General features: G+C 32.1%; 1 protein-coding gene across 1 annotated transcript; it reads left to right on the forward strand.

The window, feature by feature from the left end:
• The first annotated feature begins 1,486 nt into the window (after positions 1-1,486).
• Positions 1,487-95,082, forward strand: beta-PheRS (phenylalanine--tRNA ligase beta subunit). Its single transcript, XM_075363951.1, has 12 exons — positions 1,487-1,633; positions 8,104-8,159; positions 12,001-12,155; positions 19,705-19,780; positions 22,898-23,164; positions 33,404-33,583; positions 48,689-48,864; positions 54,221-54,428; positions 62,734-62,814; positions 71,558-71,768; positions 88,160-88,312; positions 94,888-95,082. Exons 1-12 carry the CDS (start codon positions 1,576-1,578, stop codon positions 95,037-95,039), a joined length of 1,773 nt encoding a protein of 590 aa, XP_075220066.1. The 5' UTR covers positions 1,487-1,575; the 3' UTR covers positions 95,040-95,082.
• The last annotated feature ends 8,119 nt before the right edge of the window (positions 95,083-103,201 follow it).

Genomic DNA, 103,201 nt, shown 5'->3' on the forward strand with positions numbered 1-103,201 from the left:
AAGATTGATATAATATCTGCTTGGCAACAGTGCACTCTTTTCTTGGACAACGACCACATCCGTGAATACTAAATTACACCGTCACATCAAAATACGTTCTTAAAAATATTTGTAATAATAATAATTTGCAATTTATGCTTTGTCACATATTCAGGGATCAGTTTAAAAAGGGCCCAATTTGGTTTGATATCTTAAACATTCAAGAAGTAAACGTGGATTTCCACCATATTCATCACTCCTAAACCATCCTGGAAAAATCGGGTGGAGCTGAGTCAGGGCGCACGGCCGTTGGCTTAAGATGAAACGTTACAGATCTTGGATGAAGTTCCTCCAAGCTACAGACAGACCTACTTATCTGTACAGTCAAATGGGAGAGCCACATTGTATTTTTTTTTTTTTTTTTAACAAAACTGAAAGTCTCCAGTGGAAAATTTTAGTTTCTTCATTTGGCCAACTCTACAGATAAATTAATCGATCTGTATGTCAGCGAGTCACTTCTAGTGAATCGGATTGAAATAAAAACGAGACGTTGACTACATACTAAATTTATTTTTAACATGAAACAGGCACTAAATGGTACATGATTGATGTTCATTTCAACTAATATTCGACGACAAATTTATTCAACATTGGTCTGTGATATGAGAAGTAAGAGACAAAAGGCATAATAAGCAGCGGTAGAGGTGCTCGCGCTGTCAGTGCCGTTCACTGAGCGCGCCGTACCAGCTTTGCGACGCTCCCGAATAGTCTTGCTCGCTCGGCGCCGGACATTGGGATACCTGTGTGTGGCTCATAACCTCTCCTTTCCAACGATAAGCGTTATTTATATTTTCGGGTCGCTTTTTCGCGGGCTGAGGCTGACATACTGAATTTTTATACTTTTTTACATGTTTACTTTAATTTTTTACGCATAAATATTGTCCAAAATACACTTATTATTACTTAAATCGATCTAACTCGACAAATTCTAAACACAAACACTCGAATCACCTCACTATCACGTCTAGGTTGTGAGCTACACTGAATGAGATTGAGCGAGAGCGCCAGTTTTGGCCGATTTGCGCTGTGCTCCCTCCCCGCCTGCCAGTAACGCAAACTCAAAGTTGTACCGGCGAGATGACCATGTAAATGACACCGCATTTACGTCTCTGAGACTACTAGTTACGGAGTTATTAAGACAGGACGATATAAATCTGAAAATGTCAATTGATTCTTTAGTTTTAAGATAACTAACAGGAAACTCTTGAATTTATGTGTATGTATAGATGAATGTAAGCAGACAGGTACCGGAGGTCCCGGGTTCGAATCCCGGTCATGCATGGCATTTTTCACACACGCTACAAATCATTCATCTCATCCTCTGTACAGTAATGCTTAACTGCGGCCCAGGAGGTTAAACAGAAAAAAAAGACAGGTCCGCAATACCTCGTTTAAATCGTGAAAAAGATCGATAATATTAAGAACTACAATTCACAGCAATTCTTCGTTCAATTTATGATGCGTGTTGATTGAGGTTATTATTTGTAAGAAGAGATTAATTAATCCTTGTTTGATATATGTTGTACAACTTTCATAATGCCAACTATTGGAATTAAAAGAGATTTGCTTTTTAAAGCGTTAGGGAAGGAATATAGTAAGTTTTCTTATTATTAAGTTGAAGTTACGTTATTTGATTCACTGTAACGTTTTATTGTTATAAACAGTTCGATTCCATCGCTGTATGTAATTAGTTGTATGCACCTTTTACCGGCATGTTTACCCTCTTATTGCCGTATTATGAACTTCTAAGTCCGATAATTAACGTTAATCATTTAATTTATTTTATTATTTCAATTTAGGTGTATTTAGACATGTATTCTAACAAGAAGGAAGATATATAAAAAACTAAATAATCCAAGACCAGAAGTTTTAAAGTAACATTTCTGACTACCACATCTTGGCCAGCTAGTCAAAAAGAGGCTTTAGTTAATAGATTTGTACTTTGATTCAGGTATTCTACAAGCATTATACCCACATTCCCACATATTAGTCTTAAACTTTGTGAATTGTGTAAAAAAAATAGCAAGCTTATTGGCTTGCACTGTTATGATGATGAATCAGAAGTTACTTCATTATTTATTTGTGAAGCAGTAATCGGCTATATTGATTGTAAGTAGAAATATTTGAGATGCTATAAATATGATACAGAAATGGAACAAATAGATTTTTTAGGTTTACCGAACTACATTATGTGGATGTAGTACATTTTGTAAAGCCTATTCTGTTAAAATTTACACCTGACAGAAATGAGGCTTAATTTCAACTTAGATCTGTGAAACATTATCCGATATTGCTAAGTTTTTGAGTATATTGTGTAATGCATTAACATCCATAATATCAGACTTATTTACATTTATTAAAGCACTACAAAAATCTAGTGATCTATTAATTGGTCTGAAATTATATAGGCACTTGTGCACTTTAGGTGGTATCACAGTTTGAAATAATATCACCTGCTATAACCATTATGTTGCCATTTTTATAACCATCTATATTTATTTATTTATTTTATAAATATTATTTAACCTATGCTCGCTAACCTTGACTAATTAACACAGTAAGTTTTTGAGTATTTAAATAATAAATAAAGTAATTATTGCAATTATTTATTCATTTAAATAATCAAAACATTACTGTTAATTAGTCTAGGTTAGCGAGCATAGGTTAAGTTTGGTTAATTTATATCTATAATTATAAGCAGCAAACTTTTGGATTATTAAATAATATCACCTAACATAAAAAAATATCAATCTGCTGATCAAGAGAATAACATATTCATTATCGGGATGTAAAATAGGTCTAGAATCGATCATTTTTAGACAAAAAGTTTTTCAAACTGGTACCACCTAAAGTGCACAAGTGCCATTATATCTTAGCAAATGATATAATGGATAACCTGGTTCAAATCCTGTATCGGTAACATTCATAAATTATTATTACTTTTTTTTAAATACTCGGCTTCACTTATAAAAATATTTATTTTTTGTTAGTAACTAGTTTTATTTATCCTATGTTTATTTGTTACTACAATTTTATTGTTTTACTTGTATTTCTTTTTTAACATAAGTAAAAAGTATATAGTTATATGTTTTTAATTTAATAATGACATTAAAACCAAATTAAATAGTTGTTTGTTGACAGAATTATGTTATTTAAACTATAAAATTATCAACATTAAATAAACTTCTGTTAAATAAATTAAAAATTCAGTGGTATGCAAGCCTTTTCTTTGCCGTACATTTCAAGTTAAGCACATACATTTTCTTCTCTTTCCTTGATTCTTTACTGCTGTATAAATGACCCTTTAAAATAAACAAAATTATAATATGGGAAACTTTTTTTAATGATTATTTCCAAATTTTTAGAAATTTTTGTGAAACATTCTGTTGCAGTTGGTAAATTCAATAACATTATCGTTAATACTATTAAAACAACATTTTTTCTTTATTTGCTACTAGACACATGAAGTGATGTATTTATATAGCAATTATTTACATATTAAAAAATAAGTAAAGCAGTTGTATAGTACAATAATAATAAAATTAACACTGAGAACTCACTCAGAAATTAATATTTATTATATACAGATAAACTGGGTGAAGAAGGACTGTGATGTCTGTACAGATGTGTGTGTGTGTTGACAATCTTTGCCTCCATCGTACCTGCCACCATATTGTTTTATACATAAATGCATTTTTTTTATCTTTCGCTATAGGGCAAAAATTGATGGAGTTATCATATTATTTTAAAACTTGTTATATACAACTGTTTTTATGAAAACATTGAATTTTGTAATTGAGAAATATTTTTTTTTACTCAATTAAAGAATTCATATCCCTCTCAAATTATAAACAGATAAAGTAGCACAAATATGTAAGTGATCACACACCTTTTATTATTATAATCTCGTATGTGCTTCTACACGTATTACAACAAGGAAAGTATGATAGATGAAATGTCAGGTGAAAATAAAAAATATTGATAAAAAAGGTAATTTAATTTACTACTTTTTAAGGTTTATTGAATATCCTGTATGTAGGGACTAAGTTTTATTTAATCCTATTAAAACGTTTTGTAAATAGTTTTTTAAATTTCAGTTGAGTGAGCTTCTATGATAAAACAAGATGCAATAACACTGTGAATTTAAAAATTCAACCCCATACAAATCACTTGAAAATTAATATAAAAAATAAATATTAAAAAAAAATCCAAATGAGGATTCTCTAATCTGAAATTACAAATAATGCTTAAAAAAAAAAAAAAAAAAAAAATTGAAAAAACAATGAACAATTTTGTTAATTGAAATGATTACATTTTGGAACACTGTATTTTTAATGCATCAAATACTGAGTATAACTCTAGAAAAGCTTTACAATCTGTGTCAGACATATTCATACTAGAAGCCAAGATAAAATTTTCCAGATTTTTGCCCTCCCTTGCATGTTACAAATCATTGTCGATTATATGTTCATTTAGTAATAACTGTTTTGTCTATACCTTTAGTGTTTATGGTAGATATTATGGTATTTAAAATATTCCTAAATGTTAAATATAATACTACATCTCTAGTCTTAGTATGGAAAAATTATTACTGTAGTTATCTTGTAAAATTGTGGTGTGAAGGAATTGTGAAAAATAATGTTAAGTAATCCAAAAAAATATATGATTCTCCAAAACAAGACTGTTTTAAACAAGCAACATTTAGACGGAAAAATAACTTGACTCAATCATAAGATTTTTATTCCCTGTACTTATTGCATATGCATCGTATTTTTAATATACATTGCCATTTTCAAAAAATGAAGTTTTACAAAAATTATAGTTTAGTAAAATGTTGATTAGTAAAATTTAATTGTGCAGTTATTTCTGCTTCTTGGTACATTTTCCAAACCATCTAAACATGTTTCATATAAAAATCACAAAACTTAAGTATATTTTGAGCTATAGAATAGAAAATTAACATTATATTTTCTTTTATTCACTGCAAAAAAATTTGACTAGCATTTTTTCATAAAATTATATTTTTTTACCAACTTTAAGAGTTTTAACCTATTAAGGAATTAAGTATACAAATTGATACTCCATATTAAATAAAGCACAGACAATTAGAAAATTAAATTCAATATTAAAACCCTGCTTCATATTTTTTTTTAAAGTGTTTCATAATTCCACCTTACACATTTCAGCCATATTTGGCAAGCTGTATCTAAAAAGGAACTGAATGCAAAAAAAAATATTATTACAAAATTTACTTATAGTTGATGTGTTTGTATTGTTTAACTCTCATATTCTGTTATTGGGGGTAAACTCTTATAGAATTTTGAAAATCATAAAATATAAGTAAAAAGAGAGGCTATCAAACCAGTGTTTTCTACTTGCCATTCATTTGTAATTTATCCAATTATTCTATTTCAGAAAAGTTTTTTGTGGTACTTTTGACGTTGTTGATTAAATTTTGTACAATAAAAATTCATTTACTTCATGTAAGTAAATTTTTTTAGTTCAGTTAATATATTGTCATGGAGTTTAGTGAGAAAGCATTTTAACGTTCTATTTTGAAAGTACTTTAAAAGTTTAAACTTAATTTTATGCTATCAACCATACTAAAGCATCTAATAAACATTAAAATACCTAATAATTAGAGGATATAAAACAGTGTATAAATAAAACACCAACTATTTTAAATAATACCTGTAGCAGCAATGAGCTTTGTATAAATGGAGTTCTGAACTAATATTATGAATCCATTCACTTGTTGCTGGTAGATTTTCCTCTGGGCATTTTCAAGTTCACCCATATGTTAAAGTATCTTGACAGGTGGAAAGAAGAGCTTGGATTACAAGGATGAAAAAATGAATGAAAAATTTGTTTATGCTGTTACATTTATTATGATCTACTGTTGTAAATACCACACATATTTATTCACAATTTTTTTGAATATTTACTTTGTAGGTTAACCTGCTTTGTAGGTTAATGTGATCTTGAAATAATGACAACTTTTAATGTAAATTAACTTTTTTGGAATGAAGAATGACATTCCTTATATGGATAATTGTAAGAAATCTATTATCTATCTTCCAGACTATTTTTTACGTGAATTATGTCCAACATTTATATAAATTTAATGAGATCATTAATATTTTCATTACAATGTTTATACGTGTTTCAGCCATTATAATTTGATTTTCAGATTGACCTTGAAGACTTCCTTTTTGATTAACCATTTGACAGTACCTCCAATCCTGTCACATGGCCATTTACAGTAGTAAAGTAGTATCAATAAGCCAGTATTTTAAAATCTTCATTAGAGGGATAGTTCAAATTGAAAATGTTTTTGTTAGTTTTGTATTTTCTAGCACTCATCCAAAAATAAATATATTTTTGCCATATGGTTAGACCTTTTTTGTAGCTCTAAAACAAACTCTTTTTGAAAACATTAAAATGGTGTACTATGTTCTAAATGGTGACTAGTTATATAGAAAACTTATCAGAAGTCACTTCATTTTTCTCATATTTTACGGACTGAATAATTGGCATGTTGGCTTAATTCAACTTCGTTAAAGTTTAAAACTGTTCCAATAGAGTATAAAATTTACCAGGAATTATGTTGATTCTGTGATGTTTATCCTTTTCATAAAAATTATAGTTATCCCTCTCAAGGAAGAAGATATTTTCTTTTTATGATTATGAAAAGAGTTGTTATGAAATCGATTACATTTTAACAAATAGTTTGTTTCATGATAAATATGAACAGTTTTACTTACCTAACAAACAATCAGGTTTTGTAATCCCTTCTTGTTTTTATACTATGAAGAAATTATTCCTTTTCATCATAATTAGAAAAAGATATAATTTCAGTGAATTTTCTTAATTTTTACAGTCTTTGTCAAAAAAAAATGTTCGATACTACTATTACTGCACTACATTTTTTGTTATGAAAATTGTAAAAAAATGAGTAGAACTCTCAAAATACTAAACATTAATAATTTACATCACCTTACTTCACTGAAGTAAAATACAGACTTATAGATAAATCTTGTAAAAATATATGAGTACAATCCTTGTATAGATATGATGAATTTTGATAGGAACTCATATTGAAACTTGTTGCAGGAATGAATCTGCATTGCAAGCCTAGTTTTGCTACCTACTTTTTATTGTGTTGAGTTTCCCTTTCGCTGTCATGTTTTCTTTAAAGTGAAAAAACTACCTCCTTAATTAAAATATATATACATAATTACACAAAACTTTATACAAAAAATATTGAAAAATTAATAATGTTTGTTATATAAAGTTTCTATAAATAGTTTAATTTTTAAATACATTCCTTTTTTAATATGAAGAAGGGTTTTAAGTTTAGCATACTTTAATTATTTAACTAGATACTCAATATACATGTAACCCCTTAATAAGTTAAATTCTGTTAAACAAATTGACCTTATGGTAAGACATCATTTCAGATATCATCACCTTGAATTGAAGCAACAGAAAATAAAAAAGTTATATACTCAAGTGTGTGTGGGAGGGGGGGGGGTGCGCGTGTGCGGGGGAAATATATACATACATGTACGTATTAACATGTTAATTATAATGCTACTACTACATACAAGATGTCCCATGAAGAAACAGAGAAACTTTCAGGGAATGTTCTACTGGTGAAAATAATGAAAAAAGTTCATAAAAATGTAGGTCTGGAAACATTTGTTTTTGAGTTGCAGCTAATGAAAGATTTTGCTCAGATTTCAGCTCTTCTAATAAAAAAAACCTTACTGTAATATTTGGGACCCAAATTAAGCAGCAAAATTGTTGGCTTCTTATGTAATTTGAGCTGTGAAATAGGATAAAACAGATCCCAGAACTGTAACTTTAATAGTTTTTAAGATATCCTACATAAAACACAAAATTCAAAACAAGTTTTTGTTTTTTTAAGTTTATAGTACAATAGCTTTGTTAAATGAGTAATAATAGAATTTTAAGAAAAATGTTAATTTAACTGTTTACTACCAATACAATTTTTTAAAAACTAATATTATTCATTCTTTCATTGCTTTCTAATTGTTTCAGCTGATGAAGAATTTAACAACCTGTGTTTTGATTTTGGACTGGAACTTGATGAAGTGGTTTGTATTAATTTTATATTACATTAATATCTGATCATAGAATTACCTACGAGTAATATTGTAATAACTTAATTAATGTCATATTTTGGTAGTATAAGGATAAATGTTTCTTTTGTAAATTAAATAGTTGTATTGAAGTGACTATTTGCACCATGTGTTAAAAGAAATTTCACCATATTTGCATTTTCACCATATTTGCATTATATTAGTATATAATAAATATTATGTTACCCAGGTGTTTTTTTCTTCAGATATCATTTCACCTACCTGTCAGCCATCCAGTTCATTTTAGTACTGTCAACTTTTTATTTTCATTCCAGTCAGATTTGAACAATTCTTTTATGAAGTTAATAATAATCCAGAGAAGTGGACACAAGAAAAGAAGGAACAATACTCTCAAAGGATGAAAGAAGTCTGGGCACAAAGGAAGCACCACTAAAATTGATTTCCCATACCCTCTAAAATGGTTTTCAAAGAAAAGAAAAGCCAGGTTTTTTTACATTTTCAGAATATTATTTGAAACAAAATATTAAAAATTTGACTCGTTGAAAATTGGAATATCTCTCTCTATTTTGAAAATAGCAACTACGTATAATCATTTAATTTGCTTTTTTTTTTTTAAATTGCTGCCTGCAATTTAAAAAAATAGCACATAAATATTAACATTTTTTTCTGTCTTTATGCAGTATACACCTCTTTTCACTGATGTATAATCTATTTCTTATAATAGAATTACAAAAACTGAATTTGAAAGGAAAAAGAGATGGATAAATGATTTCAGCTGTGTGAAAAAATGCCTGATATTTGTTGGGAATTAAACTTAAGACTGGTTGAAATAAAGCTACCACGCCAATCCTGCGCAAACAGGCTACCCAATTGGAGATAGGAAACCCTAGATTAGTTTTCAGTTTTGCTGTTGGATGAGAATAGATGTGTGGAGAACTCTGTGTTGGAGCTGCTGTGTAGGAGGGTGTAGGCATTGACCTTGCTCCTGAAAGCAGACCACAGCATTGAGGGCATGTTTTCATTTTTTTTTGTCTTCAGTCATTTGGTTTGATGCAGCTCTCCAAGATTCCCTACCTAGTACCAGTTGTTTCATTTCGGTATAACCCCTACATTCTAGTTCTCTATCAATTTGTTTTACATATTCCAAACATTGCCTGCCTGCACAATTTTTCCCATCTACCTGTCCCAACAATATCCGAGTGACTATTTCAGTATGCCTTAACATGTGGCCTATAAGTCTGTCTCTTCTTTTAGCTACATTTTTTTCAAATGTTTCTTTCTTCATCAATTTGCTGTAATACCTTTTCATCTGTCACTTTATCCACCCATTTGATTTTTAGCATTCTCCTACAGCACCTCATTTCAAAAGATTTAAACTTTTTTTTCAGGTAATCCAAACGTCCAAGTTTCACTTCCATATAAAGCTACACTCTAAACATATACTTTCAAAAATGTTTTCCGGATTTAATTTTTGATGTAAGCAAATTATATTTCTGACTGAAATATAATTTGCTTACAAATTATATTTGTAAGCAAATATAATTTTTTATATTAAAAAAAAAGCTTGTTTTGCTTGTGCTGTTTGACATTTTGGAACCTCCTGCTTCATCTTTCTTTAGTAATTCTTCCCAAATAACCATATTCTTCTAACTCTACATTTTTTTCACATCCTGTTTTTATATTCAGTGGTCCATCTACTTACACTACTTATTTCTACTACATTTCATTACTTTCATTTTGTTCTTGTTTATTTTTACATGGTAGTTCTTGCATAGGACTTCATCCATGCCATTCATTGTTTCTTTTAAATCTTTTTTGCTCTCGGCTAGAATTACCATATCATCAACAAATCGTAGCATCTTTATCTTTTCATCTTGCAGTGTTATTCTGATCTAAACTGTTCTTTAACATCATTAACTACTAGTTCTATGTGAAGATTAAAAAGTAATAGGGATAGGGAAGACATCCTTGTCTGACTCCCTGTTTTATTACTGCTTCTTATGCTCTTCAATTATTACTGTTGCAGTTTGGTTCCTGTAAATGTTAGCAATTCTTCTGTCTTTATACTTGAACCCTAAATTTTTTAAAATGCTAAACATTTTATTCCAGTCTATGTTATCAAATGCCGTTTCTAAGTCTATAAATGTCATGCATGTTGGTTTGCTTTTATTTATTCTTACTTTACTATTAATCTGAGTGCTAAAATTGCTTCTCTTGTCCCTATACTTTTCTTGAAACCAAATTGGTCTTCTCCTAATAGTTCTTTCACTCTCCTCTCAATTCTTCTATATGGATTTCTAGTTTAAATTTTTGATGCATGAGTAGTTAAACTAATTGTTCTGTATTCACTTCTATCTGCTCCTGCTTTCTTTGGTATCATGACAGTAACACTCTTTTTGAAGTCTTTTTTTTCTTTTTTCCTGCTTTTCTTTCTGTAGGATCAATCAATCAAGTATTACTCAACTCAGGGAAATGTCCTTGCAACTCTAATGAGCAATCTCACCTATTGGCAGTGTGTCCAGCATGGCAGGTTGGCTCACCGATTCTGGATCCTTTCTCCTTTTTTTCCTTTTTGCCTGCCCCAAACTGCCAAGATGGGAAAGACCAGAGATACTAAATAACATTATGGTCTATATAATAATAAATGTTTTAGTTTAAATAATATTGAAAATATCTTCTGAATACCTTTTTTATTTTAGAAAATGTTTTATTAAGTTTTGGGAAACTTCAAAGTTCAGTTGGTAGAAATGGTTCTATATAATAACAATATAATTTGTTTAAAATAACTTAAATGGAGAAAACAATTTTAGATGTTTTTTCTGTGCAAGGAATAATAAACAAGATGGAAGTTTTTTTTTGGTGGGGGGGGGGGGGCGAAAAACGTCTGCACGTTATCACCCAGATTTTTTAAATAAATAAATAAATAAAAGTAATTAAAACTATTAGATAAAAGTAAAACTTAAAACTAATATCACAGGTAAAAAAAATAAAAGAAAATACAATTTAACAAAGTCCGAAATGGTTGTTAAAGGCCCATTCTCGGTTAACAAAAGCACTAAAAGAATATAAAAAAAGCTAAAAAAATAAAAACACTAGCATAAAACCTAAAACTAAGTTAAAAACTAAAATAGTAAAAATAAATAAAACTTAAAACTAATACATAAAACTATTATGTTTAAAGACTTACCACTAATATCACTAAAATCTTACAACTAATATCACAGACGAAATTTGTAAAACAAAAGCAAAAAAAAAAAATATATATATATATATATATATAAAATTTTACAAATATCGATAGGGAGTGTAAAAGGCTCTGATAAAAAAACAAAACATAGAACTATAGAAATTAAATTTTTATATCAAATTTTTTGTGTTAACCTTACACTATGCAAAAACAGAAACATTCGGTTTAAAACTTCTTTATCATTGCACAAGACACCACGGATGTTTCTGGGTAGTTTAAATTTACGACGCAATGCCACATAACATATGCATAACAGTATGTGGCGCACAGTCGTGCGGCAATTGCATCGTGCGCATAGGGGTGCGTGTCCTCTTGTCATCAGGTACTCGTGTGTGAAGGATGGAAGTGTTGGTAGGTAATAACTACATTAGTCAATGCCGCTTAGATGTTTTGCAGTTTTATATGTGTAATGGAACAGTTTAAATACTTTTCAGTATGTATAAATGTGTGACTGTGTAAGTTTTGTTTTGCTTATAATAATAAACATTTTTATAAAGTTGTGAATTTGGAGATATAACAATATATTCATTATATTGACATTTCTTACTTAAATTATCATTCTGTTAGTTCATTTTTTCTTTCTTATAGACCACTGAAAAACAAATGTTATGTAAAGAACAAGGAGAAGAGGTATCCAAAGAGGCATCAGAAGAAATAATTTATCGGATCGACATTCCAGCTAATCGCTACGATTTACTGTGTTTAGAAGGCTTGGTCACTGGACTTCTGGTGTTTCAGAACAAGTAATTTTTTAGCATACTGTTACTGTACCAGAATAATATTTATATTCACTTATATTAGGGTAAGCGGCTTCTTTGTAATTTAATTGTTCAGGTGTAAAAGTGATGTGGATTTCTACATTTAACTTATTTATTCAAGTTATTTTCATTATTGTATGCTCTACAGTTTAGTTATTTCCTTCTACAGCATTTAATTTTTGTAATTTATTTATACTAAAGAAAAAGTTAGTAAATATTAGTTAACTTCAGCATCTGATTTCAGACATAATGTAAAGAGACCTTTGTTTTCAGCTGAGAATAAAAACAGTTAGAAATCAAAATGCAGGGATCATGTGTGTACAGTTTCTTCTGAGCTACAGAATTCCACATTTGAAGGGTCAAAAAAAATTGTAAGGCATACATTATTTTATACTTACTCTTGACACAGAGTACTATATTCTCTTCGGTTTTTAACTCTTTAAATATAGAAACTTGAGGCTAAATATTTAAATATAGAGACTTGAGGCAAAGAGTTATTGATATAAATTATTCAATAAAATTCTAGACACCTATTTACATTAATTATTATTAGTTAAAAAAATAATAAAGAAAAATAAACAGTGAGTACAAAATATAATCAATCGTTAAGGAAGTTTATTTATAAAATACAAAAGGAAATGTGCTAAATTCAACTTAGCTATGATTACCATACCAACAGGAAAATTTTGGCTTACAATACAGACTACATCATTAAAATATCCTGTGCCCATACTTAACCCATCCCCAGAGTTGTGTAGAATGTGAAAGTATCCTGCCGAACTATAAACTATTCAGCTAGATCTTTAGTTTAGAAGTATTTGTAAAAGCTAGAAATAAGGAAAAACTATATTATCAGTACTTTTTATCATTTTTATTAATCATATTCCTACTGGAAAAGAAAAACTATACAAAGAAGACTAACAAAGAAAACTAATATTAGTAATGGAAATGTTCACTGTGTTTGATAATGATGAAAAGCAGCTGGTGTGTATTTGTAATGAGGAAATTTTGTATATGTGAAAATAATGTGATATTATATTTTTCAGTATTTACTATAATTTTCATGTCAAAAAGTTTGCTGGAATTCAGGAAAACCTTCATTTGATGTGGAAAAACTGTGTTGATCTCATAAAACATCTAAAAAAATGTTCAAATTTACATTTTTCATTTTACACATGAAAATTGTGTACTATTTTAATTTATAAACATAACATGATGATAGAAAATAGAATTTATCAAAAGAAAGAAAAAGCATGTGTATATGTGTGTGTGTGGTAAGTAAATATTATAGGATAAAACAAAAAAGGTAGAACAGGCGGTAAACAACTTGTGCCTGAGTATGAGCATCAGTTAATATGTTAAGGAAAGGATGTTTGCCACAGTAAAGGAAAGTAAATGTGCAAAATTAGTAACACAGCTGAACTTAATAAGAAGAAACTACATATAAATAAAACAATAAATTTATAGAGGCATGAGTTAGCTATAACATTATATTTCCATTCACTAAGTCTGTTATGCATTCTTAACTCTTTTTGATACTAAATTACTGCCAGCCTACCACTTTTTTTTTGATGAGATTAGCTTTTAGGTTGTAAAAATTGCCAAGCCTGATGAGGATTTGAACTCTACTATCTAAATGAAACATACAGCTGGTACCATTCTGCTATAGAAATTAGATTGTAATTTGTGATAAGATAAAGGTAATTTAAAAAATTAACATTTTTTATGTTTTGAATGACTACATAAAAAAATTTACTTTTGGTAAATTTAAATGGTAAATACCATTTCTTTTAGAACCATTGCTTCCAGAAACACTTCATTTAATATAAATTTTTCGCTAGTACCAGACAGATTCTTGTTTTTTCATCACCACTTCTAAAAATTTCACTATTCTCATCAGTTTTTTAAAGGAATTATAAAATGATTCCACTACATTATCAAATAGTACTTGTGACAGGTAATTTACTTTGCTGATCATTATGTTTTGACATTTAGAATCCATGAATTTGGTCTCATTTGAGGAACTGTTTTATTACGTTGTAATTTTCTTGTTAATTTTACATTATAGTTTTTTTTTAATTTAATTTAATATTTGTTCATGTAATTTTTTTTTTTACTTACTTTTCTGATCATTAAATTTCTCATGGTTTAATTCATTCCTTTTATAATGAGAGAGGTCTTTTTACAACCCCAAATTATTTTTCCATTTGTTTTATATTGTTCTTAAACAGTTAATATATTTTTTTTAATGTTTAATCCATTTATCTTTTTCTGAAGTAATCCATTTATCTTTTACCCAGTTGGTCTTTTAATTTACGGAAAGATGTGTAAAGCCACATAATTCTTTTTCTCAGCTTAAATTAATTTGATGAAAGTTAAATTCAATTAATTCAAAAGAAACTTTATTAACCTTATTAATTATAAGGTTGTTCCAATAATTTAAAAGGACATTTGTTTTATTCTTCAAAAATTCTATTGATCAAGTATTTAGTTATTTTTTTTTGCAATCTATAACTTTGTATTAGTTTACACATTAAGATTTTAATATAACATTCTTCATAATCAATGTTATAATATATTACATATCTGTTACCCATGATTAAAAGCAAACATTTGGTATTTCTTTTAAGCCTAATACTGCTAATACTACTAAGCTACTAATACTGCTAATACTACTAATAATGGGGAATACTATAACCAGATGGAGAATCAACATAATTGATTCTCCATTTGGTTATAGTATTCCCCATTATTTTCACCAGTTTTCCACATTAATGTAACTGTATTTAAATTTTAAAACAATAATAATAACTAAAACATTAAATAAAATAATATAAGAAAAATTCAATTAAAAATTATCGTAATTAAGGAAAAGTAGATGTTTGATTAAATCCAGTGGGCAAATGATTGTGTTATAAAAATTGGCAAGAATGACTGAAGGTTAAAAGAGCAATTGTAAAAGTTGTAAGTGAAAATAATTTTAACAAATTAATTATTAATTTATTAATAAATGAGAAGCTTGGCAATATTTGTGTAACATGTTCCTCTAATCAATATATTATCTATTGCAAAGATAAATACTTTATCTGACAACTATCTCAACTGCAGGTTGGGCTTTTGTAGAACTATCAGGAAGGAACTATGGGTAGGTTTAGAAACAAATCTTTCCTTCACCAAACCATATTAATATGAACAGTGGAGTAACTCTGCAGATTCCTGCATCTTTAGTACAGAACCTGTGGTTGTCAGGTTAAATGTCACCAACACTACTTCATAGGTAGTAATTAAGAGAGCGGGAAAATTTTGCTTTATGACCTATCCCATGTGGAATTATAAAAAGTGATTGACAAAACACTCAAAGGAATGTTCCGATGTAGCGGGTACCATCTCACTTTCAGTCCTTCAGATAACTTCTGTGAGGGTGGGAGCAGCAGGTTGCTGATAAACAATTTTGATTGGACTATAAAATACATGCTGCAATAAATTACTCTTCTTCTAGAGCCACCTGAAAACAAGCTTACACTTGTGAAAAACCATTTGTTTTACTGTCATTATGTGTCATTTCATAAATTGTGTAATAGTTCGCCATAATTCAGATCATTTGGCAATTGACACATTTTTGCAGATATCTGTCTGCCCTTTTGTATTCAGTTAATGTAGTTTTCGGTTTATTGAAGACCATTGTTTGAAAGATTTTTCTTAAGAATTTACTTAAGCATTCAATAAGATTCAAGTAGTACAAAACAGGAATTAAATTATGCTAATTGAGTTAATTGTATGACTTATGCCACCAGTTTTTGAATCTTATAAATGTTAACAAAGACATCAGTCTTATACTAATCGATGATAAATCTCATGTTTGTAAATAAATAAAACTTCTGGTGCTTGGCAACATATAACCGTAATGAAATATGTCAAAAACCACATCACAGTATTACAATCACCATATAGTATATAGTAGTAACATCCTCTGGAAAAAGCAGTCAACATTCTTTGAGAATGATGTTAATGCTGTTGCTATCATGACAGTGCAGTATGTCTGAATGAGTGAAAATGTTTAGTCCTTTAGTAGCCGAGAAATCTGAACTTAACCCTGACGTACAGTTTCAACAGAATGAAGCAATCATCATGGTGATCTCATAGCTTCATATTTTTTCTTGTGGGGCTATTTAAAGAGTAACATATTTAAGAACCACCTTTCTCCTTGGTACATTAAACAATCAAAAAAGAATTCATCATGAAAATTCCAATTCCTGTTTGTACAGAGTGATTTATGTAGTGTTACCGGCACTTTCTAAGCTCATTCTACTAGTGAAAATAATGAAAAAAGTTCATATAAACATGGACGCAGGAGCTCTGTTAGCTAGTTACAGTTTGTGAAAGATTTTGCCCTGATTCCTGGGCAAAGAGTGAAATAAAACCATACTAAAATTTTAGGAATCCATATTAAGGGGGTAAACTTGATTTCTTATTGTTTTTTCTACCTGACAAATTGAATAACCATGTCTTCAGTAGTTTTCATAATAAATGATGTAAAACAGAAAAATGTGTTATCCAAAACACATTTTTTTATGTTTGTAATATAAAAACTTTGTTAAGTGACTAATAAATGCATGAGTTTTATTATAAAAACTTGTAGAAATTTTAATTCTGAGAAAATTGATGTAAAATAGTTCAATAAAAAACAAATACAGGTTCAAGAAATTGGATTTTATTATTAAATTAACATTACTTATGAAAACAAAGAGATTACATGTACAAAATATTTTTGCTTTTCTACTTATTGCAATGATATAATAAATAGTGTTGTGTTAAAGATAAAAATAAAATAAAAATTTTTTAAACAAAAAAGCCAGTACTAATGTTACTCAGACAGACAATAATAGTTCATGTTTCTTTCCCAATTCACTATCAAATTAAAAATTTGAGAATTTTTTGATTTTGTAAGTTGGTAACACAGAGATCATCGGGCTAACAATACATTTTATGTCTTGTCATCAGTGCAATGCATGTTCTGAGTTACTGCTGTGAATTGTTACCAGTACATTGCAGTTTAATTAAGTATGTGTGTGTGTGTGTGTGTGGTGTGTGTTTGTTTGTTTTATTTGGTGTCGTAATGCAACATTGCCTTTGCTATTTACGACTGAGTAATATGCCAACATGGTATATATATCTTAGGGATGTGTAATGGAAATGCAATTGCGCTGTAGGATATCAAAGACATTTTCCTAACTGTAGAGTTCCAGATCCTAAAACAATTAGTGGAACATTTGATAAGTTACAAGAAACAGGTACACTTCCCAGTATTAGTACTCACTGTGAGCTCTCTGCCCATCATGATGCTGATATTGATTGAAGAAACCATATAGAAGCCACTCAATGCAGTCCAGGTGTTAGTAAACAACGCCTTTCCTGGTGGTTTGGAGTTTCCCAGTCAGTGGTGTGGAGGACATTTGTAACAGCAAGCTGTATCCTTACCATAATTGAGTATAAAATCTTCAACCAAGAGATGATCCTCCTCTTCATTTGCAATATTGCAACAGGTTGAATATGAACCACCAGTTATACACTTCATTTTAATACTAATGAGGCCCAGTTTACTCAGGGTGGCATCAATAACCTTTGTAGCAAACATACTTGGGCAGAAGTCAATCCACACACAGTAGTAGAATGTAATTTACAATACTGATTTAGAATCAGTGTGTGGTGTGGTCAAGTTTACGATCAGCTATTGGACCAGTCATTCTCTCAGGACATCTAAATTCCGACATTTACTTGGAATTCCTTAAGGAACAATTGCTGCTGCTATTAGAAGATGTTCCACCAGCATCAAGATATCGTATGTGCTTGCTTTCATCGTGCGGGCCACACTCCTGGTCACTAAGATCACCTGATCTAAACCATTAAATTTTTACATGTGGGGTTGAATGAAAAGTATTATGTACAAGAGGAAAGTTCATACATGTGAAGAGTTGATTGCTTATATTATAAATGCTGCTGCACAAATTAAGTACATTCATGCAGACTTGTGGAGATTAATGCAAGCAATCTGAAAGCTTGCAGCCAAATGTATTAAGTAGGACAGATCTTTAAACTTTATTAAATGTATCAGTTAAGTTTTTATTTTCTTAACATTTTACTAATTGTAAGAGTATGTTAACTTTATTTTCTGTGTTGGTAATAAAATCAACTTTCTTGAATTTGTATTTGTTTTTGTTGGGCTATTTTAATCAGTTTTCTCAGGTTTAAATTCTCTACAAGTTTTGATAATAAATTTTATGCATTTATTAGTTATTTAACAAAGTTTTTGTATTACAAACATAAAAAAATATGTTTTTAAACAACAAATTTTTCTGTTTTACATCCAATAATATGAAAACTACTGGAGATATGCTTCTGTAACTTATTCTATTAAATCTGTCAGGACAAAAACCATAAGAAACCATCAAGTTTACCCCCATAATTTAGGTTCCTAGAATTTCAGTAAGGTTTTTTTTCACTGTTTGCTCAAGAATCTGTACAAACCTTTTCGCTAGCCATAATTCACTAACGTAGCATTTCTGTACCTATGTTTATATGAATCTTTTTCATTACTTTCACTAATAGAATGAGCTCATAAAGCACCTGGTAACACTATGTGAATCATTGTGTGTTATTATTTAATGTGATGGAAAATATAAAAAATTGACTTGAAGAATATGTGAAAGAAAATCATGGCTACCTTCAGGATGTAATGTTCAAAGCTTAAAATTATATTAATATACACTTAAATATTATTAAATAGTCAATTTATAATTTATAGTAAAAGTAATTATTCATTATTAATATTTTTTAAATGTTTAAATAAAACTTAATGAAGTTATATTTAAACTGCCTTTTTATTGGCTTGCTCGTTGTAATTATATATCACTTTATAAGAAATAAAGATTATGGCAACATTTATACGCATTTAAAAAATGTTTTATGTAATGATTAAATAATTATTATTGTTTAATACGTATTAAATAATTATATAATATATCTAGGTATGTATAGATAGATCTGACTTCTCTGATTGTGATTTGGCAATCATTCATAATCATTTCTTTCACTTTTCCACGTTTTCATCAGTTGTTGATGTGCTGAGGCATCCAGGGCGCTCATTCTTTTCAACGTCTTCACAACCTTCTTGGAAATGCTTATACCACTTGCAGATCATTGCTTTACTGAAAGCAGACTGCCCAAAAGCAATATTTAACATTTTTAACATTGCTACACTTTATTCCATTCTTATAGCAAAATTTAATACAAATTTTCTGATTCCTTATTTATACAAATAAAAAGTTGTTGATTGTACCAAAACCTTTGTTATTCTTTTGACAGCTGACAACAGACTAAATATCCAATATGGCTAAAAATATACAGATACTTTTCAGACATGTTTACCAATACAACAATGAAAAAATCCTGAAATTGGACTAATACAACCCGTGAAATTTCAAAATTGTTGTTACTTTTTGAACACCTTGTACATATATATATTTTTTTTTTACAGAATACCTCCACCTGTGTATAAAACAATTCTCCCTGCTGGAGGAAGTCCAATTCAATCACTATTCATTACTCCACAGGTAGTTATATTATTAATTACAGTTCATTTATTTATATTTGATGAAGGTAAAATTGTTCTCGCTGAAAAAAATTTGTAAATTAAAACCACATTGGCATTTTTAATTTGCTTTGCTTGCAGTTAAGCCATATACCAGATAAAGTAAGCTGTAAATAAATAATAAGTTCAACAAAAAAAAATTACTAAGGTTAAAAAAAATATATTTTTAATAACTTATTTATATATTTATTATAAATTATTTAATTTTTTTTTATTTTTATTCAGAACTGACTTGAAATACAAAATTTAAAGATTGAAAAACTATTTTCTATACATACATACATATATATAAACTAGGTGTAATACATAAATATATACTGAGAAATCTATTCATAAAAGATGTGCAGTGTTTGGATATTGCTCGCAGTTGTGTGGATCATATTTTGAAAGCATTGAAAGTAAAAGCCAAATGTATAATAAATTTTACTATGTACAAAAATTTATTGTTGATTTAATAGCACAAATATTATTTTCAGCTTTTGAAATATTGTATTTCTCAGTCAAGCAACTTTTGGGACACCCAGTATATATTAAAAATATGGGATGATGTATAATAGAAATGATGAATTACGTATGCATGTTTGTGTATGTGTAAAATCTTACTATTTTATAAAGAGGAAGGGTTTTTATTTTGTTGTGGATAAACAAAAAATAGCACCTGATCAATCGCAACCAAATTTTTACCCATGTTTCTTGGCACAACTTAGGTTTGGAGATATATTTCATCTCAAAAAAACATTAAAAACAACAACAAAAAAGAAAAAAATGTTAAAAAGATAATACTTTACTGCTTGCATACATAGTATGTTGACTCTCCACTAGCTGGCAGATATATTACGCTCAGGCAATAAATTTTTATGTTGTATATTGGCTCTCCGTTAGGTAATGAGAGATGGTGACACTGAAATGGTCAACAGTAAAATGAAATTGCTAATTTTAGACATGAATGCTTTGTCTTAGTTATTTACTAATTAAGATGCTGTCAAAAGTGTTTGGTTTGCTGTGACTATAAAAGAAGTAATTCAGAACTCATCACACAGCAGTATTTAGAAAAAATATATATTAAAAAAGTATAAATATATATCTAAAGAAAAAAATTGATTTATTAGAAATTATGACTAGAATAGTTAAATGAAGTAAGCAGTATTGAAATTTTTGAAAAAGAGTTTCCTTTGTTAAGAAAAGGAAATTTTAATGTGGTTATGCCACAGAAATGTAAGATTGATTAATTAATTGCAAGAACTTATTTAAACTCTTTGGCTGTTAAAGATTTTATTCTGTATGCTGATTAAAAATGATTTTGACTCCTAAGTTGGATACTTTCTTTTAATGACAATTTAGAAATGTCTTGGGCAAAGCCAATAATAAAAAGCTCCAGGGGATTACAGAATTCCTTATGAATTTTTCAAGAATGCATCAGAAAAACTTAGAGAAATTGTTACAGAATTAGAATATGTGATAAAGATTCAATGCCAAATAATTTTTCAAAAAGGTTGTTTTCTTGATACATAAAAAAGGTCCCTTGAATGACACTTCTAATTGCAGAGGAGTATGATTTAGTAGTAGTAGTAGTAATAGTAGTAGTAGAAAGGTTTTTATAAGGTAGTTATTAAACAGGCTTATAGAGTGGGTTGAGAGAACATTCTTGCTGGATTTAGAAATTGTTATTAAATGATTGACAATATTTTTTCTCTAATGAAGAGTAACGTTAACATAATGTAACAGCATAAACTAACAATGGGTACCTGTATTTTTTGTTGACCTATCCACAACTTTTGATCATGTCAACAAGCAGCATTATTTTTTAAGCTGTGAGATTACTCTTCAGAATTATTTAAGGTTTTAAAGACTGCCTATGATCACACATCAGCGATGGTTTGGAATTGTGAAAGGTTATCTGATACTTAGATAAAAGATTATGGTTTTTGATGAGCTGGTAAACAATTTATATAGATACAAAACTGTATCTCCAGTAATTTCCAAGAAAATTGTTGTAAAAAAAATTTGAGTCCAAAAGCACTTTTTTCAGATTGATGTAAATAAATTTATTTTGTTAAATTAACAAAAAACCAAGTTAAACTTCAATGCAAAACTTGCAGAGAATTTAATTTTGGGATAATTTAAGTAATTCAAGTCTATAAAAATGAAATTCAGTTTTCAAATATCTATTTTTATTGAAAACAAAAAAAAAATTCTGAAGTTCTTGCATGACAAATAATGAGTTAAAAGGTACTTTCTCTCAAAATAATTTATAACAAAATCAAAATATTACTTAAATTATTACCTTTTAATTAACTTAAAGTGATAATATTAAATTAGCTGCTCAGTATCCACCTCTAGTGTCAATCCGCACTTCAGCACAACCATTTATAAAAATTCTTTCTTGAGTGACAAACAAGTTTCTGTGCATAAATTAATTTTTAGTGTCAGCTCTTTGAATGTACATAATGCCTTCATGTTTCCCATTCAAAGAAATGTACAGAATTCAAATTGGGGGTTCTGGCTAGCCACACTTTCAATTCTCTTTGACCAATCCACCTTATACATCAATAGAAGTTCTATGTCTTGCCTGAAATACATCTGTGTTCATATTATTAGAGGAACATCCTCTAAAAGTTCAGAAAGCTCATTTTGAAAACATTAGATAGGCATCCCTAGAATTGACAATTAAAGTCATGAAGTCTGATTGGAACATTTTCTATTAGACTGCAACAGAAGTTTATCGAAATACAATGTTGAAAGTTGCTTCAGATTCTGTATATGTGCTCACATATACAGAACATAGTATTTATTTGACAATGACATAGACATCTAAAATTAATAACTCTTATTTTCAGCTATCTACATAAGTAAATATTGCATTATTGGTCTAGTGAAAGATTTTATAGTAATTTACAGAATTTATATTTGTTTCACATAGTTCAACATATTTAAGTGTGTCGATTATCAAAGAATTTGAAAATAAATTATGTATAGGTACTTTATCTTTACATTTGTATTTTCTTTTTATGGTTTATTTATTTTATATTGATAGCTCTGTTGAATTTAATTTAAATCATGAATCATCTTGCTGTTTTAGACTCAGACAATTCGTCCTTATGCTGTAGCCGCAATTTTACGGAATGTAACTTTCACATCTGACAGTTATGCAAGCTTTATTGATCTTCAAGATAAATTGCATCAAAACCTTGCTCGCAAGCGAACATTAGCTGCAATAGGAACCCATGATTTGGATACAATCCAAGGTCCATTTTTGTATGATGCTTGTCCTCCACAGTCTATCAGATTCAAACCACTAAATCAGGAAAAAGAATACACTGCAGCAGAACTTATGGAACTTTATTCGGTCAGTAAGCATATTTATAAGTCTTTTTTAAATATTATAATAATGTTAAAACAAATATTTATTAATGTTAATAAATGCTTATAACTAAACAGTTGTATTACTTTTATTTAAATGTACAAAATTATCTCACTGAAAATTCATGGTAAAAAATTTATAAAGTATTATGTACTCTGGTTTCTGAGATTTACCTTCTCCATTTTTAATTTGGTGGAAGGTATTGCCATTAATAGGTATAAAAAATATTTAGCTAAACAGTTACATGTTTAAATTACATTTATTTTGTTTATCCACAAATTGCTAATTACTAAAGTGACTGACAAAACTTCTTGTACTATAAAGGGTCTTTCAGAAATGGTTCTTAATTCCTAACTTAATGAAAATTGGCAACTGTTATCCAAACCAGCAAAACCTTTTCAGCAACTTTATCATCTAAGAGTAGAATCCCCATAAAAAAGTACTTTTAATTTAAATGTATCAGGCAGGTATATTAAAAATTTCATTTTTTATTGTTTGATGTCATACTTAACCCGTCATGTCTTTCCTGCCACCCTTCATAAAAATTTCTTACCTGTTGCATGAAATAATTTTGTCTTCTCTTATTGCAGTCAGATAACTTGACTAGTGTATAAGAATACTGGCACAATAGTTATTGCCATGTCTATTTTTTTAAATGTTAATAAAATATTTAATGCCTGTTTCTGTATCAACAAAACTTCCTTATCACATTAAAATATACTAAAATAATTGAAAATCACTTTTATCTGAATAACTAGCTTGTAATCTCACCTGTTGGTACATTAATTTTCATTTATGTTTATAATTGTAATATTTCTTTGATTACTTAGAATTATTATCTGTTATTTTTATACAAATACATTAGTAATACATTGTATACAAATACATTACTTTTTTTTAGTTTACTTTTTCGCTTACGTGTGATTTACATTCGTGTATTTTTTTGTTGTTTTATTGTTAACTTTTTTTGTTATTTTTTAATGATAAATTAGATGATGTAAGATCTAATGTATAGAACATTATATTAGAAATATACAAAACAATACAGAAGCTGACAAATTTTTAAATTCTTCGCAATGACCTTAAAAAATACTTGTTTAAAATCTTTTCAATTTTTCAACATAAATTTTTTTGTAATAAATCGCATTTTAATTTATAGACGTTGTTTTAAGAGGTTATTGCCTTATTCCATATTCACCAGAAATGGCCCTGTGTGACTTTTTTCTATTCCCAAAAATAAAGAGAACCTTAAAGGGCCGTCATTTTACAAGCATAGATGAGATTAAAAGCGAATAGCTGAAAGAGCTAAATACTATTCCAAAGATTGAGTTCCAGAAGTGTTTTGGGGTTGGAAAATGCGCTGGCATAAGTGTATAATATCTCATGGGGACTATTTTGAAGGGGATAACATTAATGTAGATAAATAAATAAAATTGTTCCCAAAAAACAAAAATTTTTGTTACTTTTTGAACACACCTCATATACAGGGTGATTTAGGAGGATAGGGCAATACTTTGACAACTCATTCTAGAGGCTAAAAATAAGAAAAAAGTTCATATAAACATAGATCCGAAAACGCTTTGTTAGCGAGTTATACAGGGTGAAAGATTTCGCCCGAGTTTCAGTTCCTCCGGGTAAATTAAGGCTTTCTGAAATTCTGGAAAGGTCAATTAACAGTTTCCTCTTACCGTCTGAGGACCACCCTTATTCCTCATCATTTTGCTTCGCACCTTCACCACATTTACGTCCTTTCATGCCGCTTCCTCAACATGTATAGTAAAGGATCGGTTCTTGTCAAGCCACACGCCTAAATACTTCGCGGCTGGATTAGGGTGGACATCGTGTGTCCCACTCTAAAATGCAATGGATGTAGTCTGCATCTTCTAGCCATAACAACAATCTTCAGCGAGCCGTAGATCATGAGCTATTAGCCACCTCTTAACCATGTCAGCCACTTCTTCACTGGCCGCCATCAGTTCCTCTTCTATTTTGCGCACAATCACAAGTGCCAAATCATCGGCAAATGCCACCGGGGTGATGCCCGCTGGGTAGTGCTGCCTTAGAACATTATCAAAAGCAATGCTCCACAAGGCCGGACCCTGAGGGACACCCCTTTCCACCGGAAATTTCATTTCACCACCTTCCGATCTGCCCACCATGAATCTGTCCTTAAAATATTCGTGAAACATCCTTCGCAGTTATGCCCGGATTTGTCCTTTTTATAATTTGTTTATTAAACTAATTTATGAAGATGCGGGATTTGGAAATAGTATAAAACAGAAAGGGCATTAATATCGTTTTCTGAGTTATTATTAAAATATAAACAATATGTTTAGTTGTACAGATGAGTTCTTTGTAGTATAATATAGAAATGAAAATTATTTAGTTTTGTTTAAAATGTATTTCTAAAACTTAACAACTAAACTCACAATTTTTTTCGTACATTATTCAAACTATTATAAATAGTAGTGTTCCGTTTTATTGTAAAAACTTAAATTGTCTCCTTGTTTCATTGAATTCCTAGTTCCTTGAGTTGCAGGACTTTGTTGGCCTCTTAGAATTTTCTTTTAACATGTTCCCTACTTAGTTCTCTATTCATTAATTTGAACATGATAATTTGCAAATAAGTCTTTTGGATTTCTATTTTATTATTCAATGAACTAGTTGAAAAAGAAATATGTATGACTAACTACTAAATTTTGCTTATTTAATTTATTGAAATAAAATATTTATTTTTATATAAATATTATATAAAAAAATGTAATATATATTATATATTTATTACAATATTATATACAGGATGATTCAGGAGGATAGGGCAATACTTTGACAACTCATTCTAGAGGCTGAAAATAAGAAAAAAGTTCATATAAACATCGGTCCGAAAATGTTTCGTTAGCGAGATACAGGATGAAAGATTTCGCCCGAGTTTCAGTTTCTCCGGGTAAATTAAGGTTTTCTGAAATTATGGGAAGGTCAATTAAGGGGCAAATTTAATTGTTTCTTATGGTTTTTGAGCTGGGAAATTGAAGAAAATAGGTCCCAGAACTGTATCTCTCTTAGTTCCTAAGATATCTCATATAAAAAGCCAAAAATAGGGTCAAAAACACATTTATTTACGTTTGACATACAATAACGTTGTTAAATTGGCAATAAATCATACATTTTTTAAACATAAATTTAGAGAATTTATATATTCACTCTCTTGAAGATACGATAACTGCCATAATTTTGCGCCAGTCACTTTCAAATTATTCCTTAAAAATAACTCGTCCCAAAATTTTTGTCGTGTTCGTTAACAGCCAAAATTGGACATTGGGGTGGAAATGAGGGACTTTTTTGAAAAAAACAAAATATCGCTATAACTTTCCTATTAAGTAAGATATCTAATTCATTTAAAGTTCTTACAATTCTTTGGATAAGGGCCTAAAACTTAAGTAAAGTTTTTTGATATTACTAACCATTGGCTCAGGCAGTGGAAAAAATGGTGTTTTGAAGACAAAAAAAAATCATACATCCCATACTAGGCACAGTATCAAATCAGTTTAAAGTGGTTGTTAGTCCTCTAAACATTACCTGAAATAATTTTTGATATGACGAACCCTTACGGCAAGGGATGACCAAACTTTTGCTGGAATTGTAAGAAGATGGGGCTTATCGTATGCTAAACAGTGAAACTTTTTTCATATACAACCATTGTCATATTGAGTAAATTTGTAGTTTTTCTTAACTTTATGGTGGAAATCTTTTTTATACCCTACTTAGCACCGGTGAAATCTACCTCTGCCTGCCGGCATGCTGAAAGGGATTTTTTTTTATATAGATGAACTATATGGGCCCTAAAATGTAAAGATTAGCAAGGAAATTAATACACCATTATTGACAGGATCACCATTCTTTCCCCTTTTTTTCACCATTTAGGACTGCCTAGTATGACTTTAGTCAGGCCATTATCCAAGTCCCTTCAAAGGAACTGTTTGGGCCTTGTAGTACTTTTTCATACGTTCAGATCTCTGTGTCCTTTCTTGTGTTGAAAATGTTCATGTCTTGAGTTTCTTTCTTTTAAGTGTGAAGTGAGTGTTCTACCTGATTTTTTTCATTTAATTTTATCTTGTCTGCAGTGTCATTTGGTGTAAGACCAATTTCCTTCAGATCCACTCTTATTTCACTGATCCATCTGCATCCTGTCTGGGTGTTTTTTGAGTTGAGATTGTACTATACTAACTGTTTTAGAAGTCTTAAATTTTGCATCCTCATGACATTTCCAAAGGTCCAAAGAATCCTATTCTCCTCTTATCCATGGTATCAGTGATGGGCTCTAAGTCTTTGTACACAACTTTGTTGGAAAAGACCCACCACTGCCCGTCTTTGTGGTACCTTTTTTGATGCAGGTTCTTCCAGTCCTTTAGATTTCTTTCAGATTTCTGGAGTCAGTTGGTCTTTGATTGTTTGTTCAGGTGGAAGACCGTTTCTGCTGCATATGTGGCTTCTGGTTTTATAACTGTGTTGTAGTATTTTGTTTTTGCATTTATGGATAGACACTTTTTACTCTAGGAGCACCAGATTAATTTATGTGCTTTAGCTAGTTTGTAGTTGTTAGGATGGAGGTTTTTTCGTTAGGTTGTTTGTTATTATTTTTTTCAAGGTATTTAAATTGGGTTACTATTATGACTTTATTTTGTTTAGGTTTACTTCTTTTAATTGTGATGGTTTTGGGGTCTTTTCAAATTTTATTTTGAGGCCAATTTGTACTTTTAAAGTTCTGATATCTGTGTTTTAGCTTTGTCGACGTCATTTGCTAGCAGTGCCAAGTTGTCAGTGAAACCAAGGCATTTTGTTTTGATTTTTTGACCGATTTTTATTTTTAAAAGGCAGTTTTTGATTCAGAGAATAGTATGTTTCTTCTAGAGTAGTAATTTCATTACTCTTTCCAGAGCGCTGTTGAATAGTAACTGTGAGAATCCATCGCCCTTTTGCAGTCCTGTTTTGATCTCAAGTAGTTCTAAGAGTTCGCCTCTGAATTTCACTTTTGATTTAGAGTTTGTGAGGGTCAGTTTTATCATGCTTATGAATTTGGGATAAATTTGGTTATCCGAGGTGTCATAGAATTTTTAGTAGAATTACTCTATAGATGCAATTTTATCCTTTCCTTTAAGTCAATGAACATTATCACCATGTTTCTTGCTTTTTTCTGTTGTAAAGCCATTATTTGCTTGAGACTTATGATCTAGTGGGACAGCTCCTCCAGGGTCTGAAACCTCTCAGGTATTCTCAAATTCTAAATCGATCCTGTTAAGGTTGATTCTTGAAAGTATTTTGTATGTTGTTTCTAGGAGTGAGATTCCCCTGTAGTTGTTAGGGTCTGTTTTGTGTGCTTTTTTGTGTAGCAGTGAATGAGAGATTTCATCCAGTGTTTTGGTTGTTATTTGATTCAGATGTTGATGAAGAGCAATTTTTGCTGCTCTTCCTGCATCTTTCCAGATCTCTACAAAGGTCTGATCTCCTGCTGCGTTGTAAAATTCTTCATCTCATCTAGTGCTTGGTAGACTTCTTTAGTTGTGGGAGGGTTAATGTTTTTCAGTGGTGTTGTTATTGGGGTACTGATGTTAAAGTTCAGGAGTTTGTTGAAATATTTATCTTGGATTTCTGCAATGTTTTTATTGTTATAGATCAGATTATGGTTTTCATCCTTCATTAGTAGGGTTGGGGGTTCATATTTTTGGAGTTGTTTTTTGAAGGTTGTGGTAGTGTCTCAACTGTGTTTTATTGAATTCTTCTTCTATTGACTTTAGTGTGTCTTTATGGTGTTGTCTTTTTGTTTTCCTTAGCGTTCATTGTGGTTTCTTTTCTTTGTTTTACTAGATTTTGGAAGGATGTTTCTGATTTTTTGGATTGGTGTAATAGTCATGCTTGATGTCTCTTCTCCAGTGTTTGTCACATTTGCTGTTCTACCACTTATGCTTTTTATGGGGTTTTATTGGGGCCAACTCTTCTATGATTTTTTAAGGTTTTTGCCTAGGTCTTAGAATTTATCCATGATTGTTGTATTTTTGGTTGTTTTGTGGTAATCCTCATTCTTAATTAGCGTCTAGTTTTCTTTTAGTATTAGGGGCTTGGTTTTGTTGCTTCCTTTGAGGAGTGAATTTAATTTTTATTTTAACTATTGAGCCTGCTTTTAGCTGCTCTAGTTATATTCGCCAGGAAAGTAAAGGAGTGTTGAAAAGTTATGTTTTTATTTAGGAAAACCTTTGTAAAAAGTGCCTAGTGGTGTTAATTATAATAAAAAGAACATAGATTACATAAAATTAAACATTTCTGTAGTTTTTGGATCCATATTCTGTGGAGTAGGTCTACTGAAAATGATACAGTTGGTAAATGATGATGAACACAATAACAAACAGCAAGAACACAAGAATCCAAAGCTACCTTTTACATTTAAATAAATGCAATGTGAGGCTGAAGAGTTCTTTTATGGAACTGAATTTGAAGTTCATATGGGCTCTTAATGACATTCTGATTTTCTAAAAAGAATTTCAAGAAATCTGTAAAAAAAAAAAAATAAAGCAGATGTCATGCATTATCAAAAAAATTTGTTGCATGCTGCAGAACCCAAGTCATGTTATGTATGTCCTCACTTAATACAATAAATATATCTGTAGTAGAATATGAAGAGGATACAGATGATATGGAAGATAAGGGATTTTTATGGTCTTGTATTTTTTATTCTAAATTTCCTCTTTTTTATTTTCTTATGTGACTGTTTGTTTATTATATATCTTTATTTTATTGTATTAAATGTAATGTAATTAAATACAATCCACATTACATTCATATTAATTTAATATGTGAATAAATATTTACAAAAAAAATGTATTTTATATTTCTTTAAAGTTGTTGAACAAGTTGTGAAATTGTGAATTTCCCAATCACAGAGTTTCTTTGGAGCATATACGAGGGTTATTTTTTTTCAAGGTCCGATCGGTCACAAAATCAAAACCACAGTGAAAATAGAAAATTTTTTATTTGTAACAAGTACTTGCATAGTTACGCTATTTCTCTACATAGTCGCCACTCCGATTTAGACATTTGTCATAGCGTGGTACCAACTTTCCAATACCCTCATCATAGAACGGAACCACCTGTGTTTTCAGTCATGTTTCTACGCTGGTCTGCAGCTTGATGTCTGTGCCAAAATGTTGTCCTCCTAGCCAGCGTTTCATGTGAGCAAAGAGGTGAAAATCGGATGGAGCCAAGTCCGGGCTGTATGGTGGGTGATCAAACACTTGCTAACGAAAACATTGCTGGAGCTTCTTTTTTACAGCTGCAGTGTGCAGCCGAGGATTGTCATGGAGAAAGACAATGCCTGATGACAACATTCCTCTCCGCTTATTCTGAATTGCCCTTCGTAGACATTGAAGAGTCACGCAGTATGAGGCTGCAGTGGTGGTATTGCCACATTCCATGAATTCCACCAAGAGAACTCTATTCCGATCCCAGAACACATAGCCATACACTTTCTGTTGGAAAAGGTTCGCTTGAACGTCTTTGGTTTACTGGGAGAATGAGAATGCATCCACTGTTTGGATTGTTCTTTTGTTTCTTCAGTTTCGAAATGGACCCATGTCTTGTCCCCTGTGACAATTTTGTTCAAAAAATCTTCTCCTTCATTGTGGTAGCGCTGAAGAAACGTTAGGGAGGCGTCCATTCTCATTGTTTTGTGATGGTCGGACAGCATCTTGGGAACCCATCTTGCACTCACAAGTTTGCGGTACTGAAGTCTCTCACTCACAATGGTGTAGAGAGCTGACCTTGAAATTTCAGGAAACGAATCTCTCAATACAGAAATTGTGAACCGACGATTTTCTCGAATTGCCTTATCCACTCGGTCAACGAGATCATCGGTTGACACTTGCTTCCTTCCCTGGCCGCCTGCATCATGAACCTCTGCACGTCCTGCTTTAAAGTTCCTGCACCATTGTCGCACTTTTCTGTCGCTCATTGAAGTTTCACCGTACACATCACTTATTCGTCTATAAATTTCAGCAGTACATTCCGGTATTAAGCTAAGGGGGATGGACACATTCACAGACCCACATACAAATGTTCTGTAGTAGGGAAGGATTATGCACTATCCTGACAGAAGTGGTCACCATTAGCAATTCTCTCTATGTATTTTTTGTTTATTACCAACATGAATTCACTTACCACACTAGTTTGTAAGCTTGATTGTGTAAGTGCAACAGTATACCTTTAATTAATTTAGTGAGTTAATTTAGAACGGAATTATGAAGCACTTTCAATTTTCAGCACAAATAAAAATGTTATAAATAGGAAATTTATTAAATTTCATTAAATGATTAATAAGAGATGAACCTTCATATAAACTACGAAAACACAAAGAAATTATAAATGTCAGTATATCCTTACATTAATTACAGAACAAGCATTAACTATGACTAGGTATGACAAAATTACCTAACTGTTATAAATTAGGTTACACCATAAGAAATGTGCGAGGTCTGTTCAAAAAATATGTAGACTAACATCATAAAACAAAGTGTACTTTATTTAGAAGTTACTTGTCTGGATCCCTTTCAAAGTACTCTTCTCCCCGATGCACACACTTATCCCAACGGTGTTTCCACTTTTGGAAACAGTCCTGGAATGCTTCTTTTGTGATGTTCTTCAGTTCCTTCATTGCATTTGCCCCAGTTTCAGGAATCGTCTCAAATTTTCTTCCTTTTAAAGGTTTTTTGAGTTTGGGAAACAAGAAGAAGTCACAAGGAGTGAGGTCAAGTGAGGAGTAGGGTTTGGGTAGGGAAGAATAGTGATCAAGTGTTTGGCCAAAAACTCAAGAGTTCTGAGGGCTGAATGGGCTGAGGCTTTGTCGTGATGATAAAACCAGTTACCACTCTTCCACATTTCTGCCGAATAGCATCCTGCAGACATTTGAGAACTTCAATGTAGTAAGTCTGGTTCACTGTGGAGCCTTGGGAGAAGTACTCATGATGGACTACGCCCTGAGCATAAAAAAAAACTGTCTATTTCACCTTCACATTGGAACGAACTTGGTGAGCTTTTTTTGGTCTGGGAAATGTTTCACCCACCCACTGGGACAATTGAACCTCTGTTTCGATGTCATAATCGTACACCCAAGATTCATCACCTGTTATGATCCTCGACAAGAACTTTTCTTCTTTTTCTGAACATTCAAGCAATTCTTGACAAGCTTGGACATGATGGGCTTTTTGGTCATCCATCATCAGGCGTGGAACAGATTTCATAGCAATGCGGTGCATCCTCAATTTTTGGTCAAAATCTTGTAACATGATCCAACTGATATGCCACACTCTTCAGCAAGCTCTCTGATAGTCAGACATCTGTTTGCCCGGCCCAGGGTGTTGATTTTGTCTAGGTGTGAGTCGTCAGTTGACGTGGAAGGACGTCTTCAATCGACTGATGACCATCTTTAAAACGTTCATTCCACTTAAACCATGTCGCATGCTTCATAGCAACATCGCCGTAAGCAGTCTTGAGTATATCAAAAGCTTCACTCATAGATTTTCTGAGTTTAACACAAAATTTCATTGCAACTCTTTGCTCGTTCAAGTCACTCATTCCAAAATCTGCCAAATGAAAAAAACACTTCACACACAACCGCGTAGCTAAGCAACCAATATTGATATTTGCAATCAAAAATCTGCATTGTAATCAGCTGATCTGTACGAACATGGCAATGCCAAGCGGATTTGACTGGAACCAACTGGACCCGAGCAATTCAAACAGTCTACATATTTATTGAACAGACCTCATATTGTTTCACACAACCTAAACATTACATTATGATTATAAATAACATGTACAATATATACAACAATACTGATGATTTATATTTTTGGTTTGATATTTATAAAACTTATTTCTTATCTCACACTTCACCTTTCCTATCAATTCTCATCATTAAAATAATTCTATTATAGTAAATTACTTTTTTTTTCTATTCCTTATAGGAACATCATAATTGAATCTCTCTGTCTACATCTTCTTTATGAATAAGTCACTGACCATATGAACAGTTTTAGTAAAATCATTTCAAGATTTTGTTTTCAATATAACTTATGATAAAAATTATTAATTAAACTTTTTATCCATATTACTGATTATTTCTTACAGTTGTTATGAAGAATATATTATTATAAATTGTGTATTTTATTGTTTGAACAGACTCATTCTCAGTTGAAACAGTATTTGCATATTATTAAAGATAGTCCTGTATATCCTGTCATCAGAGATGCAAATGGTGTTGTACTATCTCTTCCGCCAATTATTAATGGTGACCATAGCCGTATTACTCTTAAAACAACCAATGTGTTTATTGAATGCACTGCAACTGATTTAACAAAGGTAAGATTAAGATAATTCTGTATTTTAGAATTCTTATGCAGAGAGTCTATGAGATTTCATAAATTCTAAAAATTACAAAATAATAATGCATGACTAAATAAATAATGTATGGCCTTCCCAAGATTTAACTTGGCTCTCAAAAAGGTCAGATGCTTCTTCATTAAATTTGTCAGATTAAACTGTGCTAATGTTTAATGTCACACTACTCTTTCAGCAAGTATTATAATACGATATACTTCATATGTGGAGTACATCTTGTAAGACAGGACTTCATTAACATGTGTGCATGTTATAACAAAAAATTTGTGTCATTCAATCAAAATAATCTCTAAAATATAATCCAAGTATTTTTAAAATTTAATAAATTTGAAAATGATTTAATAACTCAGTTAACGTGAAGATTAACATGAAAAAAGGTATAAGGTATTTTAATTGTAGGAATGAAGTTTTTTTTTTAAATTTAATCAGTTATTGTTATTCAAAAAAAGCAAAAGTAAAGAACTTTTGTTAAAAATGTAATAAATAAATATGATTTAAAACGTTATTAATTTTAAAAAATTAAAAATTCTTCATGAAATCAAATTCTTTTCTCATTCCCATGAATAACATTAGATTCATCTGAATTTGTAAAAACCTTTGAAAAAATGTTCAAAATATTACAGTTAAATCTCTTTAATATAAACTCTCAAATTTTTTATCAATTTTAAGTTTCCCACCGCTTGGAATTTTCTTTTTATAATTTGATGTAAAAGGTTTGTGGTAATGTGAGCTTTTTCTTATTAATTAGTAATACAATTATTGATTACCTTATAAGAAGAGGCTTGCTTCAAAGTGTGTTGAAGAATAACATTTTGGTGAAGGATTTTCCTTAAGGTGTTGTCAATTTTGTATATTTGTTGTGATTAAAAATGAATATAAAGATTGGGAAATCTGTATATACCTGACTTTTATTTTTTTGCCTTTATGTTGCATACTGTTGTAGTTTTGACAGACAGTCTAGATTTTGGAAGAGATATTTCAATTAGACATTTCCTATAATTCAGTAAATCATGTGATCTATGAAGAAACAAATATTAATGACAACATTAACCCACCGGGTTGGTCTAGTGGTGAACGCGTCTTTGCAAATCAGCTGATTTTGAAGTTGATAGTTCCAACATTCAAATTCTAGTAAAGACTTTTATATGGATTTGAATACTAGATCATGGACATCGATGTTCTTTGGTTGTTGGGTTTCAATTAACCACACATCTCAGAAATGGTCGACTCGAGACTGTACAAGACTACATTCATTCATCCTCTGAAGTAATATCTGACAGTGATTCCCGGAGGCTAAACAGAAAAAAGTATTAATGATAACAGTTTCAACCTGACATTTTTTTAGCTCATTTGCATGGTTTCTTATTCTAGCTTTTTAAACATATCACTTTCAGTTTATTCTTTTTTCTGACGATCACATATATTTTAACTCATTTGCATCTGTAGTTGAAGTAAGATAATGCAGTCTTTTTTTTATTTCTCAAGTTGTTTTATTTGGTGCACATAAAAAAGAAGTAACTCCCAATCATCCACGAGCAGTTTAACCATGTTGCAGCTTAACCGCAATGCCTCTCAGAAAAGAATAGAGTTTTAAAAACTTCACAGAAATTAAAAATTTTAAGTTTTTCATTGTTCTGTAATAGATTTTACTCCTTCATTCATTTGCTACATGAATGTGTGCTTGTTTAGAATTATGATAATGTTGTACTATAGTTCATTGTGGATATGATAGGATGATAGTTTATTATGCGATATTATGCTACACAAAGTATGAAGTTCAATTAAAAAAAAGTGTTTTCATACACTGAAACAACAATCAATTGCATCTTCTTTTAAAAAAAAATCTGAAAGAGTAAAATGTAATATTTATTAATTTTTAAAAAATATATTATGTATTTTTTTCTTGTGGACTACTGTAGTTTTAATAAGTATTTGTTAACACATTACATAGTATGTACACTACTGCATGTTCATTCTATTTACGTACAGTATTAGTGATAGTGAAATTTTGTTATATGTTAATATGTATTTTGAATAAACTTTTACCGGGTATGTAATATTGTAGTGTACTGTATTTTATTATTTATCGTTATACCGTAATATAATAGCACATGTAATAACTATACTGCAGTATAGTATTAACTCATTTTAACATATATTACTCTATTAAATATTATTTTTGGCCAATCGCAATTTTGCTATGATTTTCAATTATCTGGAATCCTCTTCATGGTTATTATTGAGATAATCATAAGTTGATTGTATTAATAAAATAATATGTTCATAGTTATAAACAAAATTTAAATTGTAGATTATGATGCTACTACCAAAGAGAGACTTAGAGATACTACCACCAGAAACTCAACCATCTTTATTATAAATGGCAGAAGTTTGGGTCCAGATAAAATTACAACAGACATTAAAAATATGGGAACCAAGCAAAAATAAATAATAAATTAAAATACTAATTAAATTAAATAACTCGTTATTTTTTTTTTAAGAAATGTTTAAAAAAGAGAAATTCACTGAATTGACTGCATTAAAACAATTTTATTTTCTATAAAAGGAGCAGCATCATATTTTCATGATTATTGATTTATCATTCTCATTTTACCATTTGACCAGGTATTTATGAAAAGTATTCAAAGAATAATACTACCTGCTCTAAATTTTAGTCAATTAAAGTACTAGTGGTAGTACTTTAATGTGCCACCTACAGGGTATTTTAATACAGTAAAATAATCATTAAAAATAATAATTTATTTCTGTAATAAAATAATATAAAAAACACAAATATGCTATAATAAATACAAATACATTAGAGTAAAAGAAGATAAAGAAAAATTGTAAAAATTACTTTTTTTGTAAAAATTTGATTATTTTACTTTGCTTCGAACATTTTGTATTGTAATACAGTCTTTTAAGGTTCTTTTCTAAATCAAACCAAACACTCTTTGCTTCTTCATTAGTAGTTTCAGTAAAACTGAGAAATCAGCAAATAGTTTTCATTGCCGCTAAAACTTCTGGTAGATGTGGCAGGTTGATGTCTTCACTGTTGTCAGTATTGTTACCTTTGTCGTCATTACCTATATCCCCATTTATTTCTGCTTGTACTGAAGACACCAATCATCATCTGTTACAATTTCATGAGTTTCTAAATCTTTGTCAACTTCTTGATAATCTTCAAACAATGCATTTGGCAACAATTGGTTTTGCAGACTATTGCCCCATTCTGCTAAAGATACTTCTTCGCATGCAGCATCAGTAACTTTGCCAGCCTTTGGTAATAATCCTGCATGTTGAAAGCAATTTTTTACAGTCAGTAGAGAAACCTCATTCCATGTTCTTTCTAACATAATTATAGCATTCAGTTATTTGTGTTTCCTTTTTACTTCCTTGTAGTTCATACAAGGAAGTACTGTAATTGCAAAAAAAATTCCATTTTCAGATTTCAACAGAAATATTGATTTTGACTAGTTTCAGTGTGACCTCTGTATATATATGTTTGTATCTCGCAAAACAAAAACTATTATCTGTAGAATTTTGAAATTTTGGACTGTTGTAATATCTAGCTGTGCACCTCCCCTTTTGATTGCAATCGATATTGACTGTGAAGTGGTTTTTCAAGAATTTGCCGTGGATTATGCGAAGCTCAATAACGGTAATTTTGTTTATTCACAAATTCTGACATATGAAAATGTGCCTTATCACTTAAAAGAATGATGGCATCCTGGTGGACATTTTCGAGGATGACCTCGCAAGCTGCTTTGCGAGACGCCCAATCATGTGCATTAAGTTGCTGCACTAACATCATCTTGTACAGATGGAATTTCAGGTCGGCATGAAGAATTTGTCGTACACTTTAATCAGAAATGGCTAGCGCAGCAGCATGTCTCGCTGCTGAACATCGTGGAGACTGCATAACAGCTAACCTTACAGCATTAATGTTTTCAGGCGTTCTACAGTCCGTTTTCGTCCTGTTGGTTTCATTTTTAAAGCAGACGATGTGTTCCTAAAATTCTTCACCCTCAACAATATCGTATTCGTACTAGGAACAGACACGTGTCGATTTAAATTGAAATGTCTGCGAAATAAATGCTATGTTACAATAACCGGGTCATTTTTAAACTAGGCTTCAATCACAAACGCTCGTTGTTCACCCGACCACGACATACTGGCTACTGAAATAGCATGAATAGACCTGTTGATGTACAACACTCCCGCCTTCTCATTGACAGTGGTGCCAACATAACAATTACTACAAAATCATCAGATTTATATGCCGGACCCTGTATATCTTATAAGGGAAAGGCACATTGGCGAGAATCCGACTTTTTTTGTTTTTTTTTAATTTTTTCTTTTAATTTAAATATATTGATTTATTAATAATTAATAACCTGTTATTTTACAATAAATAATAATTCAATAACTAAAAAAGAAATTATAAAAAATATATGTAATTTAATAGACAAGTCATATAGTGTCCACATCAGATTTTTTTAATTTAAATACTGTATCATTTGTAAAATTAGGTGTTTTTTGTAGTGGACTTTTATTGACTTTGTAAGAACACTGAAGTGTTCTTACCAAGAACACTTGCAGTTTTGCCAGTGAAACTGGTGAAAATAAAACAGAAGTTTTTTTTGCCAGTTCCAGTCATATTTGAGCAATTAATACTGTTAGTCTTTCTTTTGATAATTTGCCCCCAGAACACAGTTCGCCTTTAAACCAAAGGGTTCTTTCTGGTGTCAGGTTAAAAAAAGGCTGGATTGATCAGCATTATAGATTTTTTCATTCGAATAGCCCTTTTGGCCAAATGGTTTCTAGCCATTTATCTGACACATTGGTTGGAGTTGCTGCAGCCTTGCCGCTGATTATCCCCAACACAATATCGTATTGCTGACAGAACTGTTATCCAAGCTGAAGTTATTTCACCTGGTTTACCAAATTTTTCAGAAAAATCATTTGCCTTAATTTGCAATATTAGGGCTGCTAATAGGGATACCACTAGCTGTCTGGTATTTAAACCATTTTAACAGCACTCAGTCTACATCATTACGTTGACTAGGCCGTAATTTTTTTGATTTTATAGAATTTGTTTCAAAATTTTTCTTAATTTTTTCACAGTTCTTCCATATCACTGATATTGTCAAACGACTTAAGCCTAATTTTTAGGCAGTGTCCTTTCTAGTTTCACCATTCTGTAACTGCCAGATAAAGTGCGCCTTTTCCTCTATTGTGAATGTTTTTCACAAAGTCATAATTAATTCACTAATAAATGAATTACACAGGATACATAAAATAAAATACTGTACCCACAAAATATGAATGTGGCTGCTTCAGTTTACAATAATCTGGTAAGGAAGAAGATAAGAAAAACAAGAACTTTTGGTAAAAAGGAAAAGGTGACTCACTTTGACCGTCAAATATTTCTGTTGCTACAATGCAATATACTGCCTTACTGACGAGTCACTTCTGTCCCTCATTATAAGCAATTGTTGCATTGCAGTAGAAAAAATAAATCATAATAACCGGTATGTCAATACAACTGATGTAATTATAAACAATATACATACTGTATTTATGTATTAACAGCATTCCAAACCAACCAAGAGACAAGTTTTTGGTCACTATATCCAATGTCGCTATAAATGATTCTTACTGTATATATTGCGTTATTCATTTGACCATGAAATATTTAAAATAGTTAATTGTAACAAACTATGAAATAAGTATCAAATTATATTATAACAAAATGGAAGGCAATCTGTTCAGTAATTTGAACAGATTTGAAACTAAGTGCACTTTTTAAAAATCATTTCCTCCTAACATCAAGTAGAGTAGCAAAGATGATCTTGAATCAATATAAGAAGGCATACTATGAGGTTAGAGTACATAAAAACCACATCCGTTATCACAATGTAGTAATGATTCTGAACAGAACTCTAAGAATACATCTGTGTATAACAGCATCACAAGGTGCTATGCAATTTCAGGATGATGGTAGCTTTTGTGCTGCTGCTTGTCTGTTATGTCCAGGACAAATTCAAGAGACTCTGGTTCAAGTTGACAAGCCTGTATGCCAAGCTGCTGCAAATACAATAATACAAACTCAGTATCTTGCCACCTACAGATTGGGGAATTTTAAATAAGATAATGATGATTAAACATTGTAACCTTTAATTGATACAGGCCAGGCTCAGTGTTGATGATAAAGAAGTCAATTTCAGTTCTGCTTCAAAATGTTGCAGAAGTTTGAGGTTAATGGTGTTTTCAGAATCGCTCACTTGTAGCAATTCATATCTATGTTGATTGGGAAAAGTCACTCTGGGCTACAGTTGTTAACATGGGGAACTGAGAATCCCCTATATAGTTAATGAACATGAGAAACTGAATAGATTTTTTAAACTGTTTTAAAAGGATATTTGTTACCTTTGTGTAGTAGAACCACTTTTAAACTATACTTGGCTGAATCTATGAAAAGGCGCCAGTCCTCAGGTTTATGAACTTGTCGTAAGTGCAACATAAGCTCATCAATATTAGTGTACTAAACCAAATTATTTTCATCAATAAAGTACACAGAACATTTTTTTTGCTGGCTTTGAAAGCCCGAAATATTTGTATTTTTTTTAAAGTAAATTCCAACCTCACAGTCTTGATCCAACAGTTCAGCTTGAATTTTTGATAAATTTAATCCCCAAGCAACTCATTTAATTCACCTTGTGATATGGCTTATTGGAAGATAATTCAAAATCAAAATCATTTGTTGTCTTCTTTAGTACTGCCTGATTTTTCATCGCTTCAAAACATACATTCACGGATGGCTCAGGAACTGGAATAATCTCACTGTGAGGTACAGGCCTGATTGCAGATTGCAATGAAGGATATTTTACAATATGTTTAGATCTTTTAGAAATTCCAGACACACTTGTTTAACAAAAGTAACAATCAGTTACATGATCCTTTGGTTCACGCCAAACCATAGGTACAACAAATGACAAAGCTTTCTGTGTACCTTTCAGCCATCCTCTTAAATATTCAGAACAATTGGTTCATACTATATGAGGAGCCCATATCTTATCCTGATCACCAATTTTACAAGTATAAATAATTTGCTTTTTTAATTAAAGGTATAATGTTTTTTCTATTTGATTTTACGTTAAACTTGCCTCATATATAACAAAAGGCATCCACATCACTTACACAATTTCGAGGCATTATGACACTGCACTGTTAACAGACTTAAGACAGCAATAAGACTGAACAAAATTAATTCATTCCTAAATCCAGTGCTAAATACAAACAACACAGCTCTGTTTTTAGCTACATGTTTTTGACCTGCACAGACATGATTAATCATGTCCATGAAGGCTCACTCTTCAGTACTAGATATGATGTCATAATATGTGACTATGATATGATCAATTCTTTGTCTAGTATTGTTTAGTTATAGCTTAGAAATTATGTTAACAAAGTTAAACAATAAAAAATGAGCTAACAAAATACAATGTAGGAGCTTAAAACGCTAACTATACATTGAAAAATGAAAAAATCCTTTAATTAAAATTTAAAATTTTTCAAAAATGGTGGATGATAAAAAGATTTAACTTCATATTTGTTTTCAGCATCAAAAACAGATTAAAATCATGTATCTCATGTTAGGAAACAAAAATTATTATTAATTATTAAAATTATTATTTATTAATGATATATATAAAATGGTTACATCAAGATGTACAATCAATCAACCTGAGATTTTTAATGTTAACAATATTGAATCAGTTTCACAGTTTATTCATAACAAAATTATTAAATGCTCATAGAATTTTGTTAAACTGTAAAATTTAAATAAAAAGTAATGATTATGAAAAAAATACCAAATAATTCCAAAAAATTTACAATATGATAAATTTATTTAAATCTAGTGTTAGGACTGCCAAAAATTTACATATATATATATATATATATATATATATATATATATATATATATATAAAATATATAATATATAAAAATATAATAAAAAGAAAAAAGTAGTGAAAGTCAGTAATAAAAGCTCTACCAACACCATCAACATCTTGGAATTATAAAAAATAAAATGTATAAATTACTTAGTATTTTCTAGCCTTGGATATAAGTTTAATTGTGGAAGATGAAAGAAGAAAAAACAGTATTATCAAACAATGAATTTTATTATCTAGAACCGTGAACAAGCAAATAGGTTTGGGAATTATGTTACATGAGTTGGAATTTTAAGATAATATACAGAATGTTTATAAAAACCATTTAAAGTATTCAGAGAATGCCCCCCCCCCCCACATCGAAATAAAGAAAAAACTTGATATCAACATATGTCTAGAAAAACTTAGTTTACTGGTTATCCACCATTTTGTATTTTTAATTTAAACATTTATCTCTCAAGAAATTGAAATGAAAATTTCATACACTGCTAGGATACCTGGAAGTTTACTTGTATAAAAATGGCAGCCATGTAAAAGTTTTAATTGTTGATATCTTTGCAACCAGTTTATCTAAATTTTATTTTATTTCAAGAAATGTTAAACATTTTATGTTAATGAAAATGACACCTTATTTATTCAGATCAGTTAATAAATAACAAAGTTGACAAAAACTTTTGAATGAGTCAGTCTAGATTAAAAATTCATTTATAATTTCCCCCCAAATAAAATGAAATAACTGAACACGATCTCAACTGGAATAATTGTATTAAATTTATTATGCAGTAGATTATAATAATTTAATAATATTAAAATAAATATTACAATAAAATAAAATAGCTTATTATTGAAATCATTAATATATTATAGTAATAAATATTAATATTGAAAAATTATTTGCATTACCTGTTTTTCTGTTTAATGAACAGACACTGTTAAAAAAAAAAAGAAAAAGTTTTTTTTTTATTCAATTATAATTTATTTAACAACAATAAATTATCATATCAGATAAGACATTAATAAAAAAAAAAAACTAGTGTAGCTGTTCAAAGATGCCAGGTATCTGATGAATCCTTTCAATCTCGTTTAGAATTCTTGTGCATAATTCTTTGGTACCACAGGGGTGTCATATAAGTGTCTTCAAATGGTCCATAAGAAAAAGTCAAGTGGTTTGAAATCAGGACCCTTGCAGACCATGCTACTGGGCCTCCTTGACCAATCCATCTGTTTGGATATACTCATTTAGGTTATCTTGAACTTGCAATTCGTAATGAGCCAGTCGCATTCCAGCATGAACCACATTTTGTTACATGTGTTTAGTAGCAAATCTTTGAGTAAAAATGGAAGATCAGCCATCAAGAAATGTAAGTATCTTTCACGATTCAGCATTTCAACTAAAAAATACCTAGAAAACCAGCCTGTATGTTAACAGGAAACTGATATTGGTGATGGTTCTCTGAAATGGCGTGAGGGTTTTTAACTGACCACATATGTGTGTTGTGGGTGTTTAAGAAGAGTTCATCTTATAAATCTGGCTTCATCGATAAAGAAAATATCATTAAAAAATTCTGATTAGTACATTCTAGGATAAGTGAGTATAATCTCGAGGTAAAGTAGTATGGAGTAACTGCTCATCCAAAACCTCCAAACTGTTTCATTAATAGGCCAGCTCTCTAGTACTTTTTTCAGGATGGTTAAATATTTCATCTTACACACCCTCCTCGTATTCGGTGGCACATATTGAATGTGGTCATCCTGATTTACTATGTTTTTCAGGTTTTAAGCTTCCTATGTTTCTGAACCATCAATGAATTGATGAAAACATTGTGTGATAAGATCACACTCGATTGGGAAATTGTTTCTGATACAGTCATCTTGCCTCAAGGGTATTGCAAACTCCATATCAGCCATTTCTAAGTTAATATAAATATGGTTCACTTTACACCCATGGTGAATAAGAAGATAATGGTAAAAAAAAATAATTAACTTGTACAGCACTGATCTGATCAATGTATTCACTTGATCAATAGCAAAAGACAAACTGGGTATGCGAGGTTCAGCTAATAAATTTTGCATACTAACATGCTACACAGAGACAAAAGGTACTTTTGAATTGGGCATGACAGCACATGATAGCTAAAATCCCCACTACTAACCTGTGATAATGCATTGAAATCCGTTTACCGGTTTGTTTTCAGTAACAATTAAAATGGAGTTGAGTACGGCCAATATGTCAACACTGTTAAAACAGCATGAAAGTGAATCCTATGAATATTTTTCATTGTTTAAAAGTGGTTTACCATAGTGAAACTGTTGGACAGGAGTACTGTGAATAGGTGGGTATTGAAATTTTACGAATGTGAAGCTGGTAAAGCGACAATTGAGGACACACCTTGTAGCCGACTACCAGTTTCTATGACTGACGAGAAAAATTGAAAGGAGGTGGACGATTTGCTTCAAAGTGACTGGCAAATCACCCAGCAATGCATCACTCTTCAGTTAGCTTTACTGTAAAATCTGTGCATGATGGGTACCGCACATACTCTGATGGCTCTCCACAAGCTGAAGTTTGAGCCTATTCTGCATCTGCCATACTCCCCGGATTTGGCTCCATGCGACTTCCACTTCTTCCCTCATCTCAAGAGTGATCTTGAAGATAATCATTACACTGACGATGAAGTGAAGGAAGCTGTGGCCACTTGGATCTGAGAAAAACCGCTAGGATTTTTCAGCAACAGAATGCAAACACTTGTCACGCGTTGGGAAAGTGTATCAGTGTAAACAGGGATTATATTGAAAAATAAATACTGCATTTTGTAGCTAAGATATTGTACTTTTATTCATTTTTTATTTCATTCCAATATCTCTTATCATTCCATACTATGCATATATGTGCAAAATTTATCAGCCGAGCCTTGCAATTTTATTATTTACAATAATGACTTGTTAATTACAACATTTTTTTTAATGCAAATTATTTATTATTATAATATTTGCAAGATTTCAATAATATTTATTTTATGTTAATATTATTAAATTATTAAAATTTATTACATGATAACTTTAATAAAATTATTCCAGTTGAGATCATGTTGAGTTATTTCATTTTATTCAGGAGGATGAAAACTAGTTTTTTGATATAGAGTGACCCACTTCAAACATTTTTGTTATAACTTTGTTATTTATGAACGGATTTGAATAAATAAGTTGTCATTTTCTTTGTCATAAAACCCTTAACATTTTTTAAAATAACATTACATGTAAATAAATCAGCACTTACATAAGTGTTAACAGTTAAAGTATTCACATGTTTGTCATTTTGAAATGAATTGAGAGATCAGGTTCATTATTTTTACACAGATCTAGGTGCCCTAGCAGTATATGAAATTTCAGCCCAGTACAATAAAACATTCCTGAGAAAAAAAATTATATTAAAAATACAACTTGGTGGATAGCCAGTAAACTAAGCGCTTTTGGATGTGTATTGATGTAATTTTTTTCTTCATTTTGAAGTGGGGGACCATCCCCTCAATTTTTAAAACAGTTTTTATGAACACCCCTGCAAATAAGTGGAAAACATGAGTCTAGAGTGAATACAGAATTGGGAAAGAGAGATTTTATTATGAGATAATTGGGACCAGTACATCTTGCATAGAAATTTTTTTACAAAACTAGAAGTAAACTATAATTAGTGTAAGATAATTTGAGCCAGTTAATATTACTAAAATATAGTACAGTAAGTTCAACATTCTTGAGTTTATTTATAAAACAAATGCAATGATTCAGTGCTCTCTTATGGAATAGTGTGTTACCTGCCTCCAAGAGAGACTTAGAGCAGTTTCTCATACCCTTAATTTTATAGTATTGGGAGTTTTAAATTCAAATAGAACATACACACCATAATATGTAACACTACTATTTTACGTGAGCTTGGAGACACTTAGGCAAACATTCTTAGGAATACACCCTAGAGAGATAAGGAGACAGAATTCAGCATTAGGAACTGTTGCCTGGTTACCCTACCTCTTGGGGGGGTCATAAAAACAGAGATTTGATGCTTCAGGCTGGGTTTGGTATGGTGTTAAAAAACTTTGTCAAGTGAAGAACAACTTGTTATAAAGTCTCTTAGTGCCTCAGATTTTTATGTATTTACAATTTACAGGTGATAAGACCATAAAAATAGAACCAAGAAACAGAATTTTTTTTTTAATGTACAATAACTTCTTCTATTTTGTGTTTAAATGTAATTCTTAAATAGCGAATTTATTCAACTTTGGTGTACCATATTCGTTTTTTTGTTAGTATCGCATTACTTTCTTTTAAGCATTTCATTAATTTTACTTCATTTTCATTCTGAATTTTTCTTCTGGCAGAGGAACTGTTGCATTCAGCTTTTTGTCTCACTTCTTTCAATTTTAATTTAACTAAATATTTCAATTTAAAATTTATGTAGCCAATTACTAAGTCAGAATTTGGTCAAATAAAGTTTATTTCAAACACTACTTCTGTTATTAACATCAATCATTATCTAACCAAATTAAATTATGAGAAAAAAAGGAATTTTATTTTTATACTTCGTATTGTTAGACTATTATTTAAATCAATATGGCCTATATTTTGTACTACCATTGATAGATATATGAAATAATGAAGAAAAATGTGATTGTATAATAAAAATGTTGTCTGTTCAGCAACCTATTGTCATCACCATTAGTGAAAATCAGTCCATTTGATGAACAGATAACTTATAGATAAATAATAAGATAATCAGATGGTGTTAACATCTTTATTTTTGTATTCTGGATTGTAACTTAATATTCAAAATTTTTTTTCGAAGCCTTAATTTTTTCTGTTTATACGAGGGCTATTCAGAAAGTAAGGAACGTTTTGGAATTTTAAGAAAACCAAGTACAAGAAAAACTTTTTATTATATACATGTGAAAGAGGGACTAAAATACTACTTTTCAACATAATCACCATACAAATTCAGGCACTTATCACAGCGGTGGACAAGCTTTGAAATTCCTGTGTCATAGAATTCTGCCGCCTGTGATCTCAACCACTCAGTGACGCACCCATCTTGCACAAAATTTGTGGTAGCCTAGCTCTGTGAAACAATTTCAAACAATAAAGTTGGTGAAACTTGTGGGAAACATAGAGAAAGCTCAGTTATTGTGAAACGGCGGTTTTCACGAATCTTTTCGTCAACTTCAGAGGCCAGATCGTCAGTCACAATGCTCGGACGTCCACTCTTCTCTTTATCGTGAACATTTGTTCGGCCATTTTTAAACTGAATGCACCACTTCCTGAAAGAACTTACACTCATTACGTTGTTCCCGTACACTTCATACAGTTCCGATAAATTTCTAGTGCTTTTAAGTTTTTTGCCAACAAAAAACGGATCACAGACCGCACCTCACAACTGGCGGGATTTTCGAATGCAGCACACATTTCAAATTTGTATATAAAAAAACGGGCAGTGCGGAGATGTTCCCGTTGTCATGGCTGGACGCTGACTGAGGTGCTGAGCACGAGCACACCAATATATACGCGATTGGCGTGCGTCAGATGGAAACGTTCCTTACTTTCTGAATAGCCCTCGTATTTGAAATTAAGCAATACTTTTATCCCATCCTTTATGCATATAAAATGTATGCAGTATTTCATCATCTTTAGTAAAATTGTAATTAACTGATAAACTTCTCTCTATGCAGATTAGTTGTTGAAAACAAAAATTGTGTTTATAGAATTTATCTGTTGATAATACATTGATTATGAACCAGGATAATAATTTTAACGTACTTACTAAGAAAACTCAAGAAATTTTAAATAAAATTATTTACCTGCAGTCTTATCTCTCTATTTATTAACTCTATCACATTTATTATTCCCATTTTTTCCTAATAAAATTCAATTGGATACATACTCCATCAATGGAGTAAGTAATAGTAAATACAGTGCAATTTTTAGTAGTACTTCTAGATAGTACATTAAATTGAGAATCATACTGATTTATTTACTAAAATAAATGAATCTACCAAAATGAATTAATAATTTTTTTATTGAGGATTGCCTTTTAAATATACACTATGGAATTATATTAACACATCTGCGTTTAATATTGTTCTGTATGAAAGTACCAAAAATAAATCTATCAAAAAAGGTTTTAGATTTTTTTTTGGTTTGAAACTAATAGATTCCTGTAAAAATTTACTCTTAGAGAAGAAAATAATAATCATTTTTATACCATGCATTTATAAAACTATATTATTAGTGATACAGAAATTTAAGAATAGTCAACATGGTTGGAAAACTAGAAATAGGCTCTTATTGTAAAGAGAATGAGTAAGTTGAGATCAGTCTAAAAAAATATCTTTTCATAAGATGAATTATGTTTTATGAGTTCTGATGATTGTGAAAGCAATAAATCTAAAAATGAATTTTGACAGTTTTGTTAAAAGTTTTATTCTAATAGTATATAATTCTAATCATATTTTGACCTTGGATAAGAGATATGATATGCATGGCCAATTCTTTTGTGGTTAATATTATTTTTAATGTTAGAGTAATATGTTTTTTAAATTAATTTCTTAAAATAATACACGCATGTTACTTAGAACTTTTATTTACTTTTTTCTTTTTTTGAATGTCATGGACTGATATTTATTATTATTGTTTTAACTTTATAATTTAATTTAATTATCATTCTGAAAATTAATTTTTTTAACATTGTATCATAAACTTATGAAAAATAAAATGTATTAAAACTTTCCTTCCCTGGTCTTCTGTTCTTTTGTTACCCGATTTATTATGCAAACTGTAAATAAATCTTCCTTGTTTGTGCTCTTATTTACCTTTTCTTTCTTATATTTTTATTTTCATGTACTCTTCATTTTTTTGGAGATTTTAACAAATACCTTCTTAAGGCCTTAAGAAGACCATATCAATTGCCTTCTGGAGCTACAAATGACATGTAGGCAGTTTTATTTTCCTCACCCTGTCTTCCAAGAATAAAATAATTTAGAGATCAAATGTAATTTAGAAATGTTATACATAGTATTAAATATTGTAAGTAAAGTTACATTTGTTATGTATTTTTATTTTTCAGGCCAAGATTATTTTAGATACAATTGTATGTGCGTTTTCACAATATTGTGTTGATAAATATGTGGTTGAAGGTGTTGAAGTTGTTAGACCTGATGGAACAAAACACAAGTATCCAGAACTTGCTTACAGGAAAGAAACTATTACAGTGAAAAAGATAAACAAATATATAGGTATCAAGTATGTAAATTTGCTTTTTTCTTATAGATTTATTTATTTATTTAAAATGAACAAATGAAACTTGTGAATGTATAAAAAATACTGTATAAATTTTTAAAGTTCTAAACAAAAAATAAGTTATTATAAATAATAATTGCTTTTGTGTTACATTTAGCTTCTATACATTCATCAAGCAAGTATAAATTGTCATGTCATTTGCATATCAATCAAGAGATGGATAAGACCAGGAGGTGTAATCGAATATTAAGTTCGAGCATTTGAACTGAGCGATACTCTTATTCTGAGCTCTGTTTTTCTGAGTTTTTTGGTATTGTTATGGATTGTGGGACTGGAATCTGACGGTTGAATTATCTTAGAAGTGCTATTACATTTTTTTTCAAGTTTTGGATGCTGGACTGATTTTTTATTTAAATTGTTAGATATTAACCTTGTTGCTTTAGTCAATAGGATCTTTAATTGTCTGTATCTAAGTGATTACGTTGGTACTTTATTAGTAATATATTGTGTACTGATAGTGGCTATTATACTGATGGCTGATAACAAACTTTAGTTATTGATTAATTTTAATTCGATTTTTTTATCATATCGGTTTTGATAATAGGTTGTGTATAATACATACACAGAATACATACTTATACTGTATATAAGTATAAATAGAGTGTGTCTGGCCTACTACTATAGAGGAATCTCCAGAGAAAGAATTCGAGAGTACGATGGAGCCTGAGTCCGGTCAGGCTACTAGCAGTGTGAGATTGGAGGCTGATCAGCCAGAAGGCCTTCCCCTTAAGGAGATCCGCATAGTACCTCCTTAAATCATTTAAGACAGAGGTGAAAGTCCCAGCGGATTCAAAAATTCAAAGTTAAGAAGAAAAGGGAAATTTATGGTACCCTTAAGCAAATACTTTTGTCAACTATGAAAGGTGGTAGTGTTCTCACGAAGACCAGGACGGCCTTTCTCCGGGTAAGGGACTAGGAGATTGGCATACAGCCAGGTGAGATCTTACAGGGGCTGTCTACGGCCTCCAGTCAGGAGTTATTGGCTGACTTGAGAGTGACAATTAGACTAGGTTTTGGAGAAACCAGAGTGGCGATATGTTGTCTCCCGGTACCGATTGTTACACCTATTGTACAAAAGGGAAGGAAGATCGGGTTTGTGAGCTTTAGAGTAGATGTTGATCTCTCTCCGCGAAGCTACCGATGTTTAGAAACAGGACATCTGGCAAGGAACTGCAGGGGTAAAGACAGGAAGGCTGTATGTTGCAACTGCGGGTGTGATGGACATCACACTGTTGAATGTAGCAAAACACTGAAATGTCTTTTGTGGAGGGGCACTGCACCGGCAGTGCCACATGCCCTAAGGGGGCCAATAGTGAGAATAACTGAACCGGGTGTACCTCAACCTGTTAATGGAAATGAAAGTTGCTCAGTTTAATATGAACCTTACGACACTGGCGCTTGACCTGCTGATAAGATATGTCTCGGAGATGGGCATTGATATTGCACTCATCTCTCAGCCCTACATTCCTAGCTCGCAGCTGGACTGGGTTATCTCTGAGGATTGGGGTATGGTCATTTGGCCGATTGCGCACCTACCTGTGTGAGACATTCTCAGAGAGTGTGGTTTCATTAGGGCAAGGTTTGGAGGCATTTATTATTACAGCTGTTATCTTTTGCCTAACATGTCTGTGGAACGATACAAGGAAGTCTTGGCCTCCCTTCTAGAGAGCTCAAAGCTTACTGGGTGGCATTATTGGCTGGGGATTTTAATGCCTGGTCGGTTACCTGGGGGTCACCCAAGACCGACATGAGGGACAGATTGCTGACTGAGGCCGTTGCATTACTGGATCTAGAATGCCTCAACTTAGGAGGTACTAACGTTCAGGAGGAAAACCACTGGGTCCATTATTGATCTTACTTTTGCTACACTGGCTTTGGTGGTGCAGATTTGGGACTGGCGGGTGAATGAAGACTACCTAGTAAGTGATCACCAGGCCATCCTCATGAGTGTTACAGATAGAGGTTCTCCAGAGACTGTGAGAGGCCGGTTCCCTGTGGCTAGAATACGAGGGTTATGGACTCAGAATTTGCAGAAACACTGGATCTCAGTGCGGTACTAAAGGCTACTGCGGCAGAGGACGAGTTCGCATGTCTGGTCAACTGCTTGAAAACAGCATGTGCTGCACTTTTCCCTTGCAGGTATTGTTGGAAGAATCATTTCCAGTATATTGGTGGACAGAAGACATCGCTCGGAAACGGCAGGGATTGCCTTGGGGGCTAGAGGCTCATGTAGCATACGCATCTCTACTCACTAGGACAGTTATACATGGCCCGATATAGGATGTGCAGGAGTGAGCTCAGTAAGCTTATTAGAGACTCTTAAAGGGCATCTTGAAAGCAGTTCATCTCAGAAATTGATACAGACCCATGGGGGAATCCATTTAAAATTGTCGTTAAATGGGCACTAAGAGCTAGAGTCGCCTTATCATTGGTCACTGGAGAGGTTCAGAACATATTTGAGGGACTGTTCCCCATGAGGGGATGGGATCTTTGTGGAAGTTGAGGACAATGTGAATTCCCATCTACTTTTCACCAGAGAGGAGATTACAGCAGCAGTGAAATGGATGCCTCTGGATAAGGCGCCAGGACCAGACCTTTTGCCAAATTTGGCAGTTAAGGTGGCTGTTACAATAATTATTTAGATGAAGGGGTGTTCCCTTACCTCAGAGGTGAAGACGGCAATGCCTGGTCTTGGTTCCCAATTCAGGGAGGGACTCGGTGCTTCCGTCCTCTTAGAGACCACTGGCAATGATCAACACCATACCAAAGATACTTGAGCACATGCTGCTGTAGAGGCTGACCAGAGTTATTGAGGACGCAGAGGGACTTTTGGATAAACAATTCAGTTTTCACAGAGGAAGATCTGCTTTGAACATGGTATCGGAAGTTGTTGGTATGGCAAGGAGAATCATTGGAGGGAGGAAGATCTGCATGCTCATGGCGCTTGATGTTCACAGCGCATTTAACTGTGTGACCTATGACACCATTAGGACTGCGCTGGAGAGTGTGAGAGTCCCTCATATCTGAGAAGGATAATTCTCTCCTATCTCAGTGAGCACAAATTTATCTGCAAAGTGAAGGACGGAACGGTCGAACGATGCATAGATAGAGGAGTTCCACAAGGGTCGATCTTTGGGGTGGTCCTTTGGAATATAGTGTATGATGGCATATTTCACACCCTTCTACCACCAGGTGTCACTCTTGTAGGTTACATAGACGACTTGGCCCTTGTGGTAGTCCGCTGAGAGAGTCCATCACTCAGATACAAGGCTCATACACAACAGTCAAAACCTGGATGGCAGGAGTTGGGTTAACTATGGCTCCAAATAAGACATAGATTGTTGTGATTACAACAACCAAGATTGTGCTTGAGGGCCAAAGGATAGTTTCAAGAACTACGATAAAATATCTTGGAATATGGGTGGACGCCAGGATACGTTTTGGCACCCACGTCTTGGAGGCCTGCTCGAAGGCTGAAAAAGTCATACGTCTGGTTGCCAGATTACTGCCAAACTGTGGGTGACCAAGGCAGCAGTGGAGGAGGCTACTGTCTGGAGTGATATACTCCACATTACTTTACGGTGCTAAAATATGGGGAGGGGTCATTAGATACGGTATATACAGAGGTGCTCTCAAATCAATACACAGAAGGAGCTGCCTCCGTATTACAGCTGCATATCACACAGTTTCTCAAGAGGCAGTCAAAGTGTTGGTGGGAATATTACCTGTCGATCTGGAGATCACCCGCAGAAAGAAGATTAAAGAACAATGTGCATCAACACCTGCAGAAAAAAGGAGAGTGGCTAGCTCCATCATAGAAGAAATGAGGAGAGAATGACACATGTGGTGGGACACTAATGATAGAGGTAGATGGACACACCACATAATTAGGGACCTGAGAAGTTGGTGCTAAAAGGCCCATGACTCACTGGATTACTGTCTCACACAGTTTCTAGCAGGCCATGGGGGATTCAGAAATACCTTTTTAGGTTTAAGCTAGATCACTCTGCTAGTAATCCAGTGTATGTAGACAAGGAAGAGATAACATATCACGTCTTCTTTCGCTGCCCCCCATGGCCGATTTGAGGATGCTAGGAGGGAACTATTGGACACCATAGAAAACAGGGAAATGTTCCTCCCAGACGAACTGCAGCAGATCGTGTTGGAAAGTGCAGAAAACTGGATGACTGTAGCAAGGTTTCTAGGAAGATCATGGAGTAGCCGTACGTCTGGAGAGGAGTCTCGCAGGGGTAGAAGAAGGGGTCATCAGAGGGTGCAGGGATGGACAGGCACGCGACTGAGAGCCTAGGAGGTTCCCCGTACATGTGGGAATTGCCTGAGTGTGTTGAGGTCACAGGCACTCCACTCCAACGTCTGATGGTGACCCTTGAGGTAACTATACTATGGTGTTCGATTGTCTGTGAGGTGTTAGTTTATGTGATTGGATGTGGCTGGCTTTGATGTGATGTGTGGAGCGTGCGGCGTGAGATATGTTTTCTGAGTAATTGGATATTGTGGAGTGTGTGGTGAGATTTAATCTGATGTTTGGTATCTTGTGGGTGTGAGGTTCGTGTCTGTTGACTGTAGTGTCTGAATGTGTGTGAGGGCATACGCCCCCTTCCTGAAGTAATGCACACCAGCTGTACCAGGAAGGGTAGGCAGCCAGGGGTGAAGGTTTAGTAGGTAGTGCCCAGGAACACTACACATTTAATAAGCTGTTGGCGAGCCTGACACTGCCCAGGCGCTGTAAATGGGATTCCTCTACTTCTTCGAGGAGGTAATTGTTAGATGGAGATTTTAAAACCAGAGTATGGGCTTATCCAGAAGTGAAGGATAATTCTGACTCTAATTTATTACTGATGAAGTGTATTTTGAAATTTAAAAATTGAAAACTGAGATCAAGGTGACGGGATACAGACATAAAAGAAAATGATATAAAAACGAGGTTTGAACAAAACCTTCAGGCCTAAATCTGGATCTATGAAACTACTGTAAAATCTATGAAACTAAATCTGAATCTAATGTAAAAAATCTTGAAAGTTTCTTTTGTAGAAATTGCTGTGAAATTTCTACAAGAGAAGTTTCAGTAGAAAATTAATAGCTACATATGAAAAAGCAAATGATTGGGTTTTTGCACAAAACAAAAAGAAATATGAATAACAGGAGTCCAAAGGAGGTTTACATTTCAAACTTAGAACATTCTCCTGTTTATGATTTTAGATATTTTGTTTAAAAAAATGCTAAAATTAAGTTTTATTGAACCTCAGGAAAATATTTATTATGCTTTTTTTGTTGTTAGTGAAACACCTGCTAAGCTTGCTGAACTGCTGTCTAAGATGTGCCTAAAAGCTAAACATGTCAATGTTGGTAGTGAATTATTAGTTGAAGTACCTCCAACCAGACATGATATAATTCATCCTGTTGACATATATGAGGATGTCGCCATTGCATATGGATATAATAATATTATAAAAACTATTCCAAAAATTAGTACAATATCAAATCAAGTAAGTTTATTTTGAAATTTCTTATATTAGATTCGATTTTTCCAACACATGAGGTGCAGTACTTAAAAACACAACAGGCTGCACAAATGTGATTTATTATTATACTAGTGCATTTTTTATCCTCTTCAACAAACTTCCTTCATTTATACATAATGATTCACATAGTATTCCTGGCGCATTCTGAGCATCGTCTACTATTGAAAGTAACGAAAAACATATCTATAAACATGGATCTGAAAACACTTTTAGTTACAGCTAGCGAAAGATATCTCCCCAATTCGTAGGGAAGAGTAAAGTAAAACCATACTGAAATTCTAGAAATAAAACTATACCAAAGTAAGGGGTAAGCTTGATGGTTTCTTATGGCTTTTGACCTGACAAATATAATAAAACAGGTTTCAGAACCATATCTCACTATTTTTATAATATCTGACATAAATGTTGGGTAAAATTAACAAAAATAAAATGACATAGCTCGTTTTTGCCAAAAGAATTGGACTTTAATTTATCACACAAATAAACTGCATAGGCTAATAATATGAAAATCTGCAATTTAACAAAGCCTGAAAACAAAAGAACTTTAAATCATCTTTTTTTATAATCATATACTTATAAACATAACATCCATAAACATAGTGTAACTGGAAAACTGTTGCATTACTGACATATTCTGTAATAATAAAAATTAGCAATAAACAAATGTCATTAACTTAGAAAAATAAACTACAGTAATTCTTATCATTGGCACTGGCCTTTTCTGATTTATGAACATGTTCATACTGATCATTAAATAATTAAAACTTGCATTTCTAGTTTGTAATAGAAAAAAGGCCACGATAATATTCCAGTGTAAAAAAGAAAGTTAATTACAATATAATCAAATTGTAATAAGTAATCATATAAATAGAATTCATTTAGTAAGCAAGCTTTCTTGAAAATATTTAAGTTTCTTAGCCATACTCATGTTAATAACTTCTTTTTTCTAATTTGTAAAAATAATTTAATACTTGATTAAGCAAAACAATATTTAACATTGATTAAAAATATTAACAACAGCAATAATCTAACACATTAAAATTATGTAAAATAGAAGAAGTTCGAATAACAAAGTTTAGTACTTAAATAAGACAGAAACAAAATTATAAATAATTATTGTCAAATGACTATAACTGACTCATTAAAATTGTTATTTTCCGAATGAAATGAAAACTTTGTGCAGTTACATGAGTCAATGAAATACAATAGAAAACATTCCTGGAAGTCACTAAAATGTATATAAAATATTATCAACCAACACATTCATGTCCATGAATGTTTGTGTCATATAAAGTTTTTTTTATAATTCTGATGTACTATTTAATTACAAGTTGATTTTATAATAACAATAGTTAGCATTAATAGCACATAAAATATGTTACAGATGAAAAATAATAACACAACCTTTATCTAAGCCACCTTTCATGACTATACTTGAGTGAAGAAATGGTTTTTTAAGCCTATCTTGAATTTCAAATTCATAATGTACAATTAATTGAGTATTTCACTAATTTTACTAATAACATAACTGTTTAATATAATAAATAATGAATAATTTTAAATTGCCTTAATCACACATAATTTTTTGTACAAAGATGAACCGTGAATTAAAGTACACATATTACATACAGTTTATCATTGGCGTAATCTACAATGGTGTATCAGAAAATACAGAGGTAACACTTTGTTACTAGAAATTGGATAATACGGAGCATCACAAATTTGTAACAACCAGTTTGGAAAGATCCTGCTTCGATAAATTTGGCTGGTTTGGTTAAATTTGACTGAACCACTTTCAACACTAGACATTATCTACTGAATTTAAAAATTAACTTATCAAAGAAACGAGACAAAACAATCATAGAAACCTGTGAAATCACGAAACACTGAGGAGTACAACAAGACGATATAGCGACCGAGTATTACCACACAAAAATCAACGTTTCTAATACAAACACGTTTATGAATGCACAAAGGTGATGAATATAACCACACAATACAAGAGAGAGAGAAATGAGAGCGAATCGCAGGCATCCACACATCGTGGAAATCTGACCCGAACTAACAAAAGGTGGCGTGATGAGAAGAGGGGAAAACAAACTAGGCCGTAGACAAAAGAGAGTGTGTGTGTTGACGTGCAAGTATTGGTGCGAGAAAGAAACAGCATAAACGGGAAGTTTGGGTACGATAGACATAACATAGATTGTTTTTATAACCAAGCAGACCATTAAAGAATTACGTAAGACTGATAAAATAATTTCTGAATACGCACAAGTTGAAGAATGACATCATCGCAGACAAAGAAAATTAGACTTCTAGGAATTTTGACGCAAAATAAAAAATTAGAGATAACAAAAACAGTTAAGCTTAATTTGACTAAATAGAAATTGTTTTTATGAAACATTATGACCACAACAGACAAAATAATAACAAAAACATTATTGGATTAAAACTACTTTACGCATTGGCGTAAACAATAAAATAGAAACGTTTGTTGCCTAAAAACACTTTTTACATCTGTAATATAAAAACTGTAAATGGATAATAAATACAAAAATTTATTATCAAAACTTGTAGATAATTTAATTCTGAGAAAATATGTAGACCGTTTCATTATAAAATAATTTATTCTGAAAACTTTATAAATATTTTTTTTATTTCTCTTAAACTTCATACATTATACTACTTCTCTAAATAATCAAGACATGAATTAAAACATTTATCATAGCAATACACCAGCATCAATATACCCTCATCGTATTCTTCTGTCACCAGTCCATTTAGCTACTGATTAACAGCATTTTTAGTTCATCATCACCCACGAATTGCTTACCACTCAAAAATTCTTTCAACTTCCCAAACAAATGGATATCAGAGGGAGCTAAGTCTAGACTATATGGTGGGTGATTGTAAATTTCCCATCCAAATGTTCTTAGTAAATTATGTATCAGACCCACTACATGTGGACAAGCATTATTGTGCAGCAGCATGATGCCATCGGTCAGCTGTCCATGTCGCTGATTTTTAATGGCGTGCTTTTGAGTTTTGCCGTAGGCTTTTGCATTTTATAGTCATTCCATGTGGCATGAACTCAATCAGTAGTATGCCAAACCGATGGCCAAACGGTTGTGGCCATCAGTTAGCATCCAAGTGGCTGTGGCTTCATCTTTGTTGGCCTGGTTGGTGATTGAGGATGACACCATTCACTTGATTACCATTTTATCTCTGGAATGTAATACAAAACCCATGTTTCATCGCTGGTAACAATTGAATTAAGGAACTCATCACCTTTTTCTGTGTAGCGTATCAAAGATTCCAAAGCAGATCCCAATTCGTATTTTTTTGTGATGTTCCATTAAGACATGTGGCAGCCAATGTGTACAAACCTTTCTGAAGCCTAAATGGTCATGAACAGTGCGACCAATAACAGCTCTTGAAACATCAGGAAAAAGAAGGTCCAAGTCAGAAATCGTTGAGCAACAATCTTTTCTGATTTCATCAACACGTTTCAACAAGTCCTCGGTGATTATCAAGGGCCTCCCCAAATGGTTTTCATCATACACATTAATTCTGTTATTTCTAAACTTTTCACACCATTTTTGGACACTTCTTTCACTCATTACATTATTACCGTACACAGCAACCAACTGCCTATGAATTTCAGCCATCTTTAAACCATTAAAATGTTAACATTTTAATGGTTTAAAGAACATATGACTCCATGTGTTTCACAGTTGACAGCAACATTAATTTTCCTATTCATTTTACAACATAATAACTCATACATAATCAAAGATACTACAAAGCGACAACTTACAGACAACAATGCATTGTGTACATTACTAGTGTGGTCATGAACGACACAGGTTGGCCAACCTTAGGGAGAGAAATTTCCCAGCGGTCTTTACTTTAGAAATATCCCTTGTAGATATAAAATAGTCCAATAAAATGCAAATATAAGTTCAAAAAATTTGATTTTATTACCAACACCTACCATTTGAAAATGAAGGGCTTACTTGAACAAAGCATGTTACACTCGTACACTCATGTAACTTGAGATTCAAGAATAGTAATGAAAGTCAAATTGTAGTAATACAAGGATGAAGATAATATCCAGTAGAGCAATGACACTTAAATTATTAAAAAAATAATTTTACACAAATTGCCTAAAAATTAATTAAGTAACTTATCTATGGTAGTTGTGTGTTATTAAATTAATTTAAAAATTGACAGATAATGTAAATTATTAAAGTGAAATTTCTTCATAAAGGTTATTGATTAACATATACAATTTAGCAGTTAGAACTAGCATGCTTCTACCCTGTGAAAATTTTGTCCCATTTTCTGTTTATATAAAATATATACATAAATGTATACATGCACATCTATGTTTTTGAGATAAATTTCTTGTGATCTAGAAAATACATGCCCTATACCTCATGTTATTGACATAGTGGAAAAAATTTTATCAAAGCTTCTTTTTAGTAATCATGGTTGTCATGTACGAAGGACGTTCAGTAATTAACAAGACAAATTGATGTAGAGAAAAAACGGTTCATTCAATGACAGTGAAACTTTTGTGGGTCAAGTTGGCAATCTTAGGAAAACATCACCAGTTCAATCATAATTAATCTAAACATAACCTCTGTGAGCTTCTGATAAAACATAAAATTTAAATAAAATACAAAAAAACAAAATTTTATAATTTTTAAAGAATAGATTTTTAATAAACAAAAAATGAACTTACTGTTGTTGGGATTTGCAAAACAATGTAGTAGGACTATGTTGCTTATGCTTCTCTCTTGAGTTTTACAAAAAAAAATTACAATAACTCAACAAATCAAAAAATATTACCAACAGCGATGAATAATACATATTAGTAATAAAAATAAAGAAAAATGACAATAAACACATTTGATTCAGTACTCCCATAACTAGTCTACTTGAGTTCGTAGAACCACTATTACGTAACTATTTGTACACATCAGAACTTAACAAAATATCTTATTAATACTTATAATACTAGGGAATTGGCCAATCCAAAATTAATTTTAATTATAATTTTAAGCATAATTTGTCATTATGACATGTTACATTTTCAATAATATTTTTTAATGTTATTTTAAAAAAAGGCAACGGATAAGTAATCTTCTGATAAATCCATGAAATGTTTTTATGGCAAGGCCTTTGACATTAAATTCTCATACTTGTATTCTGTACAAATCATAGTTTATGAATTTCCTGATCAGTTTTCTTAATATACTCACTGCACTAAACTAACCACGTAAAAATCCAACACAAAAAACTGATGCTTTCCGATGGTCTCACCGGTCTAATTGCGCCACTATTTTTCTGAATTATCGTGTAAGTATGTGTTTTCACACAATCATAATGCTCGTTGTATAGAAAACGTTTGTTCATATCAAGCATGATGTCATTTCTTAAAATTCTATTTTAAGCAGGAATTTTTGATATTTAATGAATCATGCTGCTATTAATTTAACTTTTACGTTTTTAAAAATATCATCCATCAGCATATCAAGTAATCCATATAACAAAATAATTGATATAAAATAAATTCAAAAATTTAAATAAGCCAATTCAACTTCATTTAAATTTAGGTCAGAATTTACATTGGTTACACCTCTTTCATTGATTTCAGAATGTCAGCTCTACTTGAAACATGTACACTGGAAGAGCAGTGTCAGTGATAAGATTTTTGCTATCAGAAGGAGTGAAACAGATGGAAATTTACTCAAGAATGTTGAAACAGTATGGTGAAAATTGTTTAAATGACAGTAACAAGTTAAGTGGGTGGATCAGTTTAATTTGGGCAGAAAAGTGTGAATAATCTCCATTGCTCTGACCAGTTGAAGTTTTGACTACTACACTGCAAAATCACATAAATGAGCTTATTCGCGAAGACAGGCGAGTCAAAATTTCCCAAATTGCTGGTTTGTGTAATATTAGTGTTGAAACCACACATTAAATCATTCATGATGAGCTGAATTATCGCAAAATATCTTTGAGATAGATTTCAAGACAGTTGACTCAAGCCCATAAAGACAACCGAATTCACATTTGTTCGGAGCTCAAAGAACTGTTTGAACTGGAAAGTAATGAATGTCTTTCTAGATAGTATAGTAACCTGTGCTGAAATGTGAATACACCATTTCAAGTTCGAATTCAAACTGTAAACTCTTGAGTGGAAACCTTTTCGCCCACCAAAAAAAATGTTAAACTCATGTCAGCTGGTAAAGTGTTGTAAATAGTTTCTGGGACTCACAAGGCCCAATTTTTAGAAGAACAATGTATCTTAAACAGTGAGTACTATTCTAACATGCTCAAGCAGAAAGTGAAACCCATGATAAGGCAAAAACATCAAGGCACTCTCTCAAAAGGTGTGATTCTCTTGTGTGGCAATGCGCGTCCCCACATTGCTCAGAGAATGAGAAAAACGTTTGAGAAGTTGGGTTGGAAGGTGTTACCAGATTCTCCTTACAGCCCAGACCTTACCCCATCCGATTTTCATTTGTTCAGCCTGCTCAAAGACTTTTTACCCAGCAAGAAATTCGATGACAATGAAACAGTCAAAAAAGCAGTACCAATATGGTTCAAAACAGCAAGGTAAGGACTTCTGTGCTGTGGGAATCAGAAAGTTCATAGAACGGTGAGATAAGTGTCTAAATATTGCTGGAGACTATGTTGAAAAGGAGTGAAAGTTTCATTATCACTGAATAAATTGTTTTTTTCTCTACGTCAGAATTGTTTTTTTCTCTATATCAAGTTTGTCTTGTTAATTATTGAATGTCCCTTGTACTTGTTCTAATCATTTTTTAAAAGTAATATATATATATTTATAAATAATACTTAAGAAACACTGTAAGTATAATAATAAGTATATAATAATACTTTTTCTCTTAAAAACTATTCAATTTATTTGTATGTATAGCCCAAAATGAAATATTTTGTTTTATGTTTGAAAGAAATATTTTATAAATGAAATTTTGTATACTGTAATAAATACTCTAATATTTTGAACTATTGCAACTACGAAATAATCCTATAAAATAATTTTGTACTTCAATGAATACTTTTTACCCATAAAATGTATTGTAACAGTAATCATATACTAATTATTGATAAATCTTGTTTTAATGTTAATACATATTATTTTTTTATTACCACTTCTTCAGATATTCTGTAAACTAGGAAACTTATGAAATTTCTTATATCATTGAAAGGTGTGATCTCTTTTTCCTAAAATTAAATTAATAATAAATTTAAGGTTTGATAGGTTATTGTAGTGGATGAATAAAAATAAGATGTATTAATTAAGCCTTCGCAAGATAAAATAAGATAAATATTTTCTAGTCAGAGATGTTGAAAATACCTATCTAAAAATATTTATTTGTGTATATATATTTATGTTAAATAGAATCATAGTGAATTTATTATACCAAAAGTATCTCCTTGATGTAAAACTTAGAAAAAGATCTCTATTGAAGAACTCAGTAATCCTAATAAAGTAAATAGGAAGAATACAAACTTATATTATGAACCCTTGCTATCTGAAATAAACAACACTATGTATAAAGTTGTTAACACACCAAAGTGTTCTCATTTTCAGTCACACTACTTCTAATTTTAAAAGCTTTTAACATATTTCAACTTAATAGAAAAAGAAGATTCAGGTTGTAGTTTCTGTTAGTGCTGTGTAATTTAATTGTGGGATTTTGAGAGTGTAAAAATACAGAGTAAAATTCAAGTGGTGCTACTAAATAAATATATTTTTAAATCACTGAAATAGTTACATTAAATTCCTAAATAATTTTAAAAAACTATATAGAAAAAAGCAGCTTATTGAAAAATATCAAATTTCTTCACTAAAATACATGAATTGGACCATGCTGAGCTGTTAGAATAAAAGCATTCACAACTTGCTGTACTCCTCTGTAACTGATGAAACAAGAAATAATCATTACTGAAGATATGTGGCTTAGGAACAAGATCCATTTGTCCTTCAGAGCTATGTGCTTAGCATCAAATCGTTTCCTTATGTATGTGCAGTATTGTTATTATTGATATACTGCATAAAGGCTATAATGATTTTTATATTGTCTTTATCTTTTCTGTATACTGAAATTTCTGTAATTTACGTAACAAAAGCAAATGTTCTTTCATGTTTTTAAACTTTTTTCTACTTACTTTCTTTTTACTTTTATTATATACATTTTTTCTGTTTAATATGTTTTCATTATTTTTACAGTTTCCATTAAATAAATTATCTGACCAAGTTCGAGAGCAGATTGCACAAAGTGGATTCACAGAGACACTTACATTTTCTTTAGTAAGTATGAGTAAAGATATTATAGTTCGTTTATTTAAAGTATCACCTAAATTGTTAATATACTGTTTTTTTTTACTAATTTAATGTGACATTTTTATTAAAGTTCAGTAAAAATATATGACTTCACCTGCCATCAAAATCGCAATATTTATTTAATTAGATAATCGTAATGAATGTTTTTTAGCATATGTATGATATACTCATAAAAAAATCTCTGACTGCAGAACATACTTACTTCATTTGTGTGTGTTGAATGTAGTATATTTGTTTTTATACTTCTTACTTGCGTATTATTATTATTATCTTTATTACCATTTTAATTCAGATTTCTGTTTATTTATATTACTCTGTCAATGAATTTTGGACTGGGGATTAGATTTTTGTTGTGTACCAATTTTATTATACAGTTATCTTTTTTTTTTACACACATAATATTTTTTTTAACATCTGTTAAAGTGTGTTGTTCAGTAAGTGACTTTCAAGTATAACTTTGAATTGTAGTTGTGTTATCAGTATATTTCCATTAAAGCTTTATAATCTTTAAATGGTGGATGTAAACTTTCAATCAGTTAAGCTGCAAGTAGTTTGTTCAGTTAGTTATGTGTAATCCTAAACAACAAGTTAAGGGGCCATCTTATGTATGTAGAAATGGTGGGATGCAATATGAACCTTGACATTTGTCTAATTATCATGGGCATTGACGTTCAGTTTGTTTATTTGTTAAAATAGGCTGACATCCAATGATAGTTACTAGGATGGATGATAATGAATTTTGTAACATTTCAAAAATGTCTTACCTGTCTGGGACTCAAATCCAGAACCTCCAGATGAAAGCCAGTGGTGTTACCACTTCACCATGGAGATTGATAGTATTTTGATGTGTAAAGAATTTAAGGTATTGCCCAATTAGAATCATATTTTAAGCTAAAACATTTTTGTTTGTTTTTGATATTAAAAACTTAAGCTTGTCTGTATGTTATTATTTGGGTAAAATAAACTAAAATAAAATAAACTATCTGATATATTAATGAATGTGAATAATTGTTAAATATACTAAGAGACCTGATAATAAAGTTGAATTTATCATGATAAATTTTTTCTTTACTGGGTATCACATTGGTGCAATTTAAAGAATCTCCTTGGGAAGTTATGCACTATTAACAATAACCAAAAGCTATTGTGGAATCCCATCAGTATCACCATGTATCAATTTTGATAATATGAAGATGCGTACCTTCAGTGATGTTCATTGAAAAGTATATTTTCAAGAATTTTCGGGAAAAAAGGTTTACAGGGATTAGCTCCAGTTAAGGAACCCATTATTCCATAGTTATGTGTTAATATCTCACCAATGGTAGTGATCTCACCAAAATACAGTTTTATGTTCGCAAATATTCAAAACATTTATTTACTACAAAATTCATCTTATTTATTATATATATATATATAAAATACTTTTTGAAAATTCAACTAATTCATCAATGTACTGACCACTGGGCCAAATTAAACTCAAAAACAGCAACTTAACCACTGAACACAGTAATAGAAAAACCTAAAATAACTAATACCAATAGTTGACTTTCACAGCATCCCACATAATCAGTCGGTGTATAATTCTACAATTACATCAATCATACAAAAAACAAAAAAGAAATAAAAATTTTTAATTTAGTAAACATAAATTCCAACAACCACAAAATTTTTTACACAACTTCTCTGCCTTACTGGAATGATTGCCGGATCATATAAATTGATTGTAATTGGGGATAAGCATGAGCCTGTTATTACCAGAACAATAAATAAATGACTGCCTGATTGTTACTTGTTAGAAACAAATTCTCTTCTGTACAAAAATTTTCTACCAGCTTGTAAATTGATAAGTTCTTAATTAAATTTTTCCTATAAACTTACAATAAGATCTCTGATTTTTGACAAGTTCTCAAATAAAAAGTCTATATTTTTTACCGTAATCCATGCTTCAATGTTCTTGCAATTTACACATTCCAAAACAGAAGTCACTCAAAAAAAAAAACTGCTAAGTTTCATTGGATTATTATCAGAGTTTATATTATTTCTAATACTATTCTTAAAGAAAAATGTTTTAAGTCATTTAGAAACAAGCCTTCTAATATGCTTTGTGATCATTTTATGGTTAAGTAAGTCTTTCCTCTCAAAATATCCATCATTGTAAGTATATTGTAATGTTTTAATATCCATTTCAAATTCTTTCTTTTGAGATAAGTGTTGCTGTTTTAGCAACTTATCTCACTGATTGGGAAGATTATTTTATTAAATTTAAAGGTCTAATTTAAAAATTTAATATTTTACTAAAACTCTGAATCGTATTCAGTCATTTACTGTAATTGTATAAAGAAGAAAAATCGCAGTTTTGAATATATTATGAAGGTGAATCAAATTTAAATGGTATCCTACGCAGCAAGCAGTTCCCAGCTGGATGGCGAATGGTGGTTAATGTTTGATGTGCTAAAGAGGGTGAACCAGCTTGGTTAGCTCCTTCGCTCTATTCTGTTGTCAATACAGCCATAAGTGAGGAAGAGGTTCCGTCATCTGTTGCACAATGTATAATCATAAAGTCTTTAACTAATGAAGGTGTTAATCCCGTGGAAATTTTAACTCATTTAAAGGTACAGTTTGAGACGCTACTCAATCCCAGAACCAAGTGTATATGTGGGCCAGACAATCGTAAGGGTGAGCAAGAAAGTGTAGAAAACGAAAGTCATGATTGATGCCCAAGGTCAAGTCTTACAGCTGAACATTCGTGCTGTTTGAGAGCTTATCGAAGGTGATTGTCAATTCACTGTTGAAGAAATCCTGTCAGAAGTGCTCAAATCAGCCATGGAAGTGCTCAATCCATTATCACTGATCATCTTGGCTTTAGAAGAATTAGTGCTAGATTGCTTCCGAGGTTGTTGACTGAAAATCAGAAACAGTTGAAGTTGGAGATTTGTGAGAGACTTCTGAATCAATTTAGACAAGAAGGAGATGATTTTTTGAGGCCCATCATCACATGTGATGAAACATGGGTCCATCATTACACTCCAGAGTCAAAAATGACATGTAAGGAGTTGTGAAGGAAGGATGAGGACTGCCCAGTGGAAGCCAAAACCCGTCTGTTAGCCAGAAAAGTTCTTTCAACAATTTTTTTTGACTCGAGGGGAGTTTTACTCATTGATTTTCTCTATAATTAATGAATGGTGAATGTGGCTTACTATTGCCAGCTGCTACAGTCAACAAAAGCTGCCTACCAAAACAAAAGACAGGGTATATCCATCAGAGATGTCATCCTCCATGACAACACCAGGCCGCACACTGCAATTTTGACAAGGGATAAATTGGGAAAAATGCACTGGGAAACCCTCGACCACCCTCCATATAGTTCAGATTTGTCCCCCTGTGACTATTTTTTGTTTGTACCCTTGAAGGAACTGCTTAGAGGGGAACAATTTGAAGACATTGAGGAGCACATGCCCAGTTGGTTGACAACTCGTCCTCAAGCCTTTTATGAACAAAGAATATTCAGTCTTCCAAATCGTTGGCAAAAGTATGTAGTTCGTACAGGAGGCTATATAGAGAAATGATGAAGGTATGAATTGTATGTATTATTAATCAATAAATTTATTAAAAAAATTACCGTTTATATTTGATTCACTCTTGTAATAACTGTCTGCAAAGTGTGAGTGAGTATTCAGACTACAATTTTCAGCTTTCTACGTGAAAAAGTACAGTTTTAAAAAAAATGTTGATTGTACTTTTAAATTTTAAGGTGAACAAAACTTCAAATATTTATACATAACAAAGTAAATTATACATACACAGTATACATTTTTCCTCTAATTAATTCTTTTAAGTATCCCTTTTTTACAGTCATGTATTCCTAACAATTGTACAATGGATCTTGTCTGACTGGTCAATGTGGATTTTGGTCTATCCCTCAGGCTTTGTTTTTAAGCGTTGGCAAGATAGATTTTATATGTTCAATAACCATTCAATTTAAATGTCAGCAGTTTTATTTTAAGTAATTATTGTTTCTTCTATGTTATGTTCTCTTTTCTGCTACCTCTACTCATCTTTGGAAGGTTGTTTTTATCTTTTAACAGGTCATACATATTTTTTCATACTTAGGTCTCGGTTACTTGTAATGTTCATAACCGTACAGAAAAATTATTGTTTTGTGCAGACCTAATTTTTTTTCCAAAAACTGTTGAATAGAATCAATCATTGACATCTTTCCTTACCTTAATCTCATCAAGATCAGGAGTTCTTCTAATTTTATATCGCTATTTTTTTCTAGCACTGTATTACAATTTTGATTTAAGTTAATCATCCATTCCTTTGTTATCGTCAACTTCCTTTCCAATCCCGTTGCCTGCATGATCTAGATTAAACTTTCTCTCTGAGCGTTACCATACTTTTTTGGAAGTCTACAAACAATATATGTTCATCTTATCTTAATTATTATTTTTTCCCATAAATTCTCTTTAATTGAAAATATATAATATCATTAAATTATTTCATTCCAAATCCATGCTGATATACCTCTATCTTTCCTTCATATCTTTTCTTTGTTGGAGTAACCATTGCAAGAAGACCTTGATAGGTAATATGCGATAGAGCAATTCCCCTGTTATTATCATTATTATCTTTGGCTTTCTTTTTACATATTTGCTTATTATCACCATTCTCCATTTTCAGTAAATGAAAAATGATTACTTTTGTATTATACATAATACAAAAAATTAAAGTGGACCATCTAATACAGTATTGGCAGATTTAGTAATCTATTAAATCATGAAATACATGAAGTTTTGATTGATAGAGCTTGAGTTAATTTTATCAGAAACTGCTAGTCGTGTTGTCTTCATCAAGATCTTATATGCCAACTTATCTATATATTTTAACATTTTAGAAAAACATATCAATATGATAAAGATGGTATGTTTAACTAAAAGAGTTATTTTAAGTCTTCTGGCCAGTTAAGCTCAAAACAGTCAGCAAACTTTGTAACATGGAAGTTGTTGTTTTCATTCCTAAAGCAAATGACATTTTGTTCATGCTACTGCTCCTAATATGTCTAAGTTAGATGACATCAAACATGATAAGAATTTAGATATTCATTTATTTCACATTATGCTGGCATCATTTAAATTAGTGAAGGGCATTAGATCTTAAACATGCACAGTTTTCAGATATTAGAAAAAGAGTATGCTAATTGCTTGTAAAGTGTGAAAAATATGAGCACAAATGATCAAAACAGATCAAAAATAAGTTTTGATAATTTTCAGGTTGTAAAACCCTGTATATAATTCATGTTTATTTCTGAAGTACTTACAGTTCAGATCATCTCTAAATTGTATGAGATTTTTAACAGTTTTACTTTTCCAATAATCAAAGATTTTATTTTATTTCAGATTATTGTTAATGATATTGCTTTTTCTATGAGGTATGTAGCTCATTTGCAAATAAGGCGTTAATACGTACTTTATGTATCAAACTAGTTTCACCAGGTAATGCACTGCCATCATCATTGACTTGGTATTTCTTACTTTTCAGTATGTGGGCAGACCACACACCAGTACAAGGTTGCTGTTCTATTATGCAGTGGATTACATACATTATGAATTGTAATACACCGAAATAACAGATTTATTTGCTGTTTCTGTTTTTATGTGGTTTTATGTCAGTGTATAATTATGACTACAATTATTATAAATTATATTGTGATCCAATTCCTAAATGCAAAAGTCCATAATACACCAAAATCCTCCGTGATGTAAATTTAGAAGTCTACAATAATAAAGAAAATAAAGTGAGGCATAGTATCATGAGTTTAACAAAAGCCATATAAATGTTCACAATGAGGAGTGTGAGATCTTGTGATCAGAAAGATGGCATTGTCGAAGAAATGTTTGAGTAAATGGAATCCCATTTTCCATTTTCAATGGAATGGAATCCAGACATTTTATAAACTCCAATCCAAATAGTCATACTATGTGAATAGCTCATGAATATATTATTTTATGTACAAAAATTGTTATTAGAACAAATTGCTTTCTGTATTGTGATAGATGATAAAATACAAATTTCTAATGTCAATTTCAAGGCAAAACAACTATCCATGTGGTGGTGATATTATTCAAGTTCAAACGGATTATGGAGTGTTCAGTTGGCATTAACACTGAAACAGTATGTCACAAATTGACTTACAATAGATCTTCAGTATTACATGATATTTTAGAGTTTACTGAATAGCAAATAACATTGATATCTTTAAGAAGGGATGTATCGAAACAAAAAAATCTGTGCTTTTCATAAAACTGAATATTTAAATAAATATTTTCATATTAATGGGAAAAGTTGCTCTGACCCTTTTAGCTGTCACACTAAACCGGCTAAGAAATATCTTTGACACTTTCAACAAGCAATTCAAATTTAAAATTTATTCCAAGCAGAGCACTGTGTTCAAATTGCCTAAATAAAATACAAAAACCACAAGATGATACAGAAAGCAAACTGGAATGTCAAGATATATTTGAGCATCAGTGTGTTGTACTCCAGTTGGTGAATAAAGCCTGTTCAGCTGTTGGCATTTCCCCCATTAAGGTTCAAAAATTATCAAGCAGCGCAAAGGAACCAACTTTAAATAATAAAGTTACAAAAATAAATGAGTCAGTTACCAGTAAATTAAATGATTCCTTTGATTTAAATATTTCTACAGAAGAAACCAGATTAGTTCCACAAAATTATGCTGATTTAGATAGAGAATTAATCATTAAAATAAAGGATAAAATGAAAACGGTTACATCAACCCAGGAAAAAGTAATAATATTTTAAGTGTATTACCAAGCAGCTGGAGCATTCAAAAAAATTCAAAATGAGTTTAGTGTTAATCAGTATTTAGCCTATCAATCCAAACAGTTGGTTACAATATGTGGAATTTTGTCACAAATCGGCAAAAAGAAACCCAGTCACGGTGATGAAAATGTTTTAAATGTGTCCCAAGATTTTACCAGTATGATGAGCACAGCCGAATGATGTCAGGCAAGAAGGATTGTGTCTGTGTAAGACAAGCTTACCATCAAGCAAATTTTGAAATCGCAGCTGAATGGCATTTTTTTGCCTCATACCATGGAAAAGGACCATGTGATGGTATTGGTGAAATTGTAAAAAAGACTGTGACTAAAGCAAGTCTTCAAAAGACAGTCAACAATCAAATTGTTACACCTTCTGAAATGTACAGTTATTGCAAAGACAATATTAAAAATATAACATTTCTTTTCTGCTCTAATGAAAATGTTCAAGAGACTGAAGAATACCCCAGTTCTCATTGTAATCACAACAGTCCCAGAAAGAAGAACCTTTCACAGTTATCTTTCAACAAGATAGAAATGTATTCTGAAAGTCCGGACGACCTCTGAATCAGAAACATTTATGTTAGTATCAGTACACAAGGACATTAGTGTTCTGATTGCTTTATAGGTTTACCAAAGCCAAAATGTAAAAATTATGTCTGCTGCATGTACGATGGCAAGTAATGGTTAGGCAAAGTCATTGAAGTCAAAATACATGAAAATGAAGAGGAATATTGAATACACTTTTTCCATCCGCAGGGTCCTGGTACTTCATTCAAGAAATCATTGATGGATAATCAAGCATGGGTTCAACTGGAATTCTCATACCTACATAGCTTTTTCTATCAGCTACGGGAAGAGGGCACATTACACCAAAGATGAATAAGGCCTTATCAGTTCTACTCAATAAAAAAGTGGTAGGAGCACTAAGTTATGTTAGTTAAGTTTGTTATTAAAAAGTGCAAGATTTATTCATAACTTCCATTAGCAGGAGTAAAATAAGGTAAAAGTGAATAGAAAAACTTGACCATTTATCATTTTGTAATTGACTATTTATTAATTATCAATTTATTTACTCTAATGAGTTTAGTTATAATTTCTATAATCCGAAAAAATGCATAACAGTATTTTTGGATATGTTGTTTACAGTTAGAAGGAACGTTTTTATTTTTTATTTTGCGGTTTTTTTCGCTTCTTTACTCCTTTGAGTAACAAAATAAATTTTACATGGTTTAAAGTGCATAAAAAGTACTTACTGCTGTAATTATAAATACTACTAGTACCTAAGAGTTAAAAGGTAAAAAACAGGCCTGTTACTCTAAGCCTTTCGTTATTTATTTTGGACCCAAAATTTGAAAAAACAATTTGTAAATGTAACTTCAGTAAACATTACAAGATTTTGTTATGTAACAAAATGAATTTTGAGTACACTAAGATGAGGTTCCATCTTTACTCTTTCCAAAAAGCCCTTTTTGACCTCTGTACGATGTAAAATAAGAATACTACAGCTCATGGAAAAAGTGACAAAAATGGCTACTTTTACCTGTTTATGAATTAGAAAATAGTCTATTACTCAAGAAAAAAATTTTAAAAATATAAAAAAATATTTTTTTGCCACTACAAGGTGAGTGAGTTATCATATACCAAATATCATCAAAATCAAAAATAATGATGCACTGATCATTTGTTGAATTAAAATGGAATACCCCGTATATCTTATATTAATTTATCATCCCTTGTAGCATCTTGTATATAACTTTCCGTAATCTTGATGATCTTATTTTCCAGTAGTCAAACTGACTACAGTGTAGATTTAATTAAATCATAATTAATTAATGATAATACCTACCATTACACTTTTTTATTTTTGTCAGTGTTCTCGAGATGACATTTCCTCTAAACTTGGAAAACTGATAGAAGATATTTCAGCAGTACATATTAGCAACCCAAAAACACAGGAATTTCAAGTGGCTCGTACTACTTTACTTCCCGGTCTTCTTAAAACTATTGCTGCCAACAAAAATATGCCTTTGCCTATCAAGCTTTTTGAAGTTTCTGACGTCGTTTTTAAGGACCATGAAGCAGGTAAAATGTTGTTTCTTTAATGTCTTCTGAGACTTGATAACAAAAACACTTGTCTTATATTTATTTCTTATTCTGTGTATAAATAACTAATGTCCATGTTTTTATTTGTGCTTAACTTCTTAGTAGACAATTTTTCTATTATAAAAAATTTTAAAAAACCAAGCACAAAGGTATTAAAAAATAGTTTGAAATTTTATAAACAGCATAATTATGAATTCTCCGTTTGTGAATCATGAGACCTTGCTGTAGGTGAAGGGGTTTGAGTGCTCAGTGATACAGAGTAGCTGAACTGAAGGTGCAACCATATCGGAGAGGTATCTGTTGAGAGCCAGACTAAGGAATGATTCCTGAAAAAGGGTGAAAGCTCTTTCAGTAGTTGTTAAGGGCGTAGGTCAGGACAACTTAAACAGCCATATCAACATCACTCAATCGTCTGAGTACTGCGTAGCTGAAAACAATGGAAAACTACAGCTGCTTTTTTTCCAAGAAAATGTAGCTCTGCATTTTCATATAACAAAGGTGGAGGCACCTTTCTTGGTAAAATATTCCAGAAGTAAAGTAGTGTCCCATTTGGATCTTTAGGTGGGGACTACTAAGGAAGGGGTCACCAGAAAATTAAATAATCACATATTACGAGTCGGGGTGTGGAACGTTAGAAGTCTAAAAAAGGTTGGTAGGTTAGAAAATTTAAAGATGGAAATGGATAGAATAAATGTAGATGTAGTAGGAATTAGCAAGGTTCAGTGGGAAGAGGAAAATGTCTTGTGGTCAGGTGATGTTAGAATAATTAACTCAGCTTCAAATAATGGGCAGACAGGAGTAGGTTCCATAATGAACAAGAAGATAGGGAAGAGAATAGAGTATTTCAGAATGCATAGCGATAGAATCATTGTAATAAGGATAATCAAAACCTATTCCAACAATGATTGTTAACATCTATATGCCTTCAAGCGCACATGATGATGAGATAGAGTTTGTATACAAAGAAATTGACAAAGCAATTAAACACATAAAAGGAAATGAAAATTTAATGATAGTTGGAGATTGGAATGTAAGCATTGGAAAAGGCAAGGAAGGAAATATAGTGGGTGAATACAGGCTAGGCAAAAGGAATGAGAAGGGGCCGACTTTTAGAATTTTGCTTGAAGTATAATTTAGTAATTGCCAACATTTAGTTTAAAAATCATAATAAAGGAATATACACATGGAAAAAGCCAGATGATACTGCAAGTTGTCAGATAGATTATATCATGGTTAAGCAAAGATTTAGAAATCAAATTGTTGACTACAAAGCTTATCCTGGAGCAGACATTGATAGCGACCGTAATTTAGTGATAATGAAATCTAAATTGGGGTTTAAAATCCTGAAGAAAGTAAGCAGATGAATTAATGGAATTTAGAGAAGCTTGAGGTAGAGGTGGTAAAGAAGATTTTTGAGGAGGACATCGCAAGAGATCTGTGTAAAAAAGATAAGGTAGGAAATATAGAAGAAGAATGGGAGAATATTAAAAAAGGAAATTCTTAAATCAGCAGAAGCGAACTTAGGCGAAACAAAGAGAACTGGTAGAAAACCTTGGATTTCAGAGGATATATTGCAGCTGATGGATGACTATAGAAAATATAAGAATGCTAGTGAGGAAGAAAGTAAAAGGAACTATCAACAATTAAGAAATAATATAAACAGGAATGCAAACTAGCGAAAGCAGAGTGGATTAAGAAAAGTGTTCAGAAATGGAAAGAGAAATGAACATTGGTAAAATAGACAGAGCATACAGGAAAGTTAAGGAAAACTTTGGGGTACATAAATTAAAATCTAATAACGTGTTAAACAAAGATGGTACACCAATATATAATACGAAAGGTAAAGTCGATAGATGGGTGGAATATATTGAAGAGTTATACGGAGGAAATGAATTAGAAAATGGTGTTATAGAGGAAGAAGAGGAATTTGAAGAGGATGAAAGGGGAGAAACAATACTGAGATCTGAATTTAAGAGAGCATTAAAAGATTTGAATGACAGAAAGGCTCCTGGAAAATACAGAATACCTGTAGAATTACTGCTCAGTGCATGTGAGAAAGGGATTGATAGATTATACAAATTGGTGTGTAATATTTACGAAAAAGGGGAAGTCCCATCAGACTTCAAAAAGAGTGAGTGTTAGTCATGATACCAAAGAAAGCAGGAGCAGATAAATGTGAAGAATCAGAACAATTAGCTTAACTAGTTATGCGTCAAAAATGTTAACTAGAATTTTGTACAGAAGAATTGAGAGGAGAGTGGAAGAAGTGTTAGGAGAAGACTAATTTGGTTTCAGGAAAAGTATAGGGACAAGGGAAGCAATTTTAGCACCGATTAATAGTAGAAGGAAGATTAAAGAAAAACAAACCAACATATTTGGCATTTATAGACCTAGAAAAGGCATTCGATAATGTAGATTGAAGTAAAATGTTAAGCATTTTAAAAAAATTAGGTTTCAAATACAGAGATAGAAGAGCAATTGCTAACATTTGCAGGAACCAAGCAGCAACAGTAATAATTGAAGCAGATAAGAAAGAAGCTATAATAAAAAAGAGAGTCCGACAAGGATGTTCCCTATCCCCGTTACTTTTTAATCTTTTCATAGAACCAGCAGTTAATGATGTTAAAGAACAATTTAGATCCAGAGTAACAGTACAAGGTGAAAAGATAAAGATAAAGATGCTATGATTTGCTGATGATGTAGTAATTCTAGCTGAGAGTAAAAAAGATTTAGTTGAAACAATGAATGGCTTGGATGAAGTCCTACGCAAGACCTACTGTATGAAAATAAAAAAGATCAAAAGAAAGTAATGAAATGTAGTAGAAATAACGAAGATGGACCATTGAACATAAAAATAGGAAGAGAAAAGATTATGGAGGTAGAAGAATTTTGTTATTTTGGAAGTAGAATTACTAAAAATGGACAAAGCAGGAGCGATATAAAATGCCGAATAGCACAGGCGAAACGAGCCTTCAGTCAGAAATATAATTTTTTTACATCAGAAATTAATTTAAATATCAGGAAAAGATTTTTTAAAGTATATGTTTGGAGCGTAGCTTTATATGGAAGTGAAACTTGGACGATCAGAGTACCTGAGAAGAAAAAATTAGAAGCTTTTGAAATGTGGTGTCATAGGAGAATGTTAAAAATCAGATGGGTGGATAAAGTGACAAATGAAGAGGTGTTGTGGCAAATCGATGAAGAAAGAAGCATTTGGAAAAATATAGTTAAAAGAAGACACAAACATATAGGCCATATATTAAGGCATTGTGGAATAGTCGTTTTAATATTGGAGGGACAGGTAGAAGGAAAAAATTGTGCAGGCAGGCAATGCTTGGAATATGTAAAACAAATTGTTAGGAATATAGGTAGTATACCGAAATGAAACGACTAGCACTAGATAAGGAATCTTGGAGAGCTGCATCAAACCAGTCAAATGACTGAAGACAAAAAAAAACTATGAATTGTCATGAACTAATAGTATGCTACTGTTAGTTCATAACATGTTCCTGCTTTAGTGTTGCCAGTTTCTGCACATGTATACTTAACATTACCTACAGTATACTGCTCATATTACTGAAAGTTTATTCCAGATTATATTGGATTCACAAAAGTAATCTCTCCCCTGTAGGGAGTTTTATTTTTAAGAGTTTGGGGTGTTGGCATCACCACGGCTCTAGTCTCTGCAGCTTTTCTTCTCACTACACACCGAGCTGCTGAACCTTTTACACCATAAACTATATACAAATTACAACATATATATACATAAGAACAAAACATCTTACACTGTTTCTTCTTACACCTACATTCGATGGTTTAGTGACACCTTACGAAACGCAACCATAACCCAAGGTAGAGACTATCTTGCCAGTGAGTGAATGAATCAACTTAATCTCAAACAATATCCTCTGGGCACCAGGGTAACCCAGGTCTGTGCAGCCCTACCTCCAGTAGACAAGCACTCTGCTGAAGAGGTTCATTAAATCACCAGTACTAGTGGGCACAAAATTTCCATCCAAAATAATAATTTTTTGGTGGTTGTTGGTTCACTTGAAAATACGAATCCTTAGGAACGTAGGGAAGGACGAAGTAGTAGTGGAGCCCCACAGTATACTAACTCCAGCAAGGGAGTGATCTTTTGCCATGACTTGACTGTTATTGAATATTATCAGAAATATCAGGAGAGCTGTCACGTGTAGTCAGTCACTTCTGTGCAGAGGACAATGATTTTACTTTATATATTCATCACTTATTCTAACATTTTTTACTCCAACTATCCCTAAGCAAATAAAAATTAGCTACTTCTTTGTTTGTGTGCGATCATATACACCAAACCCAAGACACTGCTTTCAGTGTCAGGGGTTTGGTCCCAACAAAATTGGTTGCACACAAGGAGAATGTATTATGTAGAAGAATGTATTAATTGTAAAGGTCTACACTCAGCAAGGTCTCAGGAATGCCCCCTTTATAAGAAAGAAAATGCTGTACTGAAGATAAGTACTGAGAAAGTGTCCTTTCCTGTGCTCACTGAGAACAGACAATCTCTCAACATCAGGAATCCTGTACAACCCAATGTGAATTTTGTCCAGGCTCTGTCTAAGTGCAAAAACTGAACAAGTGCACATCATGCAAAGAACTGACCAAATTGGTCCAGGCATTGTCAGACCAGGTAAAATCCCTTACTTCTGCTACTGCAGCATTGAATACTGACAAGAAGAAGGATACATTTGGTGGAAAGACCAACATTGTTTTAATGAAAATCACTACAGTTGGTACACCATGAAATAAAACTCCTGCTGCGACAACAGTGCAGCAAACTACTAAGATCCCAATAAAGGTTCTGCAAAAAAAAAATCATCGCCTGGTACAGTGTGTCCACACTCCCAGGGTTCCAAGTCCTTTCTACCAGTGCAAGAGGCTGATGAAATGGCCAAAGAAGCAAAGCAAAGAACTTCCTTAAAGTTATCAATACCAAAAAGAAAAACCAGATTATAGTTGACAAATAATTTCCACGCTGTTTTGTTTACAACAGAAAAATAATATTTTGATGGGAACAAATATTCAGTGGAATGTTTGCAGTCTCTGCTCTTGCAGTGAGCATATTGAAATCCTACTAAAGGAAGATAATGCTTCAATACTGTATCTGCAGGAGATTGGCCTTCATCTCCAGGATGATGTGTCCTTTCGCAGTTGCATCTATGAAAGATACAACTATCAAACTGAGGGTAGAGAATGTAAAGGTGTGGCTGTTTTCCTAAAGGAAATCTTATTAGCTGACCATATTTGCTAGTGACAAACATCCCTGCAATCACAGTGAAGATATTGGTGTCATTCAAAATGAATATATCTGCAACTTATACTTTCTGCCAAATTCCGATATCAGTGAGAATGGTTTGTCCAGTCTGTTTTTACAAATTCTTTTATCCTACATAATAATTGGTGATTTCAACGCCCATCACTATTCATGAGGCTCATCATCATGTTCTTCCCGAGGCACTAAGGTTGATTGATTAAGGCAGAAATTAGGTCTTTGCTCATTACAAGTTTGTGTCATTTTTGTGCATCAATCTGTCCTTTTGTTCAGCATCCTCATGTCTTAGCTGGCGCTTTTCAAAAACTTCTTTGGAAGTGATCATAGACCAGTTACAGTGATTGCAACCGATAGTTGTAATCCAATTACAGCTACCGGTATCAGTAATCGGATTACCAATTCTCAGTCAATAGTAGTAATTTAACTCAAAGTCAGCCTCGCAGAAGGGTGGTTAAGAAAGCTGATTGGAATGGATACAAAAATTCTTTTGGTCAATACAACAGGAGTGGTGGTGCAATCCTTCAATTTGCCATGTTTACCTACCATCAGGTATAGTAAAAAAAATAAAACCATGTACCCAGATACATTATGTTAATCTGTTATTCATTATTTGTATAATATTTTTGTTGGTCCTTTTATATAACATTATGATTTGTGGGTGTTTCTTTTATATTATTGAGTATCAACTCGATAATGCAGATAAATTTATCCCACAAACATCTAGGAAACCAAGACAGCCTTTTGTTTCTTGGTAGGACAAAGACTGCAGGATTGCATTAAGGGATCGTTGCAAGGCTTCACAAAATTTCAATTAAAGGCTTATGACAGAAATGCTCTGCACCTTCCGCAATGCAAGGGCTGTATGCTGTCAAGGTTTTTGGTGTTCCAAACAGAGCAACTTCTTTCTGGCCATGGTGCTTTTAGGGACAGACTGCAGAAATTCAGCCAGGTAGATTCTGGGATGTATCCTTAGTGTGGACAGTTGGACGACAACTACCATGTTCTTTCTGGGTGCTTGAAGTACGAGTTAATGTGTACAGAGACCATCTGTCGGCTTGATCTTATTGAGTTGGCGTTGGATCTCCGTGTAAACTGGAGGAGCTAGGCCAAATGGGCAATAGTGGAGAGTTTTATAGTGTACTTAGCAAAAGAAAGGATTGCTGAGGGAATCTAGAGCTCTGCTTTGATTTCTTTTGTATTCTGTTTTTGACCGTTTGGACCGCTTGACCGGAAGTCAAACGGGATAAGTTTTAGCATAGTTTACTTTTACTTTATTTTAAATAAGTGTCCAACAGTTAGGTAAATATGTAGATTTTATTTTTAGGCTTACAAGAAAGTAATTATATTACTTTCAAACTATTTATAGATTAAGTAGTGATTAGTATTAAATAATTATTTTTACGTAAATTTTATTTACTCATTCACTGTTACAGACTTTTCCAGGTTTAACCACCACTTCTATTAATAATTTACGCTAATGCCGTTATCCACTTAATTTTATTTTGTTCTTTTAAATAAGTTAATTAATTATTTTTGTGAATTTAAACTTATACTAGTGTTAAAATTTAGATGTAATTTTTTTTTATTAATTTAGGCTAATGACAACTAATCGCCCTCCACTTCCTCATTCTCAATCCCTGGAAATTTCTGGCAGAGAGTTTCTAACCTTAGGAACCCAGAAGAGGGTCAAGTGCGAGGTGTTGGTAGCCGTGACATTGAGTCCATGGAGCCAACCACAACAGAGGACTGTCTGAAAATGGCAGCCACCACCATGGAAATTACAGGGAAACCCCCTCACAACCACCAGTCGAGAAGCAGGAGAAAATCTCACCCATAATGTTGGACTTCCCTAGACAGTGGCCCACGTTGGCGAGAGCCATATCCGCCATAGTCTGCGGGTGCCTGGTCGCAAAGAGCATCGGGCCCTTAGTAAGGCTGCAATTAAACAGCCAAAGCAATTTCCAGGAAGTGCAGAACTTTCTGCACTCAAAGGGCATCGCCTTCCACACTTACCAGCTCCCTAAAGAGAGGGAGCTTAAAGTCATGGTTTGGGGATCCCCTCTGGGGCCACCTGCGAATAAGTGGAAGAGGAGCTCTCCTTACTAGGCTATGACATGCCAGCAGTGAAAAAGCTGACTACAAGGCACGGTAGGAAAACCCTTACGTGCCTTGTGGCACTTAAAAGAACGCCAACCACCAAAGGCATCGACGACCTGGACAGTATGTTTTACAGTAAAATAACAGTGATGGCATTCGTGTCACGGGGGGGTACCGTCAATGTCACAGATGCCAAAAGTTCGGCCACTCGTCGATCTATTGCCGCGGGCACACCTCTGCGTCAAATGTGGTGGGGACCACGAAACGATGTCTTGCCTAAAGTCGTGAGAAGAGCCCACATCCCAATCGAATTGTAAGGGGCCACACCCGGCAAATTATAGGGGATGCCTTTATTACAAGGAGCACTTGGCCCGACAGGAGGGCACCCCACAAAAGTCCGTGATCACTGACGGGCGTAGCTGGGTGCGGATCGCCAGGGGGTACCAAAACCGCAGCCGCAAGAGGTTCAGCCCGCGGCTATCCCAGTGGGGGGAAAATAGGCGCTACCTCCTCCCACACCGTAAACGTCCCAACGGGCTTCGGCAACCAAGAAGGTCGCGGCCACAAAACCGACCAAAAGCAAAATTAAGACAAAAGAAGCCAAAAATTCGGGAAAACCACAGCGGGTGATAACCAAGACTCAACCTGCGGCAAAACCCGCAAGAGCTCCCGAGGCTTGGCGTCCACCAGAGGTGGCGTCAAAAACACCCAGCAGCCCCGAATTCGGGGCGGCTGGGTCTCCTTCGGGGGCCACTGCGCTCTCCTTCGAGAACGCGGAAGCCGCGTTCTCAAAGGAGAGCGCCGGTAACGACTTTCTGGCGAGGATGTCAATAAAGGACGTCCTACCCGAAATTTTGGCTGTATTGCCCCGCCTGTTACAGGCGAAATCAATTAGGGACCTACTCCAATACTTGATTCAGCTGATGGTCAGCTAGGACCCGGCGCTGACCTAGATGCTGTGTTGGAAAATTGGGGTGGTCCCTTCATACTGATGGGCGATCTCAATTCTAAACGCACGTCTTGGAATAGCCACGTAATAAATGCTAATGGCAGGTTGATATGCGAAACCCACCGGATTGGTCTAGTGGTGAACGCGTCTTCCCAAATCAGTTGATTTGGAAGTCGAGAGTTTCAGCGTTCAATTCCTAGTAAAGTCAGTTATTTTTACACGGATTTGAATGCTAGATCGTGGATACCGGTGTTGTTTGGAGGTTGGGTTTCAGTTAACCACACATTTCAGGAATGGTCGAACTAAGACTGTACAAGACTACACTTCATTAACACTCTTACATATCATCCTCATTTATCCTCTGTAGTATTATATGAACGGTAATTACCGGAGGCTAAATAGGAAAAAGAAAGAAAGGTTGTTATGCGAAGAAGCGAGGGCCCGCAGGCTAGTCACAGGCCCTGAAGTGTCCACCTTCGTGAGTGCAAATGGTCAATCGAGACCTGATGTGCTCGACATCGCGATTCTGAGAGCGGTACAAATGTCGTTCGCAATAGAAACGATCGAGGACCTCAGCACGGACCATTCTCCGGTCTTACTCGAGTTGGGCCTAGTAGTGGCGGGGCGAGACTCACCACCATCTCTCCGAAGGTCAGTAAACTGTAGAAAGTTCAATGAGGCTCTCCAACGGGATTTTAGGTCGGTAGTTCTAGAACTCCTGACCACATTGGAGGACATCGACGACACGGTCGATCGCGTCATGTCGTCCATAAACGAGGCCTGTCTTATAGCACTACGGAGAAGGATGCACGGCCCCTCCGTAACGATCTCCAACCTCACATCTCTGAGGCAATCTTGAAAAAGCGTCGGCTGAGGAGGAGATATCGCCTCACCCTGTCCCCCCTACGACAAACGGATAGGGTGAAAGTGTTGCTGACAAAACATCGCGAAGAATCTTGGAGAGATTATCTCGTTTCGATATCAGACCACATCTTTTCGGTGTTGAAGTTGATTAAACGGCTACGCGAAGGAAAGAACCCTCGCCACACGGTGCTGGGACGACGAGGTTTCTTGGCTTATTCCGAGTCGGACCGGGCGGAGGTCTTCGCAGACACACTGGAGGAACAGTTCACTCCAAACCCCGACGGCCAGAACAACGATCATGCATCCGAGGTGGAGTCTTTCCTCGCGGCCTACTTCGCTCAATAGCTGATGTCCTCCGCGAAATAGACCGCGTCATTGAAGCAGAAGTGACCGCGGCTATCAAAGCCACAAGCCCCGATAAGGCCCTTAATTTAATTAATTATTTAATATTAATATTACTTTATTTGATATACAAGGATGGACGGGATCAAGGCCCAAGCATACCGGAACGTTCACCCCGCTCTCATAGCGACCACGGCCACCCTTTTCACGTCCATTTTGTACGTAGGGTGTTATCCATAATGATGGAAAACGGTGATGGTGGTATGCCTGCCCAAACCAGGGAAGAACTCTATATTCCTCCCGAAATTACCGGCCGATCTCCTTACTACCGACATTGTCAAAGTTGGCCTCAGATGTCTGGGTCAAAGTTTGTCAAAGTTCGGTGATGTCTGAGGCCGGAGGTTCGGTCTGAGCAGTTCGGATTCAGAGAAGGCCACTCGACGATCCTCCAACTAGTTCGCCTGATGGATAGCCCTGTCGGAGGCTTGAACAGGAAAGCGGTGACCGCGGCCGTTTTCTTGGATGTCGCTAAAGCCTTCGATAAAGTTTGGCATGACGGACTACTATATAAACTCGCTCACTCGATGGTCTATGGCCGCCATGTCAAGCCAATAAGGTCTTACCTACTGGGAAGACAGTTTGCAGTACGCATTGGGGGATCCTTATCAACTACCAGTGCAATAACCGCCGGGATTCCCCAAGGGGCCAGTCCTTTCGCAGATTCTGTACACTGCATATACTAACGATATGCCGTTGTCGGAAGGCTTCAACACCGCTGTATACACCGATGATAAGGCATATTACTACACATCCCGAAATATTGATTACGCGGTCGAGAGACTCGAACGGCAGCTGGATTAAGTGGAGCCATGGGTTGATAAGTGGAGAATCAGGGTCAGTGAGGAAAAGTCCGTTCACATGCAAGTGACGCGCTCTGGCCAGACTGCTGGAAATCTCAGGGGAAAAACATTCTTTGAGACAAAAGTTAATATCTGGTAGTATTCCTGGATAAACGGCTTACCTTAGGGGAACATGTAAAATATGTTACCCAGAGGGCAAAGGCCACCAGGGCTTCCCTATATCCAGTGCTTAATCGAGCCAGCCCCATTCTGCTGGTGACTAAGGTACTCATATACAGACTCTACATCTTGTCAATTTTGACATACCCCTACTCGGCATGGAGGGCTCTGTTGTGCTCTGCATTCCAGAAAAAGCTGGAAGCTGTCCAAAACGTGGCGCTGCAGACAATTTTCAGAGTGCTGTGGTTTGTCAGAAACCCCACACTTTTCTACAACAAGGACATAAAAACTGTGTCTGAAGTGGGCGTAGCACAGACGTGCAGACTGTTCAGGAGAGCGGTCATATTTGAGCACAGCCATCTCAGGGACATCTGCCGAGAGGATGTTACACTGCAAGGTGTGAGGAAAAGGCCTCATGCCATGTTACATGAACCACTGTGAAAAGGAGGACGAGGATTTGTGTATGATAAACCAGGCCAGGAGCCTGTACATCGGGTGAGACAACAGGGAATTCCCACAAATGATTGTGGGCCTTTATTGTGAGGTCATTAAAAAGAGATGTGTGCGTAAAGTCTCATACTGATTATATTGTTTTTACAATAAATGTATTGACATACGTTTTTTTTGTTGTTGTTTTTTTTAACAAAATTAAATAAATTTTATTTACTCCATTTAAGTATCATACAGTACTACTGAATTATAAAATAAAAACATATGCAATAAAAACATTGGCATGACGGACTACTATATAAACTTGCTCACTCGATGGTCTCTGGCCGCCATGTCAAGCCAATAAGGTCTTACCTACTGGGAAGACAGTTTGCAGTACGCATTGGGGGATCCTTATCAACTACCAGTGCAATAACCGCCGGGATTCCCCAAGGGGGCACTCTTACTAGTGTTTAACAAATAATTAAGCATTTAGTTGTGTTATATTTTATTCAATTAAATGTAAAATAAATACAATATTAATTTAATCTGCCCCATTATAATATCCTACAGTAGTATAGATATAGATAAAATCTAATGTCTTAACTAGTGCTTAATAATAATTGAACACATGGTTTTGTTGCATTATGCTCCGAAGGTTTCCTCAACAGGGAATAGATAAGACGCTGCTACCTGACCGAACCCTTTTCATTGTCTATGGTCAAGTTAGTGAAGTCTTCAGTTAAATAAACAAAATAAAATAAAATATCTCAAACCTTTTATACCAAATCCATTGACTTGGTATTTTGTGATCCCAACCTAATTTAATAGTCACTATTACTAACGGAAATATATCTTACCTGACCAGTATTAACTACTAGTAGACCCTTAATTATTCAAAATGATAAATGAAATAAATCGTTAACTTTCTAATTTTATTGAAAACATCGGAATCTAAGCCTTCCTTAAGATTAATACTATCCTTATTATTATTTTTCAGCATTATTAGGGTTTTTTTGCACATGCAAGTGGGAACGTTAAAAGTGATTTTGCCACGCTTCATATAAAACTAAATTTAAAAAAATTTAACTTTATAAAGATTTAATAAGTAGGTAGGTTGAAACTTGAAAGGTTTGTCATATTGTCCTGAACAATATGCAATACAGAACATGCCTCCTTTTTATGTCTTGTTTCAAATGAACGAGCACAATGACAGTGTCCACGCAATCTCCCCCTAAACCCTTCCTAGACACGTGTGTATCTGAAGCTTCCTCAAAACACTATGGGCCTCACGGAAGGCAAATTCCTGTTTGATCAAAAAGCTCTAGCACCGAAAGGACTTAAGAGGACGAACTGAAGGAGAATATTGCCGGAAGTACAAAGCACGTACACACTTAGTATCCCCATATCAGCCACAGTAAATTGTTTCTCATTGGTCTAAGGGACTGGAATGCAAATACAAAATCCATCCATAAATAAAATAAAACAAATAAAATCTATAACCGCCACAAAACAGATGATAACTGCCAAATAAAATAGAAAGACCCTGCAGCATGGAACATTTGTCCAGGTTCTGCAATTAGTAGGGAGTAAACACACTCCTGCTATTCTTTGCGTTCCGTTAAAACCTTTATTATTGTAAATAGCATGAATCATGATGCTATACTTTATACAAAGGGCTCTAGACACAATACTGGTGGTTATGCTTTTATGGTTGGCAATAGAACATACATGTTTGGCCTTCCCAGTATCACTAGTATTTAGGTCAAAGAGCTGTATGCTATTAACAAGGCCTTAAATATACTTAGCCCAACATTCTGACCTGTGCTTACCTGTAAGGATTCCAGTGCCTTGCAGGCAATTAGTGAGATGTACTCCAGACACCTTGTTGTCAGTGATATTCTTCTGACAATGAGCATGTTTATCATGCGGCAAAAGAGGCCTGTCTGCAGCCTGCTTTCACTAATTGCATTGTTCCGAACATTCGTCTCTGTTTTCTGAAGAGGGTGGTTCATGATGAATGACAAAGTGAATGGAATGCTACCATCAACAATAAACTTCATCAAATTAAGAACACTATGTCACCTTAGAGTTCCTCATGCAGGAATAACCGTAGAGAGGAGGTTATTATTTGCCATTTGCAAATAGGGCTCACTAAACTTACTCATAGATACCTCATGAATTAGACCGATGCACCTATTTGTGTTTGCTGCAACTGCCAACTGACAGTATCATCCTTGTGGCTGTGTCTGTTTTTAATTTTTTTTTTTTTAATAGTTAGAAAACTCAAAAATAAGACTGGGTGATATTTTCTAACAAGATTTTCTCAAGCTTTCATATATAGAAATTAAGAGTAGCCAATTTTAGAAAATCAGGAAAATAATCAGACTGAAGATTACAATCTATTAAATAACACGTTTTGTTATATAACAACTAATGATTTTTAAAAATGTTTACATTGATAATTTGTTATTGGATGAATTACTTACTTGTAACTGATCTACATAGCAATTTACTTTAAAATCCAATATAGCAGTAAAGTATAATGATCCTAATTAACAGTAATCAGCAAAATAAACCTCATAGCCATTCATACCGATTCAGAATTTTGAGTCTAATTTTATGAATAGTATCTGTAAAAAAAAATTTATTTTATTCTCCATGTCTAAGCCCTGTCAGCACCGTGGCATCATCTTCGGAAATAATACTTTCAATTGAATTTCTATAGTTTTTATTTTTATCAATGTTAATAATCTTCCACCGAGCCCAGTGTCACTCCACATCTGTTAAACAAGGGTAGGATATAAGCTTCCTTAGTATGTCAATTAATGAAAATCTTGTAATATCTTCTAAACCTCTATTATATGGTTGACTTTAAAACGTTTTAAACTGTAAATTTCTTTTAAATATTTTATTACGATCTATTGAAATCCATAATTTAGTTGGATTAAATTTCCCATTTACTTTAATTTGGTAAGTTTATGCTTTAATATTATTACATTCATAAAAAATAATGAGGTTTTTCATAATTCATAAACCTTCTTCCACTCCTCCCTAGTGCAAATTTTTTAACATTAGTTTGCTAATGGGATTAGGAAAGTTATTGTTTTTAATAAAATCACCTACCATATTCAGTATATTGTAAAAAATATTATTATTATTGTCGTCATAGTCGTAGTCATCATATTTATCCTTACCGTGATTAGTAATGCATATTTTTAACTTTGTTGGTATAAGGCAAAATGTTTAACTAAACATCAAATTTTATCTTTGCTTTTAAAAATACATGATATCAAATCCTTGAGATTATATCTAGTTACTTTATTTAATAGTTGCTTCAATACATTAAAATATAGCTCTAAATGCTTTTATAATATAATTTTTTTAATTAATATCACGAAGTAAAATTAAATCTTTATTTCTTATATTTTCTAAAATGGTTTGTTATCTATTTATAAATTTTTCTTTGAAAAGAAATGAAATTTATATCCTAATGAAACAGTTATTGATTCTCTATTACTCATTTACAACTTTAAAATATCTGCAGTTTCAGTATAATTATAATAATTTTAAATAATAATATTGTACTTTTTATCAATATTTAATGCTAATCGACCAGCCCTTTATTTATTTTTACATTAAATATGAGGATTCAATCTGATATTTCAGCAAAATTGAGCACCAACACATAGACGTATGCGAGGTAAAAATTCTCCTTTGATATCTCTTGAGTTATAAAATTTATCAGCTTTGATGTAGTGGTAGGGACCATATCATTGGATTTTGAACAAATTATTGTAAAAAGCCTTAAAATTATGTATGTTCAAAAAGTTCAATAAGAAATAACAGTTACTTTGTATTTTTTCCTATTATATTTTATAAGAAAGGACTTCTATTGCTGATGTCAAACGAATAAAAAATTCTTAAATAAGTTACCAAACCATTAAAAAATTCTTCCCACCAATATATTTAAATACTCCATCTATGAATTTTTAAATAATACTAATTAAAATGAAAACTTGATTTTCCTGCATTCAGTTGAATGTGTATAATATGTGCTCAAAATAATTTTCAATATCGTCTTCTAAACTGTAAATTACATTTTAGTAACTTTTTACATGTTTACATAATTAATATGGACTTTAATCGCTTCTATTTTTTATCTTATAATTTACATTTTTGTATTTATAATTTATCTTATAGTAACATGATTTGTTTAATATTAATGTATAATAATACATTGACTGTATCAGAAAACAAACTCACCTCAAAAATATGGATATTGTATTTTTAATACCCTTAAAAAAAGGAAGTTTTCCAAAGTTTTTAAATAGCTCTTACAGTTTTCAAGATGTCAATAAAAGCCTTCTTAAAATCGATACCTGCATAGTGTTTTCTATTCACCCAGCTGAATGCATTCAGTTGATTTACAACACAAGCTGGAATATTGCAAGAAAAATTACAGGCTACACACACGTGCACACATGCACATACATACACACACACAGATACTCGTATACACTTCCATACAATTCTATCATTCTAGTATACTTTCAAAGCACATGCATTTAGTATTCATTAGAAATAATAGAGCATATTTTTTTTACTGGAGTATATATACAGCTTCTCAAGATCTGTGATCTGACTGAATTCAGTTTTCAGATTTTACATAAAATGAACATTTCTTTACTTTTTGGTTTTGCTTTCCAACCCCCTGCTTAAATTCAAGCCATCATGTATCTGGAGAATACTTGGAGTAATTTAGCTTCTCTTACATTTGCTTTTGTGCAACTAAAGTTATGTCCTGCAGTATTAACAGCATTATCTGATTTATAACTCTTTGCCTTATAATTAAACTGTTGCTATATTTATATTGACAATTATGTTATTTTGAGCTCACATTTAGTCACAAGCAAAACTCCGTTACTGACACTGGTGCATTGTTTTCCCTTGTTACTACTGCAAGCTAAATTATTTTTATTACTGAATAAGTAGTTTTGAATAAAATTATTATGATCATAGAAATATGTATTTTTTTAAATATATTTACATATACATAATAGAATCATTTTTATTTAAATAAATTAATTTTTATGTGTATGGAAAAAAAATTAGATTGTACTCCTTTATCACCCAGATAAGAAACCAAAATTTTTTCCCATGACCTTGATCCTATTTAGATAGTCATGATTCCTTCCAACAAAGTGGAAAGCTGAGAATAATTTAATGAAGTTTTAATATTTTAAGGTACTTGTAAAATTTATAATATTAAGTTCAGTAAATTAAGTTGATCTTAATGGATTAGTTTGAACCAGTTTAAATATATTTAACTATAATTACTTAAAACTTCATATTACAGAGGTTGGGGCTCGTAATGAACGGCACTTATGTGCAGTTTATTATAACAAATCACCAGGATTTGAAATCATTCATGGATTGCTTGATAGATTTATGCAGTTAATGTTGATTCCAAGATCACTGCAAGATGGCTACTATATATCTGCAATTGATGGTAAATTATTAATAATATTTTTTAGTGACATGTATTTTTGTTTGTAAAACCTTTAAAAATAACTATTAGACTAATAAGGTTTAAAACTACTTAAGTTGTTGGGTAAAATTAACAAAAATAAAATGACACAGCTCGTTTTTGCCAAAAGAATTGGACTTTAATTTATCACACAAATAAACTGGATGTAGGCTAATAATATGAAAATCTGCAATTTAATAAAGCCTGAAAACAAAACTTAAATCACCTTTTTTACAATCATATACTTATAAACATAACATCAATAAACATAGTGTAACTGGAAAACTGTTGCATTACTGACATATTCTGTAATAATAAAAGATTTAGCAATGAACTTAGAAAAATAAACTACAATAATGCTTATCATTGGCACTGGCCTTTTCTGATTTATGAACCTCATCATACTTATTAAATAATTAAAACTTGCATTTCTAGTTTGTAATAGAAAAAAGGCCACTTTAATATTCCAGTCTAAAAAAGAAAGTTAATTACAATATAATCAATTACATCCAAATTTCAAGCAGTTAATATTATTCTACATGTTTTATTCTTATAAACTAGGCATAAAGCTAAGCAAAAAAAAATGTATTTAAATTTAAACAAACAACATAATAGGTTTTGAAAAATTAGTTATCTCTATATTAAAAATTCACAACACAAATATCAGTGACACAACTAAATCGCATACCGAGCTTCTAAAAGCAAGATACATAATTCTGAAATTTTCAACTTTTAGTGGTGTCATCTCTTAGTTACAAAATGCAATGAGACTAAACATCATCGCAGAAATTCATAAGCAATACACAAAAATGTGACAACCACTGCACCGTTTTAACATTGTGCGTTAATGTAAGCTATGTATATATTAACATATTGAAGAACAGTAATAAATCAGACAGTCTTTATTTTTCATTTTCATATGCACTATGTTAACGTGAAAACATGAGCTCAATTTAACACCAGTACATAATTTTCAGCTATTTTGCATAACTATAAGATATAAGATCAACTGACTTTTAAACAAAGAATTTTAATGAACAACCTGAATATTATTAATAATAGTTATTCAATGACCTTGTCACTACATTTTGGCCATTAATAGCAATAATGCCTAAGTGATTTACTGAAGATCATTTAAATAATTATAATTGAAATGATATCTCAAATAATGGAAAAGTACTGTACAATTTACAAAAAACATAAGCATACGATAAATAACAAACGTATAAAAACTAATAAAACATTCTAAAATTTACTTATTTAAAAAACATTATTTCATGTATATCATAAAATACCAGAAAAATAATAATTCGAGCAATCAATACATATGGTAATTCATTTCACAATTAATAACTTTAATTGACCTTAATCACACATTATTTTTTGTAAAAAAATGAACTCGTGAATTAAAGTACACATATATACATACAGTTTATTCTTGGCGTAATCTACAGTGGTGTATCAGAAAATACAGAGGTAACACTTTGTTACTAGAAATTAAATAATATGGAGCATCACAAATTTGTAATAACCAGTTTGGAAAGATCCTGCTTCGATAAATGTGGCTGGTTTGTAGTAACTGAACCACTTTCAACAGAGTACAACAAGACGATATGGCGACCGAGTATTAGCACACAAAACGAGAGAGAAAATGTGACTTATTCTAAGTAACTAACTTCTGTAAGATCGAAATAAGTATAGGTCCAATATTGATTGTGTAACACATAAAAACAACTTTCTAGTACGAACACATTTATGAATGCACAAAGGCAACGAATATAACCACACTATACGAGAGAGAGAGAGAAACAGGAGCGAGTCGCAAGCGTCCAGACACCGTGAAAATTTTTCCTGCACTATACAAGAGAGAAGCGAGAGCGAATCGCAGGCTGGTCCTCCTGGGCCGGAGGACCATCCTGTGCAGCCACACATCGTGAAAGCCTGTCCTGCACTAACAAAAAAGTGGCGTGATGAGAAGAGGAGGAAACAAACTAGGCCGTAGACAGAAGAGAGTGTGTGTTGACAACAAGAGGTAGTGTGCAAGTGTTAGTGTGAAATGATTAGAGAAAACGTGTGGAATTCAGGAACGAAGACAAAACAAAAATAATTTACAAGCAAGCAGACCATTAAAGAATTGCGTAAGACGATAAAATAATTTCTGAATACGCACAAGTTAAAGAATGACATCATCGCTAATAAAGAAAATTAGACTTGCAGGAACTATGACAATATTAAAATTGAAAATAACAAAAAGCAGTTAAGACTAAACAAACCCACCGAGTTGGTCTAGTGGTGAACGCATCTTCCCAAATCAGCTGATTTGGAAGCCGAGAGTTCCAGCGTTCAAGTCCTAGTAAAGCCAGTTATTTTTACATGGATTTGAATGCTAGATCGTGGATACCGGTGTTCTTTGGTGGTTGGGTTTCAATTAAACACACATCTCAGGAATGGTCGAACTGAGAATGTACAAGACTAACACTTCATTTACACTCATACATATCATCCTCATTCATCCTCTGAAGAATTATCTAAACGGTAGTTACCGGAGGGTAAACAGGAAAAAGTTAAGACTAAACAGCAATAAATAATGCGTGATAGAAATACGCTGACAATATTAAGATGATGCAACAGTCAGTCAGACTGAAGCCGAGAGAGTTGATAATGAAAACAACACCCCAAAACAATCTATTCTAAAAATACACATATGATAAGCCTTACAAAAGTGCAAAATAAATTTACCAAGCCTGTAATAACTACAAGACTATACCATAACCTTGAATTTGTTGGAATAAAACTACTTTACGCATTGGCGTAAACATAACTAATAGGTGAAACTAAGTTACTAATAAGTTTAAAATTAGTGTTGTTTAATAGGTTTCATAATAATAGGCAACACATAAATTTGTATATGTAGTTTTTTTATTCACCTAATATTATTTTAAATAGTCAAACTTCTCAAAAATTGCCAATATAGTTCTCTCAAAAACCAGATGCTTCAGGAAGTTTTTTTTAAAGAATTATACAAAATGTATATGCTGCGCAAATGTCTTTTTGATAGATAATTGAGCTAACTTTAACGATGTTATTTAATGTTATGAATATTAAATGAAAAATATTTTTAATAATTAATACTCTTACTTCAAACTTAGATGAAAAAGTGCATCACAAAAAAGTTTGCAATTAGATGAAAGTGTGGTAAAACTAAAGAACAAAAAAAAAGATTTTATTACGAAAATTAAAAAAAAGGGTTCACCCATTTAAAAAAATGGAATGATGTCTTTAATTTGATTAAATTGAAGCCTACAGTGGCATGTTATATGGTATTTATCTTTTGACTTAATTTTATAAGAAAAAGCATTTTTATTAATTAGGTTTATTATCTTATTTAACATGAAACAGTTAACTGAGGAAATGTTGTTTTATTTGAAATATTTAATTTATTTTCTTTTTGTAATTATATTTCTGAAATTATAATATTGTAAGAGATGAAATAAAAATGAAGGTGGCCAAAACAAATAAGAAATGTCCCCACCAATGCAACAATGAAATTTATAGTAAATTATACATCAGCCGCTTTTTTTTATATGTAAAGAACATTCTCAAAAATCAAGTTAAACAACTAATCAGAAACATCAATGCTCAACTAAGCAAAGAAAGAGGCAACTAGACAACATTATTGGAAAATGGCCTACCCAAAAGAGAACAAATGAAAATAGACAGAGACTCATTGATCTCTGTAGAAACCACAATCTAATCTTGAAATCCACATTTTCAAGAGGAAATCTTAAAAATTCAAAACCTGTAAATACCCTGACTACACTAAAGGAGAATAGCAACTAGATCATGCCTTCATGGACAAACACCACCACAAAGAGATCTACAGTAAGAAATTCCTCCAAGGAATAGACACAGGCTCAGATCCCTACATATGTAAAATTAAAATTAATTCACTCCTCAAAGAAAGCAACAAAACCAAGCCCTAAAAATGAAAGAAAAATAAACCCTAATCAACTAATTAATTAAGAATGAAAATAACCAAAAAGCAACCGAATAAATAACAGTCATGGATGAACTTGAAGACCTAGTCAACAACCTTAAAGAAATCACAAAAGAATTGGCCCCAATAAAACCTTATAAAATGCATCAGTGGAGAAAAGAAACATCAAGCACATCTGTTACACCAATCCCAAAAATCAAAAACATCCTTCCAAAATCTAGTAAAACCAAAGAAAGAAACTCGAACCCCAAGAAAAATAAAAAGACACCTTACAGGTGCAGTGAAATCATTAGAAGAACAATTCAACAAAATGCAGTCAAGAGGCTACCACAAAACCTTCAAAAAACAACTCCAAAAATATGAACCCCAACCCTACTAATGAAGGAGAAAACCACCAACAGAACTCCTAAACTTTGACACAAGCACCCCAGTAACAGCAGCACTGGAAAACATCAACCCTTCCACTATAAAGGAAGTCTATTAAGCACTGGGTGAAATGAAAAATTACAAATTGGCAGAAGATCAGACCTATGTTGAGATCTGGAAACATGCAGGCAGACCAGCAACAATCACTCTTTATCAACAGTTTGACAACATCTGGATCAAATAACTACCAGAACAGTGGACGAAAGCCCTCATCCACCTGCTACACAAAAAAGCAGAAAAAACAGACTCTAATAACTACAGGAGAATCTCACTCCTAGACACAACATACAAAATTCTTTCAAGAATCATCTTCAACAGGATCAGTTTACAACTTGAGAAAGAACTAGGAGAATACCAAGGAGGTTTCAGACCCTGGAAGAGCTGTCTAGATCAGATCGTGAGTCTCAAGCAAATAATGGATTTACAACAGTAAAAGAAGCAGAGACATGGTGATGATGGTCATAGAATTCAAGAAAGCATACGATTGCATCTACAGAGAATCCCTACTAAAAATTCTAAGACACCTCAGACTACATTCTAAGTTAATCAACATGATAAAACTGACCCTCACAAATACTGTCAGAAGTAAAATTCAGAGGTGAACTCTCACAACCATTTGAGATCAAAACAGGACTGCGATAAGGCAATGGACTCTCACCGCTGCTATTCAACTGTGCTCTGGAAATAGTAATGAGAAAATGGCTCAGAAAATGACCCCCAAAAAATCAAAACAAAATGCCTTGGTTTCATTGACAAGTTGGCACTGCTAGCAAATAACATTGACGAAGCTAAAACACAGATATTAGCATTTTAAAACATTGCAAATAAATTTAATCTCAAAAAAAATCATTTGAAAAGAAATTAACCCCCAAAAACCAGCACAATTAAAAGAAGTAAACATAAACTGTAATAAAGTCATAATAGTAACTCAATTTAAATTCATTGGAGAAATAACAAACAACTGAAGTGAAAAAAAACCTCATTCCAAACAAGCACAAACTAGTTAAAGCACATAAATCAACCTGGTACACCAACAGTATCTGGCTGTAAAATGACAGTCACAGGGGTAAACTGCAACATAATCATTTGCTGTTAAACCATGTATAGTGTTTGAAATTTTCAAGTACTGAATGTTATATAAAAACATCTAAATGTATTGTCACGTGTTTCGCAGCTAAATCAGGATATTGAGAGGTTGACAGTTTAGAATGTTTACAATTACAGTTTATTGGTTTAAAATGTTCATAATTGCAACCAGACAAATGAATAAAAATAACATTGATGATAAATGCAATAATAATTATAATAATAATATAAGTGACAATAATAAACTAATTAATGAACACAAATTTTAATATAGTAATTACAACCCCAATAATAATCAGGATAATAGTAGTAAAAGATAATAATATTACATTCAATTACAACAAATCAAACATGACATAGTACATGACATAAAACATAATATAATAAAAACAGAGCATAATCAACAAAGAATAGAAATCAAAATATTACACATCAAATAGTGTTAAATGTCATTAGTAAATAATAAATACAGATTATGCACTAGATAGAGTTCTAAATAAATAATTGTTCAGAATTTATTCCAGGTAGAAAACTAGACCCATTAACAAAAGAAACACTAGTCTTAACCCTTTTTAACCACTAATCTTGTATTAACAAACAATTGTATAATGTTCACTTGCAAATACCTTTGCAATCTACCCTAACAGTTTATGAATAAAGTATATTGCATTATTTCTTTCACTTATACATTTATAGTTTTACTGTAACTCACCAATAGTATTTCTTGTTTACTGAAATTACTCATTGCATCATCTTACTCATATCAAACTGGATTCAAGACTCTCCTTGCAGGACTGATGTCTCACACTCTCGTCTCACAGACTCACTGAGAATTTGTATTACCATCATTATGATTAATCTTATTACTGACTCTTAAAAATGTTAAATTAATTGAAGATTTCAGTTTAGGTCAAATTCATTATGACTCTCTTACTGATATTTAATTTAAATTTTGAGTTTCTCTGATAAAAACAGTTTTGTAAGTGAGTAATTGTTTTTTAATAAGTATATTTTGTTCATATTAAAATATTTACTTTGCGTGTTACAGATTCAACATTCTTTCCACAGAGGTGTGCTGAGATAATAATGAAAGGTCAAATCTTGGGGAAAATTGGAGTGATTCATCCTGATGTTGTTGCAAATTTTGATTTATCCTTACCTTGTTCAGCCTTAGAAATCAATATTGAGCCATTCTTGTAATGAAATAAATAAAAATATGTTTCCTTGAGATAATTTAGCCAAACTATTGTTTACTAGAATTTATAGTCACAAATGTTCCTATCTCTTTCTCTCCCTCCCACCCTCCCACTGTATGTGTGTGCATTTTTATAGAAATTATTTATTTTAAGATTCAAAATAAGTACCTAATAACAAACATTACACCACATACATTGTTTATTTTAGTATTTTTAATATACAATTAAGTTAAATAATTCAATCATGATTGAAGATGCAAGATCCTGCAAAAGTACTTTCATGATAAAATTAAGGTAAGATACATATTACCTCAATATTCTGTACTAGGTGGTTATATTACAACATATAGTGTGTGTGTGTGTGTGTGTGTGTGTGTGTGTGTGTGTGTGTGTGTGTGTGTGTGTGTGTGTGTGTGTGTGTGTGTGTGTGTGTGTGTGTGTGTGTGTGTGTGTGTGTGTGTGTGTGTGTGTGTGTGTGTGTGTGTGTGTGTGTGTGTGTGTGTGTGTGTGTGTGTGTGTGTGTGTGTGTGTGTGTGTGTGTGTGTGTGTGTGTGTGTGTGTGTGTGTGTGTGTGTGTGTGTGTGTGTGTGTGTGTGTGTGTGTGTGTGTGTGGTGTGTAAAAGGTACATACTGATACATCAATATACATCAAAGTTGGAATTTTATTGTTACAGATTCACTTGATAGTCTGGGAAAACTGTAAATCAGGACTGTTCCTAGCCCTGTTAAAAACACTTTCTTAAAGGTTCCATTTTAAAATATTTATGAAAGTTTTTTTTAAAAATAATAATGTTTGTATATTATTTATAAATATAATTTAGATTATATAAATAGTTTTTATTAAATGTTTATATAATTTATTTTATTCATGTTATCTCTAATTATGATAACTTTTAAGTGAAATTTTAAAACATTTGTATATGTACTATCTTATAAATCATTATATTTACACTTCAACCTTGGTGGTAGTCTATCTGTAACTATGATAATTTATTTATTAATCACTGTAACCTGAATAGTAGTTGGTGACATGACTTGAAATACAAGTCACCTCTGGATATTACATCCTCAAGAATACTGTTGCAAAATTTCTGTAAAACTTGTACTCTATCTTGCAACTTCCTTTTGGTTAAAAAGGTCGCTGTTAAATTCCTGTTTGTGGGAATTACACACATTTACTTCTAAATAAATTGCTTAGGCAGTAGTTCTCTGCTTAAACGAAATTAAAAAAAAAAAAAAATTAGCTTTGGGAGTTACTTAAACGGGATGTTTGTTAAAACCATAGCCATCAATTATTAAAAAAAGTTAAATGTTTCTTAAATAAATAACTATTTAGAGTAGACAGTTTTTGCCTATTCCAAATTGTTAATCAATTGTTTCTTATATTAGGTTCTGTTTGTATCTAACACCCCTCACACAGAAATTTTTTATTTTTTACTTTGACAGAAAAGTCAAGAAATTTGAATACATTAATTTAAAGATCTTTAATATGCAAGCAAAAATTTCAGCAACAACATATAAGGTGAAACCTGTACCATTTCAAGGTGGATGGGAACAGGAGAATTTTGTCAGCTCCTTTTCAAAAATATCATATTGAATTGATGTAGAAAAATTGTATATTATCTATTATTTTGTTATTATAATACATGCAAAGTACTACATGTATTAATAAATATTTCTACCTAAATCAGTAGTAATCGTTTGTTATTAGTGTAAATATTCACTTTAATGAACAAGTAGATTTGGATAATATGAAAAAAAGGTTTTTTGTATGAACAAAGGTGGATACTTAATTGTAAATGTGCAAAAATAACAGTTTTACAATGGCATTGTTGTAAAAATAGAAATTATTCTGAAATGGAAAATTATTATTATGGGAAATTAAGAAAAACTTGGTTAGGAATAAAATTTTGAAAAATAAATTGTATTGCTGATAGATTTTTTCAAAATACAAGTATGAAATATGGTGAAAATATAAAAAAAAAAAAATCATTAAATTTTTTTCCCATATTGATAGAACAAATGTAAACAGTCAAAAGTTTAGTTTTACTCTTCAGAAGATAAATTTTTTATTCAGCAAGTTAATTTTTTAATAAACCATGGAAGTGATTTTTTTGTTATGTAATAGCATGAGTTTGAACTTAACATTTTGTGAAAATTACATTTTTTATAAAGGCAGTGAGCTCAAAACAATTTTGTGAGGTATTTTTTTTATAGAATTTCATTCTTTTCCTCTGTGTGGTACCTTATATGTATGATCATTAATCCAAGGACTGGTATGTAAATTGGATGCAAAAAACTTTTCATCTGGATACTTTCATGATGTGGTCTAAAGTCTTTGATAAAAATGTTGTTACAAAAAGTAAAAAAAATATGATATAAAATTTTTGAAACAGTTGAATTGTTGAAGTCATTCAGGTCATTGAATTGTTTTGACACTATTCTCCATTCCTTTCTATTCTGTGGTAATCGCTTTTAAAACTAAATATTTACTACATTCTACATCCTTGATTACCAGTTTTGAAGTTTCCGCTCCTTGTCATTTATAGATTTCTTCTTTCTACATATCCCTCTATACTAATCCAAACCTGAAGCTAAATATACAGAGTGTATCACGAAGGTCTTCTAAAACTTTCTTAATGTGTTGTACTCGTGAAAATAATGGAAAAAGTTCATTATAAACATTGTCCTAAAATGCTTCATTTGCAAGTTACAGATAGTGAAATATTTTGCTCGGATTTCAGCCATCCCGGTGAAATGAAGTCTTACTGAAATCTTTAGGATGTTAATTAAGGTGCAGAATTAGTGTGATTTCTTATGGTATTTTACTTGAAAAATCTAATAAAACTTTTAAACAAAACTTGTAGAGAATTTAATTCTGAACAAAATGGTATTAGTTGAAAAAACAAACAAAAGTTACAAAAATTCAAATTTTATTTAGAAACTGTACACTAGATGAAAGTGCATTTATACGTACAGTTTATTATAAATATTCTAAAATAACCCTGCCATTTCCAACTTATTTCTTGGTTTACTTCTGTATTACAGTACAATTTTATGCGTTTTACCCATTTAACAAAGTTATTGTATATCAAAGAGCAGGATATTTTACCTCAGTTTATTGGTTTTCACCCCAGATTTCTCAAACACTACTGCAGATACGGTTCTAGGACCTATTTTATTCAATTTTTAGGTCAAAAACCATAAGAAATGATGACTAATTCTTTACCTTATTTTAACATCCTAAAAATTTCAGTATGTCCTCATTTCACCAGGTAGCCGAAATCCAAGCAAACATTTTCTAGCTGTAACTCGCAAATGAAGCATTTTAGGACATATGTTTATATGAATTTTTTCATTATTTTTATAAGTAGAATAGTTATGAAAGTCCTGGGAGAACTTCGTGATACACCTGAACATACAGAGTCAATAGTATGGAAACTATTGACTCAACAGCTTTAAAACTGTTCCAGATAGAATACTGTAATTTTCAGGGTAAGGTATTGGTCAACTACTTTCATTTTGAGAAATAGAATTTCATCTCCTTTGGGGGGGGGGGCAGGGGTTGTAACTCAGATATTTTAAATGGTAACACCCTTTATGTGATAATCTTTTTAAAAGTTTCTTTAAGACAAGAAAAATGGTATGAACAAAAAGTTGGTCTGTGCCCAAAATGACAGCAGGATAAAGATTGGATCTTTTAAAAAATTATGAGGCATGTTTTTAAAGTAAGTACTGTTTTGAAATTCCATCTCTGCTACGCTCTGGTCGGCATTCCACACCTGTGCACTGTGTACTTGTATCTGTTAGCAAGCCATAGACACTATTGTGGAAATATTTGACTGTGTTTACGTTTGTTTGTGAGTATTTAAAATGCCTCCACTGTTTAAGAATCCTGCCAACTGTGAAATACGTGGTGTGATTTGTTTTCTTAGTGCTAAAGGCGTGAAATTGAAGTGTATGGACAAAACATTTTGAGCGATGGAATGGTATGAAAATGGGTTAATGCTTTTAAAGATGGCCGCCAGAATGTTCATGATGAGGAATGGAATGGAATGGACAACCTTCTGTCATTACTGAAGATTTGATGCAGAAAGTTGATGAAAAAATGAGAGAGAACAGACACTTTATGATTTCTTCACTATCTGAAGAGTTTTCTGAAGTTTGAAGAAGGGTTGTCTATGAAATTGTGACCGAATGCTTAAATTATAAAAAATTGTGCTCACATTTGGTACTGAAAATGTTGACTGAGGTGCAAAAAACCAAACATTTAGGCAGTTCCTTGACTTTTCTTGAGCAGTACAGTGTAAAAGTGATGATTTTTTAAGCCAAATTATCACAGGCAATGAAACATGGGTGGCTTATGTTACACTGGAATCTAAGCACCATGACGATGATGACTGTGTTGCAGTGGTTAATAAGTCAGGTGGCAGACTTCTATGATGACAGCGTTCAAAAGCTGGTTGCACGATACAACAAGTGCTTTAATATTGGTGGCAATTATGTAAAAAAGTAGATTAAAGTACACAGGCCTTCACATAAAAATAAAATTGTTACGAAAAGTGTACTTATTTTTTTTTAATTTCAAAATGGTACTTACTTTAAAAACATGCCTCGTACATTGACAAATAAATTTATATAAATCTGATTAATTGGATATTATCAAATAAATTTATTTTAAAAAAGAGTTATTTATTAAGCATAATGTTTGCTTATTTATTTAACATTTCATTTTAATAAATGTTCAAAGTGCCCTCCTCCTATTTAACTGTGCCAGTCAATTGCAAAAGGATGTTACTGCATTACTCAATGATTCCCTAGTGATATTTTTTGCTGATTCTTGAATTTTGTTTATAATTCATCAATATCTTTGTGCATTAAACAGTACTTTTTAAGTTGGTCCCACAGAAAGTAATCCAGACAAGTTTAATGATCTTGCTGGCTACTCTATTTGTTCCTTTAGGCCAATCCATCTTCCAGGAAGAAATGCATTTAAAATTTCATTAACTTGAAGACCAAAATAAAGCAGGACACTTTCTTGTTGAAGCCAAATGTTTTGGAAGTTAAGTCCAACAATGTTTGGAATGATATGATCATGAAACAAAATCTCAAATTTCACTGGATTTAAATTTCCATCAATAAATATAGGTCTCATCAATCATCCAACAACAATACCTGCCCATACATTTACTTTGACTGGGTACTGTGTATATGCCTCACGATACCAGTGTGGATTAATGTCAGTTGAGTATTGACAATTATGGCAATTTATATTGCCATTTATAAAAAAATGTGGCCTCATCACTGAAAACTGTTTTGTTTAATAAATTAGGATCTACAAAAATATTGTTCATCATAATTTTACAGAACTCAGGTCTTCAATCACAGTCATCTTCATTAAGTTCTTGCACTGGACAAATTTTGAAGGTTTGGAATTTTCACTTTTTAATGTTCAAATCATTGGACATTGTTATCTTCTTGTGCTGCTGTTCAAGTTGAGGAATGAGAATTCTTAATCAATTCTTGGATAACTTCTTAATGATTTGTTATTATTTGTTGCAGATTTAGGCCTCCCTGATTTTCTCCTTTTAATAAGAGGGAATTTTTCCTGTTTTTTCAAATCATTTGATGGTTTTTGGCACTGTACCTTTTGAAATAGGGTTACCATTATTAATTGTTACATTGAACAATTCATAAACTTCATTTTATGACCTAGCTCTATCACCAAAGCCCATAATCATTAAAAGTGTGACCTCTCCTGTTCACTAAATGACATGTTGATAGCAGTATTCGCAGGTAGCACAGAAAAAAGTAATTCAGTAAAAACCAATTACAAAGAAGGTAAAAAATATGTAAATAACAAATGTGTTAAATATAGACAAAATCAATTAGCCAATCAATCACAATAAATTCTCTTAAGAAACTAACAGTGTGTTAATGAAACACTCTAAAGGAAATATTAACCAACAATGAAGTAAGCTTAATTTTTCCACAAATGCAATGGTAAGAGACCATCAATGATCAGCATGATAGGTGACAATATTTTTTATTTGTTTACTCATTAAATTGGAATAAAAACAGTTTTTTGTATTAAAAATATTTTTTTGAATTAAAATTTAACTTTTAAAATAAATTTTAATTTAATTCAGTTTAATTTAATTTTATTATTTGAACTTGCTAAATTTAGTTTTTAAAACCCAAACCTTATCTTGCCACCAATTTGGGTTCAAAATAGTACCAACATTTTATTTATACTATTTTTCTTATCTTAAAATATTATCTCTCTTATCTTTTTTAAAATGATGTATCACACGTAGAGAGTTACCATTTAAAATATTTGAGTTACAACCCCTGGGCCACCCCCAAGAAGGAGTTGAAATTCTATTTATTATCAAAAGGTAGAGTAGTTGACCAATACCTTAAACTGAAAGTTACAGTATTCTATCTGGAATGACTTTAAAGTTGTTAAGGGGTTTTTACACTTCTGACTCGCCTGTATATATATATTTTAATATTCAAATAATTCATTGATATATTGACCACTGTGTTATTAAAAGTTAATATTATATGAAATATAAACTGCCCAAACACACTAATTAGAGAAGTTGAACTTAACCGTATTAATTTCCAATAACTGGTTTTCACAGTATCATCCTGCATCTTCAGTTGGTATTAAAAACTATATCTACTACATTAAAACATATTCTTTTAATCATTTTTTTTTTTATCCTAAATTATATTTTCTATTTTGAATGTCTAAATTAATCTTTAAAACATAGTATTTTCCTTTGTTCTGTTACCAGTACTGGCAACTGTTAGATTATATTTTTATTATGTTTTTAATTAGATCAACTTCAAATGTGATCTGGTGGTTCATCATTTTATACTTTTGTTTATATTTATAAATGTAATATTTCTCAAGTACATTTCATTTTTTTTTATTGTTGTTACAAATCTCTAAACCATTTTTTCAATCTGTAGTACTATGTATCCTCAAAAAGTAATCTACAGATCAGTTTTTATTTAGCTATGGTTCATTTTTTAAGCATTAAGTTCTTCCCTAATTTTTTTAATACTACCCTTTCATTAGATAAAAAAATAATATATCTTTAAACAAAAATCAACTTTAATAAAGCGTTAACATGATATAAATAAGCAAAATAATAAAAGCAATGAGATACTTAACAAAATAAATATAGAAATTTGGTGTAATGCTTATCTTGTAAATAATTACTCAAGAAGATATTTTTAATAAATTAGTTTAGAATTAAACATATTTTATAATATTACACTATCATTTAAATTTTTATGTAAATGCAAAATACTTCTTTGATCGTTGAAATGTGTAAAATACATGTATTCTACGCTTGCATATTCTTTGTGCATATATGTTGTTATTAGAGAAATTTTCAGACACAGACCCTTATCTTGTAAAAACTTATTCTTGTGGTGATGTCATATCAATGGTAATAGTGTACTTAAAAAGTATATAACTAGTCTGGCTTGGCCTTGACAAGAAACGTTCATGTGAAGACTGCATCAATTAAGTACGCGTTTATGTGAGTTGTTTATTTAAAGTAAGATCTATTTTGAATTTGCCACCTACATGCGTGATGTATACAGATGGTGCTTGCATAGCTCAGTTATTTCAATCAATAGTCAGCTGTTAGTAATAATTTTTTTTAGCCTCCAGAACCACCATTAGGTATTGCTTCAGAGGATGAAATGAAATGACAATTTGGTAGCGAGTAAAATTGCCATGCCTGACCAGGATTCGAATCCAGAATATCTGGATGAAAGACTGAAACGCTACCACTTGTGCTACAGAGGCCGGCTTGTAATGTAGTTTTTGTTGTTTGTACTCATGTTACTCTTATGAGTGGAACAATTCGTGATGTCGCCTAGTGTGAAGTATGAGGAGTAAAAAAATCTTTTTAGGGCAAAAAAACAGTACTGTGGCTGAAATTCACAGTCGGTACAATACCTGCATTCATCATCTCTGAGACCGAAGAAGTTCAAACAAGAACATTCACTAAAGAAACACCCACTGCTTTTGGGACAAATGGATTGTCGAATTTAGTGATTGTGGAACTACTGGGAATGCCAATATGAATTATGAAACATTAAAAAAGCTTAGAAGAAATATAAAAAACTACAAGGATGCTG

The sequence above is a fragment of the Lycorma delicatula genome, chromosome 1 (genome assembly GCF_047948215.1).
Source record: "Lycorma delicatula isolate Av1 chromosome 1, ASM4794821v1, whole genome shotgun sequence".
Taxonomy (NCBI): Eukaryota; Metazoa; Arthropoda; class Insecta; order Hemiptera; family Fulgoridae; genus Lycorma; species Lycorma delicatula.

Excerpts from the sequence above, each read along its gene's own strand:
- beta-PheRS (XM_075363951.1), top strand. The coding sequence starts at position 1,576 with ATGCCAACTATTGGAATTAAAAGAGATTTGCTTTTTAAAGCGTTAGGG. Across the intron at positions 23,165-33,403 it reads AACTTATGGAACTTTATTCG|ACTCATTCTCAGTTGAAACA; the intron begins GTCAGTAAGCAT and ends TTGTTTGAACAG. Across the intron at positions 48,865-54,220 it reads AACAAATATATAGGTATCAA|TGAAACACCTGCTAAGCTTG; the intron begins GTATGTAAATTT and ends TTTTGTTGTTAG.